This window comes from Pseudorasbora parva, chromosome 4 (genome assembly GCF_024679245.1).
Source record: "Pseudorasbora parva isolate DD20220531a chromosome 4, ASM2467924v1, whole genome shotgun sequence".
NCBI lineage: Eukaryota > Metazoa > Chordata > Actinopteri > Cypriniformes > Gobionidae > Pseudorasbora > Pseudorasbora parva.
This window is the reverse complement of record NC_090175.1, coordinates 37,159,235-37,281,130: the sequence shown is the minus strand read 5'-3', so window position 1 is coordinate 37,281,130 and position 121,896 is coordinate 37,159,235. Positions and strand designations below refer to the sequence as shown.

At 38.9% G+C, this 121,896-nt stretch overlaps 3 protein-coding genes across 4 annotated transcripts; 2 read left to right on the top strand and 1 right to left on the bottom strand.

The window, feature by feature from the left end:
- Positions 1–3,610: 3,610 nt before the first annotated feature.
- fhip1aa (FHF complex subunit HOOK interacting protein 1Aa) lies at positions 3,611–43,148 on the top strand. 2 transcript variants are annotated; one of them, XM_067441671.1, is made up of 14 exons: positions 3,611–3,845; positions 20,840–20,968; positions 22,633–22,753; positions 23,214–23,430; positions 24,581–25,273; positions 28,452–28,610; positions 29,794–29,880; positions 29,971–30,138; positions 32,618–32,697; positions 32,817–33,016; positions 34,570–35,517; positions 36,852–37,030; positions 39,579–39,693; positions 40,377–43,148. In XM_067441671.1, the coding sequence occupies exons 4-14, from the start codon at positions 23,326–23,328 to the stop codon at positions 40,577–40,579; spliced, it is 2,937 nt and encodes a 978-aa protein (XP_067297772.1). In that variant the 5' UTR covers positions 3,611–3,845; positions 20,840–20,968; positions 22,633–22,753; positions 23,214–23,325; the 3' UTR covers positions 40,580–43,148. The 2 variants fall into 2 exon arrangements, with proteins under 2 accessions (XP_067297772.1, XP_067297771.1); XM_067441670.1 differs by lacking the exon at positions 22,633–22,753.
- Positions 43,149–45,986: 2,838 nt separating this feature from the next.
- On the bottom strand, positions 45,987–67,956 carry gatb (glutamyl-tRNA(Gln) amidotransferase, subunit B). The gene is made up of 13 exons (XM_067441667.1): positions 67,635–67,956; positions 65,366–65,516; positions 65,148–65,261; positions 59,001–59,199; positions 58,789–58,911; positions 57,085–57,198; positions 56,025–56,109; positions 51,576–51,620; positions 49,589–49,781; positions 48,971–49,104; positions 48,466–48,544; positions 48,211–48,345; positions 45,987–47,605 (listed from the first exon to the last, which is right to left on the bottom strand). Exons 1-13 carry the CDS (start codon positions 67,796–67,798, stop codon positions 47,480–47,482), a joined length of 1,662 nt encoding a protein of 553 aa, XP_067297768.1. The 5' UTR covers positions 67,799–67,956; the 3' UTR covers positions 45,987–47,479.
- Positions 67,957–67,979: 23 nt separating this feature from the next.
- dctpp1 (dCTP pyrophosphatase 1) lies at positions 67,980–68,895 on the top strand. The gene has a single exon (XM_067441669.1). It carries the CDS (start codon positions 68,064–68,066, stop codon positions 68,553–68,555), a length of 492 nt encoding a protein of 163 aa, XP_067297770.1. The 5' UTR covers positions 67,980–68,063; the 3' UTR covers positions 68,556–68,895.
- Positions 68,896–121,896: the final 53,001 nt, after the last annotated feature.

The following is a 121,896-nucleotide window of genomic DNA, read 5'->3' as shown; positions in this document are numbered from 1 at the left end:
GACGCTCATTGAGTCTTGAGTCATAAGTGCTTTGTTCAGATGCCTGGAAAATGGGCCTGAGACCGCCATCCATTTTCGGCATGAGGAATTAGCGACAGTAAAAACCTGACTCGCTAGCGTCGGGTGTACTGTTTCCGCCGCTCTCTCCTTTAACAGTTTCAATGCCTCAGCGAGAAGCACGTGACTGACACTGCTTCTTACTGAGGGCTCGACCACGGCTTGAATCGCGGGGTCTGCGAGCAAAACTGTAGCGAGAACCTCGTTTTATATGTTCAACACCCAATATTATATACCAGGAATGGCCTGCCAGGCCTGGGCTCGTGAAGCCAGGGGTTGAATTAGATTCGGGGGCTGGCCGCTTAATAATAGGGGCCTGTTAGCCGGGTTGCTTGTGCTGTAACACTGCTTGTAACACTGTGGGGATAGTGTTAGTTTTGGCGGTGCAGGCTTTGCAGTGGGCGCGCGCGCGCCTCACATTTATATTGTGTGTGCGAGAGTGAACTTTGTGAAAAGTGCTTGGGTGCAGGAGTGCAGACTGTAAGTGGGCACATTTCCTACATAGAAAGCTCTTTTGTGTGTAGTGTAAACAATGTGCAGTGGCGCACAACCTACGTAGAAAACCCACGGTGCAAACCAGTGAGCAAATCCACAGGGGTAAACGCACACAGCATTAGTGTGCAGGCGAGCGTGTTTAACACAGGCTAGTTGACTGCAATATTTCATCTCCAGTCACTTAACTTAAGGGAACTGGGAGAATGTAAGGAAGTGCGGGTGGTATGTGAGCCATTCCACAATGCCGTTATGTTCTAGTCTAGACTGAAAGCGCGCATGCAGACAAGCGTGTTTGACCACAGGCTAGTTGACTGCAATAAGGCTAGTTGACTTTATATGGTGTAATCCGGCCGCGGCGGGATTTATTTGTGATTTTGTGAGGCTGAATTAACAGTGCTTATGTAGGGGTGCACACTGTGTAGTGGACACTTTGTCTACAGTGTAAAAACCTTTCCAGCCGCCTGAATAAAGGGGACTGGAAGTGATAGAGTGAAAAAAGGGCTTAGCTTGGCAGCCATTTTCCGACGCCCTTATGCTCTGACAGTGAGCGCGTGCTATGACGCAAGTCGCGCTCTTGTCAGCAACGCGCTGTGGAAGGGGCGCGCGCGCTATCATGACAAGGCAGCCATTACAACTTCCTTGGCAGTAAGCGCGCGCTGCAGCGACATTGTTCTTGACATACCCAACAGCCCGAGCTCGCTCGTCTAACTTACTCTAGTATTCTCTGTCCGCAGCGCTTCAGCACGACGGCGGTAGAATGAGCACGGCGAGAGCTTCGGCTCGAGTTAGTTTATTCACTCTAGTATTCTCTGTCTGCGGCGATAGTGCGACTGAACGAGAGAATAGGAAGCGTGAGGAAAAACTCTGTCCGCAGCGCTTCTAGCACGGCGAGAGCTTCAGCTCGAGTTTGCTTATTCACTCTAGTATTCTCTGTCCGCAGCGATAGAGCGACAGAACGAGAGAATTGGAAGCGTGAGGAAAAACTCTGTCCGCGGCGCTTCTAGCACGGCGAGAGCTTCAGCTCGAGTTTGTTTATTCACTCTAGTATTCTCTGTCCGCGGCGATAGAGCGACAGAACGAGAGAATTGGAAGCGTGAGGAAAAACTCTGTCCGCGGCGCTTCTAGCGCGGCGAGAGCTTGGCTCGAGTTTGTTTATTCACTCTAGTATTCTCTGTCCGCGGCGATAGAGCGACAGAACGAGAGAATTGGAAGCGTGAGGAAAAACTGTCCGCGGCGCTTCTAGCACGGCGAGAGCTTCGGCTCAAGTAAGTTTATTCACTCTAGTATTCTCTGTCCGCGGCGATAGAGCGACAGAACGAGAGAATTGGAACCGTGAGGAAAAACTCTGTCCGTGGCGCTTCTAGCACGGCGAGAGCTTCAGCTCGAGTTTGTTTATTCACTCTAGTATTCTCTGTCCGCGGCGATAGAGCGGCAGAACGAGAGAATTGGAAGCGTGAGGAAAAACTCTTTCCGCGGCGCTTCTAGCACGACGAGAGCTTCGGCTCGAGTAAGTTTATTCACTCTAGTATTCTCTGTCCGCGGCGATAGAGCGACAGAACGAGAGAATTGGAAGCGTGAGGAAAAACTCTGTCCGCGGCGCTTCTTCAGCACGGCGAGAGCTTCGGCTCGAGTTAGTTTATTCACTCTAGTATTCTCTGTCCGCGGCGATATCACGACTGAACTAGAGAAGAGGAAGAGTGAGGAAAAGCTCCGTCTGTCCGCGGCGCCTCCTCAGCGCGACGGTATAGTGACGAGAGCTTCGGCTCGAGTTCGCCTATTCACTCTAGTATTTTCTGTCCGCGGCTGTAGCGCGACGGAATGAGAGAAGAGTGAGGACAACTCTGCGGCAGCGGCGGAAGAAGAGCCGCGGCGGCGGCAGAGTGAAGAGAGCTTCGGCTTGAGTGAGAAGAGCTCCGTCTTTCCGCGGCGCTTAACGACGCGGCGGAACGAGAGAGTCCTCGAATAGAACAAGCCTGTAAGCTCTAGAAGTGGCGTTGCAGCGGCAACACACACACAAACACATACAACACTCAACATAGACACAGTATAAAGGATATATAACGCCGGATGGCGTAGCTGGAACGGCAGAGAAGGCCGAGAAGAGGTCCGTCAACCTCAGCTGCAGGTTCCGCTGGTGCCTTTTCAACGGCGGTGCTTCTTCCGGAGATCAGCGAAGGTATCGCTGAAGGAGATTAAATCTGACACCTATGGCGAATTAGGGTCTTATATAGCCTCCTGTATGCAAATATAAGCACCTTTTTCGGCGGGCTTCTGGAACGCCCCCCATTGGTTCGTTCCTCTCAGCCGCCTCACCATAGGTTCCTGCAGTTGCCGCGGCCCGGCCAATCAGAGCGCTCCTCGCGCTGGGCTATAGCCGTGCAGCTCACTGCGCTTTACATAGATACCTTTATTAATAAAGTTTTGCTTCACATTCTCGAGAAAAGGAGTTTTTCCCATACGTAATACGAGGAACCTCTCTCTCAGGGAACTGCATAACATGCACATAAAAACTAATTTTGGCATATACATCACATGATAAATACAATTTGTGCTATATGCATTTTCATTAGATTAGGCAGATTTTTACAGTACTGTACTCTGCATCTCTCAAACTTGTCCTTTGTTTCTGTGATACTGTAATAGGCTACTTGTTCTTTGTTGATATGAACCTGCAACCGGTCAAAATCTATTGAGCAGTCAGTAGCTACTGTAAACAAATGGAAAGCAACATGTGGAAACAAATGGAAAGCAACAAGCAACCGGTATGGATGACATGTGCATTAGTGTGCAGAATGTGTCTTGAAAATGAGAATGTGTTTTTGCTGATGTGAAATGGATTTTCCATGTGAAATGGTTTAAAGTATTGAAAACAGACTGCACAATTAGCTAAACGAGTTCAGGCAACTGAGAAATTTGTTCAGCCGATGGGTTTTAGTGTTTTAGCAATTTAGAAAAACTGTAAGACGCCCAAGCAGCAGCCAATCACGGGTCGGGTCTAGAGAGTAGAGGTGGGGCTTGTGATGGAGCTCACCTTTCTAATCCACGCTCAGGTGACCGAGCGAGCGAGCGCAGTGGCGTCAGAGGTCTCTGGATCGTTAAAGTGTGCTCTGACAGAATAAATAGAATCGTCGCCGCGAAACTGCACTGAGCCACGATTATGAAATATGAAAGCGAAAAGAAGACTGGATTATGATCGGTTTAACGACAGAGGAATATGACACAGGGACACAGAGCTGCTGAGACGAAGTTTTGTCAGGTGTCGAAGAAAAAAAGCGTTTGGACATTAAAAGGAAGTATGTGCAATTTTACAGTACTTATGTTTAATGTTTTGTTCTTATGGTTTATGAAAGTATATTCTAACGGATCATTAAGTTTTTCTACGCGAAGAGTTGTGTACCTTGTTTCTATTCCAGCCAAACATGAACACATTGATCTAGGTTGTCTGGAAAAATATACGTGGACTCTTGATGGAGCCATGGCTACTAGTTATTTGCATAACCACATAGTTAATAAACTACTAGTTATTTATACACATACTCCTAAGTCCATTCTGCCTTCCTCTTGTGTAGTGTACTAAAACAATGGTTAGGCTTCTTTGTTGAAATGAAAAATACAAAAGATGTTTTGTTTAAAATTGGTAATACACCTAAATTTACCCATAGATATTTTTTTTTAAGGTGTGTGTGTGTGTGTGTGTGTGTGTGTGTGTGTGTGTGTGTGTGTGTTGGAATTGGCACAACAAAGTTTGTTGTAAATTTAAACGTTTATACACTGTCACTGATAAATAGAAAAGAAAAAATTAAGGGTGAAAACTGACATAACCACTACGACAGAACAGCAGGAGAGTCTGAGAGAACCACTGCTAGATTTAGTATGAAAGCGTGAGAATTCTAAGAATGCTCTGAAGGGAGGGTTGCTAATACACATGAGAAGGTCCTTCTTTGTGATGTTATTCTTCAGCGACAAGTGAAGTCGCTGCACATCTGAAGCTTTGTTTCTGGTTACACCTGTGATGTAACCATTGTGACCTTGTTGTTTTTACCAAGTCCAAGTTGAAATAGAATCTAATTTTATATTTTTTAGAGAAGTGATTTTATACAAAATGATTAATTTTATTTGTGGGATTAAGCTGTCAGAAAAAGATTAAGTTGTCAAGTATGCCAGTAGTTCCCAACCCTGCTCATGGAGGCACACCAAGGGTGCCTCTCAATCAGCTCCCTAGTTCAGTAGCCAGGGTACTAATCAGGGAGTCGGCCGTTTTATGTGCTGTTTCAATCGCAGAATCCTAGCGCACCGAAATGTTCGCTACTTAAAAGTCCCACAATGCACCCCAAAACCCAGGGCGCATAGGCCCTGTCCCAAATGGCACACTTCATGTGCACTTTCGGTCTTGTGGACTTACAATGGCCATTGCGTGTGTGTGTCTGTTAAGTCCACAAGACTGCAGGGTGTCCCATTCATCATTTTAAGCGTGCTCATAAGCACCCACTTTGTGGCTGCTATGCACCCTCAATACGCACTTCAGCTGAGCCCACAAGTTTGCAAGCTACACAGAGGACATCTACCCTGCAGTCAAAGCGGCATTATGTCGTGAAAGTACGGACTCGGAAAGACCGTGAGGGTTTAGGGTGCCATTTGGGACAGGGCCATAGATGGTCACTATGCTGCTGCCTTAATGGAAGTTCTGAAGCGCAAAACTCCCATCACGTGAGCCAATTCACTACACATAATGACCGATAACGTCACGTGATATGTTTTTTTAAAAACTGAAGACATTTTATTATATTTCAGCATAAACATACATCATTAGACAGGTAATGAACACAATCTAGCATTTATAATTTATGGCTGAAATGGTGCACTTATATGTAATAAAAAACATATTTATCATAATATACTTTAAATAACATTACAAGTAATGCCAGAAAGATATCAGCTCTGCTGCTGTTGTTCATAAATACCAGTAGTGATATTGTACAATAAGGACGTTGTCACATTGCTGGAAATAGTCATCAGTGTCCCAATGTGTAGTGAGCCAGCATCTTTTACTGTGCCCGAACTCATGTCCATGATATACTGATTCACAAGCTAGTGAACTGAATGAGACACACCCCAACAATACACATTTTTCAGCTACCATTAATTTAGTGTACATTTTCCTAATCAAACACACCTGAATCAACTCATCACTTCATTAGTAGAGACTCCCAAGACCAGAATTATATCAGATAGGGTAGACATCCAAAATGTGCACTGTTGATGCGCCTTCAGGAACAGAATTGGGAAACACTATGCCATCATCCCCACAGTTGTCTGTCATAGATACAGCTTTCATAACCCTGAAATGCGTCATTACAAAGCTTGTCCATGATAAATTCCAGCAGCTGCCAAGCTGAGTATAATGGATTGTCTGGTGTTTGAAAGGAGAGACACTTCAGGTTGATTTGGTGCTACTTTTGTGGATTAGAGCGATTAACAGCTTTAACTTGTTTCTAAACTTCAGTGTACAATTCCAGGCGTAGCTCCTCCCCTCTGTTTGTCTCTGTCCGGTTCAGCCTTGTCTTGTGCTGAAGATTAAATCTCACACACACACACACACACACACACACACTAACCTTCAGTACTGCATAGCTGTGACATTAGACTTCCTAGGGAATGTTGGGGGAATAGTGACTGATTATTACATCACTTGAACTATGAATGTCACAATGTTGGGCAAACAATTTTTTTTAATCCCTGCCTCCAATAATTTTACTCATTTCTTGTTTATTATATTCTATTCATAAATCTTGTTTACTCTGACTGAATCATCAGAGACTCCTGGTGAAAGAGTGGCACTAAATGCTTAGAGGAAAAATGTCTCAATGGGACTGAAAAGAGCGTTCAGACTTCAAAAAGCACTCTGTGTCTCTCTCATCTCTGTTTGATCTGACTCGTGTAATTGGATCATGCGTGCATCTCTTTTGCTTTGTGAGGCAAACCATGTCATAAGGGTGTTCTGTGTGCAAACATTCTCTCTCTTTTTCTATCCTTTTTATGATCGGTCTCATTTTGTTTGCCCTTCCCCTTTGAAACAAACAACCTCATTTGGTACATGTAAACATCCCACACGTTCATGATAAATGCTAGCAAGCCAGAAATGTTATTTCAGGATTATGTCTGGACATTGTTTTTGTTGTTTCCTTGTGCATTTTCAGATGATCATTTAATTACTATTTTGGTACTCATGAACTCAAAAAGAGTTTGTTGTTGCAGTACTGGCATCATCATAATGATGTTTTTCCCCCCTTAAAGGAACTATATGTAAGAAATGTATTTCAATTAATCATAAAATGACCCTGATATGTCACTAGACATTGAGAAATCATGTTAATTTCAAATACTTAAATCACTGACAACAGTAGTCCTGCCAGGATATTGCCATTTAAAAGTTGTTGTTGCAGCCCTCAACTGATGTCGATGTTGACGTGTTGCATTTTGGCCTGAAGCTCCACCCTCCACCTTTTTACCAATCACAAAGTCAGTAGGCCTAGTGTCAGTAGTGTTTCTCCATCTGGGTTGCCAGCTCTGCTCTAGTTATTACAGCTGAAGCTACAAACGTTCATGCTGGATCCTGCAGCCTATCTGGCAACCTCGGGGAAGGGGGAGAGGGGATAGTGATTGCAGTACAAGTTTTGGCCACAATCTTACATATACTTCCTTTAAGTTTGATGCTAAGAGAAGGCCAACTATCATTTTAAAGGTGCATTTAGTATGTCTTCTATGCCTTTACCTCTTTATGGTGTTGGACTATGTATATAGGATGATGGATTGGATGCATGACATTTCTCAACTGCTGTAGTTTTGTATGTTTTTGGTTTTTAATTTTCTACCACAAAATTTTTATCTTTGTTAAATTTATGCCGCAGACGACCACTTCAGTTTCTTCCGCTCATGCGTGTGTGGGTTAATCAGATGCAGTTTTATCATATTAGATACATTTGAGTATGTTATGAGTAGTAATGCTACTCTGTGCATTTTATCTAAAGCTACTTTGAGATACTTGTTGCACACTGCAGAAAGCTAGATCGACATTAGACATGGTAATTGCGGTAAATCTAGAAACCGAGATTTAAACAACAAGACTAACTGTGTTGAGCTAGATAACAATGATTTGTTTTCTGTTGATGAATGCTGCTCACCTTTCTAATAAAAAGCATAATATATTAAAGTGTCTTTAATGTTTCCATGGTTTCTACAAAATAAAATCAAGGGTAAATTGGGTATGATGTCATTGATAGGAGACACATGGACATCGACAGTCTTTGTCCTGTTTAAAGGTGTCATGAACTTTCTTTAAAAAAAATTATATTGTTTTCTGAGGTCAGCTAATGACGTTTGTGTAGTTTATACATTCAAAAACATCTTAACTTATAAGTAATAGGCTATTTTCTACACTGGTTTTGAGGCTCTCTTAAGAATTGCTGGGTTTTGATGGGCGTGCCGCACTGAAGACTTAAGCCTAGTTCAGACTGCACCATTTTCAAACTCGTCGGGTCACTGCTCTTTTCACACTGCATGACTATCTGGGGTATAATTCAGTCACTGCTGTGTTCACACTGCACGATGGATAGGCGACAGAGGGTTTCACACTGCATGACTTTACAGGAGGAACAATCGTGACAACTCTCGCTCACAGGGGTGCAAACTACGGCTGCGTCCGAAAACCTAGACAGCTGACTCGTTGCCTCGCTGCCTTATCAGACAATGACTTGTAAGGCAGCGATTTGTGCAAGAAGGCGCCTCACAAAACTAATTTCGGACAGACTTCTAAGGCAGTGTAACAGTTTAATGATCTACAGCAAAATAGAGCGAGCTTTGGTGAGAACTTAACACATATTTAATTACTAAATTAGTAATTTCTTGCTAGAAATGACATCAGAAGTGGAAAACATTGGTAACAAAAACATACATTTATACGCAAACTGCAAATGCAACTTTCGGACGCCATCTTTTCCCCCCAGCTCAACTGTCATTAATTGGAAAGCACAGGATTGTGGGATATCAAAGGCAACGAAGGATACATGTATGCTGCCTTCAAAAATTGATCAGATGAAGGTCTCAGGAGACAGGAAGTGAAGCAAAAATTAGATTTTGGATGTTGCTTGATGCCTTCCTGCCTTCAAATGTGTCCTCCGAAGGCAGCATTTTCCAGGTTTCGGACGCAGCCTATGTTTCCCAACTACACGTGCGACGCGACAAGTAAACAACGCAAGATCACACGTGAGTCAGACCAGAGTTCTTGCGCAACACTTGGAATTGTTATTAAAAATGATAAACTGCACAAAGTTTGCTTCAAATTGTATGTGTGCCGATTTGTGAAGAAAAAGAAAAAATATTATGGCGGAGAAAATTGTTGGAGAGACAGCGGGAGCAAGGATTGCGTTCTGCAAAGACAGTTTGAGGTAAATAAATAATTTTGTAATGTGCTGCTGCTGTGGCTGGATGTGCAAATGTTTGTGCTTTGTTTCCGTTTGATAGAATTGTAAATATATCTATTAAAATATGGATATTCTGCTCTATAACTCCCTGAACCTCCCGCAATAGCATTTGCCTGAAAAAAAAAAAGCTTTTGAAAACATCTCCACGTAAAGCATACAACATGAATCTGGGAAAATGATGTCATGCGCATGCATATTAAATGTTCACAATTTTATAAATGAAAGAAAACATACACAAACCAGTATTTTACTGATCTGCCAGTGATCTGATTTAGCCCGGCTACTCAGTCTGGAAACCTGTACATTAATTTCTTCTGCTTCTTTTACACTTTGGCAGGAACCGATTACAGGCTGGCTTATCCACCTGGCATGCTATTGGCGGGTTTAACATGATGACGGATAGAGAAAATATGGGTCGTTGCCTGTTGATCACGCCTTTTGAATGCGTAAGATCATGTCAAAGAGAGAAATCAATGTGAAAATATAACTAATGAGTGAAATCAAAATGTGATGCTCCTAATATCAATATTAGATTATGAGACTTTAGCCTGGATTTCACAGACAAGAATCACATTATGTGTAGCAATTAGGAATATTGTAGGCTAATGCTTTTTCTATTCTGAGCACAGTGGGCTACCTGCTCTTTCTGTCTCATCGCCATTATCTTCTCTCTTTCTTTTTTCCCCAGTCTCCTTCTCTTGCCCTGTATCTTTTCTCTATTCAAAGCTGAGCTATGTTTAAAGCAGTCTTTTAATTTTCGTCTATATCGGTAAAAACAAAGTTGTAAATGTAAATTTACTGAAGGCTTCCAAGAAAACCAGGTAAAGAAAATATTATTAGTTTGCATCCCTGATTATTTAAGCGCTCTTGCGGTGTTGTGATGTCAAACATCAAGTCGTTGTTCGAAGCGCCGGTTGGTGGTTGTGGAATTTGTCCCGCCTCTCCTCCACTGTGATTGGACATTGATGTTCACCCAAAGTTGAACTGTGGACGTTCAACGCGTAAAAATGGACAAAACCTGCCAGCTGTTGGCGCTATTGAAAAGTGCGGCGCATCCATTGGAAACAATTGAGACAATTGAAAACATCAAAATTGAGGACACCTGTTTTTACATGTCGCCTTAATAGGCTATTATTTTGCAACTTCTATTATGTACACCTCTGAGAATTACCGAGGTCCGGACCTCGGGGACCTCAATGGTGGGTATGGCCCTGCTGATGTGCAGTAGAAAATACAGAGCAGACAATGTTGTTTAATTTTAAATTGAGCTTGGTCTGGTGATAGCCAAACAAGTATTTCACCAATGAATGCACAAATTTGGGTGTGGAGGATGTAAAAATCCTTCATTCTGTAACTAACACATAAACTACCCAAACACTGAAAAAAAACCCTCCATAAATTACCCAATAAGCTCAACACAGTGTTTAGGTGGAAACAATTAGCATTTTAGCCTAGTAGTGAATAATAGTTGAGTAGTATTGCTTGACACAGCTGGTCATGTGATCTTAAAGTCGGCATGAAATGGAAGTTGTGATGTATAATGGTAAATGATAAATATTAATTGGAAGTTGTGATGCAAGAAAAAATGTAGGGCAGGACTTAATTTAATCCTTTGCAAATTGATCAGATCATTGTTTGCTATTGCTGTGATCTCGTGATTGACATGATGTCCCTAGCCTGACGTGGTCATACTCAATTCTAGTCAGAATATGAGTCTGAAACTGCTCCATTGGGCTGTGATTATGGGGTGTGTTTCAACTGAACCAGGAAAGACATCAATTGGATAGACCGACAACCAATCAGAGCAACAAAGCGACACATTGTCAAATGTCAACATAGTTCAACTGCACTGTGTTGCCAATGCCCGCGTTTCCCCCCCCCCCGCGGGTTGTTTTCTATGTCCGCGGGTTGAAGCGACCTAAATTTTTTGTGGGCGGGGCTAAGTTTGGCTGACATCCAGGCTAGGATGTCCCGCCCTTGTGACAGTAAACTTATTATCAGAGAAAAGAAGATATGTTATTGAAAGAGGGAGGGGACTTTATTTTGATTAATGATTACAAAGGCACATAAATAATAACATAAAATGCATGGGTTAATCATTTATAATGTACTGTAATCATTTATAATGTCCAAAACAAAATGTAATGGTGGCTCCAATGAAAGCGCAACCCACTCCATGTAGCATAAAACTACTTTTAAAAATTGAGTGCACCTTTAAGCTGCAAGTTTTCTCATACAATGAGGTGCGTTATCTCAAAAGGCAAACACCTGACTGCTGTCCCTTTGTTTGACTTAAAAGGGCCACCATAGTTTTGTTTTATCTCAGTCTAACAGGCAGCTCTATAAAATCCTTTCCTTTTGAAAAGCTTTCTTCTGTGGGAAGGATTGCCTTGATTGGTGTCAGATTTTCTGTTTCTCTACGTGTGTCTTTTTTAAGGATTGTAGTGTATTTTTCAGTAACATACTATATCTTCTAGGCCATTAAGATGCTCACATAAGTTTCAGTTCTTTTTTTAAATGTGCAATAGAAATAATTGATTGCTTGATTTAAGATTTTCTTTACTACTTATAAGTGTGGACACATTCACATTCTTTAAACAGAAGCTGAACACAGACTGTCTTTTGGTGTGAATACATGCAAACATGCCATATTTGCATGGGTTCTTGAATTATGTAAAGTCATTGTCTCTCCAACCCACTTCCCTGTATGCAAGAAACACTCGGGTTGTGAATGTCTCCATAGTTACTGCTCCCAAGTTACCTCTAGGCCTGTGCAGTTCCCACCAATCAGGGGATGGAGACAGGTGGTGTGTTAATATCTATGCAGATCAGGTGCTGTGAACTGTGGGTAGGGAACCGACAATATAGTATAAATGCACAGCACATGTTTGGATCTCATGTGCATACAGTAAAACCTTTACAGGCCATAAAATTATGATAAGGGTTGGTTATCTTCAGCATTTGGCGGCCTTTGGATATCAATATGCATTGCTGCCTTTTAAGATTCCATGCTGTAGTTTTTGAAAATGTGTTTGGATTTACTCTAAGGTCAGAAATCGGGACCTGAGCCGGAGTACCTGAGGCTGCAGTTGTCTCATTGCGTCCATTGTAAATTTTTCAGTAGACTGTCAACGTAATAGCCCTCAAGTCACCCAGTCGCCATGGGCACCGTACAGGACTCCTGGTAAATTCCCTTGCGTGTCTTCAGATAGTGCTTGATCATGACAAATGCCCCTGCTTTGATTTGCTTGGGCGTCCTTGGTGTGTGTGTGTGTGTGTGTGAGACAGGAAGGGCCAGGTGTTCCCATCATGAAAGTCATATGAGATCAAAAACCATGCATTACTGTCTGTTGGCAATATGGTAATCTTTATTTATAGGTTTTACTTTATTTTATTTTTGTGATTATTTATTTATTTTGTTTCATAAATGTTCATGTTTATGGTATATTTAAACATTTAATTTAATGAATTGCAAAAGCTAATTAATTATGCTCATTATTACAGAAATTAAGAGTGTATGTAAATATATAAATTTATATTTATATTATTTTTAGTATTATTATTTTAGTTTGTTCAGTATAGAAATCATTATGTCTAAAGTCCTTATAAAACATAAAATATGGCATTATTTTCCTGTCAAATGTTGAGAGTGTGGAATCTCTCTGCTCGCGAGCTGAATGTAAAGCCTTGTTTAAAGGTGCCCTAGAATTAAACATTTGATTAACCTTGCCATAATAAGAGTTCAGTACATGGACATCACATACTGTCAGTCTCAAACATCATTGCCTCCTACTTCTTATGTAAATCTTGTGAATCCAAAACACCACGGAAAAAAAGTGCTTCTCAACATAAACCCAAACGTGACGCAAGCGTTGGGGATCAATTGTATGCACGCCCCGAACATTTGCATATGTCCAAACATGCTCATTGTCAGGCAGAACTGACAGAGCGAATCATCAAAACAAGCTGCTCCCATGGACACACTTCATGTTCCAGGCTGTTCAGGAGACTTTTCTACCCTTCCCACAGATAAAAAATGTGAACAGTCATGGTTGATGTTTATAATCCGATACCACAACAATTTAATTCAAGATCGTTCGTTTGTTCGGCCCATTTCAAGCAACCTTCGCTCAGCATCTTAAACTGAAGAAAGTGGCAGCTGTATTCCTGCAAGCAATAAGTAGCGATTTATCCACTTATTGACTGTTTAAACAATTTCCGATTAAATCGAAAGGGACAGCATTGTCCAGATAACACAAGATGCTTACAGTAACAATATGAAACACCAAGTACCATACAAAACTAAATAGTGTGTCTAATGACAAAGGGTAATATTATTTTGTATTACAAAATACAACCGTAGATACTTTGCTTAGATTGTTCACTCAGTCATTATGCAAACGTCTAGCAAACGCCACATTTTCCACCATACAAGTTAAAATGATAGTCATTTGACAAGGCTATTCATTTAGTAAAAATATAAGTTATTATATTTTGAGAACTGAAGTATGGTGTTTCCAATGATGTTTTTGCCTATTTATATTTCAGATTAGGCGACATCACAGTCACTGCGTAACGTTAACCTCCATTGTGACTAACGTTATATAAACATGCATTATCGTTGATGAAAAAAGACATGTCTAAAATGTAAGCTGAATGACACACTTTAAGCAGAACATCTGAAAAGGAGATTGATAAAATGCAGCTTACTTGTTTATTGGTGTTTTCAGATGATCCGTGCACACGAGAGAGAGCTCGCGAGCGTATGGTTGCCAGATTAGACATGTTTAGGTAAAACACTGGATAGCATACAGGTTTTTTTCACAGAAAAGCTCTATTTGGGGGATTTAATTACTGAAATCTGGCAACCGCACGAACACAAGCTCTCTCTCTCGCGCGCGGATGATCTGAAAACACCAATAAACAAGTAAGCTGCATTTTATCAATCTCCAATTGAGATATTTTGCTTAAAGTGTCATTTAATCGGTCTGTGTTCTGTCAGGACGGTCAGGACTCACAAGCTGAACAGCTGAACTGCTGTGTGCTGTGAGCTGCTGAAATAAGCCAATCAGAGCAGAGCTCAACATTAATATTCATGACCCTTCCAAATAAGGCAAAAACAGAGCATTACATCCTAGGGACAATTTATTGTAAATGGACCTGTAAAACTGTATCTAGACAATTTTTTTCCCTTAAATAAGCCACATACCCTCTATGTAGAATCAGAGAACAATTTAACATATTGTTTCAAATCATTCTAGGGCACCTTTAAGGCAGCACTGGGTAACTTTAGCTCCCGGGGTCCCCCTACAGTTGGGAAAAAATAATGTCCTCAACTACTGTCGTAAACTTTGTCATCCTACAACATGGGATGCCATCGCGCATGCATTTGTTGACATGACAACCCTGACAGCCCTAAACTAGTGATGCGCGGGTCTTCTCATAACCCGCGGACCCCGTATGTCTATTTAATGGTCGTGGGTGCGGGGCGGGTTGTAAAAATATATACAGTGGTGCGGGGTGGGCCAAATAATTTCATAAAAGCGGCCCTGGGGGTTGGTGCAGCACTAACAGTTACCCTGAACACTGCAGGAGGAGTTCACATGCAGGTGTTCTTCTGGCGTCGCGTGTGAAATGTCTTCATCCCAGGTACAGTCAGTGGCATATGTTTCATCATGTCATATGAAAATAATTTCATGGGTTTTATTTTTTTCAAACGCCAAATAATCGCGATGCTCACGTTTACAAGCCAGCGTCATTATAGTAGTCTATTGGTTACCGTTTTACAGAATATATATGATACTTCAATTCATTGTTTAAATGGTAGGTATACCATAACAAGCATGACAGCATCGGTCGGGCACGCCTCCTTCAGCTCACGCCGACGAGCAAACGCTGGTCCAATGTTGATCCTCGTCCTGCCTTTAATCCCATCACTTTTTCGTTTCCTCTTATTGCTTTCCTCCAACAAAACCTTTTCTTTCTTATTTGTCTGTGCTGCTTCGGACATGACTATCTTCTCCGACAAACAAAGTTGGGTTCGCATGTCCGAATTTAAGGAAGTGTGTGTGTGTTGGTGGAAGTGACGTAAAGCAATAGAATTTTGTAGTTCTTTTTGTTCTCGGGTTACTACCCGAAACCCGAAGTTTAAAAGTACGATTAAAAACGATACAGACCTCATCAAGCTGTGGCAGACGTGTCATTCAACCTATTGTAAGTCGATGTATCATCACAAGAGTCTTGAAAATATATAATGAAGGTTGAAAAGTTACCTAGTGCTGCTTTAAGCCTTGTTTATATTCGACTCGTCTGCTTGAGCGCGAGGGTGCGCGCGCCAAAAATGACGTCAACGTGGAGTGGTCGGTCGTACACATAGACAGTAAAAGAAATGGACAGAGCTATCCCATTGACTTCAACGGCCGAAAATGAGGCCAATCAGGAGGCACTCACTTCCTGATGGCTGAGCGAACTGCGCAGGCTCAGACTGAGCTTAGCGACGTAGATGTGATGTGAGCCTCCAGTCTGACAGCTGTAGGTCTTCTAATAGTTGTGGAAAGTGAAATCTGAATCACGTTGTTTAAATATTTTCTCCCGTTGCTTTTGGTTCACTATCGGCTTCTCCCCATTCTTCTCCCTTGACTTTATCGGACTTTATGTTTCCACGTCCCCCCGACTGTCTCGTAGACAGTAAAAGATTGCTTCTGAGCCTCTCCTCCTGTATATACGGTAATTTCTCAAGTGTGCGACAGAGTCGCGTTATGACGCAATCTTTAGCCTATTTTTACAAAAACCGCTTCTACGGGGCGATAGTGTAAGATACAAGGTAATGGAGCCTTTTATGCATTGTCGTGTTTCTTTAGAAATAAACAATAGACAAATGGAGTCTTTAAACACCTCAGATGTAAAGTTATTCACTGTCAAAGTGACTCAAAAATGAATGGGAGTCAATGGGATGCTAACAGCAGGTGATGGCTTGGTTAGTAATGGCCGCCCCTATGGGTGGAATGCTTTCCGAGTGCTAGATTACCCCCTTGGTCGTACGTGTTGGGTCCGCTAGATCCCATTTCGCCTGCCGGTGTGCAGCGCATTCTTCGCTGCTCCGCATCCGAAGATGTGCGAGCTCTCAACGAATCTAGCTGAGCATGACGTCTCATCAGGCACCCAGTTTGCAAATGCAAATTAGGTGCTTATTATATTTACAGAATGAGCCTACAAAAGCAGAAATAAGCACTTTTAAATAAAGATCCATGTTTAAACAAATAAATAAAAATATCACAACACTAGTGAAATTAGGAAATATTTAAGAGATTGTTCATTTAGTTGCATACATATTTTTTGTTCTCAAGTCATAAGAATATCAAGCCAAGGTATACTGAGTTTTACACGATTCTTTAGTAGTGTGGTTTTTGGTGAAATGTACTAAAATAAATACATTAGCCCATGTATAATTATAATTAGCTAATTTGCCCTTTTTTCATTTCATTTACATTTGCTATCATCTACTACTTATTTAAAGATAATCTTTTAAAAAAAGTAGCATTGTTAAATGTATTCTTTAGCAAAATTTAGTCAATATAGTGAATACCCATTTTCATACTATGCATTATTAATTTTGTAACGCTTAATTTGCATGTAGCATTTAAAATGAGTAAATTTTAGTTTAATGTTTCAATACACTAAAGAATAGTTTTTAAAGTATCATTTTATGTACTTTTTTTTTTAGTCAGTAAGTTTTCTTGTTCCATATTATTATTTAACCCTAATTCCAAAATAAGTTGCAAACAAACATTTATATATATATATATATATATATATATATATATATATATATATATATATATATATATATATATATATATATATATATATATATATATATATATATATATATATATATATATATAATATCTCAATCAATGATTATGCTGTTAATTTAACTGACCTCATTTCAACCTCGCTTCAAATGAATGTTCTGAGCTACTGCTCTGACATATGGCTGTCGAACACATGGTGTGGAATGTTAGGCAAGTGCTAGTAAATGAATGTGCACAGAACAATCTCTAACACAAGTTACAACAGCCCTGTGATAGGGTGGGACTGTCTTAAACTTTCGCTTCAGCATGAAAAGCTCCATGGACACTCCTTTTGGCCTGCAGGGTGTGAAACCCAACCCATTCTCAAAGGAGAGTCAATCACAAAGGGACTCCAGACAAATAGTCCAGCCCGGACCACTATCGCATTACTGAGTGATGACCTTGTAAAAAAAGACAATTTTGCCATATCTCGGTTGTTAAACTTTGAGAAAAAAATGTCCCCCTGTATGGGAACAGGTGCTCTTATGAGGTCCTGTGAGTTTTGGTGTGACTACAAACACATGGAACCTGTTTGTCAGTGGTGTGGCATGACAGTTAAAGGGTGACGTCATTTCAGACCTGCTTTTATAGGATGTGACAAGCATTGGCGATCAGATAAACATCAGTTTCTCAGTCCTAAGCAGGCAAAAAAGGATATGTGTTGTGAGACTGTCTTTTTGAATTATATGTTTACCTTAAATATTCTTTTCTGTGGTTTGTAATTTCCCAGGAAGTAGATTTAAGTATTGAATTAACATAATTAACTAAATGACCATAATTGGATAACTGCTGTTAATCTGAGGTAAACACAGATCCGGTGTGCTCAACATGAGTGACTTCATTCTCATACACCCACATGCTAGATCATTACTAAGATTAGACATCTGTGCTTCTCAGTCAGGAAAGTCATTTCCTAATATCTGTAGAAGGCCTCTGTCCCAGTTTTGTCCCAGTATCTCCTCTGATCTCTTTGAAAAAGTAGAACAAAATCAAGAATCCAGTGTAGCTTCCTCTCCAGAGGCTTTCTGTGTCCACCCTTCTCTCACACTGATAAATGAGTGTATGTGCAATATGGGTCACGTTTTTCTGATAACAGAACGCTTACCCTAGTAATTTCCTGTGAGCGTACTGCATCTGGACCTCCTCTAAAAAATGTTTTTTTTTGTGTGTTTTTTTTCAGTCCAGGCATCACTTTGAGAAATGCCAAGTAAGCTGCTTTTTATTGCAATACATGACCAAGTTTTATCTGAAGCTCAATTTAATTGTAGCATTTCAACAGTATAACTGAATGTGATTTGTGTCTAGTCAAATGGATCACTTGGTAAAGGTCAGGCATGTGGCGTAATGCAGATTAATAGTCACTATAGCCAGGTTCATATGCTTAACAGTAGATGTCTTGTCCACTTGTCATTTACACACACTGGTACATTGTTTGTGCATTGATGCACAGTTGCAGTATGTGTCTGAAACTGAAGATGGTTGCCTTTAGGGGTGTAACGATTCATCTATTACATCGATGTATCGATTTATATTCCTATGATACAACAACATCGATCTGTGCTTGATAAGTTGGCCTTCCGGACGACATATTCGATCTAATATTGTTTTAAAAGGTAGTCAATCGATTGTATCAATAATAGGAAATGGCGCATTTGATTTAAGCATGTCAGACTTTATATGGATGTTTTTTCTTAGCACTTTTAATGATAAAGGCATTAAATGTTGCCCAGTCTGCCTATATGTGACGTCAGCCACGCGCCAGCAGCAGCGCAAAGAAAACAAAACAGCAATGAACGAGAAATTATCAAGCCACCATTGCGGTCCAGTGTGAGAAGACATTTTGGCTTTAGTAAAGACGGAGATGTTCTAAAGAAGTCACTCGCTGTTTGTAGTAGTAGCAGGTTCAGCCGCTGCTCATTCAACCTGAAGAGATGTTGGTTGCACTTAATTTTTTTGATATTAATATTGTAATATTTTTATTGTGAAAAACAAGCAGAAGTAGCAGTAGTAGTATGTTGGTTGCACTTACTGTACTTGTTGAAAATGAGAGCAGAAAAGGTTAACTTCCTGTTAATTTAACCTAAACTGTTGGTTGCACTTTATTCAAATAAAATGTGAACACATTTGCCATTAATTGTTCACTTGTTTTATATCCATAATTAATTCAAGTGCATTATAAATAAAATCTATTATTATTATTATTATGATTATTATACCTGATTCCCTTAAAAGAAAAAACAGGAATCTATAGGAAACTTCACCTGCACTTATTTATTTCAGTCACTGATTTAAATTTTTGGCTAAAAAGTTATTGAATCGATTTCAAGTCACTGAATCCTTTCAGATCATATTGTTCTAAATGAACCAATATCGTCCTTGAATCGTATCGACAACCTCAAATCGTGATATGAATCGAATCGTTGTTAAACCAAATTGTTACACCCCTAGTTGCCTTGTTATTGATCTAAATTACATGAATATTATAAACACATCATGTAAGGGAACTTCCAAAGGCATCATAATCTCATGTTTAATGATCTACAACAAATTTAAGTAAATTCATTTTTTTTGTCATTCACACTTGCGAAATCTGAGGCTATGTGTACATTATTCTGGATACATTTAATTTCTTTGTTCTTATGTTTCAAGCTTAAGGCAGCATTTGCTCACAAAGGCCCCTCACAAAACTGATTTCGTACAGACTTCAGAGGCAGTGTAACAGTTTAATGAGCTACACTCTATACGGCAAAAGAAAGTGAGCTTTGGTGAGATCTAAACAAATATTTAATTACTACAGATGTAATTTCTCGCAAGAAATGACATCAGAAGTGGAAAACATTGCTCAATATGTACATTTACACACTAACTGACCAGCAACCGCAACTTTTAGACGTCATCTTTATTTTTCTAGCTCAGCTGTCACCGAATGGAATGAACAGGATAGCAAAGGCAGCAAAGGCTTCATCTATGTTGCCTTAAAATCGATCAGATAAAGGTCTCTCAGGAGGCAGGAAGTGAAGCTAACATTGGATCTTGATGTCTTCCTATGTGTAAATTTGTTTGCTGAAGGCAGCATTTTCCAGTTTTCGTGTTGCAGCCCGAGTCTTTACTAACAATTTGTTGAGAAAAATCAGGTGTGTTTGATTAGGTAGACAGTGCTGGGGTTGATCGTGGACCATGATTGGAAACCACTGCTAAAACGCAATGTAAAATGTGTCAGTTCCTGTTGCAAATATAACTAATGAATATTGGCCATGACTATTCAGGCCAGGCCAAAAAAACAAAAAAAAAAAGAGTTTGGGGCAAATGGGACATTTATGTTTGTTTTGCCATGAAGTATTTTGTCTCCAATGACACACTGTTCAACAAATAATCAAAAGCATCGCAATTTAGCATGGCAAAGGACTTTTGATTAGACTGAGCAAATTTGATTAAATCAGATTTAATTTATTACTGTGATGCAAAAAGCTTTCAGCAGGCATTTCTAAACATCAGAGGGCCACAGTCTGGAGTGCCACTTGATCCTTTAGAATAAATTCTAATATTCTGATTTCATGCTCTAGATATACTGCATGACTTGTCCTATAGACAATGGATTTACAAAGGAAGGAAAAAATAATTCCCAGCAGTTTAACCATATCTTTTAAAGCTGCATTTATTGATTGGTATTTAAAAGTAACTTTTATTTTAGATTTTATGCAGTTGCACTTTGGAGGTTTTCACAGACACTAGTTCCCTCTATCCCTTTCTCCCCCTCTCTGCATTTCTGAATTCCCACCTCCTCTTCTTGTGTCTTCCTCATTCTCATTCCCGCTCTTCTGCAGTAGCCTACCGTTCTAAAGCTCTTTGTCACTGCTCTGATCCATCTAGCCATTTCCTGGCCCTGCTTGTCTCACTCGCACTGCTCTCACTAGCACAGCTAAGCAGTTCTTCCCTTTTTTATCATCTTTTCAGAGCCCCCTTTGACTAGATCTCAGTCTACACGTCTCAGAAGAGCTCCTGAACCCTCTGAAGATGTGGATGTTTTATGTCTTACGAAAAACGTTGTCCCCAGCAGCAGCTTTCAGCAGTAGCCTGACTGAGGTAGGTGGAAATTCATAATCCATTCTGACTGTCTCCCCTCTGGGTTTCTGTGCAATAGTGAGAGTTGACAGCCCCACGTGTAACCAAAAATATGTGTATCTGCCTATTTTTGTTACATTTATATTTTATATTTAGCTTTCTGCACGGATTGGTTCTAATTCATAATGGGTAATGGATTCTGTCTGCTGATTGGCTGGTTAGTGTTGTGTAAAGATTCAATTGTGGTGTGTGATGCACTCATTTAGGGTCCTGCTCGGAGTGGCCCAAAATAACAAGTGCCAAATGGGAGTAATTGACACCATTGACAAGTATATAAAACAGTGTTAGTCAGCATATGGCTGGTAACATTTTTATTAATTCTAACAATTCAATGTTGTGAGAACGTCGCTTGGAACAGACAGTTGTCACGGAAGTTTAACCCTTGCGACTTTAAATTTTCAGGAAAGCCATTTTTCAGACCGCATACGAATACTGAATTGAGCTCTCTTTCACATCTTCTGCGCTTAAAAGGACCAATTCACACATAAACACACCTTTCCAAATTGGGAAATAAAATGTTGTTTGCAGTATCAGTATTTTGGATACTTGCAGGTCTTAAAGTGACAGCAGCCTAATAGTCTTGCCGCTGTTGGTGTCATTAATGAAACCACAATAGACAAAGAGAAAATCTGAATAATTTTTATTTTTATTTTATTTTATTTTAATAAGGCTTAATATGTTTAATGTATTTAGTGAAGACTATGCAGCCAGTGATATTTTACATTTGATTACTGTCGCTGTCAAATTTTTGTCATTAATACCTGTTTTTACTCTTTCATGGGCAGTAAAACATATTTATGGCTGGTAAATTTTCTTTAGTCACCAGCCATTGGCAGGTTTGGCAAAAAGTTTTAGGCACTGGGTTTACACATGCTGATGCTGAGATGGAGAACACTTCTTAAACTTGATCAGTTTGACCATTGTTATTAGGAATAATAATGTTTTTCATAGTGTTGCATTTAGCATGGCATCATTATTTATTTATAGGAAAAAAAACAAAACAAAAAAATGGTCAAATGGTTAAAAGTTTAAACAGCATCCCAGCCAGCACCCCAGCATGCATCTCATCAGTTTGAGATAATTACTTAATGTTTTATGATTTTACACTGCATTCCTGGAGGTGCGATCTTTCTTTAGATAGAAAGATCTCCAGACAACATGGATTATGAAGAATGCCATTGTTTATGCCTTTGCTCATCTTTTACAACACACACACACACACACACACACACACACACACACACACACACACACACACACACACACACACACACACACACACACACACACACACACACACACACAAAATCTATAGATAATACTCCCCCACATGCATTTTTGACTAGAGACAAAGATTATCTTTGTGTCCATCTATAATCACTGGTACTTGCACATGCATTTGGTTTAAGCCAATAGCTGCTATCTAAATGCTTAAGGCTGTGGGTCTGCTTATTGATTTGATAAAAATAGCTTGGCAGTATGCAGTATTGCTACAATTTCTTTTTTAGGAAGCATTACATAAGCCGTAACATGTATGATATTGCATAACACAACGCTCACATCCACATGTTGTTAATTAGCATCTATAAGTTATGGCAGCATAAAGAAGTCGCTCTTTTGTTTAGGCAGCCACATTATCCCAGCAAATCCCACTTGGAAGGCTTTGGTTTTCTAAAGATGACACAATGCTGTTGCCAAGACATCTACTGAAAGCGATGCACATTTAAAACGGACCGCAGCATAATGGTTCTCTGATGTTACTATTAGTGTTTGGTTTGTGCTGTGCCAGTACTTCGTCCCGCACCAGGACTCCAAGTATTTTATTTTATTTTATTTTATTTTATTTTATTTTATTTTATTTTATTTTATTTTATTTTATTTTATTTTATTTTATTTTATTTTATTTTATTTTATTTTATTTTATTTTATTTTATTTTATTTTATTTTATTTTATTTTATTTTATTTATTATTTATTTGTATTTATTGATCTCTTTATTAATTAATAATCAAATAAATAAATAAATTAGTTAATTACCGTTTACTTTTTTATTTAAAAAAATATATATAAATATTTATTAAATATGTATTCTTTATTTGACGTCTTTTTTAATTTCTAAATGTATTAATACTGTTCAATTAATTTTTTTAATACATTTTTTATCAGGCATTTTAATAATCTTGCTTGCGATTTGTATTCATCTGCAGGTAATCAGTGTCTAATACAACCATGCAGTTATCCACGTTAAGTTAGAATTTGGCATCAGCTCTATCCTTCAACCTGAACATGGTGGTTTAGTCCGGCTGTGAGGGCACAAAAATGACATCCATGCTTGTAGATGGGAACCAAGGTACCCAGACACTGGTCCTGAAAGGAGTGGACCCTGAAACATGCATGATCGTGTTCAAAAACCACTGGGCGCAGGTATGCATGATCTTTTTCCTCATGTGCTCTGCGTAAATATAAACAACACTCTTTTCAACTATGAAATGCTATTTCTCTTCTGTTTTATGTACACATGGTGCTATTGTTGGCAAAATATTTTTTTTTAAAACGTCATTGTGACCTCCATATGAGTGGCATATTTTCTTAAAATAATATGCAAAGGAACTCTGAAGGGGAGATTATTTTACAATGCAGTATATAACTGATAGACCGAAAATAACCATTACTACCTGCTATACAGCCTGGTTGCTTGCTTTTGATTTTGTGTATGATTAGATGATTTGTATAAATGCAAATCTTTTTTTACAAATAAGTTGTTTGTTGAAAAGTGTTCAAACCCTTCAAAAAGTTATATTATGTAAGTATTTTTTTACTTTTTTTTTTTTAACTTTTGAGTTTTGTAGCATCATGATAAAATAAAACACAATTTAAAAATAACATATTTCCATTTAAATGGTATTATTGTGTATATAATGAAATATTATATTTCTGACCATTTAAAATAATTTAATTTAATTGGATTAGACTGGTCTTAGAACAGGCTATCCTGTTGTGACGTTACACTGTGAATAAGGTTCCTGACCTCTCCTGTTGATTCAGCAGAATGCTCCAGAACATAGGAGGCATTGTTTGGGTACAGAAGACAAGTTCAGGCCATTAGAGAAACTATAAAGACAGAAACTTGGGTGGTTTTCTGAACGCAAGCTAGTATGATTGGTAATGGCATATCAAATCATTTGAATATTTTTGTACTCAGTTGCATTAGTTAACACTTTCACTCTTTCACCTCTTCCTGCTTACTTAGCATTGATGAGTGATAAACTTTAAGAGCTCTGTTGCCATTGCTTGCACTTCCTCTTCCTGCAGCCTTCAGGTTGTTCCTTTGCTCTGTAAATAACAAAATCTCAGTTTGACACACCTGACTCTGAGTTTTGTTGCAATGGTAATAGATAAGCACAAAGATAGGGGGCTCATTGTTTCAGTTGATCATTGGTACTTGCCAATGATCATTGAGCAGCTTTCACTACTTCTGATTTAATAAGCAAACATATTCCAGTATTAATAATAACCATGAATTTGACTGTTCCCTCCAGCTTGAACGACCTCTAATCTCTTGACATTTTCTCAGGTGGTGAAGATTCTAGAGAAGCATGACCCGTTGCGCAGTAATGTTGGTGGTCTGGGTGGAAGTCACAGTCTTGGTGGGGGTGGTGGACCTGGCAGCTTCCGTTTTGGTCCAATCCCTGGTGACGAGGCCAGCGCTGTGCAGAACTATGTAGAGCACATGCTCTTCCTCCTCATGGAAGAGGAGTGTGGTCAAAATGGAGCCATGGGGCCCATCCTGGAGTTTGTGGTGATGGAGAACGTGTTGGAGAGACTTTTTATCTGGAGCCTGAGGCGAGAATTCACAGATGAAATGAAAATAGAGCAATTGAAGATGTATGAGATGCTGATCGGACAAGCAAGGCAGCCATTACTTCATCATAAACCTGTACTAAAGCCCTTGATGATGCTCCTATCGTCCTGCTCAGACTCCCCGTCGGGTCCACGCTCTTCCACTGTGGAGACAGAACTCGTACTGCTTCTGAACCAGCTGTGCTGTGTCCTGGCTAAAGACCCATCAGTCCTGGAGCTGTTTTTCCATACAAGCGAGGACCAAGGAGCTGCTAATTTCCTCATCTTCTCCTTACTCATCCCTTTCATACACAGGGAAGGGTCAGTTGGACAGCAGGCCAGGGATGCACTTCTGCTCATCATGGCTCTCTCTGCTGAAAACCATGTTGTGGCCAAACACATTGCAGAGAACACCTATTTCTGTCCGGTATGAGCCTATTATTGTAGGTCTTCCTATTCTGTATAGTCTTTCTCTCTCTTTAAGCTACTTGGATAATCGTGGGCACTTCTGGGCAGAATCCAAGTTACTTGCTTTGCTGGGCTTACTTTATTTAATGCTGTGCATTGCCTAAATTACCATTTAATTAAATAGTCTTTAGGGACCTTGGTGCATAAAAAGGAATTTCCATTTGGCTTTCATTCCCCTTTCACATGTTCATCATACTATATTGAATCCCAATGTCCCAATTAAAGCCTTGTTAATACTGTCAGTCCAAATCATATCTTGTGTATATTCAATTTGAATCCAAATATATTTAGCCAGTGTACGACAAAAAAAAAAAAAAAACATTACATCATTAAACTGTTTTTACAAATCTGTTTTTAAGCCACATTCATATATGGTTTGAAATTCTCAGATTGGATTCTTACAAACACAGTTGGTTATATCTTAAGTGAATGTAAACAGTTGGAAAAAAATAGCATGTGTATCATTATATTTGATCAATGCATTTGGTCTTAGATAGCAGCAGATATTTATACACTGTAAAAAAAGGCAAATTTTGAACTTTTGCAGTACAATCGACTTGGATGTTTATTTCAACTTAAATGATGTTAAACTGACTTAAAAAAAATGTTACATCTTGTATAACTAATAAAAACAAGTTTAACATTTCTTAACTTATTTTGATTAGTTAAAACAATGTAAAAACATATGTTGTCATAACTTATTGAACATATAATTTTTTACAGTGTAGGCTGCTGTCACTTAATGTCATTAATGTTAATCACAAAACAAACACAGCTTTAACAAAGATTAATCTATATGTGACCCTGGACCACAAAACCAGTAATAAGTTGCACAGGTATATTCGTGGCAGTAGCCAACAATACATTGTATGGGTCAAACTGATTGATTTATTGTCTGGCTATCACCAGACTAAGCTCAATTTAAGATTGAACATTGGTCTGGAGAATCTGCTATGTATTTTCTACTGCAGAAGAGGTGTGATAAATGAGCATTATTCAAAAGATTGTACACAATTGGATAGGGGCTTAATCAACAGGCAACGATCCATCGCTTCTCTATCCTTCATCATGTCAAACCCGCCAATAGCGCACCAGGCGGATAAGCCAGTCTGTAATCGGTTCCCGCAAAAGTGTAATAGAAGCAGGATAAATTAATGTACAGGTTATCTGACTGAGTTGCAGGGCGAAATCGAATCACCGGCAGATCAGGGTTTACCCAGTCTAATTGATTTTTCTTTTATGCCAAAAATCATTAGGATATTAATTAAAGATTATGTTTCATGAAGATATTTAATAAATGTATCGTAATTATATCAAACATTCCTATCGTAAATATATCAAACATTTATTATTTATGTAATTATCACAGTTATTACATTTATATTATTGTATTAAATATATATTTTATTACATTTGTCTTTTTTTGTGATTGGTCAAATCGTTTTTTTGCACTGTAAAAAAATATTGCTGGTTTTTGTTGGTTTAACTTAAAAAAAGTAAGTAACCTGGTTGCCTTAATTTTGAGTTTATTGAAATTAAAAATTTGAGTTGATACAAAGAAGGAAATTTGTTTAATAAATAGAAACTCAAAATATTATTGTATCTGAACCACATAAAAAAATGATAAATCATGAAAATAGCACTATTTGGCATGTTTCACTGCATCATCAGAAATAAAACACAAACAATTACCCAATATGCTTACAAAATCTTTTAATAATCTTTTAATAAAGGTTGTCGAATCTCAAAAAATGTTCATTGTATCAACTTAAAACTTTAATTTCAATGAACTCAAAATTTTAAGGCAACCAGGTAACTTTTTTTCTAAATAATTTTTTACAGTGTGGGGGGTTTTCTCTTACTTTAATTATTATTTACAGAATTAAATGAATAACTTATATTTAAAGGTGTTAACTGTATTAAGCTTACACTGCAAAGTGAGAGCTTACAAAGTATGAAATTAATTACAATAATTTGGGACAATTATTTAGTGCACAAACAGGTATGACAATGCCCTTTATTCGGCAAAGCCCTAAAATAGACTAATAATCATCATAATCTGTTAATTGTAAGACCATTATTCGTCACCCAAATTTTATAATCATGACATCCCTAGTGTGTGTGGACAGTCAATCATTTAGAGATACACAAAACATAAATAATTCTATTTGGACTGTCAGGGTGAACTGAACATTGCCCAAGATGCATGTTATAGCGGTTTGTTTGTTTGTATTGGATATTTAATTGTACATGCTCATTTGCCCTGTTTTTATAATTTAGATTACTTTTGCTGTCATCATGCTCACATAAAATGATCTTTAAAAACATTTAATAACAATGCTAAATGTAATCTTTAGTACATTTCAAAGTGAGAATGCATGTTGAGATGCCTAAATTCACTTTTCAAATGTTTCATCCATAACACAGCTCATTAACTTGGGCCAGTTAAACATAACAGAACAAAATAAAAACTGGAACTGAATGTACACATACTGTATGTGTCCTCCTCATCATCACTATAAACTAACAGATATGCTCATTATAACTTGGCCTGAGCATGATTAACGCTTTTGAGTCATTTTTTTCTGGCTGTTTATGAAATCACAATGAATTCTAGTCAAGGAACAGTGTAGACAGTCAAAATGGTTAAATCTTTCATGAATGGATGGATTTGTTTCTGAATATTATAAACAAAATTCCTTTTAGAAAATCTGCCTCTGTGGGCCCTGTCAGGGCATCCAGCAGCACAGTATGTGCTTATGTAAAGTCATTAGAGATAATTGCATAATCAGTTACACCATGGATGAGTACCCTTCTTACTAAAATGACATCACCCTCAACCTCAATAGAATTTGGCAGCAGATATGGACTCTCAGCCCGTTGTGACCTCACATGATCTGCCAGTGAATGAAGCCAGAAAGCATGCAACTAAAGATTGTTGTGCTATTACATAATGATTGTCTTTCTTCAAATGTTCACATGTTGTATCTTGAATTTCGGCTATTAAATGTGCTTAATATTCATACATTATAAACCTGGCATCACTAAAGCAATAGTGTTGATCAACCCCGGTCATTTTTATGTTTGCAGATGAATGAAATGGAGTAACACATGTAATGTTTTTTTTTCATTTAAAGGTTTTGGCTACAGGTTTGAGTGGGCTTTACTCGTCTTTACCTACCAAGTTAGATGTACCAAATGAGGAGTGGCACTGTTTGCACCGTGAAGACTGGCAGCAACTGCCCGCTCTTGTGCAGTTTCTTAACTCCCTAGAGTTCTGCAACGCTGTCATACAGGTTTGTGCTAGTGCTATTACATTTCTGCTGCACTACTGCATTGTTGTTCATAGCAACTTCTTGCAGTCTTGCTCCTGGTTAATTTCCTGCAGAGTTTAGCTCCAGCACACCTTCCTGGAAGATTCTAGTGATCATTAGGGGTGGGAATCTTTTACCATCTCACGATTATTGAGGCCACGATTCCATTCATAATTGATTTTCGATTCAAAACGATTCGATTTTTATCCATAATGATTTCTAATCGGGTTTCTGATCATGATCTACACTCATCTTTAATAAGAGCTAAACTTGGCTTGAAGATGGCCCTACCCAGCTAACAATTTTAGGTTATAAGAACGTTTCCCTAACGTTCCTATTAAGTTATAAAACGTTTTTGAATGTTTTAGGAACGTTGAAATGTCCAGTTTGTGGAACGTTGTATTAACGTTCTCATTAGGTAATACGAATGTTAAATAACGTTCTTATAAGGGTGTGGAGTATGATCAAATAAAATATTCCTGTTTTCTCCTTTAATGTACTTGCTTTTGTTTATTGACATCTTGTTCTTTCTTAAAAAAAGCTAAAACCACTTTTATAATTGACTTTTATATTTATATTACATTTATATTTAATACATAATTAGTTTACTAGACTTTTTTTTTGATTGTAAAAAAAGTAATATGTACACGAAAATAGCATTTAAGTGTCATTAAGTTGTCTCTGGATATACAAATTATGTATCTGAAGTTTGAGAAAAAAGCTGTATGACTAATTTGTAATGATTAATACTTTTTTAATGTAGTAACGTTTTTAAAACGTTCCACTAACAATGTAAGAATAAAGTTTTATAGCTAACGTTTTTAGAACATTACTCAATAGCAAATAACGTTGGCACAATGTTCTAATAACGTTACTGCAAGAACATTTTTTGATAACTTTGAGAGAACTTTCAGAGAACGTTATCCAACGTTCTGAGAACGTTCCCTGTTAGCTGGCTCACCCCTGGGCTATATTTGTATAATCAATTTAGAATCAGACAAGACTTCAGAAAGAATGAAGTTTATGTCCGGAGACAAAGGTTGATCTTTTAAATAAACATTATTGTAGGTCCCTTATCTTTATGTGCCAAGTTAAAGAAAGAAAAACAAACAAAAAAACATTTACATTGTGAATGTATCTCATTTTAGCCTTGCATTGTGTGCAGGTTGCCCATTCTTCCATCAGAGACCAGCTGGTTGGCTACATCCATAATGGTTTTCTGGTACCTGTTCTAGCACCGGCTTTACACAAGGTTAGTTGGGCATGAGCAATTTGGTTTTTTTTCTAGATCTGACAGCTGATATAAATAAGATTTGGTTTCAAGCAATCTAATCTTCTGTAGCTGACACTTGAAGAGGTGATGACCACAACAGCATACCTGGACCTGTTTATACGCAGTGTTTCTGAACCTGCATTACTGCACACCTTCCTCCGCTTCATCCTGCTCCATCGCCATGACAGTGTGCATATTTTAGACACACTAGTCAGCCGCATCAATACTCCCTTTCAGGTAAATACAATTTTATCCTGTATGTTAGCCATTTACATTAAATGATCTAAAAAAAAAACAGTAAGGCAAGGCCAGTTTATTTATATAACACATTTCATACACAATGGCAATTCAAAGTGCTTTACATAGAAATTAATTAAAATAGTGATAACATATGCATAAGAAATAAGAATATAATTTGTAAGAATTAAAATAGATAATAATAATAATAAATAAAACAGTTGATGGTGATAAATGGATCTCTATCTGCCCAATTCTCTAAATTTGGGTACCCCATCCCTGAGAATGGGCAACTACTACTGGTGCTGGTCATATAATTAGAATATCTTCAAGACGTTTAATTATTTCACTAATTCCATTCAAAAAGTAACACTTGTATATTGTATTCATTTATTACACATAGACTGAAATATTTTAAATGTTTATTTCTTTTAATTTTGATGATTCTAGCTGACAACTAAGGAAAATCCCAAATTCAGTATCTCAGAAAATTTGAATATTATGAAAAGGGTCAATATTGAAGACGCCTGGTGCCACACTCTAATCAGCTAATTAACTCAAAACAGATGCGAAGGCCTTTAAATGGTCTCTCAGTCTAGTTCTGTAGGCTACGCAATCATGGGGAAGACTGCTGACTTGACAGTTGTCCAAAAGACTATTGTTGACACCCTGCACAAGGAGGGTAAGAAACGAAAGGTCATTGCAAACGAGGCTGGCTGTTCACAGAGCTGTGTCCATGCACATTAATAGAGAGGCAAAGGGAAGGAAAAGATGTGGTAGAAAAAAAGTGTACAAGCAATAGGGATAACTGCACCCTGGAGCGGATTGTGAAACAAAACCCATTCAAAATGTGGGGGAGATTCACAAAGAGTGGACTGCACCTGGAACCACTGTGAACAGATGTATGCAAGACATGGGTTTCAGCTGTTGCATTCTTTGTGTCAAGTCACTCTCGAACAACAGACAGCATCAGAAGTGTCTCGCCTGGGCTAAAGACAAAAACGATTGCTGAGTGGTTATGTTCTCTGTTGATAGTAAATTTTGCATTTTCTTTGGAAATCAGAGTCCTAGAGTCTGGAGAAAGAGAGGAGAGGGACACAATCAATGTTGGGATTGGTCAATGATGGTTTGGGGTGCCATGTCATCTGCTGGTGTAGGTCCACTGTGTTTTCTTAGGTCAAGGGTCACCACAGCCGGATACCAGGAATTTTTAGAGCACTTCATGCTTCCCGGTTCCCGCTGTAGACCAACTTTATGGAGATGCAGATTTAACTTTCCAACAGGACTTGGCACCTGCACATAGTGTCAAACAACCAGTACCTGGTTTAAACTAACCTTAGTTTCCTCAGTTATAATCATTAAAATAAAAATAAATAAACATTAGAAATATATCAGTCTGGGTGTGATGAATGCATATAATATACAAGTTTCACTTTTGAATGGAATTAGTGAAAACATTTGTGAAATTAATGAAATCTACTTTTTGAAGATATCCTTCAATATGTATCTTATATGTTATTCCAAACCCAAAAGACTTTTGTTCATTTTTGAAACTGAAATTAAGAATTTTTTATAAAACCTGAGAGATTATTGTTCTGCCATTAAATATCATTCCACCAAAATGTTCAAGTTTTATAGGGTTCATAAGACATAATAAAAGTTATCCATATAAATCAAGCTGTTTAGTCAAAGTCTTCTGAAGAGACATAATCAATTTATATAATAAACAGATTTAAGTTATGGTTTTATTCACAATTATACAAATTGAATGATACACATGCACAGCAGGTAGGTAAATGACTTGTACTGTAATTGCAATATATATATGAATGACATGAAGGTTACTAAATTATGATTTTTGGACTCACAGCAAGATGGTCCCTGGTTCAAGCCCTGGCTGACCTAGGAGTCCTCTCTGTGTTGGGTTTACATGTTCTCCTCGTGTCAGCATGGGTTTTTTCTGGGTACTCCGGTTTCCCCCACGGTCCAAAATATATGCAAGTTAGGAGTAAAAATTGCCCGTGTGAGATTGTTGGTATGTGAGAGCCCTGTGATGGGCCGTGCATCTGTGCAGGGTGCTTTCCCCTGCCTCTGGCCTAAGAACCTGAGATAAGTTCCAGCCTATGAGCCTAGAAGGTCATATAAGGATAAAAGAATGAATGATGAATCCCTGTTAGAAGTGGTTGATAGATTGGATAGAAAAACGAAGGTCAAGGTTATCCAATTGCAGATTCTTTATAATACATAAGACTAATATTTGAAGTCAAATATTAGTTTTCACAGCATGTATAATCAAATAAAACACCCTACAGCACTGAGCCTCAAGCATCCTGTTATCCACGATAAAGTCAACTTTTATCCAAGATTAATAAGAAATCATGTTTTACATCAATTTGATTTGGTTTTAAACATTTAGTGTCTTCGTTAAGCTGTTTTGTTTGTTTAGTAGTGTGTTTTAAAGGCTGTACTTTTGTTCCAGCTTGGCACCGTATCTCTGGCTCTGTTCCGCACTCTCATTGGCTTATATTGTGAGGATGTCATGCTCCAGTTGATTTTCAAGTGAGTATACTTCTGCAGACCCTTCATTATTATTTACTCAGTTCTATTTCTGAGAAAATTAGCATTTAAAGTGCATTTATTGTGGCTCTATAAGTAGTCTCTCTCCTTCACCTCCATAGGTACCTGATCCCCTGTAACCATATGATGTTGAGTCAGCGTAGAGTCCTGCGAGAGAGGGACTGTTACTCCGTATCGGCTGCCAAGTTTCTAGCCCTTACACCCTCCTGCTGCTCTCCAGAGATCATCCCCCCTCCCCTTAGACAACTGGATTCCATCCTGTGGTCAAAAGTCACTGATGACTCCCATACAGGAACAATAGGTATAATGTAGTTTCATTACATCCTATGGAACCTTTTGTCATTTAAGGTTGTAGGGTGTATACTATGCAATTGTAATATCAAAACATTTAAAATCTTATAACCTAGATCATGGGTGACATATCTTGCTCCTGGCATGGGGGGCACTGTCCTGTTATTTAGCTTCAACCCCAATTAAACACATCGGAATCAGCTAATTTAAGGTCTACGGGATGACTAGAAACTTCCAGACAGATGTATTTGGACAAGTTGGAGCTGAACTGTCCATGGCATTGGTCCTCCAGGCACAAGAAGTGGACACTCTTGTCCCAGATTAATGCATAGGAATTGTTAAAGGTGTTTTAAAAAAAAGTATTTTCGGGTTTCATTGTCAAAAGTGAGGCAATATGATTTCATGCATCTTTTTATCTTGGTCTTTACAAAACTATGTGCTGAAAATTTGTTGACTAACTTGATCAAAATTGATTCAGATTACTGGACTCCAGTTGCTCTGTGGGCTGTTTGTAGACTAAAATGCCATTCATGTCTCGGTGACTTCCGTCTTATGGATTAAATCTGCAACATGCTTCACTGCATCAACTTTATTTCTTCATTCCAGACTATGTAATCCTCTTATGTCTGTGCTTGTTATTAAAGTATTTACAAGCTGATACAAATTCCAGAGCACTACTTTTGTTAGGATCAGTATTTGTGCAAAAAGAGGTCATGAAATGTAATGAGATGGGTGTCAACAACATTTTTAAAGGGGTGATGAATTGGGAAATCAACTTTCCTTTGAGCCTTTGATATATAAAAGGTCATGGTAATATAAGAATATCCTGTAAGTTTCCAGAGCTGAAAGCTTGCTTGTTAGTAAAAGCAAAGCTTTTATAGACACCAGGCCCAGAAAACGAGGCTCTCAAATAAATGACTTATTAGAATGGTGAAACGCCGCCTCTATGTGTACGCTATTTCTGTAGCCCCGCCCACCGACTCGTGGAGCTGTTTGCGTTACCGAGCAATAAACACGCTGAAAATAGCAAGATAATCGTTTGTAAAAAAGACACAGGTTGACACTGGATTTGCAGACATACGACAGGAATGGTGCAGCACACTTATGTGAGTAAAACATGTTTTTTATATGCGATAGTAATATCCACCGATCGGGCGGGCCAAGTAATTAAAAAAAATCAATTGTGGGTGGATGAGAGAGAAATCATTATGTTTGTTTGATAAATATGTTTTGAGAGTGAGCCTCGTCAGAGAATTATTCCGGCCACTTTCAAAACCATCCCTCCCTCATGTGAACTGACAGGGGAGCATAAGCTCATTAAATATGTACATCTTATCCAATCCTAGCCGTGGGCGTTCACTTCTAAGTCTTCAGTGCAGCAAGCCCATCAAAACAGAGTGTTTTGGAGAGAGCCTCAAAACCAGTGTAGAAAATAGCCTATTACTTATTCATTAGGATGTTTTTGAATTTAAAAAACATGCGAATGTCATAAGTTGACCTTAGATAACGGTATAAAAAAGGCAGTTCATTACATCTTTAATATGCTTGTATATCTTCCTCTAGAATCAAAGGAGGTCCTATTAGAGGAGGACGACTCCGGTAACACTTGTGTCATTGGCTCAGAGATCTACCTGGATGTCAGTTACCTGCACTACTTGTGCGATGCACAAAACAGCATCAGTCACTGTATGCAAGCGTGCCGTGTGTGGTCCGCCCCATACGACGGTGAGAACCCTCCTCCAGAAGAATACCAGCGTAGTACCTTGGAAGAAGCAGGTAAGACTCGACCACCAGTTACCAGCAGGAAAACCCCAAATCAGATTCAACACTCAGGTCCACCCGTCAAAGATGTCACTGCTACTCCTGGATTGCTGGAGCTGGAGTGGGATGATAGTTATGATGCTTGTCCAACACAATTGCACCCAGAGGAAGATCAGGAGACTCGTCCCACCCCGGAAGAACCCCCAAAGCACATTCAAGAACTAAGGAGAACTGCTATTATGATTGTGAAGGGCTCTTACATTGAAGAGTCTGAGTTCCAGAATGATGTTATGGTCTATGATCTAGTAGCTCAGAAGGATGCCCATGACTCTAGTAACAACCATCATGTCTTATCCAGACCTACTGAACCAGCAGAGCAGGAGGTGTTAGACGGAACTGTTCAAAATATCACACATTCAGAATCTTCAATGAGCAATGGCTTGAGCTCCCCAGTAGATGGAAAAGAAAGTCAAAAGAGAGGGTCACAATCAGACCACATGTCAATGAGTCCAGAAGGGGGGGACCTCATGGCCCAGTATGAGGAACTGATTAGAACTCTGGGTGCACAGCCTAGTAGTCCAGCAAAAGCAGACTGTGAACTCAAGAGTCCTACAGACCTCCTTAATGATGAGGAAGATGAAATGGACTTTAAGTCTTTCTCACCAGAGACACCAGAGGCAGAAAAGTTATCATCTCCTTTTGGGACCAAACCTCGCAGTGGGAGTAAGGGCCATGCTGCGCCTTTTACAGGTCAGAAAACATTTATATTTTGCTAAATCCTTGGAATTATTTTACATTGTTTTTCATGCACTGTTTCATCCCAGAGGCTGAGTTCGAAATTGCCCCACTATACACTTAGGCAGTGCACTTTTTGAGATGACGATCATTTGTAGTGGTGTCCAAAACTATAGTAGACATTATTATTAAGTGCACTTATTCAATTCCATAATGCACTTTAATAACTGATGTACATTCAGACCGTGTCTCACAAGATGATGTCGTCCACAGCACATCCAGCACACACACTGTGTTTAAATTTGCTCACTTGTTTTCATTCACTCATTCAGTGGACTAATATAGGGAATAGTTAATGAGGGCTTATGGTGTGATTTCAGATACAGCCAGGGTCAATTGTTTTTTTCTATGCCCAAATTAAACACCTGAACCAGCTAAACAAGTACTGTATTAGACATGGAATACTACATTACTACATTAATGTATATTATATTACGGGGCTGTTGAATGCTTGAATCTGATTGGCTGATGAACGTTCTGAAGTGTGCAATTATTTTCTGGGAAATGCACAGCGAACGTAGTTCCAGGCAGTTCTTTTTTTTTACTGCATTACAGTTCCATATCACTTTGCATAGTTAACTGAAATTACAGGACTAAAAAAAACAAAATAATAAAGCAACTTAAAGGCTACACATGATATTTTTTTCACTAGCGAGGTAATAACAGCGCTGTTTAGAGATACACAGAGGGAGCCTAATTCCCACAAGCTCTCTCTCTCTCTCTCTCTCTCTCTCTCTCTCTCTCTCTCTCTCTCTCTCTCTCTCTCTCTCTCTCTCTCTCTCTATCTCTCTAATAACTTCATTAATAACTGCATTAGAATGCTATCAACGGCTCAAGCCTCCGTTACCAGCTTTAAAATGACGTTTCGGAACTAGCATAAGAGCCGTTGGATGAGACGCGGAAGTAATCACCACCTCGGGTTTGCATTATTTTTCTAATAATTCAACGGCCCGTTGTCAATTATTCCTTACTTGTCTGCTTAATTTTAAAAATTCTATGAAACAGTATACTATAATTTCAACTGTTATATAAACAACCCAAACATTTTACATTTGCATGGCAATTAAATCAAAGTACGATTTTGAAAGATTGCAACAAATGTTGATTTTACGATTTTTACTTGAAATGGAAGGTCAAGTTGAGTATCTCATGAAGTGTGAACTCAGTTCTGGCCCCCATGAACTACTATGCAGAGTTTTGGAATTATATAATGTTTGCTTCAGTTTAATGATATTTTGGTTTGTGGTGATCTGGCTGATTTATTTGATTTTCGCTCTTGTCTCTTTTAGGGCCGTTTGTGAGTGTACTGCTGTCTCGTCTAGAAAACTTGCAAAATAACTCTCTCCATGTGAACTTGCTTCTGACCGGCATCCTGGCTCAGTTAGCTGCTTACCCTCAGCCCTTGCTACGCTCCTTCCTTCTCAACACAAATATGGTGTTCCAGCCCAGTGTCCGCTCACTATACCAGGTATCTGATCTACTTGTATACACATCTCTGTTCTTAGTACAGTAAGGAAAGTTTTGTGGCATTAGACTGTTTTTTTTTATTTTTTAGATTGAATATATTTACAATTTGGATTTAGCCCACATTCATATGTGGAAATAAACATGAATCTGATTTTTGATTGGTCAGGTCTGAATGAATGCTGTTTTTAAGTCATACTAACTTAATATTCATTGTCATTGCTTGCTTAATTTAAGTGTAGAAGATAGAATGTCACTAAACATCAGGTTCAATACAATTAAGCTCAGTACATTTCTTTAACTCAGATTAACATACTAGATGAATGTTTTATACAAAAAAAATAAAGTTCTGTTACTCTCCAAAGGGGGCAGGACTTTGTTAGGGGCGTGGTTATGGGGGATTATTTAGTCAATAATTCAAGAAGGTACATATTTTAAAGCTCTTTCTAACTTTTACTCAGCTTTAAAACATAGTTCTTTAAACTTTAGTTTAACGATAGCATTTGTTATAATAAGGGTTTATTCACTTCTTTGTAGCAAGACCTTTACCATGCAGGCCAATGTTAACTTTTTTCTTTCTTTTTTATAATCCACAGCATTTGTTATGAAACATAGCAACACAGTTAGAAACTATAGCTACAACATGCCACAGGTGTAATATACATATTTAGTGAAAAATCTATTCCCTTAACTGATTATCTATTATAAATTCTACAACCATTAAAACTTTACCACAATAAATACTTTAGAAAGGGATAAATTCTAATAAATGTGGTCTTCATGAGTTTAAAAAGCTTGCAGGATGATGTTTTCCCCTCTTTTCATCAGTTATTTTAGGGGCTTCTTTAGATCTTGTTCTACTTTGAACAAGTAGTGTAGTCTGTAGTGTTTTACTACATTCTCAATAGAATTCAAATGGGTCGCACATTTTATCATCAGCGTCGCAAAGGAACGGCTCGTGCAAATCTGAACACTTTTAGAGCACGCTGGTGAACGCTACAGTGATTCACACGCAGCTTAATTAAACAATTGGGCTTCAGTCGCAGTCATATTGAACAGACAATTGATCCGTTATAAAAGCGAGAAGTAGCGGTATACGCAAGAAAAAGTGCAGGTACGCTTGAGAGTAAAAGGTTGAAGTGCCTGGTTCGAGGACTGGTTTTATGTATGCAGGTCAGTTTAGAAATGTCACCTGTTCAGACCAATGTCTAATGTGGGGCACATTTAAGAGCTCATGTGAACATTGCTTCAGATTTGGGGGATAAAAAAATTGGATTTGGACCACATTCAGCTGTGTTGTGAATGTAGCCTTTGTCTCTTTAACTCTAATATTATATGGATTGTCAGTGGCGCATCTCGATGTCATTAAAAGCAGGTATAAAATGCATGGGGCAATAGTGAAAGCAGATGCTTTCTCAACCCATTACAAAAGCTTTTTTCTTGTTATTCTACATCACACTGCATTGATCAGCATGTCTTTGAGAGGCATGCGTTAGATCTGTCGCTTCATTGGGATATCAGCAGACACACAGATGTGCTTCCACACAAAGCCTTGACCTTGTTTAAGGGCCTGTTCTCACCAACACAAATGCTTGGCAAAAATCTGGTCTAGTTTTCTCATGCAAATCTGTCTAATCAATGAGAGAATTTTATTTATATATTTTTTTTTAGAAGAAAAAGAAGAACTTAATGAAAATCTAAATGAAGTCTCTGACAGTAGGTGCCACTTATGGAAAAGCAGAAATATGGTGCTGGACAAGGGCAGCGAAGCAGAGCTTTCCACTTCTGAGACCCGCTTGTCATGAAGAAGTTAAACTGTATTTAAGTGTTTCCAAACAGCCAAGTTTTTTGTATTCGCTGTGGTGTTCATCAAACACCAATTATATGAGTACTAAGACAAGAGAGCCAGTTCTGAATGTATTCTATTCACTGACGCTTGGCAAAATAGTCTGTTCGTGAGCACCACCAAGTTGCAGATTTATGATTAACAGCAGAGGTTCTCAGCAATGTGACCAAAAACACAAATCTTATTGGCTGGCCAGATTTTTCGCAGTGTGATGGAAATGCACTAGAACAAGAAAAACCTGTTTGCATTTGAATGTTCTTGTTGGTCTAAACAGACAAATTAACATTAGTCTTGGTGTGAAAAGACCTTTATACTTTGTTTTGAGATTTAGTTTTAAGTGATCTAGTCACTTGTAAATGAATTTCAAGGGGAGGGTCTCTGACAAAGTGCGCCTTTTCTCCTAAATATACTACACAAGTATAATATGTCAAGCAGAAATCTTCTTGAAGTACCGGTACCTGAATTTACAGAACTTCAGATGTGCTTCACATGATTGGAGTCACTGCATGTTGATAACAGACATAATGAAGATATTTCATGAGGTGGAACTATTTCCATCTGTATACAGCACTGTCAAGTTGTGATGGATCACCTGAAATGGATCTTAATACCAGGTGTAAGCTTGGTCATGAATACATGGTATCAAGAGGAATGTAGATTTTGTTTATTCGTTCTCCCTACTTGACTTTCCATTTCCATTTTGTAGGTGCTGGCTTCAGTGAAGAACCAGATAGAGAAGTGGTCAGCGAATAATAAAGACTTCCCTGAGCTCCTCACAGCTGCTCAACACTGCTTATTGGCCAGAGAGAGTTCACTAAGAGGTCAGAGTATGTTCATATCCTTTTAGTCTAATTTTTTATTTAATACATGATGTATCAAAAATTTATAAAACTAAACTGTTTTAAGGATGATCAATATGTGCATGTTTCATAAACATGACCCAGAGTGGTTGTCTGCTCCTGGTTCCAGGCTGTTTTCATGGAGATACATCATAATATAAGAAACATCATTATTGCATACATCATAATATAATATAATATGTAGTGTCACTTGTATTTTATATATATATTTTGAACATTTATTTTGAATCATGACTAATTGATTGCCCAGCACTACATATATTATATTATGATGTGTGTATATATATATATAGCAATAATATAAATTTGCTGTCCAATCTATTAATTGCATCCAAAATAAAAAATGTTATGTACAAACTTTTATTTTGGAGGTGATTTTATTTAATTTGACAGCACAAAATAATATATTACATTAACACACCGTGTTTTACTCTGAATCAAATTTATTCAATTTTTTTTATTTAATATTGAAGTCATTTTTTTTTAGTTTCAGCTGCTGTATTTTCTATGGCAATATAAACCGCTACATCATCTTTATTTGACTTGTTCAGCTACTCATCCTTTTATAGTTTTGAATAATAGACGCTTTGAGAATGTTTGTGTATTGTACAATTACTTTTTTTCTTCTTCCAATTTGAATCTAGACTCTCAGAATCAACAGGCTGGAGATTGGCTGCATGGTTCTGAAGCAGACCGAATTAGGAAGAACCAAATCCAACCTAAAACTGTGGTTCCCCTAAACAAAACTGAAGTATATGCCGCGGTTCTTTTCACAGAGTTTCTAAAAGAACTGGCAGCCTTTGCACAAGAACACTCCATCCACTCTCATCTTCCCAAGGAGCAGTAGCCTTTAATTATGTGTTTGATTGTTAATGTTTCATGAAACTCTTGACATTTCGAAGGAATTTTAGTCAAACACACTTTAACCTCTAAATTAATTTGGAGGTTTATTTTACATTATTTTTAATATATTTTCTTTTTCATGGGGGATTCTTTCAGCATGTTTTTGTCTGCTGTGTGAATAGCTTTTGTACTTCCATAATTTATTTATGCATTACCAAGCCTCATTTCCCAAGAACCAGAGTTACAGCACAAATTATCACTCATAAAACCAGCATCACCTGGCATAAGGCAGTGAATTTATGTGCCTTCACTTCATAAAAGTGACTTACAAACACAAAAGGCTGGGCAAAACATAAATGAAACTTCAGCCCAAAACCAAAGCATGACAGCCATTGAGTCATTGAGTAATAAGAGGTGACGGGGCATTAGACATTCATAACATCACTGGACGACTGAATGCTCTGCATACTGTTTAATGATGCTGATGTCTTTTGCTGGATTGTTCTCCTGATGGCCTTATACTAATAGTGCCTTTTCCTTTAGTCCTTCATTTTCAAAATTGCCTGTACAGTTTTCTATACAGTAAACACTTTGTAAACCTGGTCACTGGCCGTTTTATACAACTGACCAAATGACCTGTAGATTTGTTGAATTTTTAGAAACAATTCTTAACAGTTGTTCTGGTTCCTTGTAGAGCATCACTGATATTAACTTAGTACCTTTCAGATTTTACGAAGTTGTTAACAAACATGTTTAAAACTAGCAATGCACTTACTTATTATTTAGAATGAGGTCTTTGGTAAGATATTCCCTACTAGATGTTCAAAAATGGTTGTTTTTTAAATAAATAAATATATAGTTTTATTCTGCAAGGGTGCCTTAAAGGTGTAATATTTATGAGGATCTATTGACAGGAATGCAATATAATATACTTAACTGTTTTCAGTGGTGTATAAAGGCCTTGCACAATGAACCGTTGTATTTTTATTACATTAGAATGAGCCATTTCTATCTACATACACCACCCTTATTGTGAAAAATCGTAATTTCGCACAGTCATGTTTCTACAGTAGCCCTAAACAGACAAACTGCTCTTTAGAGCGCTAGCTACTCTCTGCTGTCTCAGACGAGAACATCTTTGTCCTGATTCGGCCACCGTAACTTCTCTGTGTGCTTAGAAAGGGAGGGGTGAACGGTTGCAATTCGCAACCTCACCGCTGAATGTTGCTAAAATTTACACAGTGCACCTTTAAATGAATCATAATTGACAGTAAAGACTTAAATGACACATTTTAAATTCATCAATTCTTCAAATAATCCTCGGTTTTCATGGAAATATTAAGCAGAGCAACTTATCAATATCGATAATAATAGTTACTTTCGCACAAAATCAAAATATTACAATATTTTTTGTTACTTGAGCACAAAATCAAAATATTATAATATTTTTTGAAGGATCATGTGACACTAAGTTATTCCTGTAAAGGCAAAGCTGGTTTCTCATCATTATAACTCCAGTCTTAATTTTGCAAATGTAATTAAAATAAAAAACTATTGTAATAATATTTCACAATATTTTTTTTCTCCCTGTATTTTTGATCAAATATATTTGGTGTTGGTGAGTAGAAGACTTCTTTCAAAACTTAAAAACAACAACTTTTGTACAATAGTGTTACAACTATTTTAGAGTAACATCAAATCCACAAAAGTGCCTCTTTTTAATTTTTATTTTGAATCCCCATGACTTTGTTTGCATGGCCTGCAAAATCAAAATGGTCATGAATAACACTGACTTCACTGAAACGCAATCAGAGAGACTATGCATAATGTACATCACATATTTTAAATATATAAAAGAAAGCAATTGATATACAATTCCAGTGTGTATATACAACACTCAATATGCAAAAAGAGAAAGTGTCCTTTACTATAAAAGTTGCCTTGATTTGAAAGTATTTTTTTAATGTCCAGGTGTCATGTTATAAATATCAGAACATGATAAACATGCTCAATAAGAACAAATGTATATTGAAACTCTGGAAGTTCACCTGATTCCTGAGCACATTTGTTTTTAGTACAAACTGTAGTTACACAGACTTTGTGAACGGACCATAAGCAGTTGATTATGAACACTGGTGGTTATGCTTTAAATAGTTTTATGAAGCAAGTACATTTTTAAATGTATAGTTTTGACATATTATTTGATGAAATGCCTTAAACACATTCAGTGGTCTTTCTTAAGGTAGATGTTTTGCTTTCTCCCTTGAACATATGTCAATCAAAACCTGATTACCAAACATCCTGTAGCACAATGTAGCTTGTCAATCCAAAGATATTTATGTACAAGGGATAGAATTAAATTAAATTGCCTTTACTGGTAGTAAGCATTACTTAAATTGTACAGTGTCTGTATGCCTTGAAATGCTGAATCTGTAGAAATGTCACCAGCTCATTTTCACCTTCTCCCGTTTTATTTTCGAATGGGAAACTTTTTCTGTGTGTCAAATGACAATAGTTTCTATGTCAGAAATGTAAGGCATGACAACTTGAATAAAGATGTCTCTTGTCCACTACCAGAACTTATAACTGTCATATGACTTATGGCAATAACATTGTCAATCTTTTATGCTTTAACTGAGATGAACTTTTCTGCTGCATTAGTTTTTTTTTTTTTTTACAGCTCCATGTCTAATACAACTATAATCACAGACACTGAAGATCACTCACATTCTCTCAATTCAAATGATGTGATTTTTATAGAGTATAAAATAAATAGATAAAATATTTATACAATCTTAACCTACTGTATATAAAACATGTTAATGAGTGCCTACCAAATAATGCTAATGTAAATATCTGAAGTGTTGGCATCAAATGTTTGCATTGTAATTTATTGTGTTAACATTGACCTACTACATGTACAGCTCTAGGTGTGGTTGCATCTATGGTAATATTAGCTCATGAATACTGTTGACACAATTTAATACACAATTTAGACCTTTTATTGAGGTCACTATAACATGTTATAATTTTATAATGTTCATTATAATTTTACATATTTAATATACTATTGAAAAAATATTTAAACCTAATCATATCTGTAGTATTGCAAGAAACCACTACGCCACAAACTGGTTAGTAGCGAGGAAGACAGGAGGTAGACTTCAAATAATAGATGGGTTTACTTCAAATAATAATCAGTAACATAGGAGAACATCAAACAACTAGGTAACACAAACATAAGAACAGACAGGGAGTGTAGGGAAGTGAGTCAATATAAAGGGAGTGCTGACGTTCAGGTGTGGGCCAGGGAGAATCATGAGAAATGGGGTCTAGGACAGGCGTGACTTGCAACGTTACCTTCCTCACCAGGTAGACGCATCGTCGCACCTTAGATGTAACAATCGGGGAGGGGGTATGGGAGCCCTGGAGACCTACACACAGGTGAAGGGGAGATGCAGGTCTCCAGGGTGAAACTAGGGCGGCCTTGGCGGATCTTAAATAGAGCTCGTGGAGAGCTGGAGAGGGCTCGAAGAGACTTGGAGAGAGCTCAAAGAAAGCTGGAGAGGGATTGTGGAGACTTGGAGAGAGCTCGAGGAAAGCTGGAGCGGGCTCTAGAAGAGCTGGAGAGGGCTCGAAGAGACTTGGAGAGAGCTCAAAGAAAGCTGGAGAGGGATTGTGGAGACTTGGAGAGGGCTCGTGGAGACTTGGAGAGAGCTCGAGGAAAGCTGGAGCGGGCTCTAGAAGAGCTGGAGAGGGCTTGTGGAGACTTGGAGAGAGCTCGAGGAAAGCTGGAGCGGGCTCTGGAAGAGCTGAAGAGGGCTCGAAGAGACTTGGAGAGAGCTCAAAGAAAGCTGGAGAGGGCTTGTGGAGACTTGGAGAGAGCTCGAGGAAAGCTGGAGCGGGCTCTAGAAGAGCTGGACAGGGCTCGAAGAGACTTGGAGAGAGCTCGAGGAAAGGGAGAGGGCTCGAAGAGACTTGGAGAGAGCACGAGGAAAGCTGGAGCGGCTCTAGAAAAGCTGGAGAGGGCTCGAAAAGACATGAAGAGAGCTCGAGAAAAGCTGGAGTGGGCTCTGGAAGAGCTGGAGAGGACTCGAAGAGACTTGGAGAGGGCTCTAGAAGAGCTGGAGAGAGTTTGTGGAGACTTGAGAGAGCTCGAGGAAAGCTGGAGCGGTAAGGTCGCTCAAAGTCAATTAGCCTCACGTCTCTTACACATGTAGGCCTATACACTTTTCCCATTTTGGGTCAATCAGTAAGATTTTATAGTGATTTGCAAATTTGTCCATAGTCATGTAATGGGAATTCTGGATGTATAAGTGGTGGGGTGGTGGGGGTGAAGGGTGGGTATCAATTTAAAAGGCTATTTATGTAGTCAACAAAGACATAAATTAACTGAGACACAAACCTTTGTACAAAAAAAAAAAATCATATTTTGGAGGTTTAAATTGCAGGGGTCAAATTGACCCCAGTGGAAAAAATTCGTCAAATTTGAGGATAACAGGAGGGTTAAATCTCTAGGAGGAGTTTGTTACAATCGGTCAATAGCAAAGATTTTGCTGAGAAAATTCAAAATATCTCCCTCCCTTTTAGGTTTTCATATTGCTCCCGTGGACTTTTTTGTTGGTATTTGGCTATTACGTCTACTGAATTTCATACTTGTATGTGAAAGTGCGAACTGTGCTTAATTTAAATTTTATAGGTGATATGACTCAAAAAAAGTACTCAACAGATTTTTTTTTTTTTTTTTTTACACAATTTCTTAACATATGTAGATATTTGTATTAAATTAAAAAGTAACAACGAAGACAAACTGAACAAATTTCACTAATTTTCAAATTTAATTGAATTCAAAATTCAAAGTAAGTCGATGTTTACTAACTGATAACTCGCAGGTCTTGACATTCATACTCCACCAGAGGGCGTTAGCTACTCATTTGACACGAGTATACTTTACAGCCAGACCACCTTCAAGTTATCATCAGTGCTGGATTACTTACAACAGATTTAGGCCTATTGTAGCCAACGCTTACATGACACACATAGTAAGATACAATCCATTACATCACACATGTAAGATCATATAATCAGACTACTTTTAGATTACTTTTGACCTTTTAGCTCATTTATCACATTGATTTGAATAGAATAATCATGTACCATATTGATATGAAAATATAAAGATAGATTCCTCATGGTTTCTCAGACTGGGGTTTGTGAGTTAGTAATTAAAGGATACAAATTTAAAATGAAAATTATTATTTTGGAAAATAAAAATAAAACTTACTAATAAATAATACATATTTTATTTGTTTACAAGCAAAAAATAAAATAAAAATTGTAGTGAGAGAATCAATGAATTATAAATAATTTATTACCATTGTGAGAATAAAATGTAATCAATAAAAAAAGTAACTTGTTTTATTACGAGCATTTTAAAATGTAATTAGATGATATATATTACAAGTACTTAATTATGTAATCATATGCATATGTGAAATAATATGATCATCAACATTAAACAGCATTTCAATCAAAACTGACTGACATAAAATGTCGATCCAGGACGAGCTGTAGGACTGTGAATCTTTAGGTGTTAATGGACTCAATCTACTCCATCTATGTTTTGATCATCGTTCTGAATCCGATCTGGATGTAGTCTGACAAAAAAAGACCCGGCTTTTTATGAAAATGTCTTTTTTTTAATTGAACTTATCCACATTTAAGTGTGGATGAAAAAAAAGAGAACAAACTATTTGTTCTTTCTTTTGATATATTTTATGTTCAGCTATTCAACATTTTCAACAACATTCATGATTTGGATTCCCAATGTAATGTGATTTCAGCAGTTTGACACACGATCAGAATCATGAATCAATCCGCTGATTCATCACCGCTCGAATCTTTATTTGAGGATTGAAAACAAACCCGGAGGAGAAGACAATGATGAATAAAGTCGTAGTTTTTGTGATTTTTGGACCAAAATGTATTTTCGATGCTTTAAGAGATTCTAATTAACCAACTGATGTCACACATATGGACTACTTTGATGATGTTTTTATTCCCTTTATGGACATGGACAGTATAGTGTCCATACACTTGGATACACTCTCAGACTAAATAAAATATCTTAAACTGTGTTCCAAAGATGAACGGAGGTCTTAAAGGTGTGGCACGACATTAGGGTGAGTCATTAATGACATAAATGTCATTTTTGGGTGAACTAACCCTTTATGGTGATGATACTATGGCAACATGTTGCCATCAATGGGCAGCCAAGTGATACACAGGGCCCACGACCGATCTAAAGTACCCAAATAGATATTTGTTGCCCATTCTCAATGGGAACGTGCCCAAGCAATATCACTTGGCAACATTGCTCAAAAAGTTGCCCTGTGTATCATCACCTTTAGTAGTACACAAAAACATTCCATTTTCAATCACTCATGCCAGCAGACCTGTGCGCGCAATGGCTAATAATGGTGATAACATACCAGAAGTTTCAAGCAACCTTGGCCTGACCTGCTAAATTCTAAAAGTGATAAATAATCCCACAATCTAATGCTGATAGAAAATCCATACAGAGCTGCAAACAATTTAAAGCAGTAGAAAAAGATTCTGTGCACACAAGATTTTCTCACAAGGCTTGGCTGTTAAGGAATCAATGATCATTGAGTGATAAATGTCTCAGAAATAACTGAGCTGTGATGAATTAAATGCTCAAATCTTTCAAAGTAAAAGAACACAGAAGTACTGTTGCATGAAACACTTTTGTGTATCAAAATATTTAATGAATATTTACAGTGGAGATGCATTTCTGAACAACTGTACAGAGGATATTACATGTAACTTCCATTGCTCCATTAAGCGGCTTGCATTAACCCACAAAGTTGGCATCCTGGGCAGTTCATGAGATCATTTCCTCTAGAATGGCTCTGACTTGGACCGGGTCAGTCCTGCCTTTAGTTTCTTTCTGAACTTCACCCATTAATTTGTTTAGTACTTTCTTATTACCCCCTCTGATAATCTGAACCTGCAACAAAATTCATTTCCAAAAATTAGTGTGCAAGTTATCAAGGTTGGCAAATAGTTCATCTTTAAAAGGATAGTTCACCCAAAAATAAAAATGTGATGTTTATCTGCTTACCCCCAGGGCATTCAAGATGCAGGTGTGTTTGTTTCTTCAGTATAACACAAATTACATTTTTTAACTCCAACTGTTGCTTGTATAATGCATGTCAATGAGGCCTAATTCAAATTAGACCCCATTGACATGCATTATACGAGCAACGGTTGGAGTAAAAAAATCTAATTTGTGTTCTACTGAAGAAACAAACACACCTGCATCTTAGATGCCCTTGGGGGTAAGCAGATAAACATCAAATTTTCATTTTTGGGTGAACTATCCCTTTAAATAAAGAAACTAATAAATATTTTTACATTTTTATTATGTTTTATATTTCGTAATAATATATGTACTGGGAAAAATAGAGTTTTTCTGATAAACTGAAACTGCACAAAAAAAGAAATTCATTTAAAAATAGGGTACAAATTATCGTTGGCAACAGTTCATTTTTATAAATGAACAGTTTTAGAAGTCAACATGAGTTTTTAAGGTGGATAAATGTCTGGATTTACCTCCTCAGTATGACTGTCCACAACCCTCTGACAGATCTTTCGTAGCTCCTCTTTGCCATTTATCATCCACAAATCCTGCTCCTTCACTATCTGGCCTACTGTCTTCTCTGGAGCCTTCCACATCTCCTGGAAAACCTGTGCTCACCACATACAAACACAAAACAGGTTTAAGGAGAACCTCGCATAGTTGTGCTGAACATCTGTCAATAAGCCAAATTAAGGATTTTTTCCCCCTCAGATGTTTTACTCTCTTACTTGTTTGGCAGTCGAGGATGAGATGTGACCAGATTCCACAAGATTGATCATCTCAGCAAGAGCCCCTGGAGAGATGGGGCTAAGAAAGAAAGGGAGAGATTAGCTAGAAAGAACAGATTACAAAACTCACACTACAAAATTTGGTGAGCAAAAAATTAGAAACATTATGACCCAAGTTTCTGTGTGTTCACACAATTAGGCCCCGCTCACATATTAGTGAACTCAAAAAAAACAATACATGATCAATGAGACAGTTTCTGATCACTGAGCTGGAGGAGTCCCAGAAAAACACTCCCGTGTATACATATCTAGGCGTGGCGCACAATCTCCATTATTTACTGACAGCAAACAACATTGGTGAGAAGAAAAACAACAAACAGACTGGTGATAATAAGCCTCTGGCCGCACGCATGCACACACTCTTAAAATTATTTATTCTTACTTTATTTTCCAATGTTTTGTATGTACCGTAGATATTGTATGATTGTTCTCAGTGCTGGCTCACCTCTGAGACGCTTTCAGATTCTGAAGATTCAAATTTCCCATCAGGTCATTCATCACCCAGCCAATCACCTTCCTCGGTTCTGCCTTGGTCATCTGAACAACCCCCTCAAAGTATTCCATAAGCCCGTCCTCGTTCTAAAACGGAATAAAAATTATCATAAAATTCAAGATTTTTAAATTAAGAAATAGTAGCAACTGTTAGACGAAGTCGGAATACAATAAATATTTGCCATTGTGATAATTATATATATATATATATATATATATATATATATATATATATATATATATATATATATATATATATATATATATATATAATATATAAAAATTCAAACCATTCAAATGATGATGCAGTTGTGACAATTAAAGTCAAAATTGTGAGATATAAAGATATGGTTCAAACATTAAATAAATAACATTGCAATTGTAAGAATTTTTTATTTGGTTTATCAGATTTCATACCCACAGACATGTCCATCTAAGTGGAAAATCATAGTGCTTACACTGGATAAAGTAAAAAATGCAATTGGAATTAACCATCTTAAAAGGATCAGAATGCCTGGTGGGAAATTTGTGCCATGAAACAAGCATGCACAGTTTGCATGTGGACTCTCACCACCAGCATGAAGCTGTGCTCTCGCAGAATGCCGTACATCTCCTCAAGCCTTATTCTCCTCGCAGACGGCAGCTCTGGTAACTGGGCATTCAGCCTGTCAATCACCACAACCTGGGCGGGGTCAACGCCAGCAGGCACTGAAGCTTCACTCTCATGAACAAACAGTGGCGGCAAGTTGGGTTCTGGCATGAACCTGAGAGATAAAGAGAGAGAATGTATGTACATACAACACAACACAACAGGAGGCGTGATTCAAGCAGGTCATGTGGGGAAATGCAAGAGCGTGTTCTTATCAGGTGCAAAGATAAGCCAGCGTTTGTAGTGTTCAGACAGCGTGTGTCATCTCAAGGCCTAATCTCCAGTTCTCTCTGTCTCTCGGTCACACCCTCCTCATATATCTCTTCAACTGGCCACACATGTCCAGCCTCTGTGTGTCAGAGAGTGTCCTCTCTAGTGGCATTCCATCAGAGTTAAGGGAGGCTGAGCACCCTTTAAAATGTCTTAAAAACTCATTTAACGGTTGATGTGATAAAACTGCTGTTTTGATCAATTTACAAATAAGAATAACTCACATATAGATACATCCACACACACACAGTGGGTCAAAAATGTATTTAGTCAGCCACCAATTGTGCAAGTTCTCCCACTTAAACAGACGAGAGAGTCCTGTAAATTTCATCATAGGTTCACTTCAACTATAGCCTTATTCGGACAGTAATTATTTCTCGTGGGGTCACGCTATGATAAAGGTATTTTCATCATTTACAGGGGCTAGTCTGTGATTTTATTTCCATCTGAATCCAGAATGCCAGTGTTTTTTTCCCACCACCCATGTAAAAATCCACATCTCTGAGTTTTCAAGAAGAAATTGCTTCAAAATTCATTGTTTATATACTTTTTGACCCCTGCGGAGCACCGTATCGTTGCGCGTCACTGCAATTTGGATGCATTTTAAAGATCTAGCCTACACTTTTATTACTGAAATGCTGGAAAGTATTTACAAGAATAATTTTTCATCACCACTCAAAAGCGAAGAAGAAACACATGTAAACATGTGAAATAAGCCGTTATTACGGCGGTAATTAACGTTAACTTAATTGCACTTATTTCCACATTTTAAAATGACATCTTCCTATTTTTAAACAGGATATTTAAATAATTAAATAATTCATAATTTCCTATTATTAAATTAAATATGATTTTACTCTTATTATTCCAAGCATATGACATTTTAACTGACTGAGCATGTGAGCAGCGTACCCAGGTGCGCAGGATCACTAAACTCGCTCCTCCACTGTGAATAAATCACATCCGAAGTTTTATCACTGAGGTGGCATGCAAATGTATTTTTACGGACGTCCACATGAGTAACAATTACCGTCTGAATAGGGCTTTAGAGAGACAGAATGAGAAAAAAAATCTATAAAATCAAATTGTCTGACTTATAAAGAATTTATAAGCAAATTATGGTTGAAAATAAGTATTATATAGATAAATAAATAAATAAATATATATATAAATAAGTTAAAATATGTGTGTAGATGGAAAGTGGCTTTCCAATCATTTATAAATGTTTATTTTGCTCACAGTCTGTAGATGGCACTGCATGATTTGCTCCATTTCTTTACTACATTCACCCACTCTTCCCTCCCTCCTCCTTTATGTGGATCTACAGCCGCATTATCACAGCACAGGTGATGCATTTTCTGTCCTCCTCTGTTTTGTCCCCCTCCATCACTCTCTTTCCCACCACAGCACCATATTAATTTTCATCCAGCTCCATGATACTTGCTCCCTTGTTGTCTAGAAACTCAGTGTTTTCTGCTGCTTTTCTTTCACACGTTTTCCTTTTACCCTGCACTTCCCTTCGCTCCATCACTCTTCCCAATGTGCTCTCCTGTTTTTCTTTATCTTTACTCCCTGTAGCACTCCACAGGATGGAGCAGATTTCAATCACCTGTAGGGTTCAATGGATCGTTATACTCACCTGTAGTCCTGTAGGCCTTCCTTATCCCTCATAGGAATCGTATTACTAGAGAGAGAGAGAGAGAGAGAGAGAGAGAGAGAGAGAGAGAGAGAGAGAGAGAGAGAGAGAGAGAGAGAGAGAGAGAGAGAGAGAGAGAGAAAGTTATAGCTTTAAAAAAGTATGTTTTGATAGAAGGTTCTTAAGTAATTACGAGTTTACATGTACAGTCAGCCGGTCATTATTACCATGCAGGAGTTGTGGTGAGTTCACAACGTGTCATAATTTGCAGAATTACTAGATGAAAACTAGGACTTTATAGGAACACTATTAATGCCAAAATGAATGTGTGTAATTTCAGTAATTAATAGACAAAACCACAATAAAAAAGTAACAGTTGTTATGCAAACGCATTTTTAATGAATGTTTTTAGTTTATTTAGCGTATTAAGCAGGACATTATTTATACAACTGTGCAAGCTGCACTAAACTGTATTGTATGTCCTTTATTTAGTTTCAGATTAATCGTGCATGAATACATTTATAGTCAGTTATAAGAATTATTATTAAATAACTGCTTATTGTATTGCTGAGGTCGCTGCCATTTTAAGTGATTATACATGAGATTGCAGTGGTCAGGTGTAGAAGTTTAAGTCCAAGATATATACCGGTAAGTATATTGTGGAGAGGTGGGCGAGTGAGAGAAATGTGGGAGGAGCGAGCGAGATTGAAGATGAGCGTCACCTGCAAGGCAAAACGGTCTCGAGTCCTCTCATGAGGGAGCCTTGTGTGAGCGACACCAGTGACGGACGAGAGGACCAGGGGCCTATACCATGAACCAGTTTAGCTGGCTATCCAGATATGTTTAAACTTAGTTTGTGCCAGTCCTAAGTTTTAGGTACCATTAAAGTAGTTTTAGCAGTGTTCATCTCCATAGTAACTTCTATGGCTAACCTGCTCCAGGGCAGGTTATGTTCTGGATAAGAGGTATCAAACTGAAATTGGACCAATCAGCTGTGAGTAAAGTGACACAACTCTGATGCAATAAAGACACTTTTCTAATCGAAATTATAGGTCACTGCATAGCAAATGGTTTAAAAATACTAAAGCGTCTGGCTTTTAACAATGCTTATTTATATAATAATAATTTTGAATGACTTAGATATAATTATATTAAAGCCTTAATCAATTACACATTTAGTTAATCAATCATCAATAGGCACTTTGATAAAATGAACCTAAATAGCCTATAAATGTCATACAAATACGCTTTAAAATCAATACATAACGCTATAATAAATAAAGAAGCTTACTGAGCTTAAATGTGCGATTCTCTCTATATATCAACTAAACTAACTTCATAACTTTCTTTCATATACAGCTCTTTTCTTCTTGCGGTGTAAATTTGTTTAAATTTGTGACCACATTCATCTTTTGACACACATGGACAGGAAAAAGACCAAGGGAAAACCTGTATGCTGCCCATGACTAAACGCAATATTTCCTGAATTCCCTTTTTTTTCTTCGAATCATGATATATTCTGCAGAAGAAAGAAATGAATCTTGCTGCTTCTCTTGCGAGAAGTGAATCTTAGTTTCACTGATCCACAGCATGTGATTGGCTGTTTACTAAACTTAGGATCAAACCCTGAATTGACAGTAAGCTGATGATCAGCATCATGGGACCAACAAAGCCTGAATAGATTGGTTTGGTTTAGTCAGCTCGAAATTAATCCTGTAACCCTGAGTTTGTTAAACTTCTATCATGGTACAGGCCCCTGGCCTGGAGGTTATGTTATGTTTTGTTTACATTTTGTTATGTGTGCGCGGCAGTCGTCCATGAGGGGCTGCCTACGTTTTACTTTCAGTCTGTTTATTTAATCAAATCTTGTTTAAAAGTTAGCCAGTTCCCGCCTCTTTCTTCCTAATATATATATGTGTGTGTGTGTGTGTGTGTGTGTGTGTGTGTGTGTGTGTGTACGTACGCACGCACACACACAGCCCCAGGTTTGGTTGGTTATGTTGCCCAGGGAACCAAAAATGAGTGTGATGCACCTATAGCTTTTTTTTCAACCTGATGGGCTATTCAATGATAACATCCAGCTCATTGTAACATTAACCTGTAAATTGCATGGCTACTAACCAAATAAAACAAATGGATCCTAAATTTTGTTAAAATTATGTAAGAAGAAATGGCACCATATTAATGTTTATCCAGCTACATGCTACTCCCTTGTTGTCTAGAAACTCAGATAGACAGGAAAAAGAACAAGGGAAAGTATGCTGCCCACTAGGCATTAACAAAAGCCATTATAGTTTTGTGGCCATTATACAAAGACATTCGACGAAAGACTGCTGCGATTGACCAATTAGAATAAAGTATACCAGAGGGTTGTGTACTAAGCATTTATAGATTGGTAGTTTGTGCTAGCAGATCATATACAAGAGCAGGAGGACACAGCTGTGAGATGAGACTTTTATTTCATGGGCAGATGCTCACAGTAATACTGCTCTGTCATCTGTAGAGAGCACGAGTTAGTGTGTGTGTGTCTGGTGCTGCCATGTGTACAAGTTAACACATGACAGAACTACTGAGGTCAAATGACCACATTCATCTTTTGGCACACATGGACAGGAAAAAGACCAAGGGAAAAGTATGCTGTCCATGACTAAACGCAATATTTCCTGAATCACCGTTTGCCAGTGCTGCAGAATCTACTGCACTACAACAAAAGAAAACAGTTTGCAGTTTGAATTGGACAGGAGATAAAAAGAGAGTGTATCACAAGACAACAAATCTGTCTATTGTGTTGTCTTCATGACAAGTGTAGTCTGATTCCCGAAAAATTGAACGTTATTGGTTTGAATAACTGTGACGGCTCCATCAAGGAACTCACTGAATCAATCAGAGTGGTTCCTGACTTGCACAATATTGTTCCAAAACCTAGGGTTGGTAAGATATTTTAATGTTTTTAATTAGTTTTAAAGGGTAATGTATTCCTGTAATGGCAAAGCGGAATTTTAGCAGCCATTTCATCAGTTTTTGCATCCTGCTTCAGAAATGTTCAAATGTATGCTGATTTGGTGCTCAATAAATATTTCTATATAAGTGTCTATTTACACCAAGTGCAAATAGTGTACCTTGTTGGCAAGTGCTATTTACACTAGCCCCGCCTAACAATATCTGTTTGGGCCGAACGAGATTTAAAAAAGATGCATAAATTACAACATCTTCAGTGGTGCGGTCAATAAAGCGTAAGCTCAAGGATATAGGCTTTGTGTAGGTGTAGGGAGGGCTTTTATTGTCCCATCAAGGTGACATTAATTGAATAATTTGAATAAATATAATCATTTACACTGTTATGATTGCATCTTGTTAATGTACAACAATACTGAGGTGCAAATAGTATGTATATATCAAAATAAAGTATAAATATAATCTAATTACTATTTAAACATATTGCAAAGAACTGCACATTTTACATGGTGTTAATATAATATATCACTATTTTCACTTAATATGCAATTTCACTTAATAAATAGCATCTAAAGCTATTTGCACTTCGTGTAAATATCATCTATCGCTAAGAAAATATGTTATTTTCACTTAAGTGCATATAGCCAATGTGATTTCTTTTTGTGCTGCTTATTTTATGGAAACTTGATTTTCTTTTTTGCCACAACATTTATTCCAGATTCTAGGATGAACAGAATGCTTAAAAGAACAACATTTATTTGAAATAACATTTTTATCATATAATAACTATTTAAAAGTATTTACCATTAATTTTGATCAACTCAATGCATCCTTGTTGAATACAAGTATTAATTAAAACATTTATTTTTCTTTTTTTCTTACTGACTTAGTTTTTCATATAACCATGAGCTTATTTTTAATACATTTCAGTAAAAATTATTAAATTATTAATTCTTCTTCTTTCGGCTGTTCCCTTCAGGGGTCGCCACAGTGAGTAATCTGCTTCCATTACTTTTGTGTTTGTTTAAATAAATGTAATTGTTTGTTTTTTCAAAATTATGTTTTTAACCTATAGTATAACCATGAGCTTATTTTGAATACATTTCAGGAAAAAATTATAATAAATTATTAATTAAATATTTAAAACATGTTACCAATATTGTGTTTTTTGGCTTTGTATTATGTTCTAATATGGTTGGTTTAAGCTGTTTATGGGTCTCCCCTGTTGCAAAAACAGAATTCTGTCAAAAACACTGCCTACACGAACTACAAGCTCAATGTGTTCAACGTAAAGCTCAACGTGTGTAATCAGCCATGAGACGCTAAATACTTAATCTGACATGAATAATTTTAAGTGGCTGTGGGTTTAAAATGCAATAAGAATCCAACATAGAATCTATGTAAAACACAGATCGTCTAATTGCATTGCTCTGCTCCAGTTGATATCACAGGAGAATGCAGCGTTTGTAGAAATCTGCCAGTTCTGGGCCCCCTTACCCAGATTTGCTGTCAAATGCTCGGGTCTCATTAAGAACAGTCCCACCGCTCTGTAGAACCTCCATCTGTCTCTGGATCTCGTAGTCTGTGGAACATGTACCAAGAGAGGACCAATCAAACTCTAACCACGACCTTCTGCCAGCAAAAGACCCTAAAGTACTTTTGAAATGGCTGCACATCAGCATTTTTCCCCGTGACTGCTTAAATGTGCTTTTGGGGGAAATACTAGTGAAGAGAAACCACTGGCAGTCACTTAGTTTTAGGACAATGTGAAGTATTAAAATAAGTATAATAGCTTTATTTTCAAGAAATCAAAACGAAATGCATTAAATATGAATTCAATTGCACAAATTTCTCTCAGGGAGAACGGTGTACAATAGGGTTAGAAGAATGGGAAGTGATTAAGATTTTCAATGATTGTTTATTCTTTCTTTCATTGACAGCACTATTTAATCTTCTTGTCTTTGTCAAGCATGTTTATGTGGGACTTCAACACATTATTTTCTTGGATCAAATCAGTCAGATTTCCTTTTGAGTGAAACACAACTTTGAGATTGTGAATGTATGTGTGTGTGCGTCAGTGTGTGTGTGTGTGTGTGTGAAGCAGAGATGATTGCTTCTGCAGCCTTTATTCAACGGTGCACATCTTGACAGAGCATTTACCACGAAACAGAGACGGAGCGAGGTGAAAATGCTTATTGTTCGTGTTTCTTATCTTGAGTTTGCAGTCTGACTTTTTAGCTCTGGCATAATTACACACAGGCACTCGTTCCCTTCAACTGATGCTGGGCTAAATGTGACAACCGCACAAGAAAAGTGACTTCCAGCTATTACTAAAGTGCGTGTGTGTGTGAATACGAATGCAGCATGATTAAAAGATTTCTGAAACCCGCTGGCTAAAAGTCTATTTCATTCCCTCGACACGTCTTGCTGTACTGAGGAGCAGCAAAGAGATTTTACTGTACGCTTGTGCTTAAACCGGAAAAAACCTTCTCCAAACCAACAGGCAGATCTTAATATCCATAAAATTATTTCTCAGTATCACTAGACATCTCCTCACCTATGGCTTTGGCCAGGTGCCTGACACTGTTGATGTTTTTGACCTCTGTCCTCACTCCCATAGGCTCTCCAGGTCGATGCACGGACACATTAGCATCCACCCTAAGCTGCCCCTCTGTGAGAGGAGAGAAAGAGGGATCTGATGAGAATCACTCTAAACAGTCATTACAATTCAACCATTCACAGCTCTCACAACAGTGCATATATTTGAATTTGAATGATTTATTTGCATGAAATACTGTATTCTGGAGTGCACCGTTGAATAGTCTGCCACAGATAAACAATTTGCTGTATTTTGCTTCAGGGGGTTTTGATTAATCAAGAGCTATTGAATTTTTCATTACAGGAAGACAATAGGTTGATTGAACGATGACACGTTAAGAAGGGTTGAGGAACAGGTCAGTTATTTTCTCATTTGAATCTGTGTCTCCTACACAAACACTACATTTTATCAACTTAACTTGAAGTTTGAAACTGAAACTATGACTCATATTAAGATACATACATATATCTCAATACTATACAACACATAGTAGTGGAATTGTAAAGGGAGAAAAGTGTTTACAAACTGGTCAGGAAAAGGGGCCAAAGATGCAGGGGGCCACCTATAGTCCTTTTATTCTGTGTAGCCTACTCATTTAGCCCTGATAAAATGCATTACAATGGCCAGTCATCATTTTAAGTGTGCCTTTTCCAGTTTTAGAGATAATATTATACATAATTTTGTGAACATTTGCACATCAATGCATCATAAGATTTTAGAATGGCCTTTAGGAGATATTTCTGCAATATTCATGATTAAAGAGGTACGCGAGTCCAGACGTACGTGAGTTTGAATGCAAAAATTAGCATGCAAGGTTTTCCACATATGATGCACTCTTTAACAGACATCTTAGTGATGTATGGAACACTGTGCTGGGCTGGTCGGTCTATTGAATATCAACACTATATCTGCAATACATTTGCTGCTGACATAAAATAAAGTAACATTATGATTATTTATCATAATGCTTTTTAGCCATAATTTTTTATAAACAGTCGTTGAACTACTTTTGCAATCTTTACCCCTTTTATTAAAACAGATATTTAAATAGCAAATCTTTAATTTAAAGTTCAGGTCCAATTTTGTTTTTTTTATTAATCTCTGTGAATTAGTTACATTTTTCCTTTTCAGTGAATTAGTAATGTGTTTGCCTACTCAAAAATGTTTGCATAATGTATTCAATGAATATTTCACCCAAAAATGAAAATTGTCTAATTATTTACTTACCTTCAAGTTCTTACAAACCTGAATGAATTTCCTTCTTCTGCTGAACACAAAAGAGGATATTTTGAAGAACGTCTGTAACCAAACATTTCATGGGCCCATTGACTTTCATAGTATTTTCCCACATACTATGCAAGTGAATTGACACTTTTTTTTAGATTTAGTTTTATCTTTCTTACTTCTTGCACTTAACATTTTTAAACCACTTAACTGATTGTTCAAAATGATGGTTCTTCTGACATAAATATTGATAAACTGAATATAACCAAATGATTTTCAGCCACATGGCCCAACCTTATGGGTACTGGGTAGATTACTAACTCTGATAACATTGGTGAAAAAAATGTGATTTGTGCCTGAGACCAATTCATGGGAATTAATGTGTGTAGACATTAAAGGTTCTGATCAATGTTAGCTGTAGGGGGTGTATTAAATCACCGGCCATGTTGCCCTGGCAGGTGCCCAAAGTCTGCAGGATGAGCTGAAGCTCTCTGACGGCAGCTGCTGCCTCCTCACCACAACACATCTCTGGCTCCATCACCAGCTCCATCAGACCTACACCTACAGACAGAAAAATACCACCTTCATATCAGACACTGTCCACAAAGATGCAGTCATTATGTTTCTGTATAAGAGTGAAGAAGCAGCACCTGCTCTATTGAGATCTATTAAAGTCTGGCTCCGTTCACTGTCATGGAGACTCTTTCCACTGTCTTGCTCAAGCTGGATCTGTTTGATTTTCACACTCTTGGTTACCACTTGATTCCTTTTGCGACCTTCAAAAAGACTATAGACCAGTGTGCCATCAACTGCAATGGGAAGCCTTTGCTGAGTGATCTGGTAGCCTGCCTAAAAACACAGACATAAAAATAAAATGTTACAAAACTAAGCAAATCACTGTCGAGACCATTGGAATTGCTACACAGCATTTTATCTAAACCTAAATATATCTTTTACAGCAATGTACTACTATTTCTGGGGTTTCCTCCCCAGTTTAGGGGAGATAATTATAGAGCCATGTATTAAAAAATCATGATAGATTTTTGTTGTCATTATTACAATTTCATTCTGCATTTCAAATACTGGGCAAAAATGTTATTATTAAATAACAATCACGTGATTGAATTGACAAAGTTCTTTTCTTTTCTTTTTTATAGTTTATACATCTAAAATACAGTCATTTGGTTAAAAAATACAGTCTTAATAGAAACCAAATATTTCCTAGACAATATTTGACACACACACAGCACTGTTCTAATGTTTGGGATCATTAAAGGGTTACTTCAGCGATTAGGATATGGCTTTGTATCAGTGGAAACCCTGGAGTATATTCAAATGATTGTGCAATGATATATATATATATATATACACAGGAATACATTACATTCAAAAATATATAAAAATTGAAAACACTAACAGTTATTCTGAATTGTAATAAAGTTTCACAATACTACTATATTTTTTAATCAAATAAAAGTATGAAACTTCTTTCAAAAATATTTTAAAAATCAGACCAACCCCACACTTTTCAAGGGCAGTGTATTTAAATTATATTTTAATATATATTACACATTATGAATTAGGGCATTCTTTAAACATTAAAATATATAGTAGTGTTTTGTATTTTATGGGATCATCATATCTGGGTGAGGGTGACTGACTGTAGCATCAAAGCCACTGCTGTGCTTTGGGTCAGACCTCATTCAAGCTTGACTGGAAATCTAACTGAATGACCTTAAAACATCAATATATAATCACAAGTCGTTTGTGAAGAACCATCATCAGAATCAAATCTGGCGTTGGAGAGGGTTAAAAGGCCAGGGTTAGGGTTATGACAAAACCGTATAGATACTTGTGATCTGGCTATATATTCAACCCCTTTCAGTTTCATTGGGAAGCAAAACAGAGCACTTGTAACTGTTGCTATGGCAACACCATGACCAAAAGCCACCAGAAATTTATCATAGTTACTGGCATGCAAAAGAGTAAAGAAAAAAAAAGAAGCAATTATCCATTACCATCTGTGTGATGTACCTGATCAATTACTTCATCACCAGCACAAAAAAACAAACAAATGTAAGCACTAAAGAAATTAAATTAGCACTAATGAAGAGTGACAGATTCCTCAGAAGTCAAAGATGCCCTCCTCACATTGGACACATTGGAGTTCTCAATGCCAACTCTTTTTCCTTGATTCCTCTTTTTTCTTTTTCTCTTGATTTCCTTATTTGATTATTTTGTCTTAAAATTGGGTTTGCAGTCCATTTTGTAAAATACAGTAGCATTACTAAATGCATAATTCAAGAAAAGAGGACCTGCCTCACAAATCACTTGTGTAACATTCCAAAAATATGCATGAATATTTTGTCTTGCGGTTATTTTTTGTATGAACTAAAATTACATTTGCAGTCTAATAATGCTATTTTAAATTTAATTTAAGTTAATTTAACACCATCTTTACACAAGACATATCAGGGTAGCTGGTCTTCAATTATGATTCGCTGATGTAACAAAAAATCTATCTGTAAAGGGACTTTAGCTAAAGGATTGTTGAAAAGACAACAGTTGTGTTTTATTATTCGATTTTTAATAATAATATATAAACTTTCAAGACAGTGTCTGGAGTGATCTGGAGCTCCCGGGTTAAGCTTCAGTAGTAGCTACTAGCCACACAATTTCATTGAAGAACATCATTTTGCAGGAATTCAGTTGCAGAAATCCCAATGGAATACTACATTACCCACACTGCTCAAAAGACATCTACCAATAAGAGAAGGGGTTGTTACCATGGAAGCAAGAAATGCAGCAATCTCACTCAACAGTAATCCACCACTTCATAAAACATTGAAAATCTCTCTACATTTATAAACATCTCATTTATTTCAATATACTGTATATTATACTGTGCAGACTTATAGCTAATTGTTTGCAGGGCATATTTTTTATAGGCCGACACATGAAAACAAGTTTATCACTTTCATCATCTTGAAATCTGTTTTGGTTAATTGCCTGAAATAAGGTCTGTGGTGAAGCTTTAAGATGTTCATTCTACAGCATCAAATACATCAGTATCATCCCCTCATGGTTTTTAAACCTTTTGCTTGACTTGAAAAAGGAGTCTGCAAACAAGTAGATAAATGGGACAACAGAGGATATCAGGGGAATTTAATGTCATCAGAGCAACAGGGAAACCCATCTACTCACTAGTCCACTTTCACAGCCTCACCGTTTATAATTGCATTCCTGCAAACAATTCAAACTTAAAGGTTTAGTTCGCCCAAAAATAAAAATTCTGTCATTAATTACTCACACTAATGCTGTTCCAGACTAGCCTAGAAATCTAGACGCACCCTAGCGGCAGCAAATCTAATCTGCCCGCGAGTGTCGTCTAGCAACTCTCAATACCCTTCTGAGCTGTAATCGCCTAACTCTTGCTGGACCAATCACATCGTGGACGGGGCCATAATGACGACGGCCAAGTTGCGTTTGCGTGCTTCTAGTAAACACAGAAACTGGCGAACGGCGGCGGTCTTTCGAATCAGCTTTGACCGCAATTCTGGAAGACTTGGAGTTAAGCTTTTCTCTGAGAAAAGAACAGCACTGAAGTCATTTTAAAAAGGGAAGATGTGTTCGGGGTTTTGCTGACCGGATACGGCGAATGTTTAATCTATCAACAAGCTCTGTTTCACCTTCGTTGCTCTGGTTGGTGGTAGCGCTATATCGCGTGCAGAGGGAGTTTGAAAGACAACCGTTTATCCCGCCCCTCGGATTGAGACCCATAAAAGGCACTAAAGGCGTCGTTACAAAGCCCATCTCACTACAGTGGTTCTACAATCATTTTATGAAGCGACGAGAATAGTTTTTGTGAGCAAAAAATAAATAAATAACGATTTATATAGTGATGGCCAATTTCAAAACATTGCTTCAAAAAGCTTCGAACCATTATGAATCAGTGTATCAATTCTGAAATCACATGGCTTTGGCGATCCGAACCGCTGATTCGATACACTGATTTATAATGCTTCGAAGCTTCATGAAGCAGTGTTTTGAAATCAGCCATCACTATATAAGTGGTTATTTAGTTTTTTTTTCTCTATTGTCATCACTTTATAAAATGATTGTAGAGCCGCTGTAGTGAGATGGGCTTTGTAACAACATCGTTAGTGCCTTTTATGGGTCTTGAGAGAGGAAATGACAGCCTTTCTGAACCTTCGGATTTCAACAAAAATATCTTCATTTGTGTTCCGAAGATGAAAGAAGGTCTTACGGTTCTGGGGTCTCATTTATAAAGTGTGCGTACGCACAAAACAGGGCTGGAAACGTACTTCCGCCAGTTCTCACGCAAAGGTTGCGATCTATAAAAAACAAATTTGAAGGGAGAATGTGCACACCTTTAAGCAAACTTTGAGCTGTGCGTACGCACATTCTGGAGAAAAAGGGAATTGGCGACACATATGGTGAAGTCGTGAACTGAAGTTAGATTGTAGACAATAAATGTGAGACGAACGATTATAAGAAGTAATTCATTGTCATGAAGATTAAATCCAACAGTGTTATTTGTGCTGATTGTTTTAGGCTATATGCATCTAGTAAAATCCAAACATAATTCAAAATGTATTAAAAAAATATATCACTTCCTTACAGGCACATCGTCCACAACGGGAGCGCAGGAGGAGATGGCGCGACTACATGTGATACGGAATAGCATGAAATACGCTTTTATTAGAGAACTGCACAACACAGTGTAAAAACTAAATTTTCCTTAATGTAAGCTGACTACAAATCATAAAATGTCAAAGTCTGCAAATACAGTCGAAGCACAATCGCTACTCATCATCAGTCCTAGCTATTAACTTTTACGGCATTCAATACAAAACCGTCATGAAGAAGCATGTGTTCACTATAACATTTTTGTCTTCAATTTCCCCCCACAAATTAATTCTGTGATTTTGTCAAGGTGTTAACAATTAGTCTATTTGTTAAAAACATTAATCCTCCGGTGACCCAGGTATGTAATGCTTCATAATGGCACTGCTGGCACTGTTGGAGGATTACGGCAATGGCAGAATAAGGAGAGAACACATTTTCATCTATGGACATTATCAGCAAAACTGCATGAATTTTATTTGAAGAAGTGTTCAATGAACGTAAAATGAACGAAATGAACGAAATGAACGAAATATTTTTAATTAGCCTAAAATAACACTTTTTATGGATATTTTGATATATTTATTCTAAAACATAAAAAGGATATTAAATGATATTCAGCAATGTAATGTGTAAGGCACAAATGGTATTTATAGTCCGTATCTAATATTTTTCAATGTCTTTTACCTTTGACAGTGTTAAACAAGGTGTCACGCGGATGGGAATATGCATGCAAATGATATGCAGATGAGGTTATGCATTGTAAAACTAGACGTTGTCAGCTCCATATACAGTGATTTCGGGGAGGAGCGAGGGTGGAGATGCACGTACGCACTATCTGCTGCTGGCTGTGATTTATAAAGAGGTTTTTGCGCAGCTTCTGGCGTACGCATGGTTTTATAAATCAGAATTTTTTTGTGCGTACGCAAAATCTAGCTTTTGTACGCATGTACACTTTTAGGAAGAAATCCATGCAAAGTTTTATAAATGAGACCCCTGGAACGGCATGAGGGTGAGTAATTAATGACAGGATTTTCCTTTTTGCGGGAACTAACCCTATACATTTTAAGGGAAAATGTTATTCATTAGAGCTTTCAATAAAACTTACAAGAGGTGTTTTTGTAGTGTTTTTTTTGTGTTGGTGATAGTGTTAAGAACATATTTATCTTCCTAAATGTCTACAAAAACTGGAATAAAACACTTGTTAGAGCTGCACGATTCTGGAAAAATTGAGAATCACAATTCTTCGATGATTCTGAACAGACACCTAAACAATATGTTGTCATTTGGTAGAGGTTCTGACCATTTAAATTTAAATGAATACATGATTCAATGACAATACTTCACTTGTTTCATTCCTGGATGTATCAGTGTTTTTTGAAGAAATATCTTGAATGAATGACTCAATGACGAATCCATTTTTTATAGCCACTTGTCAGTTTGCTCTATTTTGATCACTAACGTAGACATCAGTGTTTATATCCGAACTAAACTTTTATCCCAGTTCTTCTACAATAATATGTATATTTGTAACACAAAACTAGCAATACCGTGTTATTGAAAAGAAACATGAAAAAACAAATGATGACTGCTCTCTCTGGTTTGGCGGCAGTTTGAACGAACGCAGATTTGAATGTGCTGCTGTGATTTTGTCAAAGATTAAGCAGACACAGAATCGCTGTCGTTTAGGAATGAGATTGCGTGGGTGTCTGAATCGAGATCGCAATCTTTAAACATTATCGTGCAGCTCTACAACCAGCCTTGCAAATCCAATACTAGAGCTGAAACATTGCTCGAACCAGAGCTTGAATGTTTTAAGCTTTTAAAGGGCTGACACTTGTTATTCATCTACATTAGTGGCAGCTATTCTGTTTCCTGCCTGTTTAGCATGGATTGCCATCACTTCTTTATTAAAGCTCTGGAAAAGAGAGAGTCATGCATTGGATATATGCAAATGTCTCTTTGACAAACGATGGATCTATAAAGCTGCAAATCAAAAATAACAACAACATAGAGCTGGAAGCACAAGAATGATGTTCTTGTTTATTGCATTTGTATCAGCACTTCTATGCTTTGGAATACGAAGATAAAACTAAGAAACGCTGAGAAATGTATTAAGCAACCAGATGTGTGCAGCTAAGAAAACTCACAGGCATGTCTGCATAAAAGTAGTGCTTCCTGTCGAACAGTGACTTTCTGTTGATGGTACAGTTGAGAGCAAGGCCTGTCAATACAGCAGCCTCCACACATCTTCTATTCAGCACCTTAGGAAACAAAGCAGATGATATAGTGTCGATTTATATTGATATCAAATAAAGAATCTAAAAATAAAATGATATTTTTATGTTAATTCAGCTGATTTACTTACTGGCAGTGTTCCTGGTAATGAAGCATCAAAATGTGAGACAAGGGAGTTTGGTGGAGCCAAGAATCTAACATGCGATCCAGAAAAGAGCTTTGATTTGGACTGAATCTGAGCGTGGATTTCCAGACCCACGACACCAACCATTTGAGGAAGACTAGAAAACATAGCACAACAGATGAAGAGTTGGTGAGAATTGGTGACACTCTACAGTTGCTTCAATACATAGGGTATTAAAAGATAATTATCAAATGTTTTAAACATCAGCAGCTCAATTCCAGTTAAATTATGACTTTATATGAAGATATATAATTCAAAGTTTACCCCTTGGCTAACTGCAAGTTGGTCAAACTAGTTAAGACTGTTTTTTCTTAAACTGCAATTACAAATATGCTAGTAAAATGTGTATCTCAGTCAGTAATAGAAATGTATAGTTTTAATCAGCAAAAACACATTATATTGATCAAAAGTTAGAATAAAGACATTTAAAGGATTAGTTCACTTCAAAATGTACATGTTTTGATAATTTATTCACGTCTTTCTTTCCTCTGTCAAAAAGAAATTATGTTTTATTTTGTTGAGGAAAACATTCCAGGATTTTCCATTAGGATTTTTTTAATTTCATTTTTAATTTTTTTATTTTCAGATTAGGTCCAAATGAATGCAGTTTCAAAGGGCTTTAAATGGCTTCAAATGGCTCTAACAATCCCAGCTGAGGAATAGGGTACTGTCTAGCACAACGATTGGTCATTTTCCTTTAATTTTTTTAAATAATTTTTAACCACAAATGCTCAACTTCTGCATTGTGCTTCTTCATGATGTATGACATCAGTACGTCGGAAAGGTCACGTCCATGACTTCATCTCCAAATCTCCATCTCATGTTCTCCTCCAACTTTAATATTATCAAACATCATTGTTTTACCATTATTTTTGTTAAGGGCATTTGATTTAGTCTTCACACGTTCGTTTTGGTACTTCCACGTATGCCACGGACGTGACCTTTCCGACGTGATGATGTCGTAAAGTTGTCAAGCATTTTTGGTTAAAAAGTAATTTTTTTTAACCGAAAATGGCAGATGGTTTCACTAGATAAGACCCTATTCCTCGACTGGGATCGTACAGAGTCTCTGAAGCCCTTCTAAGCTCTTTGAAACTGCATTGATTTTGACCTTCAAACTGTTGGTGGTCATTGACGTCCATTATCTGGAGAGAAAAATGTAGGAATAGTTTCCATAATTTTTTTTTATTTCTTTTCAACTGAAGAAAGAAAGACATAAACATCTAAAGTAAATAGAAAGTACATTTTCCTTTTTAAGTGAATTAATCCTTTAAAGTTACAAAAGATTTATATTTCAAATAAATTATTTATTTATTTATTTTTTTACTTTTATGCATCAAAGAATCCTGAAATAATCTGTTTTTTAACATTGATGATAATAATAATAATAATAATAATAATAATAATAATAATAATAATAACGTGTTACTTGAGCACGAAATCAGCATATTAGAATGATTTTGTCACCACAGGAATAAACAAAAATGTTAAATAAAATAAAATAGAAGAGTTATTTTTAAACTGTTATTTAAATTGTAATACTATTTCACAATATTGCTGTTATTAATGTTTTGTTTTAATCAAATAAATGCAGCTTTGGTGAGCGTAAGGGATTTGTTCTAAAATATTTCATTCAACTTCACTTCACCTTTTGAATAATAGTGTAGTTTTAAACCATCTTTAAATACAATATATTTGTAAATCCTTTCACCCAAACTAAAATTCCATTATTTTAATATTTTTGTTTAAAAAATAATCTCAGGACAATGTTGTTTTTCATGAATGTCAAGATGGGGCTTTGGTTATAACTGACCAAATTGTTTTACTGATTATATTTGATCAATATAACACTAAAAAAGCGAGAACTAGCCCGGACTAGCCCCTAAAAGATTTTCAATGTACCGTATTTTAATTAATTAGCTGTGATTATTACCATTTATATATATAATCATTTTTTCTTCTTTGTGGAATCTTTTAATAGGATTTACTTGACAAAAAAAATTTCAAGGCACACATGTAAAGTCAAGGTCAGCAAGGCTTTCCGTCTGTCAGCACAATTAATTGTATTAAACCAGAGAAAGACTACCACTCAAATGCAGTGTGCCATGTCCATATTGATGACAAATGCCAAACTGCCTGTGTCTCCTTTTTCAAACCTATGAACCTCCTATTTACAGTAGATAGCATTTTGGGGGGGACATACATTATTGCTTACCTTTTAGTCTGTACTTTGGACTTCAGTTGATTTTTTGATCCGGATGTCCATATTGTCCTTATCACGAAATTAAAAGTATCAATATGATACAAACTTTGTGATTTATTAGTATATGTTCTTAAGCTAAAGAGCATTTTGTTGTACCCTGAAGAGGAGGCTGCCATGCTTGCGTTAGTGTTTGGACAGCTGGTGCATGTAGTTTTTCAGAGCCAAATGAACTCGAGGGTGTATGAGATGAAGATGAAGATAAAACTTCAACTCCCACAATGCCACTGGCGCAACGGCAAAGTTTCCGGCGATTTCTTATGACGACATACACAGCTGTAGGGCAGTTGGTGGCGGGAGATTCACGCATGGTCCTGCACCTTAATTTTCATTTTTGAGCACTTATCTATTTTCAGTTCTCGCCTTTCACTTGTCTCATTTACAATGGCACTTCAACAAAACGGGACCGCATCCAAAATGCCCGAACACAACGGCGAAACTTCCAGCCATCACCCATCTATGAATGGGAATGGAGAAATCAAGCGCGATCAGGCCGAGCGGTTCACTTTCACATCCGAACCTACACTTGAAGATATCCGCCGCATGCAGGCTGAGTTCACTGACGAGAGAAACTGGAACCAGTTCCACCAGCCGAGGAACCTGCTGCTTGCGCTGGTCGGAGAGGTCGGGGAAGTGTCGGAGCTGTTCCAGTGGCGCGGGGAGGTGGTGGAAGGTCTGCCAGGCTGGACCGAGCCGGAGCGGGAACACCTGGCTCAGGAACTCAGCGACGTATTGATCTATCTGGTGGAACTGGCCGAGAAATGCCACGTTGATTTACCTCAAGCTGTTCTGCGCAAAATGGCTCTCAATCGACTCAAGTACCCGGCCAGCAAAGTTCATGGATCAGCCAAGAAATACACGGAATACAAGGACTGAAATATGAAATGAAAACTGAAAAATGTGGGTTATTTGGTGCTGTAACCAAAGACTGTCATTGTTGAACATTTTATTCGAGGGAACTGATGTTGAGTGCCTTAACAGTTCCAAACTGTAAATGTCCACTGGGCGCGTAGTTGCTGATTTTATTCATTTTCATCGCCTGTTTTTGACTATTTTAGTTTTGTGCTAAGCTTTTGTATGTTTAACTCTGTATGTAAAAAACCATGTTTGCACACTTCCACATGTAATCAACTTAGTTTTAAAGTTCTTCTGTCTTTATTTTACCAAGCTTATATTTTGCCAGTTGTTGCATCACAGTAAACTGTTTTGCAGGACACATGGTCTCTGTGCAATCTTTCATTATGGAAACATCGAAACTGAATTCTACTGATGACTCTTAAGTATTTTACAAACATTAGGTGCTTGTCCATGTAGAGCTCATTTAGGTGATGGTTCTCTGATTCTGGCCCTCAAGGTCCACTGTCTTGCAGAGTTAAACTATAAACTTGATCAAACACCTGAACTGGCAAATCAAGGTCTTATAGTAAAGATTACTAAAATTAAAGGCAAGTGAGTTTGATCAAGGCTGAAGTCGAACTTTCTGGGACAGAATTGAAGTGCACCTCTGTAATTCATTCAGTCACATTACAATTTAAAAAAATTTGTTTCACCATGCTTCCCTCAACCAAAGAACAAAAGGATATTTTCATTGCTTTTGGATTATTGCAGAAAATAAACTGGTCTGTTAGTCATCACAAATGAACACAACTTTTATAAACGTTTCACCCTCATTAAGCTTTCTGCAACATTTTTTAATTAGAATACTTTGCAAGAGCATGATTATAAAGGTCAATGACGTGCTTTTTTTTTTTTTTTTTTGGCCCAAGTGTTTTTCCTTTTAAAATAATTTGATAAAATCATGAAAGAATAAAGACATGGCACTTTATTCTGAAGCCTATTTAGTTTGAATTCATATTCAGTACATTCAAATTCCAAATATTTTATGTTTTGTTATCTTAAACCCCCACAATTTCAGGTGGTGGAACTGACCGAACAAATAAACAGAAATTAAAGAAATAAAAAAATATGTTTTACGTTTGAAACCTTTTCTGTAAACATTAAAAAATATAGATGTAGTATTAATACTGTTGTGATAATTGGAAATGTTTGTCTGGCAATTTGTATATTCAAATGCCAGGGGCAGGGTGGCAGGGTGGCACAACAGCAAACATGGATCTTGAATTTTTAAGGATGATGAGCCCAGATGACCCCACTGGATCCTTGGGGCAGAGAGAAAAGGTTTCTAGCTGTCTCTCAAATACTGATAAAAATAGCTAGCGGATTTTAATTATGTGTAGGTTGGTATACTTTCAATATCAGGTGGTAAAAGCAATATAAAGAATGCAATTTTATAACACTAACACACACACACACACACGCACGCACGTGGTAGATCCAAAAAGATTTCACCTGCACTGAGCCGCAGAATCCGACGGGAAGACACAGGTCGATCCTCAAATTAAGGCCCTTACTGATGCTGACTGCAGCCCAATAACCATAAGACATCATCTGCTAGAGAAGGGCTTCAAGAACAAAAAACGTCTTCAAAGGCCACGTCTCCTCCCACGACACAAACTTGCCCGTTTAGAATTTGCAAGGGAGCACCAAACATGGGACATGTTCCAGACCGTGGATGCCCTTCTTGAAGCCATCTTCACCACATGGAGCAACGTTCCCACCAGCCTCCTGGAAACAGTCACATCAAGCATGCCGAAACAAGTTTTTGAAGTGATCAACAAGAATGGTGGAGCTACTCACTACTGAGTCCTTTTTTGACACTTTTAGTAGGCCTACTGTTGTGCGTTTATTTCTGGGCTATGGTCTTAAACTTTTGATCAGCTGATGAACGGCCTGTTTGAGTTTAAATGCAGTTTTCAATAAATTGCCTACTTTCTATTTTTTGTCTCTTGCTCCTGTTTCTTCTTTTGGCATTTTGAAGCAGCACTTACAACCCGGTTATGATCCACTAGTGCCAAATGTGTAAAACTTGCAATGAGACCCCTGGTCTTAAGATTTTGTTCAGGAGTATATATATATATATATATATATATATATATATATATATATATATATATATATATATATATGAATGAACTTGTTAGCAGGCAAAAGCTAAATCAGCCAAGATTACCTGTTCAATATAAAGTTAGCTGCAAATGTCAGGTGGTGACGCAACCAAAAAGATGGATGGTGAAACTGAATAAATATATAAAATACAAAAACATTATTTAAGCTAAATAAATAATAAATGTATAAGATTGTCAATAATATTATATTTTTACAATTATTTTTCTACAATGTTAAAGATGTTTTACACTTTCAATTATTTTCATGATTATTAAAACATTTTTTTGGTAATGGGTAAGGGAAGGGTCAACATAAATTAATTATGTAATATGCAGGCATTCATTTTTTTTTGTATAAAAGTACAATGTAAAACATGTATGTAGACAATAACTGCAATGTATTTAAATTATTTATTTAAAAGTTAGTAATAGTTAAAAACACTTAATATATAAAGTAGGACAGAAAACTTTATAGAGCACATTCAAAAATGATCCAGCAAAGGAAGCATATCTTACAAAATAAAAGAGAAGTGATGAATCTTATTTAGTTATACCGAACAGGGATACACTGAAAATGATTTCACACTGTTTTTCTCAACAGTTTCTTATTGTACGTTTTCTTTTACATCACATGGATGGCTGGGTGTGTGTCACTTACCTGGGGAACACATGGGAAGAAGGGAAGTCAACGAGGCAGTGTGATGCTTTGGACAATGTTCTGCTTGGAAACTGCCATCCATGTGGATGTTACTATGACACGTACCACGTACCTAAGCATTGTTGCAGACAATACCCTTTCATGGAAACCGTATTCCCTGGTGGCTGTGGCATCTTTCAGCAGGATAATGTGATCTGCCATATATACCGGTAGTATATATATATATATATATATATATATATATATATATATATATATATATATATACACAGTCTTGTTCAAAATAATAGCAGTACAATGTGACTAACCAGAATAATCAAGGTTTTTAGTATATTTTTTATTGCTACGTGGCAAACAACGTTCAGTAGATTGTCAGAAAACAAATGAGACCCAGCATTCATGATATGCACGTTCTTAAGGCTGTGCAATTGGGCAATTAGTTGAAAGGGGTGTGTTAAAAAAAATAGCAGTGTCTACCTTTGACTGTACAAACTCAAAACTATTTTGTACAAACATTTTTTTTTTTCTGGGATTTAGCAATCCTGTGAATCACTAAACTAATATTTAGTTGTATGACCACAGTTTTTTAAAACTGCTTGACATCTGTGTGGCATGGAGTCAACCAACTTGTGGCACCTCTCAGCTGTTATTCCACTCCATGATTCTTTAACAACATTCCACAATTCATTCACATTTCTAGGTTTTGCTTCAGAAACAGCATTTTTGATATCACCCCACAAGTTCTCAATTGGATTAAGGTCTGGAGATTGGGCTGGCCACTCCATAACATTAATTTTGTTGGTTTGGAACCAAGACTTTGCCCGTTTACTAGTGTGTTTTGGGTCATTGTCTTGTTGAAACAACCGTTTCAAGGGCATGTCCTCTTCAGCATAGGGCAACATGACCTCTTCAAGTATTTTAACATATGCAAACTGATCCATGATCCCTGGTATGCGATAAATAGGCCCAACACCATAGTAGGAGAAACATGCCCATATCATGATGCTAGCACCTCCATGCTTCACTGTCTTCACTGTGTACTGTGGCTTGAATTCAGAGTTTGGGGGTCGTCTCACAAACTGCCTGTGGCCCTTGGACCCAAAAAGAACAATTTTACTCTCATCAGTCCACAAAATGTTCCTCCATTTCTCTTTAGGCCAGTTGATGTGTTCTTTGGCAAATTGTAACCTCTTCTGCACATGCCCTTTTTTTAACAGAGGGACTTTGCGGGGGATTCTTGAAAATAGATTAGCTTCACACAGACGTCTTCTAATTGTCACAGTACTTACAGGTAACTCCAGACTGTCTTTGATCATCCTGGAGGTGATCATTGGCTGAGCCTTTGCCATTCTGGTTATTCTTCTATCCATTTTGATGGTTGTCTTCCGTTTTCTTCCACGTCTCTCTGGTTTTGCTCTCCATTTTAAGGCATTGGAGATCATTTTAGCTGAACAGCCTATCATTTTTTGCACCTCTTTATAGGTTTTCCCCTCTCTAATCAACTTTTTAATCAAAGTACGCTGTTCTTCTGAACAATGTCTTGAACGAGCCATTTTCCTCAGCTTTCAAATGCATGTTCAACAAGTGTTGGCTTCATCCTTAAATAGGGGCCACCTGATTCACACCTGTTTCTTCACAAAATTGATGACCTCAGTGATTGAATGCCACACTGCTATTTTTTTGAACACACCCCTTTCAACTAATTCAACTAATTGCCCAATTGCACAGCCTTAAGAGCGTGCATATCATGAATGCTGGGTCTCATTTGTTTTCTGAGAATCTACTGAACCTACTGGTAACTTGTTTGCCACGTAGCAATAAAAAATATACTAAAAACCTTGATTATTCTGGTTAGTCACATTGTGCTGCTATTATTTTGAACAAGACTATATATATATATATATATATATATATATATATATATATATATATATAGTTGTTCAAAAATGAATTGAAACTTGAAATGCTTGAAACTTGTTTAAACACATTGTTCCTGGTATGCATAAATACGTTTCAATAATGCATTAGCTCACAATCTACATCAATTTTGAAAAGATAAAAACAGATTTTTTTCAGCTTTATTTGTCGTTGTGTGACCCATATCAGTTTTGAAATGGATTTGGGATATGAGTTCCTGTTCACTGATGTATAATACCCATGAAACCTCTGTAGTCCCATCATGTGGCAATCACCCTTTATAAAATCCGAAGGGGGAATTACTGTGTTTTATTACTTTATTTATTTACGGTGTACCTATTAAAAGGATCACTTTATGTTATTCAGAGAATTAAACAACAATATCTGAATGGTTATCCTGTAATGTTTGTTATTCTGATGGTAGCCTATACACCTCTAATTAGCTAAGTTAAATTCCGAACACCTTATTCAATTCATCAGCTCATTAGTAGAGTGTTTTGTCTCCTGAGCTAAGTGTCAGATTAGTATGATGCATTAACACTGCAGTGCTCAGGGAAAGCAGCTTCAGGAAATATACACTATGAACGTGTCTGATAGCCTACTGTGGCAAATAAATATAGTGTGTTTAGTTTGAGTACCATAATATATATTTTGGAAATGTTTGTGTCTTTAGTTTTACACGAAAACATTGTACACACAGAAAAATATGGTGTCAAAATTGTACCTTTAGCTTGTCGCTGGGGCAGTACCCTTAAAAGGACATCTTTGTACCTGTTTTACTCCTAAAAGGTGCATATTAGTACCTTTGAGTTCAATTGCGTACCTTAAGGTACTACTATGAACCTTTTTGTGGTAAAAATGGTACAACGTTGTTCTTTTAAGGGTAATGCCCCAGCGACAAGCTGTTGTACCCCTAAAGGTACAATTTTGACACCCTATTTTTCTGTGTGTAGGCTATCTACTGCCAGGGTTGCCAACTTTTAAGTTCAGGTTGGAGTGAGATTTTTTGGGGGGCCGGGGGGGGGGGGGGGGGGGGGGGGGGGTAATGCTTTTGATCTTGATTCAGTATCAGTTTATATCTAGTATATATACTGTACATAATAATATGTTTGTTTTGGCACTTGTTTAAACATTTCTTGGGTCAAATTATGTGTGCCATTCCTTAATATTCACTTGTGACTGCTTATATAAGTATCGTTCATTAAAAAGATTAGGATGCAAGTTATTTAAGTTTTGAAATTTCACATTTAAAGAAATCTAGTGTTTGATCATCATATCTAAATATTTATTAGAATGCAAAGACTGCAATATATTTTTGAGCAACTAGATTAGATACATGTATATTTATTAAAGAGCCATAAGGCACCTAATGGCATTACAAATAAACATTAATATTTTTGAGCCACAAAATGACTCTAATTTGCCTCTTTGAATTGGAATTCTCTATTTTAATATTAATTACTACACTAATTGTAATATAAATTTTAGAAGAAATACAAATATTAGAAGAAAAATATTTTAAGTGGTCATTTATTGACAATAATTGTTGGACAAATAGTATTTAGTACCAAAAGATCTCCTCAAAATATTCAATAAATATAATTTAATGAGTATGAGTGTGACCTATTAGTAAGGAATACCTGAGGGCTAAATACAAGAATAACATTAATGTTAACAATGTTGAATCTCTATCACTCTCCATAATAAAACGATCCTGTAAATATGGCTGACTTAATAATCAATAAACACTAACACTATGCTGTACTGTTTACCAAAACTTGCAGCAAACATCTATATGGTGAAACTGTTGTGTATCCGCTTAAGCCATTTAAATTCATTGGCACGGCGCTAGAAATATTGAGCGCTCATGGGCCACGTGACTAGCGCGCACCGAAGGGAGAAGAGAGCATGCAACTCCGCTTTTCAACGCCTCTGGCTTTAACATTGTGCCACATTAGCGCCAAAACGCTATTTATTGTTTGAATTTCATGAAAACACATTTAAAAAAATTAAAGCTTATAGCTTTGTTTAATATCAAAAGCAGGTTTGGCAATTTGGCGTGAGATTGAGTTGGGCGGAGTGAGAGCGTGAGACAGAGCCTGAAAGCGTGAGTATCACGCCAGATGCGTGAGAGTTGGCAACCCTGTACTGCATGCGTCTCCTGTTTCACGCGCCTCAATCCACGCTTTCAGAAAGTCAGGGCGCACCATTAATCTATTTCAGATTGACAGTATGAGATTAATAAAAATGTTCTGTTTAAAACTCAATCTATTGTGACCGTATGCAGATATTATAACGGACGCATAATAATGAGACAGAACGCAGGAGTTCGTAGGTAAGAATTATTATCGTACAATATGGTGATCGCCAAAAGATTCATCTTGTGAGTCATTAAAGCTACACTGTGTAACTTTTTTAGTTTATTCTTAGCTAAAATCACTTAGTTATTTCAAAAATATATGTGCTCATTAATGTATATTTACTTCTTTCAAGTAATAATGCATTCTCGTAATTTTATAATATACCATTGAAAATGCATAAGTGTTAGGGGTTCGGATGGCGGTCGCCATGTTGCTCCTCCATCTTAAAAGTACATTTGCCAAAGAGGGACATACCCGTAAATTCAAGCTTCGCTTTTCGCGTTTTTACACTCGATGGCACCGTGTCGCATGTGAAGAGGAGGATTGCTTGAGGCTGCTATATGATGATGGAGGATCACTCTTAAGCCCCTTTCTAAATGCACGTCGGACCCGCAATATTCCCGGAACATTGCCGGGTCGCCTTCTGTGTGAAAGCAACCACGTCCCGGAATTGATTACCGAATTCGACCCGAGTCGGGGACCTAGTAACATTGCGGGATATGTATCAGAGTCGCCAAGGAAGCGGAAAAGGGAATTAAGACGGCAACGCAACGGGCAAATCAACAACACAAAATAAATATTGGAGTGGCCTTTCCAAGATGGAAAGAGCTCATGAGGAGCAACGATTTTAAAAAGAACGCCGACGTTTCCTGCTTTCTTCTCGACAGGTAATATTAATTCAGCCTTTTATTGTTGCTTGGCTAATTATATCATGGTGTGCTGTGCATAACACTAGAACGACGTCTAGGATAGTTTTCCTCGCGTCAATGATGAAAAAGTGTTGTTTACCTTATAACATAAATCAGTGTTCTATGACGGATAACATGAGATTAATATTTGAATTGTATTATAATTTGTTTGCCTTACGCTAGTGATGTCATATAATATAAAGAATAACGATAGCACTGATAAAGAAAATGTTCCTTTACTAAGAATAGCTTGCATTCGTCTGGGAACCTGATAGCTGATGTTAGCAATGAAATGGTAAAAAATAACGAAAACGTAAAACTATTATTCATTTTACATATATTAATTTGATCATAGATCATTTGCTAAATTAAATAACTGCAAATTATAATAGTTTTCAAAAGTAACCTCATCACTTGCAACACTCACCAAGAGGTCGAACTGGAAGCCATGACTAAATCGGCCACCGTAGGAGTTGAAACGACATCGAAATTAAGAGGAACAGAAACTATTATACACTGGATGGTCATATACCGTTTCACCACTAGATGGGGGAAAATATCACACAGTGTAGCTTTAAGAAATGATGGTACTATCTAAAAAAAAATATGAAGTAAACATGCGTGAATTGCATGCATAGGCCTACTTCTCCAAATTTGGATTAGAAAGTTTGTAATTGTTGAAGCACTGTGATCAAAAATATGGGAACAAACGCGACCACATGTAGGCTACAGGTTTGTGTCTGGTTATTCAATTCAAAATATGAACTGATTTTACATTCCAATCAGAAATGAATGATTAGCCTATTAGTGTCATTGTATATAGGGGGTTAAAACGAAGCTATATAATCTAGGCTACTTCAAAGCAAAGTTAAATCACAATAGTTATTGTAAAAAAATAAACAATAATGCTAATAATAAGTTAATATAAAGGAATTTAATAATTAAAGGTTTAAAATGGATTTAAGGGAATACATAGGCCTAAATAAAGGTCTAGGTCTAATTGTATGAAGATAAGACAAATAAATTAAGAAAATATAAATTTCCCTTCCCATCCTCCAAACTCAGCCAATGCAAGATGATACAAACAGATTGCATCTCCCTGACATTGTTGATCTATATTGTGTAGTCTCTCTCTCTCTCTCTCTCTCTCTCTCTCTCTCTCTCTCTCTCTCTCTCTCTCTCGCTCTCTCTCTCTCTCTCTCTCTCTCTCTCTCTCTCTCTCTCTCTCTCTCTCTCTCTCTCGCTATAGTGGGGGGCAGAGTGAGCTGTCAGCGTCCTGCACCATAGGGGATGCCTTACTGCTGCTTTTCCCCTTGCTCAGTGATTTCTCATGCCACTCTGACTTTAGTAACCAGACAGTGATTTTCCCAACATCTGTTTTTCCCTCAGACCTGAGTGTTTGTATGGAAGACCCACCACCTTTATCATTATTTGATTTCATACATGTTTCCAACATGTTTTCTCTCTTGTCTAGCTTGAAAGCCATCATCAGTCTCAAAGCTAAATTTGGTGAAATCTTGCTTTTAAAAAAACTACATTTGGAGATGTAAGGCCTAGTGTTTGGAGATTTATCCAAATCCACACCTATAACTGCTTTCTTCTGATAGGACATTTTGAGCCATGTCATCAAGTCTTCTTTTGTCCAATTAAATGAGACAAAGGGGATGAAAACACGAACTCCCCTGCCCCTTACAGCAGACCTTTCATTCCTTCAAACTATTCCACTCTTTCATTCTCCCAATTTCCCTGAATCTCTCATTCAAATAGATGCTTGAGCAGCCACAAAATACACAGTGATTTAAATGATCAGACTTTTTTATGTCAGGTATTCTGAAATGGAGGACCCAGATGCAGACTGAACAATAAAGGGCACTTTATTAATGAGACAGTTCAACAAGGGTAGTGGATAGTGACAGTCCAAACAGTAGGGCAGGGGACAGACACCATGACGACAGGCAGGGGGGAAAGACCACTGAGTCTAGTTCGGGAGATGATGGATAAGGACAGCTTGGGAGGCAACACCAGGCAGGGCGATGGTGGAACAATCCAGGCAGAAACACCAGGAACCTGAGGCTAGATGCTCTCCCACAGAATCCGCTCCAGTCTTGGTTGTCAGTCAATGGAGACAGTGGCCAGGGAAAGCTGAGGACAGGAACCAACAGCTGGCACACACACACACACACACACGACAAGACACTAGACAACAAGAAATAACGGATAAACTAACAACTATGACTAAAGGAAACAAAACTTAAATAATAACCAGAGCTAGAACACGAGGAAAAATAAAGCAAAACCAATCTCTATTAAATGACTAAACTAAAAATAAAAGGGGAAAACTGGAGAGAAATAATATAAAAGGTAAGCTATCCAAAACACAAAAACTGAACAATAAGGCTATGGAGAAATACCAAAATAAAACCTGGAGAAAAAGAGAAAAATAAAGTCAGAAACTAAACTATACTAAAAATACAGGAACAAAGGAAAAAAATGAAAATAAACCAAAAGCTAGAAAAATAAGAGACACTAAATCTAGAACAGGCTAGACAAGGAGTTAGAGACTAGTGAAGTTCTTGAACGAATCGTTCTTTTGAGCCGGTTCTCTGCAAGTAACCGGTCGAGCCGGTTCACAATCGAACTGAATCGAACTGTAGTTCTGTGTTGATGATGCAAGACGCAAAAGCCGAAGTAGCATGTCCGACTGAAAAAGAACCAATTGAGGCGGTTCAAAAATCTGTCGAAGTTTGCAGAGGATTTCCGAGGTGAGGCTGATTGATTTGACGACGCAAGTCTGAGGCACTTAGACTACTGGAAAATGCTTATTATGATGACTACTGTTATTAAATAACATTTTATTAAAACATGCAAAAACCAGACATTTTAATGTAATTTATTATGCATGCAGATTATTGTAAAGCAAAATGTATAAGTTTATAAGACTTTTATTCTTTCTATAGCTACTTTAGATCCACGTTTGGTGATCAGTGCCTGTAATATGTACTGTTGCGCAATTTTCAGTTGAATCCGACGCAAAGGATAAATTAATTAACTGACCACAAGTGAATAACTAAATAAAGGCAATAATCAGAAAAAGCACTCACGCAAATAACTACTTGATTATTTCAGTATGCATTTATACAGATTACTTTATTTGAATGTTCCCTTTATATAACATGACACAGAGAAATGTATTAAAAAGCATGAAACATGCATAGTGACATCATTGCATGATGAGGTCAGGAACCTATGAATCGGCTTTTTGAACCGGGTCATTGAGCCGAACTGTCCGAGAAGAACTGGTTTGTGGAAATTAATCTGAGTTTGCATCACTACTAGAGCAGAGGTGGAAAGTAACGAATTACATTTACTCGCGTTACTGTAATTGAGTAGTTTTTCTGTGTACTTCTACTTTTTTAAGTAGTTTTAAAAATCTGTAATTTTACTTTTACTTAAGTACATTTTGATTAAAGTATTGTACTTCGCTACATTTTAAACCACATCCGTTACTGAGTAAAAATAAATCATTAATGCAAAGAGGGAAGGAAAAAAACCGAGATCCAGAAATGACTAATATTGAATAGAGGGCGCGGGGCGTGGGAGAGAACAAGCGCGCAAATATCAGATGGAGATGAACAAGACAGACGTCAGTGACGCAGACCCAGGTGAAAGCAAAACGCCGTCGTGAACTCCTGGCTAGTATGGAAATACTTTGGATATAGAAAAAAAATAATGTGGTGTTGTCCTGGAGGATATCAAATGTGCACAAAATGTGGATGCAAAGGAAGAAACACATAGAACATGTTCGGGCACACATCCCTCTGTGCAGATAAAGGTATGTTTATAACTTAGGCTGATTGATTTCTGTGACACAGAGGGAATCCCGGAATCCAGTCATGAACATTAACTTATAACGTAGAATTGGTGTAATACACGCAAACTGGTGGATGAACGAAAAACTCGAATGTAGAGCTGTAGGCCTTAGAAATAAATCAAATCGCGACATGGTCTGTGAACATTAAAGCACAAAACATTGCTATATGAATATATGATCTGCTTGTTCTCTCTCTGTGAATGAGCTGCTCCGTCTACTACATATGGACTCTATTATTCTTAAACATTTTTACAAATTAATGATAAAAATAAGTTGTTAATCTAATTCATAGTAATTTATTGAATTTAGTTTATTAGACATGTTTTATTGAAATTTTGATAAACAAAATAAACAAATGGTTTTAAGTTTGTTATAATAAAGCATTTGTTCAACCAAATAAAAAAGACCAATCTTCTTCATTCATTTAACATCATTTTAACAAGTGATAATAACCATCATTTAATAATAGGTACAGTAAATGTTTAATTGATGTTTTCTGAGACAGTTGTCATATCGCGAAAATCTCATCCTATCACAACCCTACAGGGGAGAGTCCCCCACCCCCACTGTTAAAAAAGTAACTAAGTAACTTTTACTCTGAGTACATTTTAAATGAGCTACTTTTTACTTTTACTTGAGTACATTTTTAGACCAGTAATTTTACTTGTACTTAAGTAAAATTTCATTGAAGTAACAGTACTTTTACTTGAGTAGAATCTTTTGTTACTCTTTCCACCTCTGTACTAGAGACATGTATGCACAAGCAAACGCACACAAACGCAATGAACCAGCAAAGACATGAGGGAAGGTAGCACAATATAAAGGGACCAGAGCACACGAGGAACAGGTGAGCACAATTAGCTAACCGAGGACTAAAACAGACTAAACAAGGGGGCGTGGTAACAGCAAACAAGGAGGCAGGACAAGAGGAACACACAAACACAAAGAGAGACAGATCCATGTACAAAGAAATAACACAAACATAGAAACATTAAACAAAGACAAAACAGACAAAGCTGCCAAAGTAGAACCCTGACACTTTAATTCAGATCACCACTGGAGAGATTTTCACCAAAATGTCAGTGTTACAATAGTGCTAGAAAATCATCTTCAAAAACATCAAACCTTAAATATTTTACCCAAAAACTAAAATTAGCCCATTATTTACTCCCCCTCAAGTTATAGGTGTATGACATTCTTCTTTCAGACTAATACAGTTGGAGTTATATAAAAAATGTCCTAGCTCTAACTTTGTGCGCGCATTCACAAGAGACTGGTGTTCCAGCGTATGATGTAGGACGCAGGCGTAGTGTATTTTCCAGAGACGGAAGCACAGAGGATAGAGCAAAACAAAACTTGGTTCTCACGAGAACTAGTATATTCTCACTGGAGCGCCCTGCGTCATACACTGGAAATGTCTCTCGTGAACACACGTACGATAGTTATTGCTTACACAAACTCTTCGCTTCATAAGGCCTTTATTAACCCCCTGGAGCCGCATGCACTTTTATAGATGCACTTTTATGGACTTCAAAACAGAAACAGCCAGTCACTTCCATTAGAGCCAGGACATTTTTTTAATTAAAACCTTGATTGTATTTGTTTGAAAGAATTAATTTTTGTGTGAACTATCCCTTTAAAGTGAATAGGCAACTGTAAAAGAAGAAGCCTGGCCTCGAATGTAGAAAGAACACTAAAGTAACTAAACACTAAAAAAAAATGTAGGTCTCCAATTGAAACATTTTCTAGTGACTGATCACATCTAAAAATTTTAGTTGGCCAAATTGAATTTCTGTGAATTAAGTTGCATCGATTCTCAGAAATTCAATTTGGCCAACTGAATTTTTTTTTTTTATGTGATCAGTCACTAGAAAATATTCAATTGGAGACATTCATTTTTTTTTTCTTCACAGTGTAACTCTCATTAATTTGTAATGTCATTCTCATTAGAATAGACTGTTAGGTTAGGGTAGAGTTAAAGGTTTAGTTCACCCAAAAATGAAAATTATTTAATTAATTACTCACCCTCATGTCGTTGGACACCCGTAACACCTTTGTTCATCTTCGGAACACAAATGAAGATATTTTTGTTGAAAGCTGATGGGTGAGAAATGCTACAGAAAGGCCTCCATTGGCATATACATTTCCACTTACCCACTCACAAGACCCATAAAGGCACTAAAGACGACATTACAAAGTCCATGTCACTACAGTGGCTGTACAATAATTTTACAATGCAACGGAAATAGTTATTGTGTGCACAAAAATCCAAATAATGACTTTATCCACTAAGTTGTTGACGTGAACTCGACGCATGCGCGAGAATATGACGCAGCTCCACCGTTCAATACATGACCCGGAAGAGGAGGAGCGCTGCTATCGCGAGAGTTCCAGCTAGGTGAGTTCACGTCCGAGACCACGGAAGACAATAAAACTTTGCACTAAAACTATTCTCATCGCTTGGTCAAATTATTGTACAGCCGCTGTAGTGAGATGGACTTTGTAATGTTACATTTAGTGCCTTTATGGGTCTTGTGAGTGGGTGAGTGGAAATGTATGTGCCAATGGAGGCCTTTCTGAAGCCTTTCTCAGCCATCAGCTTTCAAACAAAAATATCTTCATTTGTGTTCTGAAGATGAACGAAGGTGTTACAGGTGTCAAACGACATGAGAGTGAGTAATTAATGAAATTATTAAATTATTAATAAATACATTTTTGGGTGAACTAACCCTTTAAGGTAAGGTTATAGGGTTACAGTAAGTTGACATCTAGGCTACTTGCAAATTTACTTATATCAGTAGAATGTCTGTTGGGTTAGCATCAAAATAAAGTTGACATGACATCAAGGCCAATTAACCTAATCCTCAGAGTTTTTCATTTGCATTTAACCCATCCAAGTTATTGCACCCACATTAGGAGAAGTGAGTAGTGAACACACACTGCAAGCCGTGGACACACACACACGGAGCAGTGGGCAACCAATTTGCTGCGCTGCCTGGGGAGCGATTGGGGATTTGAGCCTTGCTCAAGGGCACCTCAGCCCCTTACTGCTGGATACTGAGAATTTAACTTGTAACCTTCCATTGCCAGGTTACCAGTCTGACTCTCTAACCATTAGGCCACCACTGCCCTGATATAAGTAGACATTCTACTTAAGCTCTAATGACTGGTAGTTGAAATGTAGTTGCAAAGTTACTTATAGTAAGCAAAATGTCTGAAGATATAAAGTTAACTTATTTTGTATTAAACCATTTGCACATGCTTAATGGGTTGTATTTTACATGAAAGCAGGCAGCTATAATCTGACTGAAAAGCTACACTTGACCCTAGTTTGAACCTCAAACTTTAATTCTCTTAATAGATATTTTGAATATTCAAGTCAGCTATTGGCTTATTATATTCAGGTCCATGCCTCTCTTCAGAAACGACTAATCCCTGTGCAGATCTGAATCTGTTGTTCTGGGGTGTCGTCTGTATAGATCCAATAGAAGAACCTTTTCCCACAGGATAAAAAAAATGAAAGACAGGAGTGCACTTTGTAACATTGAGACAGACAAATCAAAGTGCTGTACTGTGGAGATGGAACAGCACTGCATGGGGAAAGAGCAGCAGTTACTAAATTTTCTCACAATGACACTAAAGTGCCACACATTCCCACAGCAATAACATCAGCACATTTTGAATAATCGGTCCGATGACTCCAGCCTCTGTATAAGTGGACCAGAGTATGGATGAGTGCACACGAAACTCAGATTCCATCACTTATTTCCTGCAAAAACTGAAAGCAAACTATGGTTGAAACCTAAAGGGACAGTACCCTCAAAAGGAAAATTCTGTCATAATTTACTCACCCTAAAGTTGTTAATTTATCTCTTCTTCTGAACAAAGGAAAATATTTAGAAGAATGTGGGTTGAAAAAAGGTGATGTCCCACCCCCATACTATGGAAGTCAATAAGGTTTGGTTACCCATATTATTCAAAATATCTTCTTTTCTGTTTAGCAGATAAAGAAGATAATACAGGTTTGGAACAACTTATTTTTTAATGATTAAGCTATAAGCTATACACATATTTACCTGATTTAACTTTTCTTTAAAATGATATGAACGTTTTTCAAAACCAAATGAAAACAATATGAATACAAAGAGCCCATTTCTAAGAACTTGACAATTATTTTTATAATAATTTTTCCTTTCCTTTGTTATGAACACACTTTATATGTCATTGGCAGATTTTACTGTTTATTTATTATTTCTTACTTTTATATTGACTACATTGCTTTCCATATCTTATCTCTGATGAGATTTTATTATTATCATTATTATTATGATTGTGTCAGCTTTTGATATGAATTAAATGAAAAATACAACAACAACAAAAACTAATTTCCGAACTTAATATGTGTAATATACAGAGAGCTGCATTTTATCTATTGCTGCAGTTTCACTGTCAGGATGAAAGACTCCAACTAACGTCTCTCTTGAGAGGGCGGCAGACCATAATGGCAATCTTGTATTCAAGATAGTTGTTGCCATGTAGGACTGTTGCTATGGAAGAGATTCCAATTGACTAGCTGTACTAGCAACCAGAACAGACCAATGGCTCTCTGGAAAGCTACCACCAGAGGGCATTTTTCACACGTGACATTTTGCTTGTGATATATGACTGAAATGAATTGAGTTTGAGTTTCACATTAGATCAACCGAGAGGTAAAACCTGTTATTGCAGCTGTCTATGGCACTGTAATCTTGTCAGTGAGAGTGCACTGTATCAGTAACAAAGCAGCTGAATCACAGATGGTGTGTTTTCCCTTTTAAATAAAAGATTGTGCTAATTTCTCTTGTGGAGGCACAAAGATCCAATGGTTTGGGCAGAATTTTAAGGTTGCGCGTGTTAAATAATCTGTCGCTCCAGAGAGGCAACCTCTACAATGTCATCATCACCATAAAAATGCAGCTGTCAAAAACAGATGGCCTCCTTACGCCACACTTTTCAGCACTGAAGGATCTTGTATCTGTGGTGTGTGTGTGTGCATTTGTGTCCACAGCTGAGTGTGTGCATTGCGCAAATTCTCGGAACACTCAGGTAGCAGGGCCTGAAGGCAAGAATTTATGCTACTCGAGACTAAAGCTGAATACAGATGAAAAATTTACACCCTCACATTAAATACACCCTAGCACTGCAGTTCACATGCTTGAGGTGATCAATACCAAAGTATATAGGCAGCACAGTTATACAATAGGTATCAACTAGGCTATGTCAGTAGCAGAACACACCAGAATGCAATACACAATCAGAGTGCCACTAGGGGTAGCACATCCCTCTATTCATGTGGAAAATGATCAAACTGGTCCACCAAACTTCCCAATTTATTTTTTTAAATTTTTTTTTTTGAGAGAGAGAGAGAGAGAGAGAGAGAGAGAGAGAGAGAGAGAGAGAGAGAGAGAGAGAGAGAGAGAGAGAGAGAGAGAGATTGGCGTATTTTAAAGATAAAAGATAATTATTCTGCTTGACTGCAGTTCAACAAAGAATAAAACAATGTAGCTTTTTGAGAAATAGACATGTTTAACAACTGAACAGTAGAGAACAATTGTAAAATGTATATAGCGCACAAATACTGACCAGCATAAACATGGGATTTATTCTCACAATTAATAGTAGCAATAAAGTGCAATTTTTTTTTTTTTTTTTTTTTTTTTTTTGGCATTTCGGACATTTTTCACGTTAGCATATAGGCCTTTTAAGCTAATCGCAAAAGTATCCATGCTGCAAAATTTGGATCCCAACACAATCCTTAGGCTACTGTGCTCATTAGTGAAAAATAAAAGATCACTGAACTCCAAAAACTGAACTCATATACAGGTCCTTCTAAAAAAATTAGCACATTGTGATAAAGTTCATTATTTTCCATAATGTAATGATAAAAATTAAAGTTTCATATATATTTTAGATTCATTGCACAACAACTGAAATGTTTCAGGTCTTTTATTGTTTTAACACTGATGATTTTGGCATACAGCTCATGAAAACCCAAAATTCCTACCTCAAAAAATTAGCATATCATGAAAAGGTTCTCTAAACGAGCTATTAACCTAATCATCTGAATCAACTAATTAACTCTAAACACCTGCAAAAGATTCCTGAGGCTTTTAAAAACTCCCAGCCTGGTTCATTACTCAAAACCGCAATCATGGGTAAGACTGCCAACCCGACCCTGTCCAGAAGGCCATCATTGACACCCTCAAGCGAGAGGGTAAGACACAGAAAGACATTTCTGAACGAATAGGCTGTTCCCAGAGTGCTGTATCAAGGCACCTCAGTGGGAAGTCTGTGGGAAGGAAAAAGTGTGACAAAAAAACGCTGCACAACGAGAAGAGGTGACTGGACCCTGAGGAAGATTGTGGAGAAGGACCGATTCCAGACCTTGGGGGACCTGCGGAAGCAGTGGACTGAGTCTGGAGTAGAAACATCCAGAGCCACCGTGCACAGGCGTGTGCAGGAAATGGGCTACAGGTGCCGCATTCCCTGGTGTCACGGCCGGCTCACAAGCCGCGACAAAGAAGGAGATGACACGTTGCTAAATTAAAGTAAGATTAATAAAGTAACAGACAGGACCAAACGACAACAGAATAATAATGAAGACGACAACGACCAAACTGGCACGAGGGGAGAGAGCATGCGCTCCCACTAAAGGGAGCTGCTTATAATTGCCAGCATCAGTTCTAGCACAGGTGTAGACCATCAGAGATCAGGATGTCACTCACGCTAACTCCAACCTACGAGAAAAGAAACAAAGGACAACCAAACCCCCACAATATGACCCATACTAGGGCATAACACCCAGGTCAAGCCACTTTGGGCTACAGAGAAGCAGCACTGGATTGTTGCTCAGTGGTCCAAAGTACTTTTTTTGGTTGAAAGCAAATTTTGCATGTCATTCGGAAATCAAGGTGCCAGAGTCTGGAGGAAGACTGGGGAGAAGGAAATGCCAAAATGCCTGAAGTCCTGTGTCAAGTACCCACAGTCAGTGATGGTCTGGGGTGCCATGTCAGCTGCTGGTGTTGGTCCACTGTGTTTTATCAAGGGCAGGGTCAATGCAGCTAGCTATCAGGAGATTTTGGAGCACTTCATGTTTCCATCTGGTGAAAAGCTTTATGGAGATGAAGATTTTATTTTTCAGCACGACCTGACACCTGCTCACAGTGCCAAAACCACTGGTAAATGGTTTATTGACCATGGTATTACTGTGCTCAATTGGCCTGCCAACTCTCCTGACCTGAACCCCATAGAGAATCTGTGGGATATTGTGAAGAGAAAGTTGAGAGACGCAAGACCCAACACTCTGGATGAGCTTAAGGCCGCTATCGAAGCATCCTGGGCCTCCATAACACCTCAGCAGTACCACAGGCTGATTGCCTCCACACCACGCCGCATTGAAGCAGTCATTTCTGGAAAAGGATTCCCGACCAAGTATTGAGTGCATAACTGAACATAATTATTTGAAGGTTTACTTTTTTTGTATTAAAAACACTTCTTTTATTGGTCGGATGAAATATGCAAATTTTTTGAGATAAGAATTTTGGGTTTTCATGAGCTGTATGCCAAAATCATCAGTATTAAAACAATAAAAGACCTGAAATATTTCAGTTGGTGTGCAATGAATCTAAAATATATGAAAGTTTAATTTTTATCATTACATTATGGAAAATAAGGACCTATATATATAAAAGCAACAGCCCTAAGTGGGCCTTGTGGTACTCCATACTGAAATTGTGATCAGTATGACATCTCTACGGTGGCCGAGCATATAATAATACAGTGTAATTTTCGCACTCAAACCACTGCAACCTGCCTCTGCTTCTGCTTTTTTTTTACTAGGATATGTAATCCTCATAATCCTTTGTAAAAATTTGTAATAATAGCATATTATTAGTGAAAAAGGAGCTAGCAAAAGATCCAGTGTGTATCTGTATTTGCACTTGTCAAATGATTACATTTCCAGCGTGTTTTCGCTTCGGTGAGTAATGTAGCCAATCACAGACATGTTTTTAGATTTCTACAATCCAATTGGCCAATCATAGGTGTTGAATTTGGAATCACTCACCGCTCGAGTTGTCCAGGTGCTGAGTTCAGTTAACACGCGCGTCAATCCTCTGTAAGTGTAGACATTGTGAAAGTAAGAGATTCATACCAGCTTCACTGATTAATATAGCAGAACTTTGTGAGATTGCATTTATTGAATGAGTGACAGGTTTTAGTGATTATAAAGGGAGCACTCTTCGCATTCTGACTAGGCCATATATTATTTATTTTTTATTAATAGGTCTATAATATATTCAGAATTTGAATAAAACTTTTGTTTTCCATTCTTGACAAGCGGTCACACACACGCTTCAATACACTGACCCATCCGCATATACATGCGGGATTCACTTGAAAAATGTGAAGAATGACAGTTATAAATATTCATGTATTTCATCGAAATCAGGCATATACAAATGTCAGGAAAACACAATTCCTGGCTGCATGCATTATCCATGGATCTCTGAATCTGTGGTAAGTTGTAAGGACATCTATATCAAGCCCAACCTTTAGTTTAAACTGATAATCGTTTGCTCTACTCGTCTTTTCTTCTATTAACTCCAGTCACGCAGAAGCTCTTCTGCCACCCAATTTGAATTTGCTCACATCAGCTGTACATTTAAAAAAATAAAAGCATACTTTAGTTGCCTGACGTGGTCATACTCAATTCTAGTCAGAATATGAGACTGAAACTGCTCCATTGGGCTGTGATTATGGGGTGTGTTTCAACCGAACCAGAAAAGACATCAATTGGATAGACCGACAACCAATCAGAGCAACGAAGCAACGCTTTACGTTAGTTGTCAAATGTCAACATAGTTAAATTGCACTGTGTTGCCAAGTCCGCGTTTTTTCCCCCCGGGTTTTTTTCTATGTCCGCGGACTGAAGCGACTATTATGTGATATATAGACCCATTAGTGCGAATTTTAGCAGGCAACCGTGCCAAAATAACACACATTTTCCCCCCAAACGCCATTTTCTCCCCGGAGAACCCCCCGAGAAGCTAATGTTTAGGGCTAGTAGTTGGCGGGTTTTGTTGAAAAAACTTGGCAACCCTGTCTGTACGTGCGCTGGAATCAGGCTGGAATACGCAATCTTTGACGGTGTTGTAAAAAAATAATAATAATTTAATGATACACAGAGTACTTACCCAACATGATCATCATTTCTGAGAGAAATTGTGAAGGGGAATGCATATACAAACAAGCTCTCCGTTTAGGATTCTAAATAATATAATCCAAGCCCCTTTGATGACGTGCATGATTACGTTACTGTTGATCATCTGTTCGTCATCGTCTAAAGCCCACCCTGATGATTTCATTGGTCCGAACAGTTTCTGTTCAGAGATAATTACTCCTCAATGGAGCAAGGCCAGACTGAACTGCCCGACCTAAACATTTTGTGGGCGGTGTTAAGTTTGGCTGGCATCCAGGCTAATGCTTTAGTCTACTTTACCACAAAACAAAGTTCATTGATCACTCAATTTCTCACATCCTGTAAAGCTTGATGGACACTGTCTCGTCCAATCATCAGGAAGTATTCCATGCTCACAATATACCTACCTTTTCCAGTTTGTGTGAATTATCATTGTGTTTTCTGAATTATTATTTTAGTTTAGAAATTGTCGTTATGTTTTCTAAATTGTTATTTTGTTTTCGAAATTGTCACTGTGTTTTCTGACATGTTATTATGTTTTTACACTTGCCATTGTGTTTATAATTAGTTGTTTTGTTTTTGGATTTCTATTTTGCTTTCATAATTGTAATTTGTTTTGCACCTCTTGGCCACCGTACACCTCTTCATTTACTATGACAAATTGGTAATGGTCCGATAAGTATGATTTGGACCATGCCAATGCAATTCCACTAATGTCAACGTAATTTCCGAGAATGTTCTATAGTAAATGCAGCACTAAGATCCAATAACACTAGTAGATAGATACAACCACAATTCAATAAGAGCAGTCTCAGTACTGTGACAGTCTAAATCCTAAATGGAAATCCTTGCAGATACCATTTCTTTCTAAAATGGAATACAGTTGTAAGGATACTGCCTTTAGTATTAATAGGTTCTAGATTGGTCTTTAATTAACTAGGATCAAGTTGCATTTTTTTATATATATTAAAGAAATGTAATAACAGCAAGTGTAAAAGTTTTTGGTACATATTCTAAGGACCATGATGAATTAATAATATTAAGAAGAGGATCTATAACTTCTGGAAGCATCTCTTTCAGTAGCTTAGTTGGTATAGGGTCTAACATACATGTTGGTTTTTAATGATTTAACAAGTTTAGACAATTCTTCTTCTCCTTTAGCAAAGAATGAATGGAATTGGTTCTTAGAGGGTCTAGATTATGACATCTGATGCAATACTGTAGTAGACAGTTGCATGGTTATAGTTTTCTCTCTAATAGTATCAATCTTGCAAGTAAACAATTTCATAAAGTTATTGTCATAAACATCATATTGTGATGTTTGCAAAAATCTGATGTTACGGCTATATTTCTCGTAAATGTAGCCACTGTATCAAATAAATACCCATAGGGTTGTGTTTGTTCTCTAATAGAGTCACAAAGTAAGCAGATCTAGCAGTATCTAAGGAGTATCTAAGTATCTTTCTATATGCAATAATACTTTCCTTCCACAAAATGCAAAAGAGCTCTAGTTTTGTTTTCTTCCAGTTGTGCTCCATTTTTTGTTCTCTTGAGTGTACTCGTTATACCACGGCGTCGGACTATTTGACGATAAGTGGATCCTGACATACTCTAACTCCAGTAAAGTTTGGAATGTCAGTAAATGCCAATCCCATTGCATATTTTTTTCATTATCTACATATATCCAAATGTATATTCAAATCAGCACAAAATTAAAGGTCCCGTTCTTCGCGACTCCATCTTTCAAACTTTAGTTAGTGTGTAATGTTGCTGTTAGAGCATAAATAATACCTGTAAAATTATAAAGCTCAAAGATCAATGACAAGCGAGATATTTTATTTAACAGAAGTTCCCTTTCAAAGCCTACAGCGAACGGCCGGTTTGGACTACAGCAGGAAGTGCAGGGATGTAATGACGTCACTAGAACCGTTTGTTGACTAACCCTCCGCCCACAAGAACACGCAAAAAAAGGGGGCGTGGTCTTGTTGCTCTCCCACGTGGAGAAGAGCGCGCATTCAGCGCTTGCATCTCCCCGTTATGGTAAGAGGCGGGACCTTTCCGGGCAAAGTGCGCTAAGCTGCTGTCCAATTACAACACGGGAAGCGCTGGCCCAATCAGAACTCGTTACGTGTTTCTAAAGGAGGGACTTCAAAGAACAAGGAAATCATCAGGCCGTTTTTAGGACAGAGGAAACAGCGCTGTGCAGATAAGTAAATTGTGTGAAAAATACAGTTTTTTTACACGCAAAACATGAACTCATGTTATATTGCACACTGTAAACATAATCAAAGCTTCGAGAACACGTGAAGAATGGGACCTTTAAGACTTTGTCTGCAGCTGTAGCCCAGTACTAATTCCGATATCAGCAAATTCTTTGATAAAGTCTCTATAGTGCCCTAATGGCCTGTATACAGTAGCTAGTACAAATTGCAAACATAAATTATCACTTACACTGTTACATAAACCACCATCACTAAAACCTGAAATTAGACCTCTAAATAATACTGGAAATGTTAATGTATAACAAGCAACACCTCCCCCCTTTCCTTTCAGATGAGGCTTTACTGTTTAAAGCAGTAATCTTGGGGGTTGGACTCATTTAAAGTAATGTAAGCATCTGGTTTTAGCCCTGGCTTCTGTTAAACACATCACATCTAGCTTATGATTTGTAATCATATCATTAACAAAACGTGTTTTTGTAGAAAGGGATATAATATGCAGCAAATAGATATTAATAATTTGTTCATCTGTATTTTATCTGTTTTTAAATGTTTACCCTTAAATGGGTTTGAGAGTTTTTTTGTATTTCCTAGTTCAGGGAACAGACACAGTCTCTATATAATGATATCATGGCGAAAGAGCCTTTATGTGTTGGGATTTATCTGACTTCTTTGACATGAGACAGTCAGTATAGCCAGTCTGTCTGCTTCCTGACCTGGATGGCAGTTAGTCAAATGTAAACTCTAAGACTGCATTCTAAAAACTTTTACTGTAACTTTTGGGGGTGAAACATTTTTTCATTTTTACCCCCCAATTTTTTTTTTTTTTTTGATGTTCTAATCGGAACGGAGCAGCAGTGTTTTGCCCTGTGACTATACCGTCACAATTGCCATGTTGCAGGGGCTCTGCATTGCATTTTTACTACACTTGATTAAAGTTTGGATGTGTGTCTCAAGTTCTGTAATTTTCTCTGTCAGCCTGACTATGTTTATGTATTTATGATACTTGGCTGTGCTAAACTAAATATGTGACAGGCAGTGCAAGTGACAATAAGATGACATGACTTATCGTGTTTGATTCCAACTTACCACTGTAACTTGTAAAAAAGGAGTGCATAAGCGAAAAAATATGGTAAGCACAGATGACAAGTTAACAGGCTTGTGAAATGCTAGCGCTAGAAATTTAGATGAAAAGTTAGTGATGTCAGATTAATGTGACATTATCAGATATGGTGTGGGGATGAGTAATTTATATTTAGCAATATATAAAAAATGAATAATAAATAGAGATTCAAAACAGAGCTATGCGGCGCTACAAAAGCAAACCACTCACCAGCCTCACTCTAATGTATGTATTTTAAACCATGTCATACTTGTGAGAAGAGGCTGATGAGATTTATAATGTGTCCTTCCGTTTTTCAGATTGTGCCTCTGAATAGAACTATATTTTCATAAAAACCTTGTCAAATCTCAGAATGTCAAATCTGATGCAATTTGTGGAGGAATTTCCCCTTAGCTGTTTTGTCCTCCTCCCTCTCTGTCTGCCGTATCACACCTCCATGTTTTTTTTCACTCTGGCCACATCATTTCCCAGCTGCCTCATCTTTCTCCTGATCTGACAGGTCATTGCTCATGCCATTTCGGAGCAGGAAACCTCACACATCTTCCTGCAGACACGAACAGTGCAATGAACAAGCAACATGGGTTTGATTACCCGAATAAGTTTCTCCTTCCCAGGTTTCATATATCCCAGATATTCATATGCATGCAATTTAACCTACTGCCTAATTATACTGGATAGCTCGGATAACAAGATTATGTCTTCTCAGCATGTGCAATTCCTTAAGCAATGAGCAATGAGTACTAATGCTGTTTTTTAGAATGCTATTTTCAGGGATTACAAGAAAGAGGTTCCTTGTCAATTTATATTTGATAGTGAAGTTAAAAAAAAAAATATTTGGTGGAGATGTGGCCACTTTGCCAGACGTTAAGAGCTTAGCTTGAGAACTTGGCGTGGGAGGGATTCACTGAGCTTGCTGATGAAATGGGAAACCGAGTAGAGCGTGACAGCAACTTTCACTGTGGAACTTTATCTGCAGATGCTGGGTGGAAACTGTGTGTTCAATCTTTTCTAAAGTAAGGAAACATAATTTTGCTAATTGCAATTAACCACACTGGTGTCTATTCTAGCGTGCATTAAATCATTAAAAAGGACAGAAAGCTTTAAATCTTGCTACTAGTCCCCCTGGGCATAATGCCACTACTTCTCTCAATTGGCAGCCTCTGTAGTGCTGTGGTTTCCCACTGTCCCGTTAACAGAATTAATACGCTGATCAGATGTAAGATCCTTTTTTACAGTGTGCCAGTCAGATTTGAACTATAGTTGAACTGAATTTCATGGCAGCAAAGAAGGCAGAATTGCACTTGTGATATTGCATAGTAGAATTCAAATGAATTGAAAATGAAATAAATTAATAGAAATATAATTTTTTAATAAATGGAGAGTTTGTCTTTACAAACTTTGAATGTTGGCTTGTCAAAGCATTTATTAAGTTTTTTATTTTTTATTTGGATAAATACACGGGTGTGAAATGCCACCTATTGAAATTTGTATTTACTAGTTTTTATTTGTATTTAAAGGGGTCATATAATGGTGCATGCACTTTTACAAGCTGATTGTATGGAAATGTGTGTTGGCAGCGCCTGTACACAACCATCCTATAATAATAAAAATCATTTTATTATTTATGACAACTCCTTATATGTTTTCCCCTGTCTCAAATCGAGTCCCACGGTCGGACGCCCCACCTATGATTGTTGATTGACAAGCAGCATTTCACCACAGACCCGCCCTGAGGGAGCTCAAGCTGTCATCATCACAGGACACCATCACCATTACGATGGAGCAGAATGGAGTCTAAGCGATTGTCGTGTTCTATTCTTGGGTGTAATAATGAACACAGCAGTCATTCTGATGTTCCTAAATCTGAACCACTGAAGTGGCTGAGTTTTGTTTTCGTCCATGCTTTTATGTTTGCACACACCACAAAGCATTTCTCACCAGACTGCTTTATAACCGAGGGTCAGTATAAAGCAGGTTTTGCTAAGAAGCTGCTCCTGAATAAAGGATTCAGATCTGTACCAGCTATATGGTTCCTGCTGCCCCTCCAGAAGAAGTGAGTGTAGTATGAAACATTGAATGTATAACTTTCTATTTATGACGTTTTTAATATAATTCATAATCCCGCATTTATAATGAACAACACGTTATGGTTATTGTTATTACAAACTGTGCACGCTGGTTTTAAAGTTAATGTGGACGTGGTAACACTAAGCTTAATTATGTAAATGATTTATAACTGTGTCTGTTACTGTCAAAAAATTGTGTTGTAACAGTTATTACAATGCATAGATAAAGTTATGCATCACGGACAACCCGACATTAACAGAAAAAACGTTTTTATTGGCATTAGGTGTAACATCAATCTGTCAATGAACTACATCAGTAAACACAAAGTATTCATATCTCACAATGCTAACATTACCCTGCCAGTACATAAAGACAAATCAAAGTGACATTACATTGACCAGCAATTCAGAAACGTCCTGTTTAGCCTTAATTGTTGAATTTCGTTGGTGCTGTCATCTTGTCCCGGGTCTGACTCCGGTTGAAATTGATAAAGTTGCAAAGATCTGTCCCCTGAGACTCCAGTTGCCATTCTTTCGCCTCTACTGTTGTCAAGGGCAACGACTCCACAGGACAGAGAGGGGCGGGGTCATTTATCATTTAATGCCGTATGCACTGAAATGGCATGGTCAAAACAGAGCTGTTTTTGACCAGGTGAAATTAGGGTTTTCTTACAATACTAATTAGATTTTTTAATTAAAGTATATTACAAAGTTTTCATTCAGACACTAAAGAATCATATTAACTTGTACAAAAATGGCATTATATGACCCCTTTAAGATATTAACTTTGGGCCAAGGTAGAGCCAGTTTTATTTTAGTATTATTTATTTATATAATATTATGGTATACTGTACTCTATATATATATATATATATATATATATATATATATATATATATATATATATAAAATATACCATTATTCATGTATATACAGATCAGGCATAACATTATGACTTTGCTGAGTTTTAACCGGTACTGAACTTTGGATCCGTCCATTGTGTTTAAATGTTCATGAAAGCACTGTGGTTCCATCATCTCCTGTGGAGAATGATGTTGAGTTTCCTTCTCCAGAACTGGTGACAGGTAGTTTGAAAAATTATAACCCTAAACCTTGACTCATACCTTTCCCATTTAACTGTTACCAAATTAGCTGATATGACTAATGTTATTCGTACACTGTAAAAAAAACACGTAATTTTACGGTAATAGTCTGTATTTTTTTACAGAATTTTCCTGTTTTTTCATTATACAGTGAAATGCCTGTTGTTTTACAGATATTTGCTGTAATCTATATTTTGACTATTAAATTTACGGGAATTCCTTGTATTTTGGTATTACATCAAATTTCCGTTTTTTAAGAGGAAATTTCTGTATTTTTACATAAGTTTGATTAATATTTTACAGATTTTTTCTGTAAAAATAGAAAACAGGAAATTAATGTATACTGTAAAAAAAAACGTAATTTTACGGTAATAGTCTGTATTTTTTTTACAGAATTTTCCTGTTTTTTCATTATACACTGAAATGCCTGTTGTTTTACAGATATTTGCTGTAATTTATATTCTGACTATTAAATTTACGGGAATTCCTTGTATTTTGGTATTACATCAAATTTCCGTTTTTTAAGAGGACATTTCTGTATTTTTACATAAGTTTGATTAATATTTTACAGATTTTTTCTGTAAAAATAGAAAAAAGGAAATTAATGTATACTGTAAAAAAACGTAATTTTACAGTAATAGTCTGTTTTTTTTACAGAATTTTCCTGTTTTTTCATACAGTGAAATGCCTGTTGTTTTACAGATATTTGCTGTAATTTATATTTTGACTATTAAATTTACGGAAATTGCTTGTATTTTGGTATTACATCAAATTTCCGTTTTTTAAGAGGAAATTTCTGTATTTTACATAAGTTTGATTTATATTTTACAGATTTTTTTCTGTAAAAATAGAAAAAAGGAAATTAATGTATAGAAATATATATATATATATATATATATATATATATATATATATATATATATATATATATATATATATATATATATAATTATATATTTAGTTTTTCACATAAACACTGGAATTGGCCTACATATGCAAATGTATCAACACTTCAGAAATAATATTTTTATATTATATAGTTTAATATTTGTATAATATTTTATAATTAATAAAACACATTTTAATACATTCAAAAATAATGTATATTTACATAACATTAATTAATAGATGAGTATATATGTAGCCTACCTTTTATAGAAATGAAAAAAAAAGGTTTATGGAATTTGTCTTTTAGTTTAATTATTTGCTTTTTAAATAATTATAAGAGTATTTAATAATATAATAATGTGTGTATGCACGTCATTTCGTGTTTGCGTAAAAGAGCTGGTAAATCGGGTAAATCAGTCTTTGAAGTTAACAGACTTCCATCACTACTGCAACTGATCACATCTTGTTCCGCTTGTCAAAAGTAAGCCTATGTCTGCTGCGTTTGGTGTTTTATTGCGCATTTATTTTCATAATATCGTAAAATAAAAGAATATAATAACACTTTCTTACTTTAAGTACGATGATATTTAAATGACAGTCATAAAGATTTTAAATATTCGAACCGAAGGAATTCCCGCCTTGGCGCAAGGATACATTCCCTTCTAAGCACACAGTGGGGCAACTGCGCGTGCGACAGGATTCACTTGACCTTCAGCTTTGCCGTGGCCCGTCAATCTTGGATGATGTGAGGCGCAAATAAACAGGTAAAGTGCATGTATTTTAATTTAAAAAAAAAATGTTTTACCGCTTTGAATCGTGTTGACTGTGTTTATATTAAACTTGGGCTCAGCCCGTTAACGTAATGATTTAAATTCTTTATAATGTTTAAACTTTATAATGTTAAGGCTTCAGGTGATGGTACCGTGTAACGTTATTTTTGTATCTTAACTTACTTTATAGTTTTAGTTTTAGCTTTCTGTTGCATTTTGTTACCAAATGCTATTTTTCCGTCGTCTAAAAGCTCAAAAATGCCGTCGACGAAATAGGGCGATTTTTTTTTTTTTTTTTTCCGTCGACGGCTGTTTGGCAATAAGTTTACCTCAGGTGAAAAACGGCATTTTTTAAGCTTAGACGACGCATACATCCGACTATATAACTTACAAGTAGTCAGTTGTAGACGTCGTCTAAGCTCAAAAATGCAGTTTTTCACCTAAGGGAAAAATTATTTGACAAAAAGCGGTCAACGGAAAAAATCTCGCTGTTTCGTCGACATGTCCCATACACTTAACGTTACACGCTTGTTTTTGTCTCTCCCTGCAGATAAGTTGAGAGCTGCCAGAGTCAAGATCAGGAAGAAAGGTGATCGTTGTTGCACCATGTAAATATGTTTGCAGATTAACGTTACACTTGTAATAGTTGTAGTGTTTCAGTGAAAACTCTAAAAGGTTATGTAACGTTAACATCAAGCACTTACACAGAAATGAGCCACATTACCTAACTTATATGCATGTTGCATGTCATGCTTCAGAAATTACAGCGCGTAGGCAGTCATCTTCATCAATAAGTCTCTGAAAAAATACTATGGCTGCATGGATCTGCTTGGTTACAAATATTCTTAAAATATCTTCCTTTGTGTTCAGGAATAATTAATGACTGAATTTTTGTATTAACTAACCCTTAATAAGAAAATAAGCAATCAATTAAGCAATCAATTCTTAGTTTATATGATTTTACCGGATGTGTATTACTCTTGCAAAATATATTACTCAACATGAGTCTTGTATTATGTGCTTTATTAAGGTCTAAGTGATGTCTGATAGCCCTTCAAGCAACTCAAATGCAGCCTGTGGCATTCTTGATAGAATGTCCCTTTCTGGTGAGTACATGGTGTACTATATAGTAATTTTTGGGAAATTATGATGTCATAATACATTTATTGTATTAATTTATACAATTTACATTCATTGCATTTATATGTAAAGAATTTGTAGGGTCCGCATCCTCACTTACACTCACACGCGCATCCTCACAAACACGCGCATCCTGACAAACACTCACGCGTATCCTCACAAACACTCACACGCGCATCCTCACAAACACGCACATCCTGACAAACACTCACACGCGTATCCTCACATACACTCACACGCGCATCCTCACATACACTCACACGCCCATCCTCACATACACTCACGCGCATCCTCACATACACTCTCACGCGCATCCTGACAAACACTCACACGCGTATCCTCACATACACTCACACGCGCATCCTCACAAACACTCACATGCGCATCCTCACATACACTCACACGCGCATCCTCACAAACACTCACACGCGCATCCTCACATACACTCACACGCGCATCCTCACATACACTCACACGCGCATCCTCACATACACTCACACGCGCATCCTCACATACACTCACACGCGCATCCTCACATACACTCACACGTGTATCCTCATATACACTCACACGCGCATCCTCACAAACACTCACACGCGCATCCTCAAATACACTCACACGCGCATCCTCACATACACTCACACGCGCATCCTCACATACACTCACACGCGCATCCTCACATACACTCACACGTGTATCCTCACATACACTCACACGCGCATCCTCACAAACACTCACACGCGCATCCTCAAATACACTCACACGCGCATCCTCACATACACTCACACGCGCATCCTCACAAACACTCACACGCGCATCCTCACATACACTCACACGCGCATCCTCACAAACACTCACACGCGCATCCTCACATACACTCACACGTGTATCCTCACATACACTCACACGCGTACCCTCATATACACTCACACGCGCATCCTCACATACACTCACACGCGCATCCTCACAAACACTTACACGCGCATCCTCACATACACTCACACGCGCATCCTCACATACACTCACGCGCATCCTCACAAACACTCACACGCGCATCCTCACATACACTCACACGTGCATCCTCACATACACTCACACGCGCATCCTCATATACACTCACACGCGCATCCTCATATACACTCACACGCGCATCCTCACTTACACTCACGCATCCTCACTTACACTCATACGCATCCTCACTTACTCACGCGCATCCTCACTTACGCGCATCCTCACTTACACTCACGCGCATCCTCGCTTACACTCACGCGCATCCTCATATACACTCACACGCGCATCCTCACTTAGACTCGCGCATCCTCACTTACACTCATACGCATCCTCACTTACTCACGCGCATCCTCACTTACGCGCATCCTCACTTACACTCACGCGCATCCTCGCTTACACTCACGCGCATCCTCACATACACTCACATGCGCATCCTCACTTAGACTCGCGCATCCTCACTTACACTCATACGCATCCTCACATACACTCACACGCGCATCTTCACATACACTCACACGCGCATCCTCACTTAGACTCGCGCATCCTCACTTACACTCATACGCATCCTCACATACACTCACACGCGCATCCTCACATACACTCACACGCGCATCCTCACTTACTCACGCGCATCCTCACTTACACTCACGCGCATCCTCACATACACTCACACGCGCATCCTCACATACACTCACGCGCATCCTCACAAACACTCACGCGCATCCTCACAAACACTCACACGCGCATCCTCACATACACTCACACGCGCATCCTCACATACACTCACACGCGCATCCTCACATACACTCACACGCGCATCCTCACAAACACTCACACGCGCATCCTCACATACACTCACACGCGCATCCTCATATACACTCACACGCGCATCCTCACAAACACTCACACGCGCATCCTCACATACACTCACACGCGCATCCTCATATACACTCACACGCGCATCCTCACATACACTCACACGCGCATCCTCACAAACACTCACACGCGCATCCTCACATACACTCACACGCGCATCCTCATATACACTCACACGCGCATCCTCACTTAGACTCGCGCATCCTCACTTACACTCATACGCATCCTCACTTACTCACGCGCATCCTCACTTACACGCATCCTCACTTACACTCACGCGCATCCCCGCTTACACTCACGCGCATCCTCACTTAGACTCGCGCATCCTCACATACACTCACATGCGCATCCTCACTTAGACTCGCGCATCCTCACTTACACTCATACGCATCCTCACATACACTCACACGCGCATCTTCACATACACTCACGCGCGCATCCTCACTTAGACTCGCGCATCCTCACTTACACTCATACGCATCCTCACATACACTCACACGCGCATCCTCACTTACTCACGCGCATCCTCACTTACGCGCATCCTCACATACACTCACACGCGCATCCTCACATACACTCACATGCGCATCCTCACTTAGACTCGCGCATCCTCACTTACACTCATACGCATCCTCACATACACTCACACGCGCATCCTCACATACACTCACACGCGCATCCTCACTTACTCACGCGCATCCTCACTTACACTCACGCGCATCCTCACTTAGACTCACATGCGCATCCTCACTTAGACTCGCGCATCCTCACATACACTCACACGCACATCCTCACATACACTCACATGCGCATCCTCACTTACACTCGCGCATCCTCACTTACACTCATACGCATCCTCACATACACTCACACGCATCCTCACATACACTCACACGCATCCTCACATACACTCACACGCATCCTCACATACACTCACACGCGCATCCTCACATACACTCACACGCCCATCCTCACTTAGACTCGCGCATCCTCACTTACACTCATACGCATCCTCACATACACTCACACGTGCATCCTCACATACACTCACACGCGCATCCTCACTTACTCACGCACATCCTCACTTACACTCACACGCGCATCCTCACTTACACTCACACGCGCATCCTCACTTACACTCAAACGCGCATCCTCACTTACACTCACGCGCATCCTCACTTAGACTCGCGTGCGCATCCTCACTTAGACTCGCGTGCGCATCCTCACTTAGACTCACGTGCGCATCCTCACTTAGACTCACGTGCGCATCCTCACTTAGACTCACGTGCGCATCCTCACTTAGACTCACGTGCGCATCCTCACTTACACTCAAGCGCATCCTCACATACACTCAAGCGCATCCTCACATACACTCACACGCGCATCCTCACATACACTCACATGCGCATCCTCACTTAGACTCGCGCATCCTCACATACACTCACACGCGCATCCTCACTTAGACTCGCGCATCCTCACTTACACTCACACGCGCATCCTCATATACACTCACACGCGCATCCTCACTTAGACTCGCACATCCTCACATACACTCACACGCGCATCCCCGCTTACACTCACGCGCATCCTCACTTAGACTCACATGCGCATCCTCACTTAGACTCGCGCATCCTCACTTACACTCATACGCATCCTCACATACACTCACACGCGCATCTTCACATACACTCACACGCGCATCCTCACTTAGACTCGCGCATCCTCACTTACACTCATACGCATCCTCACATACACTCACACGCGCATCCTCACATACACTCACACGCGCATCCTCACTTACTCACGCGCATCCTCACTTACACTCACGCGCATCCTCACATACACTCACACGCACATCCTCACATGCGCATCCTCACTTACACTCGCGCATCCTCACTTACACTCATACGCATCCTCACATACACTCACACGCATCCTCACATACACTCACACGCGCATCCTCACATACACTCACACGCCCATCCTCACTTAGACTCGCGCATCCTCACATACACTCACACGCGCATCCTCACATACACTCATGCGCATCCTCACTTACACTCATGCGCATCCTCACTTACACTCATGCGCATCCTCACTTACACTCACACGCGCATCCTCACTTACACTCACGCGCATCCTCACTTAGACTCGCATGCGCATCCTCACTTAGACTCGCGTGCGCATCCTCACTTACTCACGTGCGCATCCTCACTTAGACTCACGTGCGCATCCTCACTTAGACTCACGTGCGCATCCTCACTTAGACTCACGTGCGCATCCTCACTTAGACTCACACGCGCATCCTCACATACTCACATGCGCATCCTCACTTAGACTCGCGCATCCTCACATACACTCACACGCGCATCCTCACTTAGATTCGCGCATCCTCACTTACACTCATACGCATCCTCACTTACACTCATACGCATCCTCACTTACACTCACGTGCATCCTCACATACACTCACACGAACATCCTCACTTAGACTCGCGCATCTTCACATACACTCACATGCGCATCCTCACTTACACTCATACGCATCCTCACTTACACTCATACGCATCCTCACTTACACTCACGCGCATCCTCACTTAAACTCACGCGCATCCTCACTTAAACTCACGCGCATCCTCACTTACACTCACGCGCATCCTCACATACACTCACCCGCATCCTCACATACACTCACATGCGCATCCTCACTTAGACTCGCGCATCCTCACATACACTCACGCGCATCCTCACTTAGACTCGCGCATCCTCACTTACACTCACCCGCATCCTCACATACACTCACATGCGCATCCTCACTTAGACTCACGCATCCTCACATACACTCATACGCGCATCCTCACATACACTCACATGCGCATCCTCACTTAGACTCGCGCATCCTCACTTACACTCATACGCATCCTCACTTACTCACGCGCATCCTCACTTACACTCACGCGTATCCTCACTTACACTCACGCGCATCCTCACATACACTCACATGCGCATCCTCATTTAGACTCGCGCATCCTCACAAACACTTACATGCGCATCCTCACTTAGACTCGCACATCCTCACTTACACTCATACGCATCCTCACTTACTCACGCGCATCCTCACTTACACTCACGCGCATCCTCACTTAGACTCACGCGCATCCTCACTTAGACTCACGCGCATCCTCACTTAGACTCACACGCGCATCCTCACTTAGACTCACACGCGCATCCTCACTTACACTCACATGCGCATCCTCACACACACTCACATGCGCATCCTCACTTACACTCACGCGCATCCTCACTTAGACTCACGCGCATCCTCACTTAGACTCACACGCGCATCCTCACTTAGACTCACGCGCATCCTCACTTAGACTCGCGCATCCTCACTTACACTCACCCGCATCCTCACATACTCTCACGCGCATCCTCACTTACACTCACGCGCATCCTCACTTACACTCACGCGCATCCTCACATACACTCACCCGCATCCTCACATACACTCACCCTCATCCTCACATACACTCACCCGCATCCTCACATACACTCACATGCGCATCCTCACTTAGACTCGCGCATCCTCACATACACTCACATGCGCATCCTCACTTAGACTCGCGCATCCTCACATACACTCAATGATTTATTACTGAGGTTTCTTTTCTCTCTTACAGATGCCTTTTCAAGATAAACCCCGAGACGGGATCAAAAGTCGAGATAGAAGAACACGTCAAGAAAGGAACTGGCAGTCAGTCTAAAGGTTCTTTCGTTGATGAGCAAAATTGTGGATTATGGATGGATGGAGTAAAAACTTTCGTAAGCGTGTCAAATCTCTCTTTATTACCATAGAGAAATTCTTGAGTGTTACAGACTTTGTTTTCGTGATTTAATTATTTTATTTTCATGACTCATCTGTTGATGAGACAAATCCACTTTTTCACCATATATGTGTATAACAAATTGCTATCGTACAATATCTTACATTGTTGCAGTTATTATAAAAAAAATTGTATTGTTGTAGTTATGAACTAATTGTTATATTGTTAAAGTGTTGAAGTCATGAACTAATTTTATTATTGGTATGCTGCTTTGTTTTTTTTTATATTTTTGCAGTTATGATATAACTTTTTATATAGGTATATTGTGGTCATTATGAACAAACTATATTGTGATCACATTACTATTTTAAAACAACTTTAAAGTTCAATTTTTTAAATAAAAACTACAAAAACAATCTTTTGCACTCTAGGGTGGTTATTTGAGTTGTAGCAATGTTCAATCTAATTGGTAATTTCATTGTTTTTACATAATTTTCCACAATTTGTAATCCTTATTTTTTTTACATAATTTTCTTGTTTAAATATAGAAACTCATATAAATGACAGATAAAACCTGTATTTTGAACTATGGAAAATTACTGTAATTTTACGTGTTGTTTATTTTACAGTTTTTTTCTGGCGCCCCAACTGCCGGAATATTTCCGTTTTTTTACGTGTTGGTTATTTTCTGTTATTTTACAGTTTTTTTCTGGCGCCCCAACTGCCGGAATATTTCCGTTTTTTTACGTGTTGGTTATTTTCTGTTATTTTACAGTTTTTTTCTGGCGCCCCAGCTGCCGGAATATTTCCGTTTTTTTACGGGTTGGTTATTTTCTGTTATTTTACAGTTTTTTTCTGGCGCCCCAGCTGCCGGAATATTTCCGTTTTTTTACGGGTTGGTTATTTTCTGTTATTTTACAGTTTTTTTCTGGCGCCCCAGCTGCCGGAATATTTCCGTTTTTTTACGGGTTGGTTATTTTCTGTTATTTTACAGTTTTTTTCTGGCGCCCCAGCTGCCGGAATATTTCCGTTTTTTTACGTGTTGGTTATTTTCTGTTATTTTACAGTTTTTTTCTGGCGCCCCAGCTGCCGGAATATTTCCGTTTTTTTACGGGTATTTTTTTTACAGTGTACGTAATAGTTATTTTATAGCTAAATTATTTTAGCTTTTCATCTAACATTTTATTTTATTCCATTTTTAGTGAAATTATTTTTTAGTTTAGTTTTAGTTTTAGTAACAATAAAAACACTGGCTAGTACACTTTAATTTCCCAGAATGCATTAATAGAATGCATATTTCTTGCATTGAAATTCTGTAAATTCCTCTTCCTATCTTTTTAATTAAAATGACAATTCAAGTTCCTGTGCGGTGTGGCCAATTCAACTGAAATTCCAAAGAATTAAATTCAGAATTTTGGCCAACCCTGCTGTTTACATGTTTAAACCATTGCTCTGAACAGCGGGATGTCTGTGATCCTCCTAATGTGATATATAGGCATTCCTATGGGAAACTTGGCCCAGTACAAATACGGCGCCATCTATGGCAGCAGTGCAGCTCTTATCCAACGTGGCGTCAGGCAGCAATGATCAAGTCATGACTGGGCACTGGTTTATGTGTGTGAGGTCATAGATTATGGATGGCGCCTGTGGCATTGGCTATGTCTGCTTGCATATTTAATTGGCATGCTGGGAAACTTCAGATCTCTTTCTCGTGTTTGTTGAAGAAGTTTATATTAATTTTAATGCAGAAGGATCATATTCACTCTGAGTTTCTGAAAGTTGGTGAGATTGATAATCATCTGACAATTCATGAATGTTTGCAGGTTATAATGCAGATACTTGTCAAATAGTCAACTGTTATCTTATTAAAGTTTTAATGTAAAGTAGGCTTTTTTGTCTTCAGTATCTATTAGTAACAAATAGTTTTTAATTTTACTCTCCCCCTTAGGTGTTTAACTACCAATGTTTACATATGGAAATTACAGGAGAAGGATTAACAGTGAATTAAATCCTGAAATGAGTCTCTCTGAGCATATTTGACCTACTTCCCATGCATGCTGCTGAATGCTGCTTGCCTGCCTTCATTTCATGCTTGCTTTACATTCCTATTCTGCTTAATACAAGATCCGGCAGTACATTCCTCTTGCTGCAAGGTTGTTTTTATTCATTTACCATCTCTCCCCAGCCTTCTGGCCCATTAGTCATTTCATCTGTGGAAAATGAATTTGTGATGAGTGTGGCTGGTCTCTGTTGTGCATGAGGAGCGGAGATGTCCTTCTGACTTTACAGGCTATTCTGTTAGAAGCTTGTTGGTCCTTACTAAAGTTTTTGGACATGGTGCGTGTTTTGAGCTAAAAAAAAGCTGTTCTTAATGGAAATAGCTTGTCTGCAATTCTATGGATTCTATGAAGTATTTGAGTAATAGTCCATTTAAATAAATTAAGGCAATATATTAAATAAAAACATTTCTGAACTATAATAGTATTTAGAAACATAATCGACTGGTAACGGTTGTTATACTATCTGAGCGTGTATATGCACAGTTATGGGCTGTTGATGTTGTCATTAGATATTCTTAGTTTGGCATATTAATTTTTTTAGGTTCTTAGTTTTGTGTCTCACCTGCTTACAGTCTTCCCTTTAATTATAATAGTACATTTTGAATAGTGACTTTGGAGTCATTCACACAGATGTGTTTTATCATTCCACTTCACTACATTTTCAACGTGTGCTAGACAGACGGCTTTAACCATCACACTTTAACCATCATATGTCTTTTGCAGTGTCTCACAAATGACAGGGCGCTCTTAAAACGTGTCTGTTAACCTTCAAAAACTCAACTCTAAACCTTACACTGTTTTCCCCCTGACCTGGGTCTCGTGTTTTGAACAGCAAAAACACTCTCTTTGAGAACCGGCCCTTACAATCATAGTTTATAGACATCATGGAGATATATAATATAGAAAAAGGGCTGTTCATGCAACATTTCCCTTTTAGGACAACTCAGAAGTACATAAGTTTGCAATCTGTAATTCTGCAAGATCACTTGAGCTGCAGCCATTCTAATTGGCTCTTTTCATGTTTCCCAAAAATAATGTGAACTTTATTTATTATCTTAATCATAGATGACATAAAATCTCATCTCAAACTAATTTCATGGCTCATAGCACAGGTACGTCTCTAATATGTCTACTAAATAGTGCTTAATTTGGGAACCATTTAATATAAACATCTTAGAAAAAGCAGTTCAGTCAGGACCACTTAAAGGGTTAGTTCACCCCAAAATGAAATTTATGTCATTAATGACTCACTCTAATGTCGTTCCATATGTGCTTACTATTCTGCCACAATTCTGCACACGCAAAATAATATTTTGAGCGCGCGCGTGAACTGAGTTTTGCACAGAAATATTCGTCTCGCAAGTAAGAAAGTATTTAGAGCAAACGAAAATCAATTTTGCATTTAAAATAGGCTTATTTGGATGTGTGCCGATGTTATATTTCACATGGGCTAACTTCTGCTTGGAGACAGCCTTTCCCTTCTGCTGGCCTCCGTAACAGACGAAGAGTTGCTCTGAGGTCCGAAAGCTTTGGGTCTGGTCAATGTAAGCGCGAAGAGCGCGGACCAGACACAGCAAGGCCAGGGCTGGGTCTGCCTCCTCCGAAGGCAGTGCTTGCAGGTTCACTACCTGATCTCGAAAGGGAGTGGTAGGAACCTTAGGCACGTATCCGGGCCGGGGTCTCAGGACAACGTGAGAGTTACTGGCCCCGAACTCTAGGCACGATTCGTTGACCGAAAGTGCATGCAGGTCCCCTACACTCTTGATAGAGGCCAATGCCGTCAGGAGCACTGTCTTCATTGACAAGATTTTAAGCTCACAAGACGCCAAAGGCTCGAATGGGGGGCTCTGGAGTGCTCTGAGCACTAGAGCCAAGTCGCAAGAGGGTATCGAGGTAGGACGAGGAGGATTTAGTCTCCTCGCACCTCTGAGGAACCTGACGATTAGGTCGTGCTTTCCCATGGACTTACCTTCTACTACATCATGGTATGCCGCTATTGCTGCGGCATATACCTTGAGGGTGGAGGGAGACAGCCTTCGCTCCAACCCATCTTGCAGGAAGGAAAGCACGACACTAATCGAACACCTTCGGGGGTCTTCCTGGCGGGAAGCGCACCACTCAACGAACAGGTTCCACTTCAGAGCATAGAGGCGCCTCGTAGAGGGGGCTCTAGCTGAAGCGATGGTATCTACGACTGCTTGTGGTAGTCCATCTAGAACCTCTGCGTCCCGTCCAGGGACCAGACATGAAGATTCCAGAGGTCTGGATGCGGGTGCCATAGAGTGCCCCGTCCCTGAGAAAGAAGGTCCTTCCTCAGGGGAATGCGAGGAGTGTAAGTTCTGGGAACCAGGTCGGGTTGGGCCAATACGGCGCAACTAGCAAGACCTGCTCCTCGTCCTCCCTGACTTTGCACAGAGTCTGTGCAAGAAGGCTCACTGGGGGAAACGCATATTTGCGTAGGTCCCGGGGCCAGCTGTGCGCCAGTGCATCTGTGCCGAAGGTACCCCCGGTCAGGGAATAGTACCACTGGCAATGGGTCGAGTTCGGAGAGGCAAACAGGTCTACCTGTGCTGCTCCGAACTGGTCCCATATCAGCTGGACCGCCTGGGGGTGGAGTCGCCACTCTCCCGGAGGTGTCGGCTGACGAGAGAGCTCGTCGGCTGTCTGGTTCAGCGCACCAGGGACATGAATGGCCCGAAGCGACCTCAGCTGCTTCTGACTCCACAGGAGGAGGTGGCGGGCGAGTTGGAGCAGACGACGGGAGCGTAGACCACCCTGACGGTTGATGTACGCAACGGCCGTGGTGCTGTCCGTACGGACCAGTACATGCTTGCCATGCAGCAGCCCTTTGAGGCGGCGGTGTGCCAAGTGTACTGCCAGTAACTCGATGCAATTGATGTGCCAATGCAATTGCGGCCCCGTCCACAGACCAGCAACTGGATGCCCGTTGTATGTGGCCCCCCAGCCGGTGGTGGACGCATCCGTGAACAGCACAGCATGCCTGGACACTTGTTCTAGGGGCACCCTGGCCTGGAGAACGAAGTGCTGGACCACGGGCTGAAGGTTTGGCGGCAGTAAGGAGTCACTGGACCCGGTACTGACCGCTCTGCCACACCCAGCTCGGGACTCGGCCATTGAGCCAGCATTGAAGCGGTCTCATATGAAGCAATCCGAGCGCCGTTACCGCGGCTGCAGATGCCATATGCCCCAGGAGCCTCTGAAAGAATTTCAGTGGGACCGCTGTCCTGCCCTTGAAAATATTCAAGCAGTTCAACACCGACTGGACTCGCTCCTCGGTGAGGCGTGCAGTCCGGTTGACCGAGTCCAACTCCATACTGAGATAAGAGATCCTCTGTGTAGGAGAGAGTTTGCTCTTCTCTCGGTTGACCCGAAGGCCCAACCTGCTGAGATGACTGAGCACCAGGTCCCTGTGTTCGCACAACTGGTCCTTCGACTGGGCTAGAATCAGCCAATCATCGAGGTAGTTGAGGATACGAACGCGGCATTCTCTGAGCAGAACAAGGCTGCCTCTGCGACCTTCGTAAAGACGCGGGGCGACAGGGACAGCCCAAAGGGCAGGACCTTGTACTGATATGTTTTCCCCTCGAACGCAAAACGTAGGAACGGTCTGTGTCAAGGGAGAATAGACACATGGAAGTACGTGTCCTTCAGGTCGATCGCTGCAACCCAATCCTGGGGACGGATGCACTGAAAAATGCGTTTCTGTGTTAGCATCCTGAACGGGAGCTTGCTTTTTCTTGCAGGGTCCGGTTCAGGACACGCAGGTCCAGGATCGGTCGTAACCCACCCCCTTTCTTGGTCACAATCAGGTAGGGGCTGTAGAACCCTGTCTTCATATCGGCTGGAGGAACCGGCTCGATCGCGTCCTTCGCCAGTAGGACCTAGATCTCTGACCTCAAGACATGAGCATCGCTGCTTCGCACGGAGGTGAAGAGGATGCCCCTGTACTTGGGCGGCCGGCGCGCAAACTGAATCGCGTAGCCGAGTCTGATGGTACGGATGATCCAGCGAGACGGGGAGACATGAAGTCAAGCGCAAGTTCTGCCAGGAAGACTCAATCGTTACGTCACTAATTACATTCTCATCTATCCAATCACATCCTTTACCGGAGCATATAAAGGTTGTACTTACTCATGTTTGAGTTCGCAGATACTACCGCTTCAGCATGGTGCGCACATGCTGACGCCGACAGTTAGTTGACGGTCTCTTCTTGTCATGGGTGATCAATGGGTCTTATATAAAGTAACAACTCGCAATACAGTAGCAGTTAAGTCCTCGTCAGCAATCATTTCCTTGGGCTGTCGCGGCAATAGACGCTCGTTCCTTCTAAGGAGAGCAACTTGCGTTCTGATTCAGACAATCACATTCACGGAAGTCTATCTGTGCATGTTATCTAAAGATACGTCTGCGCTCTTCATCACCATTCTGGCGTCCTACATCAGCATTCATCGCTGGGATATGGTTATGTATTTTCAAAGACGATCTGGTGTAGTATCGCTCTCTTTCTCATTGTTGCAAGCATGCATTTCAGACGCACACGCATAGGACGCAGCACCTGCTCGCACAACGCGATCAGTCCTGTTGTGGCTTGTTTGTGTGTAAACTGACCATTTAATGCCTCGAAAACACTACGCACAGTCTATCATTAATAATCGCTTAGCTGAACAGAACAGATGGCAATGTATAATATCCCCTATCAGTTTCCCCACGAATGCGTGGTAATCTCACGGGGTTTAAAGTAACATGCACCTATTTCATCCGGGCTTCAGGACGAACTAAAGCAAGCCGAATCACGGATCGGCTCAGCATTATGAGATTGCTGAGGTAAATTAACACGTAATGTGCTCTGAGTAGTTCTTAAAAGTACAGCACCAACATCACTACATGGATATTCCATCTAACGTTACTTCGGTTCTTGCAAGCAGTAAGTGGCATACAACACACAATTTAAACTGATAAAATACTGTCAGGTAACTTGGGCTGTCATCCTGTAGTTCATGCAGACATGTTTCGCTCAAATTTCCAAGGGTGTTGAAGAAAACGTCTTGCATCATTTACACTGCTTTCTTCTTATGAGGAAGAAACATAGCGAATGTGCTCCTCGAAGATGCTCTTTATTGCTTTATAAACGTACGCATCCATTAACCTCTTATGGTCCGCCAGGATGTGGTCGTGCTGAAGCTCTATTTGCTTGTATTAGCTCTAAATTACTATCAGATGTAAGTAATTACCTTGACAAACCATACAAAGATCTAAGAATAAAGTTTACTTTAATTTCACCTCGGTTTTATTCTCAACTTATAGCATTAACATGTGCCAGGAGTTATGACTGCGATGATCGGCGTCTTGTGACTTATAATGCGCGTCATGGTCGTCATGAGGATCCCGACTAGTAGTACGTTATTGTTCAGCCTAAGCTAAAAATTGATCTTTGGTCTCGCCACACAATCACAGAACAATTTACAGTACACAACATCCAATAAATACATCTAACAATACAATACATCCACAATGACAAAATTAAAATATTCACATTTCTTACCTCTTATTCAAAAGACTTATAGCGTTGGTACAAAAACATCCCTCAGGGCTTCTAGTTCAAATGCGTGCAGATGTGGAGAAATATCACTAGATTCTCTTATGTCTGAGTCGATTCTTTACAGAGGAGTTATATTTATTCAATCTTATTCAAAATCTGTGCTTCACTCATTGAGTGATGTTGTACTATGTTTTCAGCTCATACTGGCAGCTGGAGGGTGCTGGCAAGCTGTAATACTGAACATTTAGTCATATATGACATATGAAGAACAGACAAACATGCAACATTCCAGGAACTCCCTGGCATAAACAAACCTTGCAGAGATCGCTATGCAGATAGACACGTTCGAAGACAACAAACTCACAATCGCGACAATATATGGTTGGTCTGTTTTCTTTATGCCATGTTGGGTGTTTCAGAATATATTATTTATAATGCAATGATATTCAAATAGCTTCATCAGCTGCATCAAACATTTTCTGTCAGATGCACTAGGACACAGTGCTTCAATTATAATAAAACGCATACGTGTATTCTCGCTTGCATTTACAGCGCAAAAGCCGGTTAAGGTTCACATCAAAACAAGGTTTAACTGGTTATTAGATAGCAGCACTAATTTTCTTCCGTGCACAAATTAACTGTCTTTACAATGATTACATCCCGTATAGCAATTAAACCACAGCGCAGAATTATAATTATCATATCTTTATGAATTTAGTAAGTGAGTGGAGGGTGCTCCCTTTATAAATGCACGAACTGTCAATGCTTAATTGCAGCTAAAATCCTTCTCCAATGTAAAATGTCTGTCTAATCTGACCACACCGCGGTTTGAATCTATTGCACATCTACTCTACATCGGTTAAACGTGTTCCCTCGCAAGCAAAATTAGCAGTTAGTGAATTATCAGATAACTATTAAAGGCATGTCAGCAAGGAAAAACTTTTCAGGATCACGATATTTTGTCTCAATTGCACAGTACGAACCCGGATTTGGGTTTCTATGGCCCTGTCCCAAACGGCACACTCACGTGTACTTTTAGTCTTGTGGCCCTACAATGGCCATCTCGTGCGCGTGTCCATTGGGTCCGCGGTGCCGTAGCGTGTTCCATTCGTCATTTAAGCTTAAAAGAAGGGTGCTCGTGAGCGCCCCCTTTGCGTCTGCTATGCAGCCTGGATGCGCCCTTCAGCTGAGCCCGCAAATTTGCGAGCTATGCAGAGGATTTCTACCCGGCAGTCAAAGCGACATTACGCAGCGAAAGTGCGGACTCAGAGGAAGACCGCGATGGTTTAGGGTGCCATTCGGGATAGGGCCAAAGATGATTATTGTATTGATCATTCTCATAGGTTTTACAGGGTCCAGCAGCTAGCTATGGCTATTAGCTAGTAAAGTGCCATCATATAATTATGCACTTATTTTCTGCAAGGGCATATCTTGAGGTCCTCAATAGTTTGTATATTTTGATCTAATTCTTTCACTCATCGGTCATGCTGTTCAGGTTTCTCTCTTGTGGGTTCCCTCAACAGGTTCTGATGGCTACTTTATCAAGCCGTAAGTGGAAGTCACACCAATGGTTGCAACTCCTCCAACTGCAGATACAAAGAATTATGGTTCTCCAACTCTATATGAATAGGACATTCTCTTGGATCAGGTTTTACAAATGCAGCTCAAACATGCAGAGTGCTTCCTCTATCATGGTGTTGTGTACATCGACGCAATCAGCATTATAGTACAAGCAAGTTCTGATGCAAATTGCTCAAACACTCCAACGGCAAGTAATACTTATAATGCAATCACAGGTGGTGGTATGCTTCTCGAATTATTACTGCCCACTGATCCTGTTTTCATTAGGATCTATACGCTTCTAACATGGTCTCTGTGCAGGTGGCCTATCATAGCCTTCATCTCTACTTTGCTTTTCACCACGAGATTATGGTTGTTTTAGTTGTGTGGCTTTGTTCCTGTAAAGGTATTCTCCAAGCCCTTGGAGTTCCCTGCGCAAGAGGGCCCTCTGACTTGCGGAGCAGCGCTGCTGCATATCGCGGCTGTGCCACTCTGAGAAGCTGCGCAGGCAATTATCACAGCCTCCGTCAAATTGCGTGCAACATAGCGAATTATCGTGCAGCCCTACTCAAGATGGTTTTCTTCAGCACTTTAAACCTATAGTATGCTAAACCTTCAGGTAATTCTAAGATTACCTATGCGTCGTAATAAGCATCAGATAAGTTACATTTTATTATCAAAGTCCTTTCAATTAAATATTATACGGTAAGTATTTTTCCCTTACATCTATGATCTTTTATCTAAATGTTCGGCTAAGGTTATATTTTCACAACGCCGCTCCTCTCTCTCAGGCCGGGTTTTAGACCCACACCTCTCATCTGCCCTTATAAGTTGCAGTCTTTCCTCCATACCAGACATTCTTCAGGATCGGGGCAGTCACTCCAGCACCTGAGTGCGGCATCATCAAAATCCTGGGCAGATGGTCTTCTTTTGCTTTCAAGTCTGTATAAAACGTGATTCAATTAATCATCCTCGAAGCTCAGCAAGCTCTCCAATAATGCTTCAGGTAAATTCCTATTTAAATTCTGGTGGTGGTGTTCCGAGCCGAATTGGCAGGATGTTATGTTTCAGTGGTCTTACACTATTAAAGATGGTCTGTGGTACATATGTCCTATCAAAAGATGGTTTGTGGCCATGCGTCCTATCAGAAGTTGGCCGTTGGACATGTGTCCTATCAAAAGATGGTTGTGGCCATGCGTCCTATCAGAAGTTGGCCGTTGGACATGCGTCCTATCAAAAGATGGTTGTGGCCATGCGTCCTATCAGATGTTGGACATGTGTCCTATCAAAAGATGGCCCGTGGCCCATGTGTCCTATCAAAAGATGGCCTGTGGCCCATGTGTCCGATCAAAAGACGGCCTGTGGCCCATGTGTCCTATCAAAAGACGGCCTGTGGCCCATGTGTCCGATCAAAAGACGGCCTGTGGCCCATGTGTCTTATCAAAAGACGGCCCGTGGCCCATGTGTCCTATCAAAAGATGGCCTGTGGCCCATGTGCCCTATCAAAAGATGGCCTCCGGCCTATATTTCAGTACATCACCGTAGCTATGAATCTGGCGCCAGGGAATACGCTTGCCGGCGGTTTCGAAACTTAACTCAAAATAGTATATGGTCTAAAATCGAATTGTTTTTCTCTTCTTTCTCTCCATTAGGAACTTCAGGAATAAGGACCCGTGAGTATACTTCATAAACCGTTCTTTGGGGGTGGGCCCCGTTCACGGTGGATCCTCCTTCCACCTATCTTTGGGGGTGAGCTGCGCCCCTGCCTCTGTAATGAGGCAGGATACGCAGATTCCGTACCCTCGGAATGCGAATTACAAATGGGGCCTACGCCAAAGAACTTGATTGCTTGCTGAGCTCCTAAATAAATGTTATTGTTACAGCATTAATTCTTCCGAGTCTTTCTGGCAGAAATGAAGTCAAGCGCAAGTTCTGCCAGGAAGACTCAATCGTTACGTCACTAATTACCTTCTCATCTATCCAATCACATCCTTTACCGGAGCATATAAAGGTTGTACTTACTCATGTTTGAGTTCGCAGATACTACCGCTTCAGCACCACCATCCTCCCCACCACCACCAAGATGGGACCCCCACACACACACACACACAACCAGCCAGGCTTTCATATCATCCTCAACACCACCAGAAGGGATCTCCCATCTACCCTGAAGACTTCAGGATGTCTTTCCCTCCATCCACCCCACCACCACCAGATGGCCCCCTTTCGTTCTTCGCGGGGGGTGAGCTGCGCCCCTGCCTCTGTAATCAGGCAGGATACGCAGATTCCGTACCCTCGGAATGCGAATTACAAATGGGGCCTACGCCAAAGAACTTGATTGCTTGCTGAGCTCCTAAATAAATGTTATTGTTACATTTATTTATTCTTCCGAGTCTTTCTGGCAGAACTGGGAAGACCTAGCCAGGCCCCCAGAGACTGTGCAAGCGGGACCAACGGCACCACAGACGTGCCTGGGGTGGGGCAGCAAAGCGGAGTGCTCTGGCCCGACTCGGGAGGCCCGGAGGCGGCCCAAAGTGTTGCCTGAACACTCCTGGTTTGGACAGAGGGTAGGTGAGAAGGCCTGGATGCGTCCTCGAAGCCTACTCCGCTGTTCACTGCCCGAAGGCAGGGAGGTGGAGTTCTCAGCCCCGACTCGGGAGGCCCGGGGGCGGCCCGGAGTGTTGACTGTGTACTCCAGTGTGAGGCAGTGTGTGGGTGAGAAGGCCCGGAGGCGTCCTCAGTGCCCACTCTGCTGCCTGCTGCCCGGAGGCAGGGAGGTGGAGCACTCAGACCCGACTCGGGAGGCCCAAAGGCGGCCCGGAGTGTTGTCTGAGTATTCCAGGTTGGGGCAGAGTGCGGGTGAGAAGGCCCGAAGGCGGTCTCGGTGCCCACACTACTGCCCGCTGGCGAGGGGAGGGGAGGAAAGAAGCGGCAAGGACCAGGGGCGTCGCACACTACCATCCTGAGCCTCTTGGGGCCCAGAGAGGGAGGAAACTGCTCTTGAACATGTGGGTACGGCTGTACTCCGGAGAGCCAGTGGCAGAACCGTTAACCAGTCAGGGCCCCCCGGTCCTCCTCCGGGGGGGTAGGGGAGGGATGCGAACATCGTCTCCCCCAAGCAGCTCCTGTTCTCCCTAGCCTGCCCGTCTCAGGGCCGCGTCCCCTTGCGCTTGCCTGCCGGTTAGCGGGCCCTGGACGGGTTGGGCGCCTCCCTGCATGGAGGCGGACGCAGGAGGGGATGCCCTCGGCGAAAAGCCGGCAGAGGCGCTCTGACCGACGACCGAGCAGCTGGTCATCGGCACCCTGGTGCAACGCCTCCGTCTGCTTCTGGGCCACCAAGAACTGCTGGGCAAAGTTCTCGATGGCGTCGCCGAGGAGGCCAGCCCGACAGACAGGCTTTTCTCACGCATATCTGCCAGGTTAGCCCCCTGTTCCTGGACCACTAGTGTGGACACGCCAGGGAGCGTGCAGTGATTTTCGTCACCCCTAGGGCGAGGTCCAACGCCGCACACAGTTCCTGCACAACCTGGGCTGGGACTACCCCCGTGCGTGCAGGACAGAGGGCAGTGAGAGAGGCAAACAAAATTCAAAAAAAAAAAAAAAAAAATTATGGCCCTTATGGCGCTCCATATTCCCCTCTCTCTGATGTAGCAATTGACATCTGTCCTCTGCCAGAGCCAAAAATGAAACGCTAAGACCTTTCTCTTTAGGATCAGCGATTCCATCTTTAACTACCAGCAGGCATGCGAGACAGTGAACATGGCCGCCAGAACGGCACACAGCGCACTGAGCGCTCAAGCCTCTATGAAGAAGGCAAGGCGAACAATGCCCTGACGTGGTCGTGTTCTCATGAGAGAATCCGTACCACCCACGAACAGAGTCTCAGCATGCTTTTGATGCGATAGAGGAGTGGGGGCCCGAAAGGGATTTACCCGGCGGGGAATCCCCACTGTAATCCTCAGGCCACCAGCGCTTATCAGCCAAAGTGGCCATTTTCCAGTAAAACTAGAAATGAACTATATCGGGGGATAGGCGAAGGGACTCGACCCCATCTGAGGTTTCATAGTCTCGACCGCGCATCTAGAGCACCGACTGACGCGCGCCGGTTGTTGTGACAAGCACCGCTGTCAGCCGGCCGCTCGACGGCACACGGCGCGCTGAACACTCAAGCCCTTTATGAGAAGGGGGAGACGAACAATGCGCCGACGTGACCATGTTCTTTTTCGAGAACATGAATCACCCACGACCGCAATCTCACATGCGGTCGTGGCTGTCAATGAGGACAGGAAACAGTTGCATACCAGGAATACACGGTTGAATGACATCTTGAAAAAGATGCAGGGTCAAACCGTGTTGCTCTTTTGTCAATGGAAAAGTGCTCTTTTAGCGTGCTGAAGCACTCAGGGAGATGACCGCGGCTACACACAGTTCGATCGTGCAAGCCTCTGTGAGCTCTCAGTGTGTGTGTATATGTACAACGCCCAGCGAACCAACAGCTCTTTTTGTTTGAATGGGAAACCGCCCACCGAACCAACAAGCTCTTTTAGGGTGCGTTCACACTTGTCATGTTTGGTTCGATTAAAACGAACCCTGGTGCAATTGCTCGGTTAGTGCGGTTCATTTGAACACATGTGAGCGCTGCCATCCGAACCCTGGTGCGCACCAAACAAGCGGACCGAGGCCGCTAAAAAGATGGGTCTCGGTCCGCTTCCAAACGAACTCTGGTGCGGTATGATTGATATATGAACGCAACACGGACCAAAGACATGTAAACGGACCAAAAACCGGACGTATAATGTCACAAGATGCAACGCATAGTCAGCTGATTTGACGACGCGGAAAGATCGGTGTATCCAAAATGAGTAACTTTAACGTTAGAGGGCAAACGTGGAGCAACGAGGAGGTGCCTAATCAATTTGGTCAGACGAGCATGTTTCGAAAATGCTAGAAAAAACACACAAAAAGCAAACCTGGCTCTTCTCATCAAAGTTCCTGTGTTGCCCATTATTAGCAGGTACAGACGACAGAACGGCCCCCTCCTTTCTGCACAACGGAGGAAATCCTGCTGCTGTTTTGGATGTTTTGAACATTTTGAGCTCTTCATGAGTTCTCTGGTAAAAAATAATGCCATGTACACGCATAAAATGCCCGCACGTGTAATCCGCACACAGCCTTGTTTTGAATGTTCGGTAAGCGAGCTCCTACGTCATATAAGCTGACCAATCAGGTTGTTACCGTCTCCCTATGCCTTTGGTTAGGTAACTTTAGGTTCGCTGTTAAAAATGCCCGTGTGAACGCTACGCAGACCAGGACTATTATGTTTTGTTTTTGTTTTTTGGTCCGGACCAAACGAACCAAACTAACCGAACTACAAGTGTGAAAAACTATCCTTAGTTTCACTTTCGTCGATCACTCGCTGATGCGCCGTATCACCGGCACTGGCAGTTTTCTCTCAGGAGACTCGAAATTCACACTCTCCGTAGAAACAGCAATACAACTGTTCGGCTCCGAAGTAGAAAGCGCTGATCTACCATTCCACTTCCTGTTTTATACCCGCGCCGTGGGGCTGAGCGTGGAATGCTTGGATCACATGCCAAATTTCATTGGCTCGTTTTTAAACACTCAAAGTAGGATTGGTCTCTAAAGTCAGATCCCATTCGTCGGTTCAGTTCTGACGTACGTCGAACGTGACCGACTGAAAGGGAACTAATACAACTAATAACTCCTGTTTCCTCTCGTGAGCTCCCTCTGTTGCTCTGACTGAAAAATAACAGTATAGTGAGACTATAAATAGAAATTAATAGAATTAATATTAATGCTCACTCTTTGTTTCTAAAGACATACTTTATCAAGATTTTTTTAATGGGTAATCCTTTAGATTTAAAAGCCTTAATGGAGTTGTTTTGTGCAAATAAATGGAAACAGGTGCAACTGGGGGAGAGCAGGGCACAATGCTTTTTGACTTTCTCAGTTTGTGTAAATCCACTTGGGGTTCAGAATATTTAATTTTTCCCACATTAATTTCCCACATGTCTAGTACAATTATGTGGATTTGTTTCATTAATACAGTGTACACTTTTTTTTTTCTTTATATACCCCGAAATAATAGAAGTACATCGAAACATGAGCATATGGCTGCTAAAATGTGAACTGATCTAATAAAATATATATACAAGACAATCTAAAATATTAAAATTAAAACATAATAAATGGTAAAAGGTAAATGGACTGCATTTATATAGCGCTTTCAACAGACCCTATGGCCAATCCAAAGCGCTTTACATATTGCCCCACATTCACCCATTCATACACCGACAGCGGTGTCTGCCCTGCAAGGCGCCATCCAGCTCGTCGAGAGCATTATTAATAATAATTAATAATTTCTGAACATTGGCTCTCAGTCTTTATTCACCTTTTTCTCATGCTTTCTCAAAATAATTAATAAAAGTAGGCTATAGAATATAATATCATAGTTCTAATCTCTTTGTAACTCAACGTTAAAACATGCCTGCAACACTGGGATTTAAACTCGGTTCGTGTCTTCTGTTGGTTAGATCAACATTAAAGATTGATTTCAACTATTAAATAACAGAAATAAGATTTAAATAATATCAGAACTGTCTAATTTTACATAAACACAAAAAACATTGATAAAAAATTAACGTAAGTAAGAAATGTACTTTTGCTATGGTTAAGTAAATGTTGAATGATCTCTTCCAAAGATTTAAAAAAAATTGTGCATTATTTCTCTATAGTGTTGATATGGACACACTAAAATAAAATACACTAAGTTTCATACAACTATCCCTGCATTAGGTTGTGTCCCGCTCACCCCATGTGTTCACTTTTTATGTGAAATGGTAAATACCAGTTTAAAAACATTAATAAAAGCGGCATAATTGGTGTGGACTCCTGACACAAATGAATAAATTACTGTCAAAGTAAAGGTCAAAGGTGTGTTTGAAATCGGCTGCGGCTGGATGTAACGATCTGCGAGAGTAGAGCCGCATGCAGACTGGGAGGAGCTGCAAAAGGAGACGTGAAGTCGGACACTTTCTGCTTCCTGTAGTGACGCTTACTCTATGTTAGCATACTTTATCACAGATGAAGTGAAATAAATGCAATATTTGTCTAAATGTAGAGTTACATCACAATGTTTTCACTCTGCGTTTCATTTCGGGAAGACGCCGCCATATTGGCAGGATATGCTATCCGTTGCCATGGTTACTTCGACAGTGAGACTGAGAAAGCAGCCAGAGGTTTGCTTACATTTTTGCAATACGGCAGAGTTTCTTGGGAAGAATTTGAGAAGGAGGAAGCGAAAGGAACGGTGCTCTGTCAGGAATGACTAACACCACCAAACAGCATTATTTAGAGAAACTGCTTGACATCAACAACATCGACCCATATGACCTGCAACTAATGGATGAAAAAGCGCTAATGTTACCACCTCTCACACACCCTGACACCGTCAATTACCTGGTTTATGGTATCAGTGCCTTCACAATGCAAGATCAGAAGCTTTAAGTCATTAGAAGCTTATAAACAATTCTGCTGCGTCTAGGTGCAAGACCTACAAACCTACCTGTAAATTGTGAGAGCTACTTGCCAAGGTAAAGTTGCACTCCAATTTTTTTAATGTTTTATATTTTTAATGCTTATTATGTATTTATTTTTAAATTGTTTTAATATAAATGTAATAAGTTCATTGTAAAATTGAAACTATTTTGCCTACTGCGTCATTATAAACCAGGTAATTGACAATGTAAGGGTATGTAACATGTGGTTAGTGCTTCTGTTTGTAGAGACATTTTCATTCAATACTTGATGTACTGCTTAAAGGGATCGTTCACCCAAAAATGAAAATGTCATGTTTATCTGCTTACCCCCAGTGCATCCATCCAGGTGTCTTTGTTTCTTCAGTAGAACACAAGATTTTTAACTCCAACCGTTGCTGTAGGCCATATAATGCATGTGAATGGGTAACAATTCTATGAGAGCAAAAAAAAAAAAAAAAAAAAAAAACATAGCCTACTTAGACAACAGGCACAAAGAGCCCTGTGGCTCATGACGACACATTGATATCTTAAAAATGATCAGTTTGTGTGAGAAATCGAGCAGTATTTATATAATTTTTTTTTACCTCAAATACAATGCTATATCCAACAGCCTTGAACGCGCTTCACTTCCGGTAAGGAAGGTCAATATACACGCTCTGGCGTCGCGTTCCAGGCTGTTGGATTTACCTGGATATTTGAGGTAAAAAAAAAGAATACAAC

Bases quoted from the DNA above. Each gene is read 5' to 3' on its own strand.
- fhip1aa (XM_067441670.1), top strand. From the start codon at position 23,326: ATGACATCCATGCTTGTAGATGGGAACCAAGGTACCCAGACACTGGTC. The intron at 23,431-24,580 runs GTATGCATGATC...ACATTTTCTCAG, and splicing joins TCAAAAACCACTGGGCGCAG to GTGGTGAAGATTCTAGAGAA. The intron at 35,518-36,851 runs GTCAGAAAACAT...TGTCTCTTTTAG, and splicing joins CCATGCTGCGCCTTTTACAG to GGCCGTTTGTGAGTGTACTG.
- gatb (XM_067441667.1), bottom strand. From the start codon at position 67,798: ATGGCAGCCTCCTCTTCAGGGTACAACAAAATGCTCTTTAGCTTAAGA. The intron at 56,110-57,084 runs GTGAGGAGATGT...CATGTTCCACAG, and splicing joins GCACCTGGCCAAAGCCATAG to ACTACGAGATCCAGAGACAG. The intron at 49,782-51,575 runs GTGAGTATAACG...TTTATCTCTCAG, and splicing joins GAAGGCCTACAGGACTACAG to GTTCATGCCAGAACCCAACT.
- dctpp1 (XM_067441669.1), top strand. From the start codon at position 68,064: ATGGCACTTCAACAAAACGGGACCGCATCCAAAATGCCCGAACACAAC.